Source organism: Mustela nivalis (genome assembly GCF_964662115.1).
Source record: "Mustela nivalis genome assembly, chromosome: 12".
NCBI lineage: Eukaryota > Metazoa > Chordata > Mammalia > Carnivora > Mustelidae > Mustela > Mustela nivalis.
In genome coordinates, this window is record NC_139031.1 from 48241733 (window position 1) to 48385185 (window position 143453).

A 143453-nucleotide genomic window follows, 5' to 3' on the forward strand; every position below is an offset into this window, starting at 1 on the left:
GTTGCATCTCCCTGTAAAGAGATTTGGATTCCCCTTATGACAAACTATCTTACTACAGAACTTATCTTTATTCATCTGAAATATAAACCTCGATATTTACATAAACTTCATATCAAAATTTGTGTCTACTGCTATAGTCATAGCTTAGGAATTGCTATGTAGTACCCATTTCATATGTTACTGAACTTCTTGGTTTATTATTAAATTACTATTATTATAGTAGCAGAAGTAATTTTCCACCTAGTCTTAAACCCCTTTTCTTTTCACTACTGTAAAAACCACAACATATCTTACGGTTTTTAAGATGGCTGTTTTAAAACTGTCATCTCCCTGCTAAGTAATTTTACTACAAGTTTGAATCAAAAGTGGTTCTGACATTTCTAAAACAAGACATGGAGCTTTATTTGTTCTCCTACTTCAAGGGCCTTCAGCTCCTCTTCACTGCAGACCCCCATGTCCATGAACACACCCTGCGCTCTTTCCTTCTGTTGCTAGAGATTGGAGGGAGTTGTCCCTGCCCTGATGTCAAAAAGATATTTGCTAAGTCTCTGGTCTTAGCCACCCTTCCCCAGAGGACTTGCTAACTCTGGAAAGTAAAAACAGTGGGTTGACCCAGAGTATAAGGGGCACCCTTTTCCCATAATCTACAAAGACTTAAATTAGGCAGGATATGAGGCCCAAACCTGCATCTTGGTTCCCTCCACATTCCTTTTTGTAAGCAGGAATAAGCCAAGGGTGTGAGTCCACAGTGCATATCTCTTTAAGCTGCGTGGACAAGGAAGGTAGACAAAGAAAACATGGACACTGGTCCCTGGAATAAGCCCTGGTCAGAAAACCATTGTGGCCACTTGGGTGAAAGACAGAAGAGAGGCCGTCACACCCATGAACTGATGTCTTTTCAAAAATTAACTTCACCGGGCACCTGGGTGGCTCAGTGGGTTAAGCCGCTGCCTTCGGCTCAGGTCATGATCTCAGGGTCCTGGGATCGAGTTCCGCATCGAGCTCTCTGCTCAGCAGGGGGTCTGCTTCCCTTTCTCTCTCTCTGCCTGCTTCTCTGCCTGCTTGTGATCTCTGTCTGTCAAATAAATAAATAAAATCTTAAAAAAAAAAAATTAACTTCACCATCAGGGAATGTGGCCTAATCAATATCCTAGAATCTGACCAAGAAAGTTAGCATGTCTTCTACTTTGGGCAAAGGAAGGAACATAAGACATAAGGGAGCCCACCCTCCCCTAGAGACCCATGACTTGGAATACTCAATCTCTGAAATCTTCAAATCCAATAAATCACTCCAGAAACCCCTCCATTTTTACTTCAACCATTCTTGTCTCGTCACCTGATCTACTCCAGAACCCCCAAGTGATGCTGTCCTCACTCCCCAAACAGGTTGCTGAGCCATGCTGGAGGAGATCATAACAATGTAGATACCGCAACTCAGAGACACTCTGCACCTAATTCTTTTACATCTTCTGAATAACACTCTTCCATCCCACACAGATGTTTTTCCAGATCTCCAGCACTCCTCTGATGCTTATTCCTTCCATTCCACCCACCCCCTCTTCCCTAGCAGATGTGCTTGACTGTCTCTATACAGAGAAAATATGTTTGTGAAGGCAGGAAGTTGACGTTCTTGTATCTGAACCAATTCTATTTCCTTCCCTTTAGTCTCATAGAAAAAGATGTTCTTTCTTTCCCAACCATTAAGCAATGTCCATGTTGTCCCTGAGCAGAATCTACGTGTGTCTTAGGAATACTGCTGGAAATAGAAGTCTTAATCTCAGTGAGTTTGATTCGCATTTCTCTTAATATGAGGAAAGTTGTCTTTCAAACATTTTTGTGTACATTGAATCCTCTTTCCCTGTTTTTTCCGTGTCTCATTCTTTCATTCTTTTTTTTAAAAAAAGATTTTATTTATTGATTTATTTGACAGAGAGAGATCGAGAGAGAGAGCACAAGCAGAGGGAGAGTCAGGCAGAGGGAAAGAGAGAGAAAGGCTCCCCACTAAGCAGGGAACCTGATAAGAACCCTGGGATCCTGAGCCAAAGGCAGATGCTTAACCCACTGAGCCACCCAGGTGCCCTCTTTTTCTTTACTTTTAATTTTTCTTCTTAGTTAATCCTCTCTGTCCTTCACTCTGTTTTAGAGTATCTATTCTCACTGTTTTCTTTCCAATTTTGCCATCCTTTCTGTGACGATTTTACTACTTTCTTACATTCCTTTCATGAGCTTTTCCCATTTACATTTTATCTTCTCCTATGTTTCACTGTCTCTTCCCTGGACTCTCACACCTCTGTTTGTAGCTCTTGTTTCATAAAATTATTGGCTATTTTTAAAATTCATGCAATATATTTGGTTGCAACATTCATCTATTCTAAAGCAACATTATTTTCATGAGTATCCTTTGCTTAACATTTTTTCCCATTCCTTCTGCCTTTTCTTCCTTTTTTCTACACACACACACACACACACACACACACACACACATATACACACTCACTTCATGGTCCCTCATTTCTGAAAGACACACACTTTTCTGGACCAACTATTTGCAGGTATATGTTGGGAAAGGGCTTGTGGCACATTCCGATCTGGCTGAAATTTTCTCATTACAAGGTTTTGCGAGGGGTGGTGATTGGCAGCAGTAGCCCTTTCTCACAACAGCAGCTTCCTCTTCCCCCCTGATGCCATGGAGATGGTCCATTTCCTCTATACAGACTTCCTGCATGATTTATTTGGCTCTGCCTCTGATTCTTATGAGCAAACAGAGTCCAGGACCATTTCTGACCCCTATCTATGCATCTGGTTGCGATAAGAATTTAGGGGTTTGCACCTCAGGGGGTACCCATTTCACCTTTGCTGGTTCTTTGAGATCTGCAATCTCTATATCCTCTCTCCCCATTCTCATAAATTCCCCTCTCTTCCATTACCATTGCTTTGGGAATCTACAGTTCCTTAGTTACACCAAAACTGGAGTTTGGGAATTTGTGTTTTTTTTTTTTTTCTCATGCTTATTTTTATTTTAGGATGATTTCTAGAAAAAGCTAGAGAAAATGCCAAATTAATGTTGTAATACAGCAGAAATCTGTCTCTTTGTATTTCTCCAGAACCTTGTTTCACATGTATTTTTAAGCTCATCTATTTTTTCCCTCAAATGTAGTGGAAGAAAATAAAAAGCCTCCCTTTATGTCCCTTATCTATCACTGAATCTCCCTCTTGTCATTCACCAAAAATTTATTAAATGCCTATCATAGATGAGGCATTGTACTCAGTACTAGAATTATAATGTTGACCAAGACTGGCAGTGCTCCTGCTCTCTCTGAGCTTACAGTCAAGGAGAGAGAACTGAGAATGAAATCAGCAATACAAACACAGTATATCACTAGTCCTACTTTTCCACCTTCCTTTGGCTTTTCAGCTCTGTGCAGTCAAGCTCTTGCCTCTCCAACATGCTGATCTTTTTTATTCAGGCCAAGTCTCCAGGGAAATTTTCACTGACCAATCCAATGATGGTCTATCAGTCTTCATCTTGCCTTTCTTCTTCACAGCACAGTTTCCTATTCCATTCTCATTAAAATATAATCTGCCCGCAAATTTCCGTGACCTCCCCACCTTCCTCATTTGCCTTGGAACCCTCTGTCCACTGACAATTTCTCCTGCTCCTCATTGAAAGTTGCTGTTTTCTGGAGCTTTGTCCTTGGCCCTCTTCCCTTGGCATTGTGTGTCACCATGCTGGTTCAAGCCCTATGTTATCCAACATGATCCTTCTTGGACTACACTTCCTGGAACATTCCTTTTCCTGGAATACACTTACTCCATGTTTCCACCTAGTGAATTCTTGCTCATTCTATAGTGAACCTTGTCTGCCCCCTTGCTTGCCCCCCAGCCCACTCCACAACTTTATCTCCTGAGTCCATGTTTGATGTCCTAGATGCACCCAAGAGCATATGTTTGAATTCTGTGTTTATTCATTGGTACTTTGACTGCTGAGAGCAGGGACCCTAGAGGGCAAGTACACGGTCTTAATCATTTTGCATCCCTAGGTACATTTCCAAAAGCCTGGTGTTCAAATGCTTATGAATCAATGAGGAAATGAATGAATGAAGTGTGTTGAGATCATATTGTAAGGAACAATACACACTAGTCAGTGGAGAAAGGCATTTTACAGTCATGGTGGTGTTGAAAGACGGGAAATACAGTCCTTCTCGCTGGCTATTAAGTGTTTTACATCAGATCCTTTCTGAAGTGTTAAAAGTTAAATCAATTTCCAGGAAAACATGACTGCCGATGTAAAATATGCCCTGGGGGGAATATTTCCCCTCCTAATACTTTCCATGCATATAAAAGGGAAAAGTGCACCCAACGCACATGTTCAGTGTTGTCATCTAGAAGCTCATGCCCTTACATTTCTCCAGGACCTTATTTGCAAGCTAGTAAATCAGTATGTTGGCCAGGGATAAGTCAATGCGCAAAGTTGGCAGGTTCTTTGCAGTGTAACGAGTCATCTTCCTGTCAGTACCTGGTCAGGTCTGGCTGTGAGACAGGGCAGGCTGAAGGGGCCAAAAGGGACCAGGCCAATCTGGACAAACATGAGGAAAAAATGCTCTATGTAGGCAAGAGTCACCACAGCAGCAAGGCTAGAAACCCATGTCCATTCTCAAAGACAGATTCTGGATTCTGGGAATATCCATGATGAAGCCAAAGGAGGAATCAGGTCCCCACTTAAGGAACCCACAAGTGTTAAGGAACATTGGTAAGATAGGCATAATGTCCTGTGACAGAAGTCCCATGTGAGGGCAGAGGCAGAGACCAAAGGCCTTGGGCAGACGTCAAGGTACAGATTCAGAATGGACCCAAGGGAGCACAAAAAGAAAAGAAAGCAGTGACAGGGTTTCCTTAAAATACAAAACCCACATTATAAGACAATGACAACATAGTATTGATCCTGGATCAGTGGCCTTCTTGGTGTATAGATAAGGACTGCATACTGGACATTTTTGGGTTTTGTGTGCCCAGAATTACTTCTCTATATGCATCTGGTAGTAAAATGGATCTTTCCGGCAGAAAGACCATTCCTTGTGGTTTGAGTGGAGCTAACCTCAACCACACCTGGCTCCAGGGTGGGCACATAACCCAGACCTGACTTCAGGTTCCTTCACTAGGCTGCATGGATTCCTAAGGTAGCTTATTGTAAGTCTCGGGCACATGGCAGCCATATTGCTTACCTGGCTCAACAGTGAACAGGCAGAAACAAGTACAAGTGAGAGATGCAGAGAGGGTCAGAGACTTGGTAACATCATTTGATCCCTGAAGCAAGAGGCTACCCGTGAAATTCCTTTTAACAGAAGTCGGAATTGGGTGTCTGCTGGCAAAGAAGTCCTTTTTTCTTAGAGGCCAACATGCACAGCACCTAAGAGTATGCAGGGCTTGGCAGGTACCTGAGGCCAGGTTTGCATTGTGGGCAGAACACTGGATCTTCTGAGAAATTCTGATAATTCTCAATGTGACTACCAGATTTTTTTTTTTTAAGTTGTAAGAGTTCTTTATTCATATATTTTATGTATTTTGGATACAAATTTTTTCATTTTCTTTTTTTTTCTTTTTATTATTTTTATTATTTTCTGGGGGTCTCAAAGGGGAAGAGGGTAAGGAGTAGGTAAGAGGGAGATGGGTATTGGGGAGGACACATGCTGTGTTGAGCACTGGGTGTTATAGCTAAATAATGAGTCACTGAACACTTCATCAAGGACTAATGATGCACTACACAGTGGCTAACTGAACATAATAAAAAAATGACTACCAGCTTTTATGTTGAGATTTATTTTTCAAAAGAGAAGTGAAGTCTTTATTTTTGGTCACTGCTGTTATCTTTTCTGCTCCTTTTTGTTTCTTATCCTTTTCACACTCACACTCAACATTCTGGATGAGGGGAGGGAAGGGGCTGGTTATATGATAATACTAGACCACCACAGGATGGCCAGCAGTCCATAGGATGGCCAGTAGTCATCCTCTGGATACTCAGGGTCCTCCTGTTTAGTGCACGGGAAGGACGCCTATACCAAAATTACCTGTCATCTGAGAAGACAGCATAGGCCTGACCTCCCTTGGGGTTTAGTTTCTTCCTAAAACTAAAGCAGAGATAGAGCTCTACTTCATCCTGCTCCCTGCGGGATCCCAAAATGGTCCCCTATAATTAGCCTGAAGACATTCCCTGCTGTTTGTTTGTCACGAAAACAAGTAGAAAACACCAGAAAAAAAAAAAAGTAGTTATTTAGAGGTAAATAGCAAGGCAAGGTTGGAAATGTTTGATCTCATGTATAGATATGGCCTTTGTGTTCCCCCAAGTAATTACTTTGGGTTTACTTTTTTCTAAAAGCGCACTGAGATTTGAAGGTTAGTAAGAATGAACAGTAAAATTAGGTACTAAAAACAAACAAGGCTCTCAAGGGATGGATCCAAATAGAGAAAGCCAAAGTCTTGGCATTTCTCTTAGTTGCAAAAAAAAACAGACCTCACAAGTTTTGTCAGCTCTCCTATATCCAGCAGACTTTCTTTACCTACACAAATTAACCTGGAGAGGGAATCTGAAAGTTTGAGTCAAAACCTTTGGTTTTCAGAAAAGAGAGCACATCAGCTTTCAGAGAAAATTCCAGATGGTCCTATGTTTCTTCATTGTAAAATATCCCTCTCCGTGATCTGTATTCCAGAAAATTTTGAATCCTATCTCTGCAAGGTACGAATAGCCCTGATGCAGATGTATCAGGGGTTTCGTTTAAAAACACTAATAAACCAAGGAGGTGGTAGCCAAATTGGGAGAGGATGTTTGATCCTCTTCCAATTTCCCACTGCTGTAAAGACAGAGACCAATAATAAATCATTCTTTATAGTCAGTTCTCCTGTTTTTTAAGAACAAGAAATCATTTTAGAAGACCTTTTTTTTTCTTACAAGGGCTTCATAACATTGGCACACCGCTCACAAAATAGGAGAGAACACAAACCACATCCAGAAATAATCATCTCCAAGCCACTTGTAATAGATTATAAATGTTAAAGGGACCATTGACTAAATTAGTGTGCTTCTGTTTCATAAAAAGTTATGTAAATCTTAAAGGGAGGTAATGTTCTTCTCATTATACTTGGGGATGAGGAGATGGTGAGACACAAGATTTTGCTACATAACAGTAGCTTTGCTTCATTTCTTCTTACACCACCAAATTTAACAGACAATTTGAATAAAACCGTAGCCTCACATACTCATATAAACTGAATCTTACTGCTAGCTGGGGCATACTGAAAAGCATGAGACTAATGGAGCCAAACTTCCCACAATTATTTGATCAATTTGCTATCCCTTTATTTTTTTAATTTCTGTAGAAGAGGAAATTTGCATTTTCCTCAGCCCTTACTCAACTAGTAGATAGCAGAAAGTTCTTATTAGTCTTTTTCAACTTGCAAATGGGATTCTTTATCTCAAAGGCCTAATCACCATTTCAGAGAGAAGATTTTTATTTTTAAGAGATTCCTTTTTTAATTGGTTACTTGGAAAGTCTGTTTTAGAAAATGTACAAACTCACTGGAGTTAATTTGATCTATACGGTTCGAAAAAGGGCAAATTCTACCAGAAGGAAAACAGCATGGACACTGGAATGCAGTTATCTGGGACAATAATACTTAACAGCTTAGGTAGAGGAAGTAGTTCTCCTTTAATATCTCAGCTCACACTTCCCCTCCACTATCACTATGCTAGTCCCATTATGTTCAGAAGCAATCAGATGCCTGAGACAATTGCTTTTTAAGCACCACAGAACTTGCTGCAGTAATTTGGTTGTCTCCAACCATTCTCCAAACAAAAATATTTGTGCTAAATATGTTTTAACACAAAGGCTCTGAGTTTATAAATTATTATTTATTCCTATTATTGGAAACTGGCATCTACATTCCCCTGTACTCCCATCAGCCCACATTGAAAATCTAACAGAAGCAAAGACTGAGAAGCAGCTGGAAGAAACAGCACCTTCCAACCTTTTGAAAAGCCTAGAACAATAATGCACACATATTGTATATGCAGTAACCCTGCAGTAAAGAGAAAGACATCCAGAAAAGAGACTGTTGCACAAAAGCTTGGGTAATTATACGTTTCAAATAGTAAGGTAAGATGTCAAAGCGTTTTGTTCTTTGTAGTGCCTGTTTAACTGTAATTCTGTATTCCACATTATGTGAAAATCTGAGACTGAGAAAAGTTGGCTTTTTTTTCTCTTTAATTACCTAGGCGCTGTGCCCAGAGATAGGGCTGTGGTTATCAATGGACCCCGGACCCCGAGGGCCACAGGGAGTGTCTGATTAGGTCAATACTGATTCCTCTCAGAGCTAGGAGGATGGCTTTCATTTGGCAGCCTTGCAAAGCTGTTCTCCCTTAGGAGTCTCTTTTCTATAAGCAGAGTCTGCCCCCACGTGGTGAAAGCAAAGGCTCATCTCCTCTTTCCTGCAGCCTCTGGCTCTAGGTCAGTGGGAGGGTATTGCGGCAATTCATGCCTTTTGACCACCATCTTAACCTTTGAGCTTCTTTTTACTGCTTCTCTCCCTTCCATCCTCCTTCCCCCTTTTATTCTTATTCTCTTTCCTTTTGTCTTTCTTTTTCTTCTCATCTACTTCTTCCTTCCCCCTCGCCTTCCAGAGCCTTTCATAATATCATTATTTAGCAGCCCAGTCATGAGAGCTGAAACTGACGGAGACCTGTCTAGGGAGAGAACTGGGATTCTGATTTAAGAAATTTAGACAATATGCTTTCGATAAATAATTAAATAATAATCACCTTAAGTGTTAGTACTATGACATCTAGAGAGCTTAGCAGATGCTTAATGAACAATCGGGAAACACAGGTTTCATTGGCCTTGTCCCCGTCCCTGGATTATGATATGAATGTAACATGTTTGTATGCAAACTAAGAAATCTGCACATAAGGGCGGCTTCCTAGAGAAACGGAAGCAGGAAGACAAAGTGGATTCCTCTGCCTTCTTCAAAGAAAAGCAGAAGGGTGCCTTACCCATCATGTCCACCAGCAAATCAGCAAGCCACCCAAGCACACACAACATAAGTAATCAAAAACAATGTCATTATGCAAATGTGACCACAAGATAAAGCTCTTCATTCCTACCATGGCCCTATTCCAACCAGCCTGTCACTCTAGGACCATCCTGAGCATCCAATCCATCCTAGATCTCATTTTCATCATAACACCTCTCTACACAGAAACCTTCAAAGGTATATTTCTTCAAACATACCTTCAAAGGTAAGACTCTTCAAAGGTATATTGTCTTCAAAGTCTAAATACCTTGTACCTTCCAGATCAATCTCCCTCTCCCTCTCTCACAGACACACACACACACACACACACACACACACATTGTCTCAAAATACTCAAGGTCTCTACTTCTAGCCACTTGTCTCTTCCTGGGTGTCCTCCAATGTCCATCTGTTTCTTGCCTTCATGCTTTGGCATTTCCTGTTTCCCAGCCCAGAATGGTCTGACTCAAGGCTCATAGTCTTGCGGAGCTATTGTCAGTCTGGAAGTCCCTTTTTATTTAACAAAACTGAAACTGCATTGCTGCATAGAGCAAGACATGTCATCCAAGGAGATGTAAGTTGACGGCACTTTCAGACCCATATGAAAGCCTCATGTTGAGATATAATGCATATATTTTAATAAATGTAATTTACAGAGCTATTAATCTTCCAAGGCAGGAGGTAGGGTGAGCTGGGGAGGGGGGAGGGTTCATAAACTAACAATAAAGAATTCACGGGGCTTATGTTATTGCCAGAATCCTGAGATGGAATTATGGCCCCATAACTCAAAGTGGGCTGGCTCTTTCCATTTTCTAATGGATGTATTGGAGGCTGGGTTCCTGCTCATTTTCCCTGTTTACTCTCTAGCCTCCACTCCCTTCCAGTCACACCAAGAAGCCCCCTAACTACTTCATGATCTGCCTCAGAGGCAGAAAGTATAACAAGTTAGCTGCAAGTTGTGTCTTTATTGAGGAAATGCAGAAGGGACTCCCCACAGCCCTTCCAAACCAAGGACTCACCACAGGATTGTGGTGGGAAAACCTTCCTCTTTCATAGCAGCCATATAAGTGACACAGAGCATCCACCCATTGCCTCTAGATTTGGCCGGCACTGCTCCCCCCAGGAGCAGTAACACATAGTGTACAAAATACCCACAGGTAAGGGAACACCTAAATACCATTCAGTTGTTACACCACATGTCCGTTTGCATGCAAATCCAGAAGAGTATTTACCTAAGTGTAATCCTTCAATCTACTGAATCAGAATCATCTGGCATGATCATTTGAAAGGCAGGTTCTTAGGCCAGCAGCTGAGACCTACACTGTCGGAATCCCAGGGGTAGAACCTTGCAATGCAGATGTGTAAGTGGCACCTGCAGCCATTCTTATGAATGCTAACATTTAAGAACCTCCCTTCCAAGTATGCACTCTGTTTTCCTTCATTGTGCTAAATGCTGTATTCCAGGCAGGGCCTACCTTAGACAAAACCATGGAATAACTAAAAGTATCAAAATCCATGCATTACAAACCCACCTCTCACCTTGTACTACCTCCTCAAAGCAGCCTCCTCGAAGCCAAAGCACTCCTTATCAGTGCACTCCTACAGCCCCTGATCTCCCTCAAAGCTCCAACCTAGACTTACCTTACTCTCATGAGCACTGTATGAGCTTCTAGACCTCTCCTTCCACCCTCCCACCCCACAAAATGTGAACTCATCTCTGCCTAATTTTCCCAGGATTCAGCCATTCAGTAGATGACGGCTAACCCAGTTGGTCTTATCATTAATCCATGCTGAAAAGAGTCAATGAATAGGTACTTCTTGCGATTTGTCAGTGTTAAAGGATATTTTCTGGGGCAGATGAGGAGAGCCTGGCCTTCTAAATTACATCATGAGGTCTAACCTGTCTACCCTTTGCCAGTAGGTCTCAGAATCTATACAACTTTATCTCTAAAATGAATTCATCATCCCCATTAGTCTCCCAAAGAGTAAGACTTTAAAGTACTGTATAAACTGAAAAGTGGTACATAAGCAAAATAATGTATTATAATTCATCCGTAGACCAGTCCTGATTCAAAGATGTCCTGGCAACTGTTCTCTTGGTTTCCACTCTTTGTAGCAAACAAAAAAAATTCTGTTAAGGTTTTTCCAGCCAAGTCCATGTCAAATACATCCTTTGATTAGTGAAAATGGGGTTCTCAGAGCTGACCCTGTCTGCAGCTCATCTTTTTTGTCCTTCTCCATCCTCATGAATTTGGCTTAGACCTGCCACATTATGTGGATGTGGCCCACTAAGGATCAGCCACGTAGTCTTACCCCCTCATCTTACAAGAAGGAAACTGCCCCAGAGAGGTAGTGGGAGACAGCAGGAGAAATGGGGCCAAAACCTGAATCTTCTAACTCGCAGCCCAGTACGCCACACTGTCTTGACATCACTATATCCAACACCATAACATGTCTCTGGAACATTTTTATAGTGCTTAGAGATGTGCCGATCATGCCCAGACCAATACTCTAATTTTACACAGTCTCTTTATCTTCCTGCCTATAACAAAATTGCCCTCTAGACGTTCTTCCCAGAAGGCTTTTTTTTTTTTTTTTAATTCTAAAAATACCCTGTAGGAGTGACACAACCCAGCCAGATGCTGTATGAGCAGACCCCATACCCTATGGTTATCTGTGTAGACAGGTGCTGCCTTTGGAGCTTGGTACCACATTGACATGTGGCTACCTACTCACTGTCCAAAGCCTTTCATGGGGAGGAGTGGGTACCACAGAGAGGGGGAGATGGACAGGAGGTTAGACTGTTACATGGCCTGCTCTGTAATAAACCAGGTTCCCATGTGGACTGTGCAAAGAGATCTTAAAAGCCATGACAGATGGACATGAATCCCAACAGGGCACCTTGTAACATGGTCAAGGAAATTTTTCCAAAACCTGTGTTTCAAAAATACTGAGATGAAGCCTTGCTCGTCAGGCTATATTAGAACACTGAAACAGCCATGGATAGTCTTTGCACATGAATTGCTGGCATACCAGGTTTTTTAGCCTCAGAATTCCCTTGAATTTGGGGAAGTGCTCATTGAAATACAAAGCACACGTTCTTTTGTGTGAGCCAGGGAGAGAAATCTAAGCCTGGACAATGCTGTCAAATAAATATGATGCACAGTAACGACGGTGGCCGTGTATAACTAGCCTCGTGAATTTGAAAACCAAATCTGAGAACATTTGGTGGCTTGATTAATTTGCTTTGCCTATCTGCCATCTGCTGTTGTCTCCAGGAGCCCAAGATGGGTAGCCTGCTTGGTTCTGCTGACTTAGTCCAGCTGGAAACCCTCCTTCTGTAAGGAGCGCAGGGTGGGGTCTACCAAAGAATGAAGGTCCCTGGCCCCTGTTCGGATCCCACCCAGTGGCTGGGAAATCAGGTTTTGTATATGCGGCTCCTGCCATATGTTTCAAACCTACTTTTTCATCCTCTACCTCTGTTTAAAAGTTATGTAAACTCAGAGGTTCACCTGTTTTATATCTTCCCATGCCGATGACTACGGAGAAAAGTGAGGTCACCTGGTGACAATCGGGCAATTGTTTCCTCTGAGCTGAGCTGCAGAGTGTCACATTTAAATTTTGCCTTTATTTTGCTTTCAGCTGAATTACTTCATTCTTTTCATGGCAAAGCTTTTCATCAAATGCCTTATACACACTTGGTGTGCAGTGCCCTAGGTAGGCTCAGCTTTGCTTTCTGAACTAGGCAACGAAAGTATCGCTCATCTCCGCCCTTGTCTTACTCCCCTAAACCCACACTCTTAACTTGCCATATTCATTCTTCAACAAAAAATATAATGAGTGCTTCATCTGTGAGGGGCGGTGAGCTAGGTACTGAGGGTTCAGAACTGAAAGCACAGACCTTGGTCCTCCATGAGCTCACAGACTAGTGGGGGAAGATAAATAAATAAAACTATGCTACAAATATTATGACAGAGATTTACACAGGGTTCTCATGACAAAGATTTATAGCTGTTCACCAAAATCGATTCCATCTTCTTCCATATTAATAGAGCTTTAGCTGAGCAAATAGCCAGCCCCCACCCCCTGAACTCTCTCCTGGGCAACTAAGCATGGCCCAGTGACTCACTTCTCCCCATCAGGAATATGAGGGGGAAGTGATGGGTGCCCCTTCACCACTAGGCTTTAAAATGTTACACAGAGCTCTAGTACTTTCTCAAGAACTGGAATATGGACTTGCCTAAAAATGAGCTTCAGTCATGTAGAGGACAGAGCCCTAAGAGGTGGGAAGAGACAAGGCAGAAGGAACACTCCATGACTTCACAGGACAAATAGGTCCACCTACCCATGCTGGGCTGCTTTGAGAATGAGAATCAAGTTCTCTGTTCCTTCAGCCACTGTATTGCAGGGCCTTTGTTAAATCAGATCTGCTTTCTCTCCACCCAACACGGCACAGTACTTGACAGTTGTGGGACAGAAGCCCTGTCTGAAGTGCAAGTCAATGATTCGTCGGAGATTGTATCGCACACCAGGCCAACCCGCCTCCCTGGCACCGACCACATGCTCACAGCGGCGGCTGCAGGCTGACCATGGGAGCCCTGTTCTGAGATCCACAGAATCATTGGGAAACAAGGGGCTCGAACCAGAGGGATCATTTAAAATGACCTAAGAAGCACTGCATGGTGGAAGAGGTGTGTGCAGTGGCATCAGAAAAATCTGGGTTTGAATCCTGAATTTGCTCCTCCCTTCCTCTGAAACTTGGGCAAGAATCTTAACATCATTGCCGAAAGAGTTTTTAAGCTCTACCTGATAATATCTGTCTTACAACATGGTCGAGAGGGTTGTAATAGATAGAAATGCCAAGCCCAGCCCCTGGAACACAGGAGCCTCCTAGAGGTGATTATTAGTAGTAGTATGTTGCGGGCCTGGTGAGAAAAGAAAGAAATGCTCTCTCCCTGCTGAGACAACTCTTTCCTGGAGCCACCAAGCCCATGACGGTTCAGCTAAAAAGTCTGCCTACATTGAAGAGATGTAGAGTTTGAGCTCCTCACCTAAAAATCAGGTAGAAGTATATTTTTCTCTGAATCCTCCTACACACATCTTCAAATCTAGAATAGTGCACACAAACTAACTTATGCCAAGAGGACAAATATATCTATTAAAAACAGAGAAGAGCGTTGGCTTCCTGTGAAAATTTTGCATCACTTTTTCTGGAGGCTTGTTTCACTGGATTATAAACACAGCAAAGGCAGGAACCACGCATCATCTTCCATGCTGTCTTCCTCCAACTTAAAACATTTGACACCATGGCGGGCACTCTGCAACTGTTCAATAAATATTACATGAATCATAAAGTTTTAGAGCTATAGAGTCTTTAGAAATATCATATCTTGCCTTCATTTCAGATCAACTTATTTGTCCACTCATTCAGTCAATATATATTTATCAGGAACGATAATGTACTGACAGATTGGGCTCCACTAGAAATTCAGAAAGTGACACCACAATTGGTAAAATGACTAGCTCAAAGTCGAGCTCTTAGAATCGAGACTAGCGTGTAGGTTCTCCAGCCTCAGTGGGCTTCTTGCAGAGCCCGGAGCACACCAAGATCTTGACCAAAGGACCCGTTGGCTCTTTTAGTTGTCATTGCCCCAACATCTATGCAAAGCTGTCTGCTCATCCTTTGCAGCTCAGGTCAAGGAAGCTCTGTTAGACCATCCCAGGTAAAGCTTCTAACATCCTCCTTCCCGCAGCTAAGGATCAAATTGGCCCCTCCATAATCAAAACAACTCTTTGTCAAATATTCTAAAAGTTAAAAACTCAAAGAATAAAAATATTCTTAATGTTCCATTTCCTTAAGGCCCTACTCCCTTGGAGAAGACCAGGAATACTGTGACAGCCTTTCTTCTTAAATTATGTCTAAATCTTTCAGTGGATATTTCACCTTGTTAATTATGATTCCTCATTTCTAACTTTTTTTAATTTTGAAGTAGTTTCAGACTTTTAGAAGAACTTCAATAGTAGAACAAGTTATCTCCATATGCTCTTGATTCAGAGTCACCAAATATTAATGTTTTAACACATTTACTTATCATTGTGTGTGTGCGTTCCCTCTGATCTGTTTGGGAGAGAGTTACAGACATAAATACTTGAGTGTATTTCTGTCCAAAAAACAAGGACATATTCTTACATAACAACAGTACAGTTATTAAAACCTAGAAAAGTAATACTGATATCCAGCTATTACATAATATACAGATCTTATTTAATTGCCATCAATTATCCTAATAATGTCTGTTATAGCAAAAAAGAAAAAATTTGTACTACTCAATCTAATCTAGAAAAGTTAAGTCTGTGCTACTCAGATTTAGGATCTGAGTCTCCTTGAATCTTACTTAATATAGAACAATTCCTCAGGATGTCTTTTTTTTTTTTTTTTCAGTATGTCTTTATCTTTCATCACTTTGGCATCTGAAAGAATACAGGCCAGTTAATTTGTAGTATGTCTCTCCATTTAGGTTTATCTTATGTTTCTTCAATATTAGATTCAGTTATATACTTTTGACAAGATACTTATATATGCTGTGTTCCCCCTCACTGCATCTTTTCAGAGAGCACACAATTTCCATTTGTCCAGTTCCTGGTGATATTAACTTTTATTATTTGGTAAAGATGCCAGCAGTGGGATGGGGGATAAAATTGGGATAAAGTTCCTCTGAAAGAGATGACTGCCATTTTTTTTTTAATGTAAAACTCAGATGCCATTTTAAAATATACCATTTCCATTTGACAAGAGAGACTTATGGGACCCTTTCCATCTTGTTTTCTTGAGCCCATTTGACTCATCCCCAAATGGATATACTCAGCCTGAGAATCACAAGGCCTCCATTGACAAGGCTTTCAGTTTCAACAAGAGCTTAGGGTCGGGTTATCAGCTACATTAAAAGGGGTGGCAGGAGGGACACCAATTGGTGGCTGTCAGGAAGGTCATCTATTGTACAAAAAAAGGGACCTCTCCAATACTCTAGCAATCATTGCACCCTTAACTGAAGCTGAGACATCCCTTTTTCCTTATGGATTTATACATTGTTTTTGTTGAATCAGCCAGGAGGGGACAGTCTATGTGTAGTCCCTAAGTAGGAAAATCCTCTGACGTTTATGAGCATTTACAGTACAAGCAAATAAAACACCATTGCCAATTATGCATTCAGCAGTGGAAACCAAAATAATAGTATAGTGAAGTGGCCCAGAAGCCCCATGCTGTAAAACACTTGAGCTTCCCTTCCCCACTTTGAACTGTGCCCAAATCCCCTAAGTTGAATTCAGGCAGCAAGGAGTCTAACCTGACGCACATCAGAGTCTACACAAGATTCCCAACCATGCTATTTCCCAGATGGGAAGGTGGGAAGTAAAGGGTAGTAGGAGAATCTAGGCTATGGTAGGATGTCATGGGCCACCAAAGGGAGAGTTGACTGCTAGGCTTTTTCTCCCATTTCGAGACCTCACCCTAGGATGAGAGCCTAAGCACAGCACCTCCTCCCTCAGATGCTTCAACTATCCAGCAAGCACCAGGACCCAGGATCCCTTTTCTTTCTGTCCCTGAACATATGCCACAACAGTTCCACCCTGCTGTTCAGGGGGATTTGGTGATCCCTGTGCCTAGCACCCCATCTTCTCAAGCTGAGCTATGAAAAGGGCCAGATAGATGAGTGTCTCTGTGTTATTAAGCAAGGTGTTGGGTTCACTTTCCTTTCCGAGTGGCCTGCTTATGACTTAATCAATGCTTTCAATTCATCCAAACCAATGTTTTTGGTTCACCCGAAGTTCTATTGAAATAACAAGGTCCTCATTGCTGACAACAGTTGTTTGGTTTGGGGGAACTCCTGGCTCAATAACCACAAACATACTGCTTTTCAGCTAGGGCCATCAAGCTTGCCTACCTGTTTTTATGATAACATCCCTTCCTCTGTCCACAAAGAGGAAAGAATATGCAACAATCAGGCACCACTGGGTAGCTTGTTTAGTCCTCCCTCTTGTTGCTCAGCCTCTAAGTATTAGCTGAGCCTCTAAGCATTCAGCTTGTGTTCATTAACAGGACAATAGGAAACCCTTCTTCTACCTCCATCTCCCAGACACACCCCTCCTCCCCCACACCTGGACAAAAATATTCACTACAAGATCGAAGGAAGTTTTCTCATCTCTCTGAATCAGGCTCATTAGACTTTCGTCTTCCAGAAAGTCACATCTCTGTTAGTATCCCATCCTTGTCCCCAGAACTGTCAAAATTGCAATTTTGATTTTACCCTACTTTTATAAGCTATGAAGTTAACCTGTTGTTGTTTCATGGATGCTTATAGAAAACACAAGATGCTTATCACAGACCATGGACTTGGTCACTTAGAGCACAGTAAGCATCACGAGCATCAGCATGCTTACATTGGTTCCCTTTGTCCCCAGGTCCCATGGTGACAACATGGATGACCCAGATGGACTCCTGCATATACAGTGTATTGCACTGTAATAAAGAAACACTTAGCTTCAAGAATCTACCAATTTTATAGCAAGCAGTAAGCAAGTCCACCTTTTGTCCCAGAGGGAGACATTATCTTAATCTTCAAAATTGTTCATTGCAGATCTAGCCTGGGTAAAGAGAGGTCAGGGCCTGACATTCTTGGTATACACAACAAGATGTATAGAAGCATGAGAAACTTATGAAGGAGTTTTTCCCAGTAACAACCAGCCCTCCGGGGGGAAAACAGTAATTTTTAGAGATCTGCATTGTATCATCTGCCAATTTCCTGACTTAAATACTACCTCACAGCTGACTTCAAGCTTCCACTGTGATATCACTCAAGTCCAAGTTGGGAGAAGATGTGCACACACACTACCTGGACCACTGATAGTTGTTGCTTGAATCAGTTATTTCTATGATTTTGCCCTTGTCTTTGAAATACATTGAAAGGTATGCATTTCAAAGTTTGTTCACCTGTGAGTACAAGAACCTCCTTCATCTGAGAACCCTAAAATAATTTCTGGAGAAGTCTGGGAGGGAAATCTTGGGTTTTACTCATGGATGAAAGAGAACCCGCAAAATTGAAATGTTGAGAACTGCGGTTTGATAGTCCCAACCTCTGACTGGTAGTCAACCATCCACACTTCCTTCTGCATCTTTAGTAAGCAATTAAACCAATGCTTATGAAGTTCTGAGTCTGTAGTCATTTCCTCTGACATTATCTGGCTTTAATTTTCTTCATAACATTTATCACTCCTTAATTTTCCAGGGCCCCCTTTCTACTATTATTATTATTATTATTTACTTCATAGACAGTCTCACTGCCTTTATAATGCAAAAACAAGCATTTTGCCTATCTTGCTTACCTCTTTGTTCCCAGCACCTATAAGTGCCTGGCATGAGAAGATGAGTTGACCATAGATTTGAGGGTCTATTTCTGGGCTCTCTATTCTGTTCCATTGATCTATATGTCTGTTTTTGTGCCAGTACCATGCTGTCTTGATGATGACAGCTTTGTAATAGAGCTTGAAGTCCGGAATTGTGATGCCACCAACGTTGGCTTTCTTTTTCAATATCCCTTTGGCTATTCGAGGTCTTTTCTGGTTCCATATAAATTTTAGCATTATTTGTTCCATTTCTTTGAAAAAGATGGCTGGTACTTTGATAGGAATTGCATTAAATGTGTAGATTGCTTTAGGTAGCATAGACATTTTCACAATATTTATTCTTCCAATCCAGGAGCATGGAACATTTTTCCATTTCTTTGTGTCTTCCTCAATTTCTTTCATGAGTACTTTATAGTTTTCTGAGTATAGATTCTGTGTCTCTTTGGTTAGGTTTATTCCTAGGTATCTTATGGTTTTGGATGCAATTGTAAATGGGATTGACTCCTTAATATCTCTTTCTTCTGTCTTGCTGTTGGTGTAGAGAAATGCAACTGATTTCTGTGCATTGATTTTATATCCTGACACTTTACTGAATTCCTGTATAAGTTCTAGCAGTTTTGGAGTGGAGTCTTTTGGGTTTTCCACATATAGTATCATATCATCTGCGAAGAGTGACAATTTGACTTCTTCTTTGCCGATTTGGATGCCTTTAATTTCCTTTTGTTGTCTGATTGCTGAGGCTAGGACCTCTAGTACTATGTTGAATAGCAGTGGTGATAATGGACATCCCTGCCGTGTTCCTGACCTTAGTGGAAAAGCTTTCAGTTTTTCTCCATTGAGAATGATATTTGTGGTCGGTTTTTCATAGATGGCTTTGATGATATTGAGGTATGTGCCCTCTATCCCTACACTTTGAAGAGTTTTGATCAGGAAGGGATGCTGCACTTTGTCAAATGCTTTTTCAGCATCTATTGAAAGTATCATATGGTTCTTGTTCTTTCTTTTATTGATGTGTTGTATCACATTGACTGATTTGCGGATGTTGAACCAACCTTGCAGCCCTGGAATAAATCCCACTTGGTCGTGGTGAATAATCTTTTTAATGTACTGTTGAATCCTATTGGCTAGTATTTTGTTGAGTATTTTCGCATCTGTGTTCATCAAGGATATCGGTCTATAGCTCTCTTTTTTGGTGGGATCCTTGTCTGGTTTTGGGATCAAGGTGATGCTGGCCTCATAAAATGAGTTTGGAAGTTTTCCTTCCATTTCTATTTTTTGGAACAGTTTCAGGAGAATAGGAATTAGTTCTTCTTTAAATGTTTGGTAGAATTCCCCCGGGAAGCCATGGTCAACTCATCTTCGACAAAGCAGGAAAGAATGTCCAATGGAAAAAAGACAGCCTCTTCAATAAATGGTGCTGGGAAAATTGGACAGCCACATGCAGAAAAATGAAATTGGACCATTTCCTTACACCACACACAAAAATAGACTCAAAATGGATGAAGGACCTCAATGTGCGAAAGGAAACCATCAAAATCCTTGAGGAGAACACAGGCAGCAACCTCTTCGACCTCTGCCGCAGCAACATCTTCCTAGGAACAACGCAAAAGGCAAGGGAAGCAAGGGAAAAAATGAACTATTGGGATTTCATCAAGATCAAAAGCTTTTGCACAGCAAAGGAAACAGTTAACAAAATCAAAAGACAACTGACAGAATGGGAGAAGATATTTGCAAACGACATATCAGATAAAGGACTAGTGTCCAGAATCTATAAAGAACTTAGCAAACTCAACACCCAAAGAACAAATAATCCAATCAAGAAATGGGCAGAGGACATGAACAGACATTTCTGCAAAGAAGACATCCAGATGGCCAACAGACACATGAAAAAGTGCTCCATATCACTCGGCATCAGGGAAATACAAATCAAAACCACAATGAGATATCACCTCACACCAGTCAGAATGGCTAAAATCAACAAGTCAGGAAATGACAGATGCTGGCGAGGATGTGGAGAAAGGGGAACCCTCCTACACTGTTGGTGGGAATGCAAGCTGGTGCAGCCACTCTGGAAAACAGCATGGAGGTTCCTCAGAATGTTGAAAATAGAACTGCCCTATGACCCAGCAATTGCACTATTGGGTATTTACCCTAAAGATACAAATGTAGTGATCCAAAGGGGCACATGCACCCGAATGTTTATAGCAGCAATGTCCACAATAGCCAAACTATGGAAAGAACCTAGATGTCCATCCACAGATGAATGGATCAAGAAGATGTGGTATATATACACAATGGAATACTATGCAGCCATCAAAAGAAATGAAATCTTGCCATTTGCGACAACATGGATGGAACTAGAGCGTATCATGCTTAGCGAAATAAGTCAAGCAGAGAAAGACAACTATCATATGATCTCCCTGATATGAGGAAGTGGTGATGCAACATGGAGGCTTAAGTGGGTAGGAGAAGAATAAATGAAACAAGATGGGATTGGGAGGGAGCCAAACCATAAGTGACTCTTAATCTCACAAAACAAACTGAGGGTTGCTGGGGGGAGGGGGTTTGGGAGAAGGGGGTGGGATTATGGACATTGGGGAGGGTATGTGCTTTGGTGAGTGCTGTGAAGTGTGTAAACCTGCTGATTCACAGACCTGTACCCCTGGGGATAAAAATATATGTTTATAAAAAATAAAAAGTTAAAAAAAAAAAAAAGTGCCTGGCATGAGAAAGAGAGTCAATAAATATAGGATATATAAATGAATTCTAGGTCCTGGGTTAAGACCCATCCCATCTCATTATGCTGCCTCTGTATTTAGTCACTTTCAGGATGGTGGGCATGGCAGATAGCAATCGAGATGGCAAATAGAAGCTCCAGATTTTTAATCTTATAATTAAACCTTGATTGGTTTTCAAGGACATCTGACATCCCAATTCTGCCTCTCATACAGTATGTATAATCAAAGAAATCATTAAAACTTTCCATACCTCAGTTCTCCAGCTAGTGTTCAAGGATCTCGAAAGAATGGCTTCAGTTTTCATTGTCATCTGTAGACCATTCAGTGCTGCTGGGCCTGTATCTGTGACAGTTTTTGTCTCATTCTGATGACTTCCTTGCCTCTGGAGGGTGATAGAAGAATAAGAATGAACAGCCATAGTCTTGCATTTCTGTCTTCTATCACAGTGATTCAGAAAATCTGAAGATTCTTTGAAGGCAATATCTCAGCTTCTCTTTAACCGGGATTCAAACCATTATTCTGACAAGTTTCCCAAACTCACCACTCATCTGCTTTCTCATCTATAAAATGGAGCTAATAATGTGTATACACCACAGTGTTACAGTAACAAGTTATCTCATTTAAGATAACCTAGATCAGGGATTCTCAAGTGAGGGCCTTTGATCCGCAGTATTGACATCTCCTGCCAGGTAGTTAGAAACCCAAAATCTTGGGACCCACCCTAGACCTACAGAAGCAGAAACTCCAGATGGTTTTCCAGATGGAAGGTTGCCCCCTTCCATCTGTGCCTTAATAAACCTTCCTAGGTCTAGATTTAGATCTAGACTAGAGTCTGAGAACCACTGACAAATGAAATCACCTGACACTCATTTGGTCCTCAATGTCTGCTTTTCACATATTCATTCAGGTTTATTAGCCCCCACACCAATCCCAGCTAAGCTGCAGAATAATTTCTCCTCATCACACTTGGCAGATGGGAACAATGGGTGGGAGACTTGGGAGTAGAGCCTGCTCTAAAACCCAACTATAAACACTTGTTCTGGCTGTTGTTCTCCTCCACAGTTATCATAATTCAACCAAATGTTACCTCAATGTTTATGTTTCTTTTTTTCCTATATCTTTTAATTTGTCAAGGAGTTGTTTCAGCAGACCAATTTATGCATACACGAGTAGCCAAATAGTTGCCTGTGTGGGCAGAGACTAAGAAGGCCATAACACTGGGGTGACAGAAGAAAGAGCATGTGCTTCAAAATCAACCAGTACTGGGCTCACTCCATCCAGGGAGCACTGGACAAGTTAGCCTTGGTGGAGCCTGAGTTTTTCAATTGAAAAATGACCTTAACAATAAGAAAAGCCTCTATTTATTGAGTGTCTCCTATGTGTCAGGCACCAAGCTAGGCATCCTACATTTGATTATATATTATCTCATTTAAACCAAAACCACAAGTTATCTTTTTTATCTTTAACCATATTTTATTTAGATACTTCCAAAATTTTCAACGTGATTTTGCAATGTTCAGGGCCCATCATTTTCTTTTCCAATATAATCAAAAGATAACAAAGACACTTTGGGGAAACAGGACTTAATTAATAACTAGCTTTTTGGCAAACTCTGTTAGAATGCCTCAATTCCGTTAAGTAAGTGATATCAGTTGGAAAAATGAGGCTAATTTTGCTGCAGGTTAAAGAAAGTGGAAATAACCTCTAAATAGTGGTTTATCTGTGCTTTGTAGTAAAGGTTTTTAGTTCATACTTAATTGAAAAGGCAAGTTACTGTTGAATTTCGAAAACCCTGAAAGAGTTTTTTAAAGTAATTTAATGTAGCATTTTATGGCTGCTTTTGTAGTTTAGAATTTGCGATGGATATCGAGGGATGTATATGCTTTCTGATCCCTTAGATTTAATCAGACTTCTCACTTGCTTGCATAATGGTTTATGGTACCTTTGATGATTTGCAGCCAACTTGGCTCTTTTAATAATTTACTGTAAAAGCATTTAATTTTTAATGGACAAGAATGGGTGAGAGGTAGCTTTTGCATTGGTAAGTGTTCTCCTGAAGACTGGGAAAAAGGAACAGTGTATTTAAATTCCAAACATTATTGAAAAACATGCGTCTTTTATTACCAAAATCAAATGCATAATTGAAGAACATACCTAACCCAAAATTATTGTTCATGCTTTATTTAACCAGAAGATAGCATTGCTTTCACGATGCTATCATGAGGACACTTTTTCAAATGCCCCTCCTTTTTTTAATCTTCCATGCTGCTTTCAATATTCTGTCCCACTAGATAAAGGGTATCTGCCACAGGGTGAGAATATACATCATTTTATTACATCTTGCTCATCAAGAAAAGCCCAACAAAAGAATGGTTTATAATGTCTGGTACATAAAAGAAATGCCATCTTATACTCATTTTCCTTAAAAGTTTTTCTAAGATCTCCATATAATGTGCATACCTAGGAATGATTTCACAACTAGTCTTAAAAATATCAGAGTTTCCATGTGGAAAGAAAAATGGGAAGATGCCAGGATAAATATTTTTAAGACTTGATGGAGGACAAAACATATCTTTCTTTCAGAGGCACATAAAACAAAAAATGTTGCAATTGCCGAATAACCCCTTTTTCAGATATGCCATATGTAAAAATCAGAATGGCTTCACAGAACTACTTTCTGGGGAATCAACTAACAGCCTACAGTCCTGGAAACTTGTTCTCTATGCTCCTAACATTCCACAGCTGACTGTCCCCAAGCTTACCCTGAAATGGCCCACAGGGAGAACTCCGATGGTCAAGGGTCCAAGTCTGAGCTCTGTTTCTAAAGCACCTTTTGAAGTCAGACATGAGAACAGTTTCATGAAAATGTGAAACTCATTCTCTTTGTTTTGGCCTTCAAACAGTCTTGAGACCAATGCCTGCTATGGAGATTGGTTCCCAAGAGCCTTTGGTTCTTAGCCAAGAAGTTTGTGTTCTGTCAAAAATTATCCCATCTAAATATGAAAGTTTGAAGATCCAGCCACCATTTCCATGCTTGGTTTCCTGGGATAAACCTGCAGGTGCAAGATTTACCTGGTTAACAAGGACTCTATCTACTGCCCACCATCTTTTGGCTTCCTGGCAGGGATTATATATAAAACAGCCTCTATAATAGCTTTCTCTATTAGCCAGATTCTCATCTCCACCCCAGCTAATAAACAGAAAGTTCAAGATTTAATCAACTGTCACCCAGATTTGAGGAGTCAGGAAACTGATCCCGAACAGACAAGTTCCGAGCCATCTGACTTGGGTGACCCTTATCAATCACTTACACACACATCTCTGTCTTCTCTCCAGCTCTCTTGAGTTTATCTCATATCATCAACATTGATGTTTTAGAGGTAAAGGGTCTTTAGTGATCATCCAGCAATCCACAAATATTTCCTGGGAAGAAGCTATGAGCCAGGTAATCGCCCAAGGTTACACAGAAACCAGAAACTAGTATTTTCTAAATTGTTTCCTAAATAGAGTGCTTTTTGAAATCTGCATTCCAAATCAAATGCCTTTCCCATTACATCAGAGTCTCACTCTCCACCCCTCCAATCTCTGTCTTCTGTTTCCTCCCCTCTCCTATCCCCCAACTACTCTCATTGCTTTTGCTTTAGTTCTAGGCCTTTCCGTGGTGCCAGGGAAACCCAAGATATCAATTATCTGCTGCGGTAGCCTTCATTGCTAAAAAAAAAAAAAAAAATTAAGGGATGGGCAGGAGGAACAAATAGTGGACATTCCTGACCCCAGTCTAACAACCTTTTTCCTCTTCCTCTTCCAGTCAGGTGTGCCGCCTCTTTTTCCCATTCTGACAACACCACCGAATGAGCTGACTTCACCCTAGCTGATTTGCCAGCCTAGTCTCCATGACAGAAATATAATTAAGTTTCTTGGGCATATTAATTCCTCTTAATGTCCTCACCAGGTTGCAGCTTTGTGAACCATCTTCAAAGGAGAACAATGAAATGTAGAAGAGAATGTTATAAATGTAGTCTCTAACCTCTATCCTGGCCTGGGTTATCCAACCTCTATCCTTGGCCTCCCCACAAAATTTATGCCAACCAAATACATAAAGTGATATACTGTGGTGTTAACTTGGTGACTTCACTCCAGTATAGAACTGGAGTGGGGTACAGCCAGAGAGGGAGATTATTACCTTGATCCTATTAGCATATTTTTAAAAACTGTGGAAAGAACCAAGATGCCCTTCAACGGACAAATGGATAAAAAAGATATGGTCCATTTATGCAATGGAGTATTGTGCCTCCATTAGAAAGGATGAATACCAACTTTTGCATCAATATGGATAGGACTGGAGGAGATTATACTGAGCAAAATAAATCAAGCAGAGAAAGTCAATTATCATATGGTTTCACTGACTTGTGGAACATAAGGAGTAAAATGGAGGACATTGGGAGATGAAGAGGAGAAGTGAGTTGGGGGAAATCAGAGGGGGAGACAAACCATGAGCTCCCAGAGCTGTGGACTCTGAGAAACAAACAGGGTTTTGGAGGGGATGAGGATGGGGGTATGGGTGAGCATGGTGGTGGGTATTAAGGAGGGCACATATTGCATGGAGCACTAGGTGTGGTGCATAAACAATGAATTTTGGAACTCTGAAAAAATAAAATAAATGATTATTGTAAAAAAGATGAGGGGAAAATGAAGAAAGGAAAAATGGGAGGGAAAACATGCCTAAACCACAATAAAAATTGTAACCCTGAAACCTAGAGTACATCAGGGGAAAAAAATATATATTTCAAATCAAAATGCTGCAGGCATAATATAGTTCTATATATATATAATATATTATATTTATATATATAATTCTTTATATATATAATTATATACATAATTCTTATTCTATAACTATATAATTCTATATATAGTTATAGAATATATTCTATAACTATATAATAATAATATATATTATATAACTATATATAATTCTTATTCTATAACTATGTAATTCTATATATGATTATATAATATAAATAGTTATATAACTATATAATTCTATAACTATATAGTTCTTTAAATCTATTAGGTTAGGCTTTTAATGAAAGGTAAAAAGATCTGTAAATTCCATTTTTCCCTTAGCAGTTAAAAATAGGGAAATTCTGAGTTACGGACTAATTATGAATAGAGAAGAAAAATGTCTCTGTTATGACTGGGTACTAGAATTTTTCATACATACTGCCCATGTCTATACAAGGGGGAAAACAGAGTAACAGTCAATCTTATATTTTGGGCAGACTAAATGATTAGCCATCTCACATCTGAGTCAGTCTCAATCCAATCAACTGTATGGAAATGAGTCACTATAATCGACAAAGTACTTGACTCAAAAAGGTTCATTCATTAATCACATATCAACACACCAGAAAGATAATTTTTCTGCTAAAGTTTCCAGGCTCTATTTGTTCATTCATTCCTTCACCAGATACTTGTTGAACTCCTACAAGGATCCAGGCACTCAATAGTGCACTGAGAACAACAACAACAACAATAAACAAAACAAAACAAAAACAAAAACACTCTTCTTAAAGGATATTGTAGATTGGAAGAGGAAAGTAAAAAATAAATAAATTAGCTCATGCTCTAAACATAAACACATAGATTTTCCACACAAAAAAAAATTGCTGTGGGGATAGGGGGCAAAAGGGAACAATTACATATCTATTCTAGGGCAAGTAGAAAAACCTTCACAGAGGAAGTGACACCTGAGCCAGGACTTAGGGAGAAGTTGGAGTTCATTGCAAAGTTTCCAATGAAAATCAAAACCTGAAAATAGAAGAGGCCAAGTTTATGAATACCTCCTTTAGGCCAGCATTTCCCAATGTGTTTATAGATCTTATTTGGGAGAGAGGGAAAAAAAAAAAAAAAAAGATTCCACAGTCAAAAGAAAGCTTAGAAAATGCTGGATTCTACAACATGTAAGTTTCCTTCAGCAGGACTTCTCAGAACCTTTACACTCTCAAATTTTATGTCAACAAAATACATGAAATGATACACTCAAGTGTGAACATTGGTTACTCCATGGGTATATAACTGGGGTGGAGTAGAATCAGTGAGCATTACAGGAATCTAGAAAGGAGAGACAAAATATACAGTGATTTCTAGGCTTTAAAAAAGTCCCCTTTTCTTTATAGAACTTGAGAATCTACTTGTCCGTGTCCACACTTTACATCTGTATTCATGATCTGTACTCATGGATTTATTTTCATGTGTGTTTTAGACTAAGAAAAGGTGATTGTATACTCCACCAGTGAATGTTCAAATCCCTATTGGAAAAGGCAGCAGAAAATTCTTAACATTTATAATTACTGCCATCAACACTACAATCATTCTCATTCCTAAAGGCCGTCATTATCTTAGAGAATTCTAGAGAGGCTATGCCACCGTCTTGTTTGGTGTCAGTGTTCGAAGAAGATGAAAAAACCCAGAGTAAAATGACTGAACAGTACTATGCATTTGATTGGTAATTATGTCTAAGATAACTCAACCAAATAGCAAACCAGAAATCACTTATTTTCTTAGTATAATAACCAACAAATAGATTAACAATCAGCTCTTTCACTCACACTCACTGCACGTGTTAGTTGAATTATGCTCTTTCTATTTGTGAAAAAAGTATAATTAAGTATATTTCAAGAAGTACTAAATATTAATAAAAATGGAAGAAATGCAGATGGTCTAGATAACATAGTAAAAGATGAATGATTCATGGGGTCACTATTTCTGTGAACAGAACTTGAGAAACTGCAGATAAAGAAAGACTCCAGGCCTGTGACATGACACTATTTAAAGCACGTACTTACTACCTGTATAATAGGCTGGAAAAGGGCTGATCCAATTGATGAAGGTTTAGATCTATGACTTACATTATCATGATGAATCCTGTATTAATATTAAAGTTCTATCCATCACATTGGAAATTTTCCTAGAGAGTTTTTAACATTTCCCTAGTGGCTGTCTTAATATGTAAATCACTGCCATCCTGGGAGACCAGTGCAGAATCTCCACTTGTAACTTTTTCTACATTACATTTTTTTCCACTTTATTTCTGTGCAAACTGAGTCCCTTTTGGTTTTAGAAAAAAGAAAGTCACTCTCTCTCTCTTGAGATCACTTGAGTGTATACCCACTCTCGCAAAGGCTCTCCTTCAGCTGTTCTGCATTGTTTCCTACTTCCCTTTTGTTTGCTGATAGTAAAATTAGCAGCAGCAAGAGGTCTGCTCTGTAGGCTTAGGAAACTTGGCTCGAGCTGCTAGGACAGGCAATAAATGTTGGCCAGCTTATATTTTGTAGCCTGTAAAATGTTGGATACCGAAGCTCAGATTCTTTGGTCGGTGGCCACAGTCTGCAAATGTCACATCACATCAAAATCACTTTAGCAACTGTTCACAGACCTGACCAAAGGGAGTGAGGTGATGCAATCAGACCATGCAGGAGAGGAGCTGGAGTCTCGTGGTACTAATTTACTGTTTCTTAAGAACAGTGCTGCCCAGGTTCTCAGGTGTGACAAAGATCTGGGGGTCTCCTTGACTCTAATTACAGTGAGCTCCAAATTCAACGATACTTTTGAGATTTGGGATGGGGGTAAAGGAAAAGAATAACAGGCCCAGAATCACTCACTAGGCCTCATTCTCTCTTCCATGCCCAAAAGAAAAACCTTGAAGCTACAAGTTCATCTTGTACCAGCCTTCCAATGATGCTCTCCCCCCTCCCAGCCTACATCCCTCTTCCTCCTCCTTCCATACCAAAATTAACTCTAGAGGATAGTCAGAATAAAAGCAGAGGCGTAGCAGTGATCAGTAACTGACATTTTGGAGGAACTTGCGGGCTAATGACTTAGCTGAGCATTTGCTCGACTTTTTCCCCAAATAGGCTATTTAGAAACTGCAGGCAGCCAAACAGAGAGCACGTGGACACTGACTAGCTGCCCTTCACCCCACAGCTGTCATTTGTTCCAGAATGTGGCCAACCCACGTCATCCTCCCTGACTCCCACTTTTTTTCACAGTTTACCCCTCAGAAGGCTTCCAGGAGGGGGCCTGAAGGAGAAGGATTGGCATCACCCAGGGCATCCTGAACTTCCTTTACTACTGTAGTTAAGAAGAGGGATGGAGAACTAAATGGTCCAGCCTCTTAGATGGAGAGCATCTACTGTAAGCAGTGGAAGGGAGAAATTACCTGGCAGATTTTTCATTTGAAAAACTTTATAAATTTTTTAATCTTACTCTTTCAAAATGAGCCATAAATGGGTCAAATGATACTGAATAGTAAAATGGATGTGGTATGAATTCTTTATAATTATGGAAATGGCAGCTTCCTTATTGGTTGCATGAGTCACATAACATGTAATTCCCTGTCTTGGGTTATTAATAATGAATACACAGTTATCAAATTGTTTTAATGAACACTTCTAAAATACTTTCTGTCACTGAAAGCAAATATTTTATTGTAGACAGATATATTTGTAGGACTAAACTAGGATGTCCCATTATTACTACTTCTAATTTAGTGTAAATAATGTCAAAAAATTGACAGAAAACAATGAAGCTAATTATCAGAAAAATTTTGCTTATATTTGGAATTATACACAAATAATCTTATTTTTACTATCTCCAAAATAAACATTTACTAATCTATTATTTAAGGAAAGTTCATTGTCTAAGGAACAAGAATTTTGGAGTGTTTCCAAAGGCTACCCAAGTGCCAGGCAGAGAATGGCAAGTCAACCAACTTAATAGAAAAATAAACTTGCTTGCTCAAAAAGCAGTGAACCACTCTACTCTGGGTCATAGAACTCATTCAACCTTAGTAAGCACAGTGGGAAGAAATGAAGCAAGCCAGTATCACCACAGAAAAACAAAGGGTGTGAAACAGTTAGGAAAGAGGCCCAAGTTAAAAAGAGTTTAGGACCATTTAGGGACCAAACCACCTGGTCTTGAAATTCTCAGGACAGTGCTTCATATCTGGTGTTGAGCATAATGGTGGAAACAGGAGCACCTCCAAATGCCAAAGAGAAACACCTGAGCCAGGCCTCCCACCTGCCAGGGGAGAAAGGGAATCTTACAGGCTCTCAAAGTTGGCACTGCTTTTGATGGATATATGGAGAAATAGCTGGGAATTGTGCCCTCGGCTGCCCCTGGGGAAGGAAGATCTTGAATTTGTTTTGTTTTGTTTTGTTTTTACCATCAAAGCCCCATATGAGCCACAAAAATATCTCACAAGAACACCTGCTTGCAAAAACAAAGACCCAGATGGCAGAGATGAAAGCACTGTCTACCAGTATCACTGAGCTAGGACAGAGACCTCCTCAGCATCTTTAAAGAAAAACAGAGACATACCCCGTCAAGTGGCTTTCTATCTGCAACTCAGAACTTCAGTATTTCACCAGCTTGGGAAGTAGTTTTCCTCTGCCTGGGGAATTCTCTTCCTCAGGAAGAGAAGCATCCAGATTCTTCCTCATGCTCTATCTAACCAGCTGTTTTAGACGCTTTTGTATTGTCTTCCCAGTAACAACACTTACCCCCAACGCTTTCACAGGTTTGCGGTACTATCTTCAATGTTAATGCAATGTGACCCTCCTCTGGCTATAAATGATTGGCTCAGGATGGGGCTCCTTATCTAAAATGGGCCAATCAGAATCCTTCCCTGGTGATTTTGAATCTGGAACTGATATAAAGCAGTTTTCTCAGAAGGCATTAATAAATGGGCTGAGAGGTGGGAAAATCAAAACAGCAGTAGGAAGGAATAACGAAACTGATGCATTGAGAGAAGAAATCAGAATCAAGGAGAAAGTCCCAATGGTGATTTGAGTCCTAGGCTCCAGATGTTCTAGAGACCCCAACCCCATTCATAAGATATCCCCATATCCTCATAATAAATTCTCCATTTTGCTTTAACACATTAGGAATTTCAGTAACATGCAACCAAGGAGCTCTGAGTAATATACCAGGTAAAGGAGAGCTAGTTTTGCAGCTGTGCCTATGAAAAGCCTCAACTGTGAAACATTTACAAGACTAGAAAACTACTCAAGAGGCAGGGAGGTCCAAAGTAAGCTCACAGTGATTTCTCTCCTCTTTCATCTCTCACCATGGCCAAGATTCTGGGACTCCTCCTCCTTCGTTATGTTCATCCAAGTTAGATCAGGTTAAGAGAGTCATTAAGGGAAGTTTTGAAGTGATACATTTAAAGAAACAAATCAACCCAAAGATATGGAAACATAGGAAGGGCAGTTCCACCGCTTTTGGCTTAGGTATTGAGGAACAGGGCATGGACAGAGGTGGTATTCACAGAAAGATCCACACCAGTCTCCTAGTGGGATGTTTCTAGATCATGGATCATCAGCTACTCCTTTTCGATGAATCAGAGAGGGCTCCAACAGGGCCCATCAGCCAAAGCCCACCATCATAAAACTGCTCTGGGTCATTTACACTGTCATGTAAACTATTGTGTCTACAATAGGCTATTGTCCCTAGAAATGGTAAGGCTGCTTGTATATCTAAATATGTTCTGAAGACCTAAAAATATGTTCTAGATACCATTGTCTTCTTTATTATTGTTTCTCAAAGTGTAAATACCTGATTTCTTAAACTCTTCTGGTACAGAACCCAGTATAAAATGATATCCATTAGGTATTAACATTTATTTAGCTCATTTAACCTCAAGTCAGTACAGAATTTTCTGTGTAGATTTCACCTTTTAGAATCAGGAGATGGACAGAAAATCTTCTCCTCTAATTAAATTTATACTCCATGTCACTACAGATTTAAAAGTACGCTTTTGAGTCCTCCTTCAACAACTATTTGACTAAGGGTTTTCCGTTTGGTTGCTTGGCATTGGTTGCATTTTATTTGTCATGGAATTGGCTGAGTTTAACCAGCAGAACTGCCATGCTGTCATTCCTGGCTACGTCATGGACACATCCTTTTGAGGGTCCCATAAACCCGGTGTTGAAGGAAAGTGTAAACCCCTCCTCAGTAATGAGATCCAGCCACTATGATCTAAGGGATACAGGTGCCCACTGGGATGAGGTACCCATGTGAGCTCAGACCTAGAACGAAGGAGCAGGCAGTATGTCCAAAGCCAAAGGAACTAGTAACAGGTTCCAGAAGAATAAAGTCCCAGCGCCAGTGTGTTAACACAAGGGCCAGCTTCTGCTCAGAATAGCAACTGCATGGCTGCTGTGGGCCTTCAAGAAACTCCTACGAGTAGTACTAGGGAGCACAGGAGACAGATAACCCCTAATCAAAAAGAAAAAACAAACCACAGCCCATTCATGTGTATTTCTCAAGTAGCCCCCTTATCATCTGTTTTCATCAGTGATGAAAAAGGATTTAGAAAAGTCCACATTTGTGATGATGCTCATTATTAGTTAGCCATCTGCCCTAACTCCTATTTGAAATGGGAAAACAGTTGTACTTAAAAACATTCTCCAAAACCCACATCAGTGTAGGCTTAAGCAACAAATGTCCTCCCCAGTGAAGATGTGTTCAGGCTAGTGGAAAAATCAGGCTAGTGGATTAGGCTAGGTCTTTCCTAAACTATAAAAGTCTCAAATTTTCTTTTCACTAAAGCAAATTATTATTTGAAGAGCACATTCCACATTTTAGAGCAGAATCCTTCAAAACAAAAGCAAGATATTGAAAAGTCACCCTCTTTGCAAAAAGCTAAATTATTCTGCTCAGGTTAGAATAACAAGATGGTTGCTTGCTTATTTTAAAAATATCAAAGGCAAAACTGGCTCAAGAAAGGGGCGGGGGGGGAAATCCCAGGAAAAGACTTGGTTTCCATTACCTATATTTGTGTAAAAGCTATGTGCTGTTTTAACTAAACATCTGGTCTTTGTCCCTCATGTAGAGAATTCTGAGTTTTCTTGACACTTTGGCAAGAGGTACCATAACCCCCTGCCAGGCTAGTAAAAATCACACATTTTTCCTGCAAGGAAAAAAATGTCAATAAAAATGAAACATTAAAAAGCGTAAAAGCTCGAATTGGAAAGCTGTGCTGTAGAGAGGCAGCTTCCTAATCAACCTTGCACAATTGCTGTAAAAATTCTTTAAAACATTACCACTCCATATCACTTGAAAGATTTAATACTGAAGAGTTTGTTCAGTATATTGTTCTAAAATACGTCTTTTAGTCATAGGGACCTTGTCATTTCATCAAACTTCTAGAATAAATCTTATGAATTGATTTTCATAATTATTTAATATACAAACAAATTCTTTAAGTGACTCCAAGTAGAATTGAATTTCAACTGCTTTTACTACATGAGGAATCATCTTTGTCTCTTGTCCACATCAGCATCTCCAAGGCCATGGCACTATACTGTGTCACAATAAAAAGCAGGAGATGTAAATACAATCCAGCTATCAAAATATGACAAGCTCATTATAAAAAACCACTCATAAATCTTGAAACACAGGTACCACCACACATTTTTAAAATAGTAATGTTATATAATTTGCATAGGATGATTTCATTTGGAACCAAGACAGGTATTTCTTTTGTCTCTGCACACAATATACTGAAATGTATTTATACAGTAATGCCACCACCCACCTCTAAAGGCGGCCTGAAATTAGTTAACAAATGGTTACAAAATACTTTGAAAACATGCAATGCAAAATAAGACTACAATGCCCATAAATTCTTCTGCAGAGTGCAACAACTGGACTATGCTTGGATGGAGAGGAAGAAAAAAACTGTCAAGAGGCCAAAGGCCTGGGAGTCCACTGCTGGGCTGAGGGCAAGGGACAGGGCTCTATAACAAAGTTCTTCTGCATATTAACACTCATCACCTCTTCGGCAGACCTCACCAGGACCTAGGGGGCACGGATCAATGGGGGGGGGGGGGGGAGCTAGCTCTGCTGCATAAAATTTTAAGTAAAAACTTGCAGCCCATGGCACAAAAACAATCATTTATTTTAAATATTGTCCTAGAGGTTCAGATAAACCAGAACCTTACAAAGTCCTAGACCCAACTCAGTCAGCTCAGTTCCTGATGGGTAGGAAGGATTTGTCCCCTACTCTAACTGCCTGCCGGAGGTTGGAGGCATCTAGTGGGCGTGGAAAAATAACGAACAATCAGAGAACACTTTTCTGTCCTCAGCCAGGGGAGCCTATGAAGTCCGCCTCCTGGACAACCCTGAAGCATCGTCAGGAAGCCCTTTTTAGGTCTGTATCATCCCTTTTCACACCCTTCCTGGTGTCTGGACCCATCAACACAGCAAGATACATCAGAACATACTGAACTTATCAAGCTGCATGTAGCACCGTTAACAGGATAAACCTACACTCACATTCAACCTACACATACCTGACTGTGCACATGTAGGTCTCAGTCTGGGAAAGCTTTAAGAGGGATTCCTCACTGGGAAAATGTTAAGATGTTAAGATTTCAGGATAAGGCAACAAACTTAAGCTTTAATAATCTGTAAGTCACAGTAAAGAGGAAACTCTGGTCAACAGCCAAAACCAGGAAAAACAGCACCTTCAGTTTTAACCCTTATTCCTTATACCAGAGAAAAAAATGTATTCACTTGTTTAGAAATAAAGTGTCCTGGGCACCTGGGTGGCTCATATGGTTAGACATCTGCCTTCGACTGTCATGATCTCTGGGTCCTGGGATAGAGCCCCATAAAGCTCAGCTTCTCCCTCACCCTCTGCCTCTCCCCCTGCTTTTGGGCTCTCTCTGTCTCTGTCTCTGTATCTCTCCAATGAATACATAAAATCTTTTTTAAAAGATAGAAATAAAGTGCTATAGCATCTGTGAGATAGACAATGGAAATGCCACTGTGATCTACGCTAGCAAGGCTCTGCCCTCACATGGCTCCCCCGAGCAGTACAGAGGGACGGGAGACAAGGTACAGTACAGAACAAGTCTGTAAAAGTGAAAAAACCACAACTGGGCAAGAACAAAGAGCCATTTATTGGCGCTGGACGTCAAAAGTCAGATATTCAAACAGGAACGTTTCTCACAACATGTGATGCCTCAACTGAGACTCAAACGATGAGGAGATGTAAGAAGGAGAGAGGGGAGTGGACAGATATTCCATGCACAGGAAAACCATGAGCAGAGGCGAGAGAAATTGCAGCCATTTGGAAGAATAGAAAGAAGTTTGTCATCAAGCACAGAGGTGGCAGGGAGGAGTGGGAGAGGCAAGGCAGGAGACGTTAAGACGTCTACGAGTAATGAAAAGTGGCCTAAAGTGATTCCACAAAAAAATGGAAACCGCTGGAAGGTTTTTAAAAAGAAATCACAAATCCGCTCTACTTGGTGAAGACATTTCTGATTGCTCCATAGAGGAAGAACTGGAGAGGACCAAGGAAAAAGTGTAAGCAAGAGAACATAGTGAGCTGAGTACTGGCACTGGGGATGGAGAGATGTGAACAGATTAATTGGAATTTAGAACAGACCAGGTTTGATGGGGCAGACTGGCACAGCGAGAACACATTCAGAATGCTTGGGTTCAAATCCTGGCCCTGCCATTTGTAGAGAAACTTACTTCATCCTTTTGCACCTTAGTCTTCCTTTCCAGAAAGCCGGAGGAGTAGGCGGAGGAGGAGGAGCAGTAGTAGTTATAACTGCTAATGAGATTATTATGAAAGCTAAACAAGTTAATTCACAAAGTACTTAGGACAGTTCTTGGTATGTGGTAAGTGCTCAGAAAAATAGTGTAATACCTCAAAACTAGAAACTAGTTTTTCATGGACTCTAGAATAGGATGAGGGAGAAAAGGGGAGGAAATAGTCATGGATCTCCCAAAGGATTTGGGCTGGGTCAAGTGGGTGGATGGCCATGCCAGTTGATCTATTTACTGCCTCTCAACTCCAAATCCACTCTTGATTTCATGCTCTGAGATAAGAGAGATGGACTCCCTAAGCATTTATCCTTTGCAGCAGGTATAATTTTATGCTTTGTCAGTAAAAGGCACTAGAGGGGGTATACTACAGGAGGAAGGGACATCTCTTTCTGGATCAAAAGGGTTTCCATTTGCTTCTTTTTGCCTACACATGGCTGCCGGTGGTACAGGTTAAGGACACGTGGCAGCATTCATCCCCATGGCTATGGCAGATTCCCAATGAGTCTCACAGTTCCCCAGAAGTTGCCTTCCCAGTCTTGACCCATTCGCACCCCAGAAGAGTACCTCCCACCTGTGATGAGAGACAGGCTCTGGCCTGGAGTAGCACCCTTCTCTGGCATCCATACTTTCTCAGTTGGGACATAGAGCACTTGAGACGCCTGTGAGGCATCCCAACGGCACCATCTGGTAGGAAGCCAAGGACGTGAAGTGTCCAAGCTGGAGAGAGAGTCTTAGACAGGAGTAGCTTCAAGTCTCTAAAGTCTTAGTAAAATGAAGCATGTATGGAAATGCCACATGGCCAGGAGACAGACGTTGTTTTCATTTTTTGTATGCTCCTATGTCTCATCAGGAATCCCTACATAGGCTACGTATACAGGAGCACATTTCATCGAAAGACAGAGTGATTTCATACTGTGTATGTCAGGTCATGCTATTTTTTTTTTTTAAGATTTTATTTATTTGTCAGAGAGAGAGGGAGAGAGAGCGAGTACAGGCGGACAGAATGGCAGGCAGAGGCAGAGGGAGAAGCAGGCTCCCTGCCGAGCAAGGAGCCCGATGCGGGACTCGATCCCAGGACGCTGGGATCATGACCTGAGCCGAAGGCAGCTGCTTAACCAACTGAGCCACCCAGGCGTCCCAGGTCATGCTATTTTATATCGATTTTCCAAGCTAACTAAGAATACGGTTGAAAAGTGCCAAGCCCTGTATTAATAAGCGAACTCTAAGTACACTCCAGACTTGGAGGTTTGAACCTGGTGGAGGCAGAGGAGTGATTAGTCAGATCGGCTAGACTAGGTGCTGACTGCAATCCAAAAAACTCATCGATGTGCCAAAACCCCAAGTAGCAGAACTGCAAACTGGTGTAATGCTAACCTCTGAAACAACCAGCCAGCGAGCATATCCTGAAAGAGACCCAGGCTGATCCCTTCCACTCTTTCCAGGGTGTGAACTCGGCCCCACAAAACTTGCTCCTCGCTTCACCCATTTCTCAAAAGTTTGAATCTACTGACCACAAAAAAAGGAAGTTCCATCAGCACTTTGCAAAGGAACAATTTGAAAGAGAAATGCATTAAATCCTCGGGGAAATTAAACCCAAATAATCCAATAACAGTCTTACAAAATTAACCCTAGACTATAAATTGAATTAATTGCCTCCTATTGCGGGGATTCTTGGCTAGCACGGACCAAAACAAATGAGGCCAATGATGTCAACTGCCTGAAGAGAAGCTGTGGGCAGTGGGACCTCAGGGTACCCAAGAGTTTACGCACTGTTGTTTTTCTAATTTATTCTGGAGATCTATAATCTGGAGAAGGATCTTCACTTCTGCCCATCACATACCTTAAATTATGGCATTTTGTGGGAGTGGCTCGAGGTGGCACAATCCTTGACACAAAAGGTGCAACTTTATGACTTGCTCTTTTATGAATTCACCTCTAAGTGTTTGTGTCTAGAAGGAGCTAGAGATCAATCACTGTAAGGTCTCTGTCTCCTGAGAGGGTTGAATGGGCAGATGGGAACAAGTAATGATTTCTCTAGAACCTAGGCAGTCTAATGATAAGGCAGGTCTTTAAGAATATCAGTCATGTGCTCCAAAAGAGACGCACTTTGGCGTTTCAGGACATAAGCATTTATTTCTATAAATTCTTTTCTGATGCCATGATGTCAGTATGCCTGTGGCAATGTGAGATTACCCAAATAATACGGGCCAGGGGAGCAACAAAATTAGCATGTGTGTGACTTACCAAACCTTTGCCAGGGTTCTTAAGGGCTCTGAGGAGGAAGGTAGGATACGGCATCATCACAGAAATACAATCCCAGTGATTTATACAGTTTTGCCAAATAAGGCCCATGGGGAAGATAGAAAAGGCCTAGAACTGCCTCCAGTTTCTCTTGAGACAGCCTGTTTGTCAAAACGCCTAGCTCATGGTCTTACCCTCCTTTCACATCATAGCTGACATTTAATCCTGACACTTTTTAATAATCAAACAGCATTTTACGAAAAGTTAATTAATGTCATTTTATTTGGGTACTATGTGACTTAGAACTCTTTTTATATTCTGAATTTTGTTTGACATTTTGAAAATACTATGCCTAACTCTTTTGTGTGGGTTAAAAAAAAAAACAGCACTTTTTTAAATATAGCTAGCATGAATTGAATACTATTTTTTTCCCTTCTCAAAAATTGACGCAAACACCAAAATATTTTTCATTCGAGGTCAAAGAAATGAAGCATTTTGTTTGTTTGGAATCTTAATTACCATGGTCCCAAACTTACCTAATTAGAAGCTCCTTCATAATGAGGAAAATTATTTTCAAAGTTAATGAATTTGCAAACAGGAAGATTGCTGTCTTTCCAGAATGAATTACCCACATTCCTTAAATATATAGTTAAACACTAATTAATATTAGTACTTAAAATATGTGGGATTGGTTTCACTGATAAATCAAACTTTCCTTTGTTTTAGACAGTATAAAAAGACTATGATTCCCCTCCTTGTAGACATTAGGCTGCACATAGAAACTTAATTCTAGATTCTGAACAAAATGAAAGTTATTTCATCAAAATGCTTCATTTTAGTGATTTTAGCCACTTCAAGCTTGTTAACATCAAATGTCTTTTGTTCAGATGAATTAATGATGTCCAATCTTGCCAGCAAAGAAAATTATGACAAATATTCTGAGGTAAGTTTTTTAACTCTAACATGACTAATATTAACTATATATTTGTCCTAAATCTAATGCATTTTTATTTTTTAAAGAAAAAGGAATGTTTGTGCTTTGTTGTTTGTCCAATTGCAGCCTTCCATGACAGTGCGTTGATGTAACTTGTATTTTTTAATACAACAGCAAACAGTCTGGCATAATGACAGTTTATGTACAGGATATGATACTTAGCAAGCACAAGGTACATTAATAATTTTCAATTGATTCAGAAGTACACAGTTGTAATAAATAGTTGCAGAAATAAGACCTGGATATATTTCAGCTGAACATTTGAGTTGTCTTCAACTACAAACAACAAAAAGAAAAATATGTAAGGATTATCTGTCCTACTTAGTAATGATGAGCCAGTAAGTTTATGGTACATCTATATCAAAGTAACGTATTTATCCTTAGATGGTGGAATTGCAAGATATTTCTATTTTATTTTTTATGATTTTATATATTTTCCAAACTTGCTGAAATGAGTATGTATTTCTTTTCACAATCAGAGAAACGATCATTTAAAAATCTTCATAGGGACAAATTTTCATGGTAAAGCTAAATCTAATTAAATATTTGCTGTATTTTAAATGGTTCATTTAAGGTTGGTATGTTAGTGGTACATAGCCCACAAACCAAACAGTGCTTTCCTAAAAATGTAACTTGTGTACTAATAAAAATACAATCAGTTTCTTAGAGCAGAGCTCTGAATATGAGCAGGTGAGAAAGACGATGAAGCCTCCTCTAACTCTACCCCAAAACCTGGCCAGCATCTCTGTTTTCATGTATCCACCACTTCAGCATTTAAAAAGAGGAGACACAGGGACATGAAGAGGCAGTGGGAGGTTTCTCTAAAATCAAAATATAAAAATACATGAAATATTTCATAAATAACATGGATCAAAAGCTGAAGGAGAATAACTGCAGTAAGATAAATGTTTGCCTCCTTTCAATCCTTTGTATGCTCCTGCTGCTCAAACACATTGCTGTATTCGCTCTATGGACTTTAGTAATATTTTACGGTTGTCTTACAATAGTCCAGGGATAGAGAAACTGGACTGCTTTAAGAAACCTAATATGAACTATTTCTTTAAAAATTCTGCCTATGAAAACACAAACTTTGTTTGTTGCTTTAACCATTCTGCAAACTAAAGTCTGGGTTTAAGTTAATTCGGGGTTTAAACCTATTGCCTATAACAATAACTTATTATTTTAAGATTTTAAAATTTTTTTTTAATTTTTTTAATTTTTTATTAACATATAATGTATTATTAGCCCCAAGGGTATGGGTCTGTGAATCTCCAGGTTTCCACACTTCACAGCACTCACCATAGCACATACCCTCCCCAATGTCCATAACCCCACCACCCTCTCCCTCCTCCCTCCCCCCAGCATCCCTCAGTTTGTTTTGTGAGAGTAAGAGTCTCTTATGGTTAACAATAACTTATTTTAATATACATTTCCAATCATAGCCTGAAGGAGACCTTAAGGGGGAAAAGGAAAGAAGTCTGAATTTTGAAGAACTAAAAAACTGGGGTCCAAAAACTGTCATTAAGATGAGTGCACCCACAGTCAACAAAATGCCACACTCGGCAGCCAACTTGCCGTTAAGATTTGGGAGGACCGTGGAAGAAGAAAGAAGCACTGGGGTGATGGCCAATCTGCCTCTGAGATTTGGAAGAAATATAAAGGAAAGCATCTCAAGACATGTTCCTAACCTGCCCCAGAGGTTTGGGAGAACAACAGCCAAAAGTGTCGCCAAGACACTGAGTGATTTGCTCCAACAATTCATGCATTCGCCATCTGCCAGTGAGCTACTCCATGAACTGCCAGCCTCAAGAAATCCAGAATTCTGATCAAAAACTCCCAGGGTAAATACCCGAAAACCAGTTAAAATGCATGGGCTCTTGTATGTAGCTGCCAGAAATGTGAAAAAGGATTACCTCTTTTCAAAAGAAATTTCTAAGAGAGTTAAGAGTCTTAGGAGGAAAAAAGCAAAGAGAAAGGGAAATAAGTACCTAAACTGAGACCTACAGAGGGCCAGATATAAACATGAGTAGCAGTAGGAAGTAATGACGTAGCTTCCCCTAAGCCCCACATGGGCATCAACCTCACTACTCTATAGCCACACACTGAGTAAGAAGATTCGATGATGTGATTGGGAATTAGGCCTGTGACATATAGTCCAACATTTGACCTCTTTAATGTGAAAGGTCCCACATGAGGAAGCTATCTACAAGGACAAAGGAAGGCATCCCAATACCCCAGGTCTCAAATTCAGAAGGTTTTCATCCTCAACCTTAAATCAAATTTTTTTTATTTTTTCTGGACCTCATTTTATAAGTGAGTTCTAATTCAATCATTGTTTGCTTTAGGAAGTATTTAATAAGATATCTACTATGTACAAATCAGAAAGCAAGAGGTCCATAAAATTAATAGGCAACTTACCTATTATTTTCTAATAGAGTATATGTAAAAACAACAAAACCAACAAATTTCTATAAAGTGGAACATGACACTTTAATTAAGGCCTTTAGAAAGGAAGGCAGCAAGCTGTGACACCTTAGAAGGGAGACATTTTCAGAACATTCCTGATTTTATTTTTTACCATGGCTCTTGTCCCTATCTGACATATGTTCAGAGTCCATTCCCCCTTAGTAGAATTTTGGGCCCATAAATCCCATGCTTTTTGTCCACTGCATATCCCCAGTGCCCAGAAAAAAGAGAGAGAGAGAGAGAGAGAGAAAGGAGAGTATTTCTACATGTGGAAATCTGAGAAATTTTTTTGAGTTAGACTTTGAAAGATGGCTCTGTTTTGAATATTCAGAGACTGGGGGGAGGAGAGAAGATACTTTCAGGCAAAGAGAAGAGTATGAGCCACAGCTGGGGTTCAGTTTGGTGAAAGCAGCAGGGGTACGAAGAGGAGAGGAAAGAAGGTAAGAAGGCGAGGAGGTAGGGGTAAGAGTAGAAAGTGCACTCGGGGCTCAGTAAAGGACATTATTCATCAAGGAAAGGAGAACAACTGACATTTCTGCTGAAGTCCTGAGACATAACATGGAAGCAGAATTTGGCAGCTCACCAGATGTTGCCAGTGGGACAGTCATGAGGGAGAGGGATGAGTCAAGTGTAAGTTGGTAAACCTGAGTATGCACCCATTACAAATTAAGGTTCTCATCAACATATCACTCGTTTCAAGTGCAACACAATTCAACTCAAGTATAATGAGGCAGTTAGGATCATGGCTAGTATTTTTGTATGTATTCATGGCATTGTTATGATGGATGAGAACATTTCATATGGCTTCCATTTTAGGAGACTGGGATTCAAGAAAATAGATGGTGCAGAACTGAAACAAGAAAAATAAGCCTGGAGCTTGTCCCTGAAGACGATTTAAGCTGTGGTCTATAATCTACAAGCAACTCTACAATGAGGACACCAATGGATAAAGAGTCACTGTATTCTTCTGATGGGTTATCACTGACAACAATTTTTCTTTGTCACTAGAGCTAGTATCTTAAAAAGTTATTTAAAAAAATTTAAAGAATATTATAATGTAAATATGAAATAATTTTTGTCTAAATAAAAAGAACATGGCAAATACTTAAGAAGCCTCTGGTAATGAGGAAAGAGGAAGGAGGGGGGCACAGAGGAAGGCTGAAGCCATCTCACCATCTTATGTAAAAATCATAGACACAGTCACACTGAAATAAAAAATTAAATAGAGGAATAGCCTAACAAATTTTTTATGAAATTTAAATAATTTAAGAGAGTAACATGGTTGACAAGTGAACAAGAATAACAAATCACTTACAAACGTGTTTTTATACACCCATTTTTTTTTCCATCGCATCAACTGTTAGTGATTCTATGATAGGCTGAAATTTTTCTAAAAAGAGAGATTATTTTTAAGGCAGTTATTAGATACTTCTTTAAGTGTCTCCTCTATTTGGAAACTTGCTTTCTGGTGTGTCTCTTTTCTCATTTAATAGTTCAAGTTTTTGATTTGCAGAAAAAATCTGGTCACTCCTAAACTAACAATTTGCAAACACAGTACACTACAACACAAATGCACAGTTATTCAACTTTAGTCATAAGAACATGAGGTCCCTAATCAGATATAGCTGGTTTACTGAACAGTCTCAAGTCCATAGGGTGCAAATAAGAAATGGTGCTATTTTCCTGCCCCCAGCTGTGCTGTGTTGAATGTCCTTTCCCTGCTGGGTAGTGATTCCTTAATGAGAGACCTTGGACAGAATCTATAACTTCCTCGGTCACTTCCTGATATTAAAAAACTCAGTCAAGTCCACAAGAAACAGACTCTTAACTACAGAGAGCAAACTGATGGTTACCAGAAGTGATGTGTGTGGTGGGGGGAGGGTGGTAAATAGGTGGTGGGGATTAAGGAGGGCACTTGCTGTGATGAGCACTGGGTATTGAATGGAAGTGTTGGATCACTATATTGTACACGTGAAACTAATATTACGCTGTATGTTAACTAACTGGAATTTTTAAAAAAAGAAAAAAAAACTCAAGTCCAGTTAAAGATGCCAACTTCATATCCAAAGCAAAGCTTCCCATCTCCCATTGCTGGCTGGGCCAGTGACTGGAAGAACCTAAAGAGGTGAAAGGGGCATCTCTCTGCTCTTCTTCCCCTCTTTCTCCGCTTCCTCATCTCAGAGGAATGATAGGCCTCTGGAAAACAATCTCCTCTCCTATTTTCTCCAGGGTGTCTGAATGGGCAAAGGAGAGATGGGGTAGGGGTCAAGAGTAGCCTCTGTGTCTTCTCTAAATGATGACACTGCTTCCACAAGTGAGTTCTTCAGGGAGCCCTATCTAGGGCAGTGACCTGAGAGACAAGGATGCTACTTGATCTCTTCCAATGACCGTTACCTCATCTGTACTCCCCCTAGCTTCTTATTGCCAGAAAGGAAGGCTAGAGCCAACCACTTTCTCAGCATCCACTTGATCCATAGAAAACACAGTCATCCCTCTATGCTGAGGGCTGGACTGCACGCTGCCCCTCGGCTGCTCCATGCTGAGTACATTTGTCTCCAACCCTCTTTTCCCTGTTTAGGAGGGGCAGGGGGAGATCAGTAAGTCTACTGCCTAAGCAAACAGCCAGTCAGAAGTGAAGTGCCAGTGCCTGCTTCATGCCCCTGCTCTCCATGAGGGGTTTTCTAGAAACTTCTCTAGCTTGGCTTCAGGGTGTAGAGCCCCTGCAGCAGGGCCTCCTCTGGGCCTACCTCTCAAACACAGTTGGGAGGGACCTCTGTGGCTCTACCACCTCGTTGTAAACCCTGAAGGGGTGTTGGTCCCTACCATCCACAGTTTTCATTCTAATACTAGGTGTTTTGGCAGCTTTTACATACAGATTTGGTCCCTAGTCACCAGTTCTGAGCAACAGAGAAAGTATCATGCAACATCCTGATACACTAATAAAGAAATAAACAAAAAGCCATGTGATCCCTTCATACTGTATGACATGGGGAAATTTCTTGTCATATAACATAAGTTCTTTACCTAAACCCTTGAAATACATGGAAAGTGTCAGGTAAGTAATTGCTGCCAGCTGTTCCCTTACCTACTTGTCTTGTTCGCTGGCTTCCCCAAGAAACCATTCACACAAGGGAGTTCACAATTTTGCTAAGCATTTGTGGGATCTTCAGAAGGAAATCTCACTCAGTCTGTTTCACTGAAAAAGTTTCAATTGGACAAGCCTGTTCTCCCGACTATCTCTAACTGGACAACTAGTAGGTTTCCCTCCTTCTTCACCCCAGGGTAACATCGTGGATGTGCAGCCCATGCAGTCACACAGGGCCCTTGCTTGGTTAAATGCTCTGTTGTTGCCTTCTGGAATTCATAATAAATTTGAAGAAGGGGCCAGTATTTTTATTTTGCAGTGGTTCCCTCAATTTGTCCTGTTCTTCCAGACTTGTCCTTCTGGCTCTTCCCACACTTCTAGTATTCCATTTCTCCCCATGTTTATTAATCAAAGAAGCTCCCATTTTCCACATGAAACCCAAGGGTCAGCAGGTCACATGGGCCTGGGAGGTCTGCTTATATCATACAGCGGATATCAGTATAACTGCACAATTTGTAAGATGTGGCCAAATGCAAATTTATTTTTGTATCCCACTACCTGCTTAAGATGTAAAGGACAGAAAAGAAGGTATACAGCAATTTCCCCCGGTCCTGGATGGACGCTTACACAGATGCCCTGAACCTCACAGGTGTTGAGTGACGTCAGACTCTTGGTCTAAGTAAAAAATGTGGGGTCTAAATTCCACTGCGATCAACATTTCAGTCTATGTTCAGCCATCCATTAATTCATTCTCTACTGTTGCCACACCGGGCCTGAGTTTGGGGTCAGGACTATACTCAACTTCTGCCTCCATTCTAGGCTCACCTGATTCCTCACTCTGGCTGCTTTGTTGAACTCTACTGGGATGGAAGACAGTCTGGGATCAGAGTCAAGGGGATAGGACAGTTCTTACCAGGGTGGATAGATTCACCTTTGGGCCCCATTGCTGGGCCGCTCTCCCTCCACCTTCTGTTGCCCATAATACCTTTCAACCCCCAAGCGGGCCTCAGCTCCGACCTTAGGACTCAACCATCCACTGCACACATGCCCATTTGTCTTCTGAAGAGCCTCTTCAGTAGGATTCCAGATGGTTCTCACATACCTCTCTTTACCAAAGTCTGGTTACACACAGTTCGCCCTCCACACTCCCAACACTCCTCTGTTATCCTGCTGCTCCCAGAGCTTTAGCTTTTTGGCCTGAAGTTGGGCAACAGTCTTTTGTTTCTCTCAACCACATGGAACACATTTCTTCATCATACGGAAGCCCCTCCTTGGTAAAGAGTAAGAAACGTAGTAATCTCTGACACCTGGGCATGGGAAGGGGGCGTTCAGAGTGAGGGAACAAAACTCCTCAAAGAAATCTCTTCATAAACCCAGATCCTACCCTTTTATAGTCTCCACATAGGTAAGAGGATTGAGGACTAATGGAACCTCTTGCAAATGGTGATCTCGCTTTGGAATTTTAGTCTGTTAGATTGTGATGTTTGGTTAAAACTTCTTTTTTACATCCTTTGCAACAGTGATGGAGCTATCCTTACAAGGAATGCTTATACCTGCTAAAAATGTCATTTTCTCTGAATCATTACATATATATATGAATCTTTTTGAAAAAGAGTTCAGAGTTCTTGGGAAAATTCTCAGTGGTGTTTCCATAAAGTTTAAGAATCACTTCAATAGAAGATTTTTATTTCTAGAATAACTTTAAATTAACATCTAATTCAATTTATAAGTAAATATTGTTATCTAATTAGACAATTAAGTGCAGAGAACGTAATGCCAAAACAATCAGAACCACTCAAGTGGTTTAACCTGATCTTCCTCCAAATTCTGACTTTTTACAGTAGCATAAAATGGAAGTGACATGGTAATTATGCCCTTCTCCTTAATGTGCTTTCCTGGGCATATACCCAAAATATCCCATTCTATACCCTTCCTCCTCTCTTCCAACACTTCCCTTCTTTCCCACATTCCCATATTCCATTTGAATTGGTCCTGACCTAAACCTCAGTCAGCCTGTAAAGTGAGCAAAGTGTAGGGGCTTCGGGAAAGCTGGGATGGGCAACATCAATGATTTTCATGGGAAGTGACTTCCATGTGATCTCTGGTCCACATTTCATACATCACACTATGACAATGACCTTGAGAAATACAAAAAGGAAAAAAATATATACTGACTCTGGGACCAATTTCTCAGTGAGAAAAATGAAAGATCAGTGTTCACCTAACTGTGACCAACAAAATGAAATAGGCTTGAAAGGTGAGAGCACTGGCCTCAGCTTTCTATTTGTCCTCAAGCTCTTTCTGTAGACATCATGTGACACTCTTCCTTTGGAATTTGCCCTTTTGTTTAATGAACACACCAAACTATGCTTTATTCCTAGAAACAAAAACTTCCATGTTTCTGTACCTCTCCCCCACTTAGTAATAGTGATGATTTATTGTTATGATAACTACGTCTGGTTTAACATCTAACGCTGTTCTAACTATTTTTGTGGTGCTCATTTTATACATGAGAAGTAAGCTCAGAAAGAACTTTCTGAAGAAATGTGAGCTAAGAAGAGGGCAAAACTGAGACCTGACTTCCACATTGGTGTTCTTCCTCCTCTGTCCACCACCCCACAAACATCTCCCCTCTGGCCCTCAAACATTTGAAACATTCAGGAAACATTTGCACATTTTAAAGCTTAAATTAAGCTTTAAAAAGGGAAAACACAAGTGCACTGAAGCCCAGGAATAAATCTTCAGTGTTTTAGAACACTATATACAGATTTTACAAAGATGGACAGCCTATTTTTGTCTTTCATCTATTATGAAGTTTTCCTCTCATATTATAACACCAAAATAATGTGTCTAATCCTATGTCTAGGAAATGGAAGGAATTATCACTCATTGGTCTCTTCCTATATATAGGAACTATGAAAGGAGTCAAACAGGAAAATCACTATTAGAATCGGGAGTAGAATTAAGGGCGCCTGGGTGGTTCAGTGGGTTGAGCCACTGCCTTGGGCTGGGGTCATGATCTCAGGGTCCTGGGATCGAGTCCCGCATAGGGCTCTCTGCTAGGCAGGGAGCCTGCTTCCCTCTCTCTCTCTGCCTACCTCTCCATCTACTTGTGATCTCTCTCTGTCAAATAAGTAAATAAAATCTTTAAAAAAAAAAAAAGGAGTAGAATTAAATTATAATGATATCAATGTCAAATTAATACTCTCTTCATAGAGGTAGAGAAGTATTATTTTAATCCTGAAAAACAATTCTCTCAAAATTTATTTCTCACCAGATTTCTAGGAATTGGCATATTGTGGTTAACAAAATATAAAATTTTCTTTCTTAAAATATGCAACGATAGTAATTACCTACAGAAAGGCGCCCACGTAATTTTCAAACCACTTTTAAAATATCATGAAATATCATGTAGCTTTTCCCATGTAATTTAAAGCGCCGAAATAGAACAGATACTGCAAAATTACTTTTAACCACTAGAGGGCAAAAAACGCTCCGCATTTGTACTTAACCAATTTTTTTTTTTTTTTTTTTTTTTAAGATTTTATTTATTTGAGAGAGAGAGAGCAGGAGACAGCGCACGAGAGCAGGGTGAAGGTAGAGGGAGAAGCAGAGCAGGCTCCCACCGAGCAGGGAGCCCAATGCCGGGCTCGATCCTGGGATTCTGCTATCCTGACTTGAGCAGAAGGCAGACATTTAACAGACTAAGACACCTAGGCACCCCTGTACTTAACCAATTTTAAATTATGACACCCAAAACATCAATAACCACCCCCATTACCAAAAAAGTCTTTAAGATCCTCTTGTTTTATACTGTACAGTATACCGTAAACTTAAGACTTAGTTAACAACTTAAAATTTTTAAACCTAATGTACAATCACCTCAATTCAACAGTTTTTAGGAGGCAAAAGTAAACATTTTTGCAGCCTCAGTCTAGCTATGAGTTAAGGATGACTGGCATCAGAGAATTAGTACATCCTTAAGGAAAAGCAGAGTACTTTATCTTTTTTAAAATTTTATTTATTTAATTAATCTCTACACCCACGTGGGGCTGGAGCTCAGGACCCTGAGATCTAGAGTCACAAACCTCTCAAACTGAACTACCCAGGCACCTAGAAAAGCAGAGTACTTATAAAAAAAAAAAAAAAAGAAGAAGAAGAAGAAGAAAAGAAAAACCAGCACCCACTGAGAATCAGCAAAGTTCTATGTTAAAATATCTGTAATGAAATCCAAGGGTTGTATTTATTATAAAATTGAAATAGAATCAGAGGGGGAGACAAATCATGATAGACTGTGGACTCTGAGAAATAAACTCAGGGTTTTGGAGGGAGGGGGTTGGGGGGATGGGGGAGCCTGGTGGTGGGTATTAAGGAGGGCACATATTGCATGGAGCACTGGTATGGTGCATAAACAATGAATCTTGGAACACTGAAAAAAATAAATTAAGATGTTTTTTAAAAAAGAATAAATAAATAAATATGAAAAATAAAATAAAATTGAAATAGTCATTCAAGTCACAAAGTGATCAAAATTAAAATATTTACATTAGACTCTTCTTTTTTAAGATTTTACTTACTTATTTTGAGAGAGAGAAAGAGAGCAAGCAGGGGGAGGAGCAGAGAAAGGGATCCAAGTAGAGTGTGCTAAGACCAGAGCCTGAAACAGGGGCTCGACCCCCTGACCCTCAGATCATGACCTGAGCTGAAATCAAGAGTCTGACACTCAACTGACTGAGGCACCCAGGTGCCCCAGACCCTGTAATCCCTGTATGTACCCTCTTTTACCACAAACCAGCTATAAATCTACTTCTGGCAAAGATGTCTTTAGTCTCCTCTTAATATATCTTTTTGATCTAATTAATGTTTATTTCCCTCTCAATTAAGTCATTTGCATTTCAGTAATTAAAGCATTACTCTGTTTGATTAGAAACCACAACCTCTTCACTTTTTCACTCTCATTAATTAAAATGCATCATGCTAAATAAAGCCATTTGGATTTCAGTCTGGGTGGGTGACATTTTAACAACCGCCCTTTCAACCTTCTCTCTCTGTCAATCTTGGTCATGTCCTACATCATAGGACGGCGAGAGGGCAATGGCCCTCTCCTGATAGGGGAATGGGCAGGCATGGAGCCAGGCAGTATCCATCACTGAAGTCAGCGATTTCTCTGATGCATGAGCCTTTCACTTGCCAATCAAACTGGATAAAGCTTTTACCTTGTAGGGTTATGCATGACCTTACTCGAAACACTAAATCATTTCTGAAGTCTTGTTTCTTACCCTAAGTAAACCTGTTCTCCCCACTTTTCAGGTCTATGAGAACTGTTCGCTCTCATATTAATAAACACAGAAAGTGGTAGAGAAAAGCTGAACGGTAGGACATAAAAAAGTCACTTCTTTTAGACTAATGAAAGCAACCTGCTTCTAAAATCAAGGCTAGTCAGAGAAGACAAAAGCTTCTGTGTTATTACCTATTCTGTGGAAGTTACACATTGGCAAGTTTAAAAGGAACTTCTAACAATTATAGCTGCAGAGTAATTGACCTAACAGAAGCTATGGAAGTGTGTGTGAGCAAAGACTGGATGATAGTTATACATCAGGAATTTCCAAGACATCACTTCTGCATAGACTGTGAAGTTGTACTAATTGACTTCCAAACTTTGAGTCTTCTTTTAAGATTAATTTTATGTTTAGAAAGAAATAGGTGTACAAAATTTAAGAAGTCAAAAGAATTCTGTAGGATTTGTATAGGGTGATTGCATCCAGTTTTCCAGGGATAGTTCTAATTTAGACTTATCCTAGTGTAATTTTAATAGTGCCACCCTCTCACCCATTAAAAAAAAATCATCTAACTGGATGAAAATTACTGTCTCAAATGCAACCTCATCCACTCCCAATTTCTATTTCCCAGGAGCAACTACTTTGAACTTATTTAGGACTCTTCCTATATGGTGTCAGGTTTCTAAACAAACAAACAAATGAACATGATTATACACTTGCTTCATTTAAAAATTACCTCTGAATTCAAAGACAGGAATGAGATGGGAAGGATCATTGACAAACTGTAAAAGATTCCTGGAAGGTACATTGTTCAAAGATTTACTAATCTAAGAATAACTTTTTTCCTGCACACTGTTGGGATTTTATATCCACCCAAATTCTAAACGAGGTATAGGGGTAGGAAAAACAATGTCAGGCCATTTGTGTTCCAAAGCTCCCCAGAGGGCGCCTGGGTGGCTCAGTGGGTTAAGCCGCTGCCTTCAGCTCAGGTCATTATCTCAGGGTCCTGGGATCGAGTCCCGCATCGGGCTCTCTGCTCAGCAGGGAGCCTGTTTCCTCCTCTCTCTCTCTGCCTGCCTCTCTGCCTACTTGTGATCTCTCTCTGTCAAATAAATAAATAAAATCTTTAAAAAAAAAAATTAAAAAAAAAAAAAAAGCTCCCCAGAAGGTTAGTTAAGGTTTTTGTCAGGCTGGAGACACAGACAGGCTTCTTCCTCTGCCCAGTCCTGCTTCCTTTCCTCCCTTCCACAGGTGTTGGTCTTTTTTTTCTTTTTTTTTTAAGATTTTATTTATTTATTTGACAGAGAGAGAGAGAGATCACAAATAGGCAAAGAGGCAGGCAAAGACAGAGGGGGAAGCATGCTCCCTGCTGAGCAGAGAGCAGAGAGCCCGATATGGGGCTCGATCCCCAGACCCTGAGATCATGACCTGAGCCAAAGGCTTAACCCACTGAGCCACCAGGCACCCCCACAGGTGTTGGTCTTTAACAAACATCTTGTACCCGAAACTCCCTCTCAGCATCTGCTTCCAGGAAACCTCACCTACAGCAAATAGGTAATGGTTCGATAACTCAAAAGGTGCAAAAAGGGAATATGGTGAACCACCTGCCTCCCTCCACTGAGCTCCAGTCACTAGTTCTCCTTCCCAAGGTCAATCAGTGTAATGTGGCCAGGTTCCTGTGCATATTTCTAGAAATAATTTAAGCATATATAGGAAATGGGTGTCTACACAGATGTATAGACATATATACAATTATTAGAAAATATATCAATTTCTTCCTTTACTAACAAATAGCAGCCTACCCTACGATTGTTCTATACTTTTTTTCCCCTATATTTTTCTTCCCTTCAGATATATCTCAGAGCTTGTTTGAAGACAATAAGTAAAAAGTATCATCACTGTTTTTAATGACTGTATGGTATTGCATTGTATGGATGTAACAGAACTTAGTTGATGGACATTTAGGTTCTATCAAAGCTTTTTCTGCTACATACAGTGCTGTACTATTGGAGCCCTTTGGGTATGCATGTGTGCAGGCAAAACTCCTAGAAAAGGAATTCTTAGGTCAAAATGCTATCCAATCACAATTTTGATAGATGTTGGAAAATTCCATTTATATCATAAATTGCCCTCCAATATATTCCATTTATTGCCTTCCATTTATATTGTACCAATTTGTTATTCCCTCAAAAAATAAATGAGAGGCTATTTCCCCGTATACTTCCTTTATGTGTATCTCAGAATTAATAAAGTCCAGTATAAAATATAAGTAAAAGTAGAAAAGTTAAATGTTTGGATAAAAAATATAGAGGTTCTAATATTTTTTCCATGCCCTATTGGATCACCTTGTGCCATGTTGGTAACACTTCACCCCACTTTGGAATCCAACAGCTTACTAAACGGCAGTTTTCTGAGATCAAGGATCAGATTTTTTCAACTTTGCCTCCCCTATGTCGAACATACAGTAGTGGTTCAATTATCATTTATAGAATAAATGAAGTTGTGGAAAAAAAGAATAAATTTGTATATATACACAGTTTGCTACTGAACAACAGGTTAGGGGCACTAAACTCCCAAGCAGTCAAAAATCTGAGTATAATTTTTTACTCCCCCAAACCTTAACTAATATCAGCCTAGTGTTGATCAGAAGCCTTACAAGTAAACTAAACAATCAGTTAACAGGTACTTCGTTATTTTTATTATATACTGTATTCTTAAAGTAAGCTACATAAAAGAAAGTATTAATAAAACCATAAGAAAAGTACTGTACTGTGAAACATCCATGTGTAAGTGAACCCACACAGTTCAAATCTATGGTGTTCAAGGTCAACTGTAGCATATATTGGTAAAGTGTATGTGTTTGTGTGTGACATTAAAATGTATCACCAGGGACGCCTGGGTGGCTCAGTTGGTTAAGCACCTGCCTTCGGCTCAGGTCATGATCCCAGCGTCCTGGGATGCAGTCCCGCATTGGGCTCCTTGCTCGGCGGGGAGCCTGCTTCTCCCTCTGCCTCTGCCTGCCATTCTGTCTGCCTGTGCTCGCTCTCTCTCCCGCTCTCTGACAAATAAATAAAATCTTAAAAAAAAAAAAAAAAGTATCACCAAAATGCTCAAAATTCTTTTTACCAATTCCATTTTTTACACACACATACACACACAAACACATTTTCTTTATCTATTCATCAATGGACACTTATGTCTTGGTGATTGTAAAAACTCCCGCATGAACATAGGGGTCTAGTTATCTCTTTGAGATCGTGATTTCATTTCCTTTCAATATATATTCAAAACTGGAAATGTTGGATCATATAGTAGTTCTATTTTGAATTTTCTGAGGAAACTCCATACTGTTTTCCACAGTGGCTGCACCAGTTTACATTCCCATCAAAGTGCATGAGGATTCCCTTTTCTCCATTCTCACCAACACATGTTATCTCTTGTCTCTTTGATAATAGCCATTCTAATGGGTATGACGTCATTTCTCACTGTGGTTTTTATTTGCATTCCCCTGATGATTAATGACCTTAACCACTTTTTCACGAACCTTTTGTCCATTTGAATGTGTCCTTTGGAAGAATGTCTATTCAGACCCCTTGCCCATTTTAATCAGATTGTTTGGGGGATTTTTGTTTCTTTTTTTTCTTTTTTTTTTTTCTTTTTCTTTGCTATTGGGCTGTATGAGTTCCTTATATATGTAGACTATTAACCCCTCATCAGATATGTGGTTTGCAAATGTTTTCTACCATTCCACTGGTTGCCTTTTCATTTTCTTGATCATTCCTTTTGCTGTGCAGAAGCTTTTTGGTTTAATGTAGTTCCACTTATTTTTGCTTTTGTTGCTTATGCTTTTGATATCATACCCACAAAATTGTTGCCAGGACCAATGTCAGGGAGTTTTTTCCATGTTCTCTTTTAGGAGTTTTATGGGTTTAGGCTTTAAGTCATTTATCTATTTCAAGTTCATTTTTGTGAGTAGTAAAAGGGTCCAACTTCATTCTTCATGAATTTTCCCAGCACCATTTATTGAAGAGACTATCTTTTCCCATTTAATTGTTTTTGGCTCTTTTGTCAAATATTAGCTGACATATATGCATGGGTTTAATTCTGAGCTTTCAATTCTGTTCTGTTGGTCAATGTGTCTGTTTTTATGCCTATACCATACTGTTTTGATGATTAGCTTTGTAATATAGTTAGAAATCAGAACATGTGATGTCTCCAGCTTTCTTCTTCTCAGAATCACTGTGGCTACTTAGATTCTTTTCAGCTTCCATAAAAATTTTAGGATTGTTTTTTCTATTTCTTTTTAAAATGCCACTGGAATTTTGATAGAAATTGCATTGGCTATGTACATGGCTTTGTAGTATGGACATTTTAACAATAGTAGTTCTTCTAATCCATGAATATGGAATATCTTTCCATTTACCTGTTTGTGTCTTCAATTTTTCATCGTCTCATGGTTTTCATTACATATCTTTCACCTTGTTAGTTAAATTTATTCTTATGTATTTTATTGGTCTTGATGCTTTTGTGAATGTGATAGTTTTATTTCTTTTTAGATAATTTGTTAGTGTATAGAAATTCAAATAATTGTATATGTTGATTTTGCTTCCTGCAACTTTACTAAAGTCATTTATTAGTTCTAACAACTCTTCAGTGGAGTCTTTAACATTTTCTACATATAGAGATCATTTTATTTGTAGATAATTTCTACAGAGATCATTTTACTTCTTCCTTTCTGGTTTGGATTCCTCTTACTTCTTTTTTGTGCTGGTTGTTCTGGCTAGGACTTCCAATACTATGTTGAGTAGAAGTGGTGAGAGTAGGAATCTTGTCTTTTTCCTGAACTCAGAGAAAATATTTTCAACCTTCCAGTACTAAGTACATTAGCTCTAGGATTGTCTTATGTGGCCTTTATTATATTGGGGTATTCTTCTTCTCGATCTAAGTTGTTCAATTTTTATTACGGATTAATGTTGAATATAATCAAATGTTTTTTCTTCACCTATTGAGATTATTATATGATTTCTATCTTTTATTCTGTTAATGTGATATATCACATTTGTTGATTAGTATCTGCTGAACCATTCTTGCATCCCAAGGATGAATCTCACTTGATAAGATACTTTTAATATGCTATGGAACTTAGTTTTGTAGTATTTTGTTGAGAATTTTCACAACTATATCTACCAGGGATATTGGCCTATAATTTTCTTTTCTTGTAATGTCCTTATCAAGCTTTGGTAGCAGGGTAATGCTGGCCTTGTAAAATAAGTTTGAGAGTGTTACCCCTCTTCTATTTTTCTTTTCAAAGAGTTTGAAAAGGACTGGTGTTACTTCTTCTGTAAATTAGCTTCATAGATTTCACCAATGAAACTATCTGGTCCTGGGCTTTTCTGTGTTATGAGGTTTTTGATTACTGATTCAATCTCCTTATTATTGATCTGCTCAGATATTCCATTTCTTTCTGACTCAGTCTTGGTAGGTTGCATGTTTCTAGGAATTTATCCATTTCTTCTAGGTTATACACCTTGTTGGTGTACAATTATTCATTGTAGTTTCTTATATTCCTTAGTATTTCTGTGGTATCAATTATAATGTCTCCTTTTTCATTTATAATTTTATTAACTTGGGTCCTCTCTCTTTTTTCTTGGCTAGTCTAGCTAAAGATTTGTCAATTTTGTTCATCTTTTCAAAGAACCAACTCTTAGTTTTGTTAATCTTTTGTATTGTTCTTCTATTCTCTATTTAGTTTATTTCCACTCTAATGTTTATTATTTCCATCCTCCTGATTACTTTGGGTCTAGTTTGCTCTTTTTCTAATTCTTGAGGAACTAGTTAGGTCGTTCATTTAAGGTTTTCTTTTTTCTTGATGTATGCATCTATCATTATAAACTCTTAGAACTGCTTTTGCTGCATATCCTACATTTTGGTATGCTGTGCTTTCATTTTCATTTACCTCAACATATTTTTTATTTCTTTTTTGTTTCTTTGACCCATTCATTGCTCAGAAGTGTTCTGTTTAATTTTCACTTGTGAATTTTCCAATTTTCTTTCTATTATTTATTTCTAGTTTCATAATATGGTGATCAAAAAAAAAGATAATGATTCAAATTTTTTTAAATACTTCTTTTGTGACCAAATATATGATCCATTCTAGAAAATGTTCCATGTGCATTTAAGAAAAATGTGTATTCTGCTGCTGTTAGATGAATGTTGTTCAAATCACTGTTTCCTTTTTGAGTCTCTGTCTGGATGATCTACTCATTGTTGAGAGAGAGGTATTTAAGTCCCCCACTGTTATTGCATTGTTGTTTATTTCTCCTTTTAGTTCTGTTTGTATTTGCTCTGTGTATTTAGGGGCTTTGATGTTGGTTGCATAAATATTTACAATTGTTGTATCTTCTTGATGAATTGAAATCTTTATCATTTTTATAATGATCTTGTCTCTTTTGACCATTTTTAGCTTAAAGTCCTTTTGTCTAAGTAAAGCTATGCCTGATGTCTTTGGATTATCATTTGCTTGAAGTATCGCTTTCCAGCCCTTCACTCTCCATCCACATGTGCCTTACAGTTAAGTGAATCTCTACTGAGCAGCATATCATTGGGTCTTTTTTTATCCATTCATTCTATGTCTTTAGATTGAAGAATCCAATCCATTTATTTTAAAAGCAATTATTGATAAGCAAGCACTTACTATTGACATTTTGTTTACTTTTTTCTGACTGCTTTGTAGATAGTCTTTCCTGCTTCTTCTCTTGCTGTCTTCCTTTGTTATTTGATGACTTTTTGTGGTAGTATATTTGACTCTTTTATCATAATCTTTTGTGTATCTAATCCAGATTTTCTTTCGTGGTGCCAAGAGATGCACACAAAATACCTTATAATATCCTATTTTAAGCTAATAGCAACTTTGGTAGCTTTACAGAAACCTTACACTTTAATTTCTTCCCCAATCTTATATTTTAGGTTATTGATGATATAATGTACATCTTTTCATATCATGTATCCAGTAACATATTATTGTAGATATGGCTATTTTTAATACGGGTTTTTGAACTTTTAAACAAGAGTTGTAAGTAAATTATGCACCACCATTACAATATTAGAAAATCTGACTTTGACTATGTGTTTACCATTACCAGTGACTTTTACAGATCACTTGTTTTATTATGTTAATTAGCATCCTTTTATTTCAGTGCGAAGAATGCCCTTTGGCATTTCTTGTAAGTCATATCTAGTGGTGATAAACTCGCTCAGCTTTTGTTTCTCAGGGGAAGACTTTCTCTTCCCTTTATAAAGTGCATCTTTGCCAGGTATAGCATTCTTGGCTGACAGTCTTTTTTCTTTCAATATTTTAAACCTATCATACCACTCTCTTCTAGACTGCAAAGTTTCTGTTCAGAACTCTGCTTACGGTATTATGGGGGTACCTATGTATGTGACAACTTATTTTTCCCACTTTCAATATTCTTTGTTCCAAATTTTGACAATTTAATTATAATATTTTAATGTAGCCCTTTATGGGTTCAACCTATTATGGGTTGTTTAAACCTCATGAATCTGGATGCCAATTTCTCTCCCCAAATTTGGGAAGTTTTCAGCCATTATTTCTTTAAAAAGGACTTTCTGGGGGTGTCTCGGTGGCTCAGTCAGTTAACCGTGTGACTCTTAATTTCAGCTCAGGTCATGATCTCAGGGTTGTTACATCAAGCCCTGCTTTGGGCTCCACACTCAGCAGAGTCTGCTTGTCCCTCTCTCTCTTCTCCTCCTCCAATTCACTCTCTTAAATAAAATCTTTAAAAAAAGAGAGAGAGAGAGAGAGAGATTTTCTGTCCCCTTCTCTGTCCATTCTCTTTATGGGATTTCCATTTTACTGTTTCTCTTGATGGTATCTCATAAGTCCCGTGGGCTTTCTTCACTCTTTTCAATTCTTTTTTCTTTTTGCTCCTCTGACTGAATAATTTCAAATACCCACCTTTAGTTCACGGTTTCTTTCTTCTGCTTAGCCTGCATAGTCAAGTATGCTGTTGAAGCTTTCTATTAAATTCTTCAGTTCAGTAATTGCATTCTAGTTCTAGGACTTCTGTTTAGGGTTTCTATGGTTTCTATATTTTTGTTGAACTTCTCATTTTGTTCATGCATTATTCTCCTAATTTTGTTTAACTTTTTGTCTGTCTGTTCTTATAGTTCACTGAATTTCTTCAAAGGATTATTCTGAATTCTTTATCAGACAGTTCATAGATCTCCATTTTTTAAGGGTCAGTTATGGAACCTTTATTAGTTTCCCTTGGTCATGTTTCCCTGATTCTTCATGATCCTTGATTCCCTGCATTAGTATCTACCCATTTGAATAGCAGTCTCTTCTTCAATACTTTACAGGTTCACTTCAGCAGAGAAAGACCTTCACTAATCAGCTCAGGTAGACTGGATGGGTCAGCTGGCACAATCTTTGAGCAAGTGGGCTTGCTCTCAGGATCTCTAGTTGAACGAGGCCATTGCTTATGCTCTGAGGATAGCGGGGATAGAGGGAGGGTGCCACTGGCTGAGCTCCAGGATAAGCCTCCTGGATGAGCTACATGTCAAGCAGAGTTGTTGGATGGGCTCTCTCATGGAGTGGGGCTGTTGGCTGTGCTTCATAGTCAGATGTGGCCCCTAGCTGAGCTCTGCAATCATCTCTGGTCAGGCAAGGTCACAGACAATGTTCCATGGTGGGCGATGCCACTGGTTGAACTCCATAGTCAGACAGGGCTATGGGCTGAGCTCTGCAATTGTTCCTGGTTGGATTGGATCTCAAGACTGTGCTTTCCAACTGGATGCTGCTGCTGACTGGCCTCTGAGTTAAGGTGGGACTGCAGGCTGAGCTTCAGGGTTGGACAGACCTGTTTGGTTCCTATGAATAGGTAAGGCCACAGGCCCTGAAATGGGGCAAGACTACAAGCTATGCTTCATGATTAGGTAGGCTGCTGGCAATGCTCTATGGTCAGAAGGGGCCTCTAGCTCTGTTCTGCACTTTGGTGGAGGTAGAAGGTGTACACTGAGGTCTGACATGATCACCAGCTGGGTTCCCTATTAGGCAATGTGATGGACTGGGTCCAGCAATTGGGTTGGGCTTTAGGCTGGGCTCCACACTGGGCAATAACATAGGCTTGACTCCCTAAGGTCACTCTTTACACTCCCTGGTTATATGGGGTGGGGCCAGAGCTATACTTAATAGTTGGGCAAAACTGCTGACTTAGTTCCCTGCCTGTGCATGGCTGTAGGAGGAAATCTGTGGTTGCCTGGACTTCCTAATCAGGTGGGATTGGAAGCTATATTCAAGAATTGGGTGGGGATGGAAATTTGCTTCCCCGCCTGGGGTGAGGAGGCATAGAACAGACTCAACAGCTGGTAAAGCCTGTTAGCTAGGGACCCAAATCAAGCAAAACGGCCAACCAAGTTCCCTTCCAGACAGGGCCACTGGCTAGGATCTCTGCTTAAGCACCACTGCAAGCAGGAATGTGGTTTGCCAAGTTCAGAGCTTTGGTTCCTATAAGCCTTACCCTCTTCATCTCTATCTATCCCCAATGGTTGAGCCCCACAGATTCTCCCAGCCATCTCTGTGAGGCAAGACCCAAGTGAAGCTGGGGAAGCATCCCACAATGCTCAGAGGCTCGATGTTCATCTGGGACTCTGTATTTTTCCCCACTGGTAAAACCATGGGCCCTGGTGGGACCTCAGTGCCTCCAGGCATGGAGGGGTAATACAATCAGAGTGCAGTCACTCCTTCTACTCTCCTAATGATGTTCTTCTCAATCTCTTTGTGACATGGATGTGCTTCAGCCTCATCCCAGAATTCTGTGATTTTCACAATGTCTTGTCTATGGATAGTTGCTAGTTGGGTCTTCTTATAAAAGGGGACTGAAGTGAAGAGTAGCCTATGTCACTGTATTGATTACGTCACTTTTTCAGTTGTGTTTAATTTAAATAAATGCTGTGGTGCTTTAGATCTCATCTTTTCTTTTTTATTCAACCGTTTTTCTTTCCTGTGTGTGATACAGTATGTATAGTTAGAAAAACAGAAACCAAACTAGGCATTTCAGCAGAGGGAATTTAATGTAGAAAAGTGATGACAGAGATGTACTGAAAGAACAAAACAAGAATAGAAAAAAATAATAATAAAGACAATAGGCTGGGGAAGCAGAGGATAAATTAGGGGTTATCAAACCCTAGAAGTTCATGAATCTTATACTCTGACCTGTGAGGAAGGCTCTCAAACACACAGCAAAATCCAGGCCTAGGATAGTCGCTGGAAGCACAAAAGCTGAACAAAGATTCTGGACACTGAACAGTGCTGGGGACACACTGGAGTTCAGTCCTACGAGGAGACTGAAGGGACTTTGGTGAACATTCTGGCCATTCAGCTAAGGCCCTTTTATAAAGGGACAGTTGGGGCCAAGTTGAAATAGACCCCTTAATAAATCCTAAAACCAAGTCTCATACATGCTGGTAATTTAACTGCCTTCCAGAACAAAACTCAATACTCTTTCAATACCAGTAACATAATCTAAAGGATGATTCCAAAGTACCTTACTTGAAAAAGTGACAGAGGTAAAACCCGAACATAAAGGAAATTTAATGGAGTGACCAACATCAAACCTACCAATGAGTGTGAACTAAAACTGTACCATTATACTATGGGCCAAGTGTTTCTAGGAATCAAAGATTTCCTAGGCACAAAACATATCAAAGAGATTTTTTTTAAGATTTTATTTTTATTTATTTATTTGACAGAGAGAGAGAGGGAACACAAGCAGGGAGAATGGGAGAGGGAGAAGCAGGCTTCCTGCTGAGCAGAGAACCCAATGCAGGGCTCGATCCCAGGACCCTTGGATCATGACCTGAGCTGAGGGCAGACTCTTTATGACTAAGCTACTCAGGCGCCCCTCAAAGAGATTATAAATAGTTCCCCACTACAGTGTAGTATTAATAAATAAACCAAGCTATAAAATATAATAATAAAAAAGGCTTTCCCTATTTTCAAGACTCAACAAGACACAACTGGCTTAATCCAAAGGAAAATATTCAACCCAATTCAAAAGATTTACTCAGCACCTACCTAGGTGTTTCCAGAATTATTCAGTCCACTGGCATTGGTTCCAAGGAGGGAACACCCAAACAATTATTCTTTTCATGAGCATTTAAGTGCCTATTAGGTACTAAGTACTAAAGGTATGCGCTGGGAACCAAAATGAATCAAAAAACACTATTTCTGGGGCGCCTGGGTGGCTCAGCGGGTTAAGCAGCTGCCTTCGGCTCAGGTCATGGACTCGGAGTCCTGGGATCGAGCCCCACGTCAGGCTCTCTGCTCAGCAGGGAGCCTGCTTCCTCCTCTCTCTCTGCCTGCCTCTCTGTCTGCTTGTGATCTCTCTCAGTAAAATCTCTCTCAAATAAATAAATAAAATCTTTAAAAAAAAAAAAAAACACTATTCCTGCTTTTTAGGAACTCCTGTATTATGGAGACAGGTAGACATATAAACCAAAAGGTACTGCAATATAAGTGTTGTAATACAAGAGGCAAGCAGTAAAGGGGAAGACATGAGGGTGCATTTAATTTTCCACAGAGAAGAAAGGAATATCAGGATAGCAGAGAAGAGCATAGCTTTGATGTCCAAACAAACATGGATCATTTTTGTATATGTCAAATGAGAATAGTTTCTACTTCAGAGGGCTGCTGTGGGATTTAAAATTACATACAGCTGCACACACACACACACACACACAATTCTATCATAGCACCTGGCACATAGTATGTGTTAAATAAATTACCATTGCTAAGGTGTGCAAATTATCAATTTATTGGTTCTCCATTCTAAATTCACTCTTCTTTTCCCTGCATTTTGTGGTAATGGACTTGAATCCTGCAAAAGCTTCTCCTTTGCTAGGTGGCAGAATTTTAAGCTTCATCAATAGATGGCACTGGAATGACCCTGCAAGGCAAAGATAACAGTATAAGACACTTCTGTTTCAGGTAATGATCCCCTATTATTATTTTTCATCACCAGAGCCTGTAAGCCACATAGAAGAGTCCCAGCTGTGCCATTAGACCACTCCCTCTCTACCAGCAGCTGTAACCAGCCCATACCCTCCAGGCCACCTCTAAAGGCCAGTTCTGGCCAATTCACATCCTCCAACAAAACCAGACCTCTTCTAGAGAACAGTGCCAATCTATACCTCTAGCAAGTTTTTTCTCCATCTGAAGGCTGTGTATAGCTATGACATGCATATTGTCTTCCAAGAAGTTTAAATCTCCCCTTTCAATAGTGACCCAGCTTCTACTAGTTAATAATCCTTTATATTAAATTTGTCCTGCTCAAATAATGGGTATGGCTTCTGTCCCTCACTGAACCCTGACTCACAGATGTGGTTTACCAAAAACAATGAAGCTTGGTATGAGAAAATGGCAGGGGGGAGGTATGGAGACCAGAAAAAGGCTAAGTTAAGAAACTGCAAAAAGCTCAAAATAATCGAAGGGTAGGCTGCCTGTGGTTAAGAGTTGAGAATGAAAATATTATGAAAAAATTTCTCAGTTAGCCTTCATTCTGTGAGTAATAGGGATGTGTCATAGATTTCAAGCAAGAAACATGTCAGATTTGCATTTTACAAAAATCTCCCAGGTTGTAGTGTAGAGAATGATAGGATGAAGCTAAAACTTGGAGGGAGACAAAGTACAGAACACTGTGACTGATGTCTCCAGAACTCACTAACATTTCCAGTTCCCTCTTTGTCTAGGTACATGGGAACAGGACATATCTCAGGCCACACCATGTAATTTCCTGAGGCCATTGAAATATTTAGAAACTGATGCAAATCACTTATGAGTTAGAAATAGTTAAGAGCTGGTGCTTAATTATCTACACTTCCTTCTTTTTTTTAAGAATTTATTTATTTGACAGAAAGAGATCAAAATTAGGCAGAGAGGCAGGCAGAGGGGGGCACGGGAAGCAGGCTCAGTCACCTGTCTACTTCCGAATAATGTTCACTTCTTCTCCTAGTTTAGTTACAATGCCATCAAAATATTCTGCATCTTAAATAACTACATTGTAAAGTGAACCACTAACAAACATCCTAATTAACATTAAAATATTAAAACATTCTAATATTTTAAAAGATAAGAAAGAAAAAAATCATGTAATATATACAAACATTACATAACAAGTGCTTGGTTATCACTGGACTTGGTGGTTTTAAAGAGCAACTGTTTTATTACCTTGTGCTTCTGTTGGTTGACTGAGATCATATGGGCAGTTCTGCTGGTCTCACCTAGGGCCTCTCATGTGGTTGCAGTCAGATGACAGGTGGGATTGGAGTCATCTCTTCAGATAACAGGGACATCGTAACAACAGGGTCTCTCTCCCTCTTCATGCAATCTTTCCACAGCATCTCTCTAGTAAGGTAGTCAGACTTATTTCATGGTCATTCAGAACTCCCAAAAGCAAATGTTCCAAGAAGGAGAAAATAGAAGTGGCCAGTTCTCTAAAGACCAGGTCTAGAATTGGTACAGCACCACTTCTAGTGCATTCAAGCGGTTAACACAAGTCACAGACCAGCCCATACAAATGAAGGTGGGAAGTACACATGAGCATTAATAATAGGAGCTGTGGTTCACTGGGAGCCATCTTTGGAGCATAGCCCACCTAGACTAGGAAGAAAATATATAGCATAACTACAGTCCTTATTTCCATAATTCTTGAGGCTAGAAGTGCAAGAGTGTTTGCCTCTCAATGCTGCACCTACACATTGGATTATAACTGGTCCCTGGCTCCGTATCCCCAGAGACTGCAGGCACTGGGACAATCAATGACACAGTCTAGGCAATTAGGGATTATTTACTAAGTAAAGATATTTTGTAAATATTTGCATCTATGTCGTTTCAATGACTGTGTAGTCCCTTAGCTACTCAAGGCAAAAAACTCAATTTACTATTAATTAAAGTGTCATTAAACTCATTTGTAAACAGTTTAATTTTAAAGCCAGCAGAATATGTACTTTTAAATTGTCATCCTAGTAAAAAGGATAAATTCATTGGAATCAATGAGATTTTAAGTTTTGCAATTTTTTTAAGTATATTTTAAAGTCTCTGAAAGAGACTTCCCAACCCATCTTCTAGGCAAGGAATAAGGCTCAAACTTTTTCTATTTAAAAAAATACTCATGAGGGGCACCTGGGTGGCTCAGTGGTTTAAAGCCTCTGCTTTCAGCTCAGGTCATGATCCAGGGTCCTGGGATCGAGCCCCGCATTGGGCTCTCTGCTCAGCGGGAAGCCTGCTTCCCCCTCCTTCTTTCTGTCTGCCTCTCTGCCTACTTGTGATCTCTTGTCTGTCAAATAAATAAATAGAAACCTTCAAAAAAAAATACTCATGAGGGTGCCTGCGTGGCTCAGCCACTTAAGCATCCGCCTTCAGCTCAGGTCAAGATCCCAGGGTTCTGGGATGTAGCCCACTTCAGGCTCCCAGGGAGCCTGCTTCTCCCGCTCCCTCTGCCACTCCCCTTGCTTGTGCTCTCTCCCTCTCCCTGTCTTAAACAAGCAAACAAACAAACAAATAAACAAATAAATAAATCTTTATAAAATACTCATGAAATCATGATATCAAAAAGATAACTGTATACCCCATGTCCGCTACAGCATTATTTATAATAGCCAAGACATGGAAACAACCTAAGCATCCATCAACAGATGAATGGATAAAGAAAATGTGGCACATGCACACACACACACACACACACACACACACACACAGGCTATTCAGCCATTAAAAGAAAGAAATCCTGCTTTCACAACAAGGTATATGGATCTTGAGGGCCTTATGCTAAGTAAAATAAGACAGAGAAAGATAAATACTATATGTTCTCACTTATATGTGGAATCAAAACAAACAAACAAACTCGTAGAAAAGGAGATCGGATTTGTAGTTGCCAGAGGCAGGGACTGAGAGGTGAGGGAATCAAGGGAAGGTGGTCAAAAAGTACAAATTTCCAGCTATGAGATAGATAAGTACTGGGATGTAATGCACAACAGATGACTAGAGTTAATGCTCTATGGTATATTTGAAGTTGCTAAGAGAGCAAATCCTAAAAGATTTCATCACAAGGAAAAAAAGTCCTTTTTATAACTAAACATGGTGATAGATGCTAACAACTGAAATTACTGTGATAATTATTTCATAATATACATATGTAGAAGTCATTATGCTATACACCTTAAATTTATATAACGTTATATGTCAATTATATCAAAACTGGGGGGTGGGGGGCACCTGAGTGGCTCAATTGGTTAAGTATCTGCCTTTGGCTCACATCATGATCCCAGAGTCCTGGGATCGAGTCCCATATCAGGCTCCCTACTCATCAGGAAGCCTTCTTCTCCCTCTCCAGCTCCGTTGTGCTTGTGTTCCTTCTCTCTTTCTCTCTCATAAATGAAATCTATTGGGAAAAAAAAAAAAAAGAGGGATGGGAATTTTTTTTTAAATACTCCTGCCAAGAAGTACCAGATATCTCAAAACCTTATTTGGTTCACTACCAAATACCACTTATTTAAAAGTCTCTGCAACAGATTTAAAATAAAGGTTATAGGGGCGCCTGGGTGACTCAGTGGGTTAAGCCGCTGCCTCCGGCTCAGGTCATGATCTCAGGGTCCTGGGATCAAGTCCCGCATCGGGCTCTCTGCTCAGCAGGGAGCCTGCTTCCTTCTCTCTCTCTCTCTCTGCCTGCCTCTCCATCTACTTGTGATTTCTCTCTGTCAAATAAATAAATAAAATCTTAAAAAAAAAATAAAGGTTATAGAGTATAACTAATAATTTACTTTATTTATACTTCCTATATATTATTTCCTTGAAGTTTAAAGGTCTAACTTTAGTGGTTTGGAATTTTTGTCAACCCAGCCACAGTATTCTATGCATATATTTTTTTCAATCCTAAATTTTATTTTCCCACTGGAAGGATTACTGGTCACTCAAAGAATATATTAAGGTAAATGAGGGGACGAAGGAGATCAACCTGTCGGGAGAAGCAGATAAGTGATCTGAGGCTACTGACTCCACTGGTGGTGGTGATACAGCTAAAAAGTCAGTTATTTTGAGCACCCCTCTGTTAAGTGGCTACTTTGTGTTGTTGGGGTCACATATACAACACCTGATGGCTGAGGCTGTATGAGTGCAGTCAAAAAAACCCTAGAACAAGGAGCATGGTCAAGCAGACCCAATCTTAAAATCTTCAAGAACCTTTCAGAAAAGGAAGGATTTCCAAAGAGAATACTTGTTTTATAAAAATCTGACAATGAATTTTTTTTCTTGCCTATATATTTTATTTGGAAATAGCAAAGTTAAAAATAAGTAAATATGTTTTCCTACCCTTTACTCCCATTTGACAGAAAATAAAATTTCAAACCCAGTAGAACCTATAGACTATCACCACATATCCTGGTCAATCAACCCATTGTTGCCCTAACTTCCCTGGTTTCACAACCATTCACATGTGGCCAGTGATGCAGCTTCAGGAATATGCCTGATTAAATCTATTATGCTCAATTATTACCTCCCAGGAAGAATCAAGCCATTAGGAAACAGAATAAAGGTCAAGCACAACAGAAAGGTGGAATATGGAAATTACTGGAAGGCTGGGCACAGGAAAGAAGCTGAGCTGACAGGGAATTTAATGGGAAGGAATTTAAAGGGAAACCCTGAAAACCCCAGAGCAGCAAAAAAGACAATATAAAATTTTAAAAAAGGCTAAGATGGACTTCCACAAGAAGGTTTTTTTTCGGGGACGGGTGTATAAAGGGGGTAAAGATATAAACAAACCACCTAATTCACAACCCTATCTCCAGCAGTATTTACTCTTGCAAGCTTAGTGGAGTTGTGGGAGAGGTGTGGGAACTAAGAAGTTGACCAAGAATACAAAATGACTACTTTGCCTATTCCAATGCACTTTTCTTTCCCTCACATCAGCTAACATTCACCTAGAAGGCACAGCATAAAATGAATACCACTGGTCAGCTGATCTGATCAAAACATTTTAAAAGGGGGCGGGGCGCAAGGAGGACACTGTCACGCCTCCCTTCTCAGAGGTGGTGATCACTCTTAGCCCGCACATCCTTCTGTGTTCCTGCAGGCTGGGTTCTAGTCTCTCCCCAAACCTAAGTTTTCCACACCCCCATCCTTCTGGGGAGCCCAGTTATCAGTCATCAGAGAAACTCGCGCCTCTCTAAGTACAGAAACGTGGTTCACATTTGTTGGGGGGGTGCGGGCTGCCAAAGGCAGTGTCGCTGTTGACAGGGCATTGAGGTGGGGCTAGATCCTTAGGAACTGCATAGGGCATGCACGCCGGTTCACCACGTCCGCACCCACCCAGGGGAGGAAGAGCTGAGGTTCTCACAGGGCGCAATCCCGCGAGCAGTGTGCGGAGTTCTGCGAAGCCGCCTTGGATGTGGTGGCGTCACTTCCCCCATTCCAGCAAGGGGAGGTGGAAGGGGAACATGGGTTAGACGCTCTGGCCTCATCAGGGTGTCCCTCTGGCCCGCTCTCCTGGCCCTGTGCTCGTCTGTGCCCGGTCCACACACGAGAACGCCTCGGCTAGGGGAAAAGCCTAGAACACGTAGCCCACGAAGCAGAACATGAAGCCGCCACCCGAGGACGCCTGGGGTCAGAGCAGGGAAAGGCGTTAGCGCGGAGCCGGCGGGGGCCGGGGGACGGGGTTGGGGCTCGGTAAGAGTTCCCTTCACCTCTATCCTGAGCCTCCAGCCCTTCCTCCACGCTTCCAGTCCCACTTCCGATTCCTACAAGTCGCGAGTCACGGAGCTCCTGGGCTCGCTTCCCGCGAAACCTCTAAGAGCTGCCCCCTGCCCCGCAAGAATGCATTACCTAGTGCCACGGTCACCGCTGCCGTCACAGGCACCCTCAACCCCACCCCTGGCCTGTCCGCGGTCCCTCTCTCTCTCTCTCCCACCCGCACCTGCCCCCAGCCTGCAAGCTCCCCGGGCCCGCAGGTGCGGGCAACAGCGGGATTCCACGCCCCGCAGAGGCCCACCAGCTTTGGGGAGGAGAAGGGGAGACACAGTGCAGGGCCGCTCCCAGGCCGATGTCCCAGGTGTGTTCGAACCCTCGAGTCACACTGCTTGACGGGACGCTGATGGCCCGGAAGACACGTGGCCCCAGCCAGGGTGCCTCCTTGGCTCCCCTGTCTAAGTCTGAGGGAGAGGGTGGGATTCTAAACCCTTTGGGATCCTGCCTGCGCTTCGTGCCTGCCTCTCCAACCTCTCTGCAAAGGGCTTCTCTCATTCCGGATCCCTGAAACCTTTAGAAACACACTGCTTAATCTGCTGGATGATTCTGCCTGCTTTTTGGAAATATTATACGGTGGGGAGGAAGGGGGATCAACTGAGCTTTCTTGAATAGTTATAGTAAATTTTGAGGCAAAAAATATAATTTCAGTCGATGTCCCTACAGTAGTGGCCTTTTATGGATATGAACCTACATGTCATCCACAAAGTGTTTAGACTGTACTTAGGAACATCTTCCACTTGTGGATTTGTTTCCATTGAAATTCATTTCCATAGAATTTAAGCTGCTATTAATTACTGATGTGACAATCTGAGGGTCCACAGACAGCCTCTTAGTGAAGAAGGAAGTGATTTTTATGCAGTGTTGAACACCAGCAGTATAAATTATGTTCCCTGCCTTCCCTGAGGGAATCTTTGTGATAGTGACCAAGTCAAGCTGACTGCCGAAGTGTGCCCTCCTTTTCTCTTCCAGTCTGTGCCATCTTAGTCAAGAAACATGGAGGTAATTCACGGCAGGCCCTATTGTTGCAGAGAGCTTGAAGGAGCTGACATACTGTCCAATACCTTCTACTCTAATGAATTGCACACTCCGCTACAAACAACTGTTCGTCCAACTGCCTCAGAGGACAGGTAAAACAAAAACTAGAGAACATAAGTAAAAAGGGCTTTAATACATTAGTTTATTTTTCTATGTGAATTATGTGAGAAAAAAACATTCAGTTGGGGGCTTTCTGTTTTCACATCATAGGGATGGCATAACATGACAATTAACTATGAGGTATCCATATCTGTTAGGCAATTGATCAAAAGTAAGTTGGTATATTTTTGCAAGACAGACATCAATTTTATCCACTACATTCTAGAACTCCAGAATGATCAGATCCAGAATGATCCTTCATTTGAAAATTAATCTTTTTTTTTTTAAGATTTTATTTATGTGACAGACAGAGATCACACAAGTAGGCAGAGAGGCAGGCAGACAGAGAGGGAAAGCAGGCTCCCTGCTGAGCAGAGAGCCCAATGTGGGGCTCCATCCCAGGACCCTGAGATCATGATCTGAGCTGAAGGCAGAGGCTTAACCCATTGAGCCACCCAAGCACCCCCAAAATTGACCTGTTTTAATCAAACATTATATTTTATAAGGAGTAGTGTAGTGGTTCCCTAACATCCCCTAACACCATCTGTTCAAAAACAGTCCCAGAATCTGTTATTCACAGTTGCTACCTAAATATTTGCTTTATTGAATTTCCTGTAACATATTAACTACAAATTATTATTAAAATTGCCCCTAATGTATATTGAGTAATTACTGTAAGTGGGCACTGAACCAAATGCTTTGAATGTAGCAGTCCTTTTAATCCTCACAGCAACCCTGTAAATACAGTCCATTATCCTCATTTTACATATGAAGTAACAGGTACAAACAAGTAATTTTCCAAGATCTTAGGGCCAGCTTTCTGTATTTATTTGAATCATTTTGAGGCTCTCCCCACCCCCAAAAAATCTCAAAACACTTGGACAGTGAAAAAACAGCCTGTGTGGTTGTTTTATTTTGTTTATTTCAGTTGGTCAAATCTCTCATTTAAGAATTCCTTCTTTAAGAAATCACACAGAAAGCCACCCAGCCTCAGTTTACACTTCCAACATGGAATGTCTCTACCACACAGGCAATCCATCCCAATTCTGAATGCTACTGATTACTAGGTAATTTTCTTTCTACTGAGAACATTTTTTCCTCCCCCAAATTTCTGTCTGCTGATCCCAGTTCTTCTTTCCAAAGCCATGCAAAATAAGAATAATCTATCAACTCCATGACAGCAGCCCTTCAAGAGTTCGAAGATCCTTTGGCGCTGTAAGAATTCTCTTTGCCAGACTAAACACTGGTTCTCTATAGACTTTACTCTTTCTTCCATTGAGGCTTTTACTATCTTGATCAGATTTCCATGGATGTAGTCCAGTTTGTAAATACGCCCTTTATATGAAAAAAGAAGAAAGCTTTTCTTTTCTAATGATAAAATTAACACATGTTCCTTATAAATAATTTAGAAATCATGTATATCCATAAAGAAAACAAACTTCCCATTTTCTAACAGAAGGAAAAGCTATGAAATTAAAGCATGAGAGGAAAACCCCATACTTCCTTTATCCAGAATAACCACCGTTAACATCTTAGTATGTGTCTTCTCCATTTTTTAAATTTAAAGATTGTATTTAACATATTTTTTTGTAAACTGGATTTTTTACTTAATGAAAAGGAATATTTGTAAGAAAGAGGGCCCAGCTCACGTACACTGAGTCAGTCCTTGCTGCACATGCTCTTCTGCTCCCTGATTCCTGAAAATGGCTGTCAGTTGGATCAGATTAGGCAAGGTTTCCTTTGAGTCAAAGGGAACTCTTAGCAGACTGTGCATGATCTGGGAAAAGGCAACTGTCCCTGGCTCAAAAGTAATATAAAACTTTATATTTAGCCAAAAGGGATCAGAGCAGGAATTTAAGGCTATCCTATCTGAATGAACTCACCATCCCCTCAAAAGCACTTATGTAAGGCTTTTCACTGAAATATTTGTCTCTTCTACCTACCAAGCTATGGTTGGTTAGTAATTGGTTCCAAACCTTTTAACTAGCATGAAATTTAAGAGAAGCATCTTTGAGAAAATGCTGCTTTTTGTTAACTGATTATACAATTAAATACAACATATGTTCAGTTACCTATAAACTGCAATAAGGTACTACTTGAAGCAAAAGGTAGGTACAAATCCATGTTCCTGATTCCTAATAACTTCCTTTCCCTTTAATCCATGTGAATTTTTTCCTATCATAATCCCCAAATGGGAAAGCCAGGATGATCATGCATTCTCACAAACCTTCCTATTAACTCCCTCTTAAAAAGCAGCTGGTCAGCTTACAGAAACAGAAGTTCTCTTTTTCTTCTGAACTTCTCTGAAAAGTGGTCATCAAGTTAACACTGGTACCTCTACTCTCAATGCTGAGGCTTACTTCTTCAGAGCACAGTCAGGGTCTGTGGCTCCCAACTCAAGCCTCAAGGTATCTCAAGTGCAAAGCAAGACAAGAAGCTCCTAGACTTCAGGAATCACCCTTCATAATGGTAAGGGTGAACATGAATCCCTGCAGATGTTAGCTCTCAACAGTTCACCTTTCCGAACTTGGACAAGCTTAAAGCGATACTTTTTTTAAAATATCATGTGTTCTGAACTCAGCCGTTTTAACAACAATGCAGAATGACTCCTCACATCAGCATACTTATTTTTTCATACATATTTTTTCTTTTTTGAATAGGTAGTCTAGCTGCACTGGTTGCCCAGCACCAGTGTGCGAACACATCAGAACCACATGAGCAGCTTTCTAAAATAGAGATTCCCAGGCTCGGTCTGGAGATATTCTGGCTTACAAGGTCTGCGGTGAAATCTTCATTTTTAGAAGTTTCTCAGCTTACTTTGAGAACCAGTGGGCTAGCAGAAAGCACTGAAAATGCTTTCTTACGCACAAAGTGCTGAAAATGCTTTCTTACCCACAAAGCGTAAGAAAACCAGGACTGTGCTTCTGGCTTACCCTCTGGCTAAAGGGGAGTTACTCTTTATCCTTCAGTTACTTTCTTCACCGATGGGTTTTAGAGCAATTATAGTAGTCACTATTATATATACTCTGACTTGATCTCCTTTAAAGATATCAATAAGCAAGTGGTATTCTTTTGTATTCCTTCCAGTGAAAATTAAGGAATGGCTGGTATAGCTATTCAAAATCATGACAGATGTCTATCTCTGTTTTCCATTCAATTGACATCTCCTTACCTCTAGCAAGTTCTCTAGTTCATTAAGCAAATAAACATCAAGGAAGCGCCTTGAGAATTATTTAAGATTTCGTCCAATGGAAAAAAGACAGCCTCTTCAATAAATGGTGTTAGGAAAATTGGACAGCCACATGCAGAAAAATGAAATTGGATCATTTCCTTACACCACACACAAAAATAGACTCCAAATGGATGAAGGACCTCAATGTGAGAAAGGAATCCATCAAAATCCTTGAGGAGAACACAGGCAGCAACCTCTTCGACCTCAGCCGCAGCAACATCTTCCTAGGAACATCGCCAAAGGCAAGGGAAGCAAGGGCAAAAATGAACTATTAGGATTTCATCAAGATCAAAAGCTTTTGCACAGCAAAGGAAACAGTTAACAAAATCAAAAGACAACTGACAGAATGGGAGAAGATATTTGCAAACGACATATCAGATAAAGGACTAGTGTCCAAAATCTATAAAGAACTTAGCAAACTCAACACCCAAAGAACAAATAATCCAATCAAGAAATGGGCAGAGGACATGAACAGACATTTCTGCAAAGAAGACATCCAGATGGCCAACAGACACATGAAAAAGTGCTCCATATCACTCAGCATCAGGGAAATACAAATCAAAACCACAATGAGATATCACCTCACACCAGTCAGAATGGCTAAAATCAACAAGTCAGGAAATGACAGATGCTGGTGAGGATGCAGAGAAAGGGGAACCCTCCTACACTGTTGGTGGGAATGCAAGCTGGTGCAACCACTCTGGAAAACAGCATGGAGGTTCCTCAAAATATTGAAAATAGAACTGCCCTATGACCCAGCAATTGCACTACTGGGTATTTACCCTAAAGATACAAACGTGGTGATCCGAGGGGGCACGTGCACCCGAATGTTTATAGCAGCAATGTCCACAATAGCCAAACTATGGAAAGAACCTAGATGTCCATCAACAGATGAATGGATAAAGAAGATGTGATGTATATATACAGAATGGAATACTATGCAGCCATCAAAAGAAATGAAATCTTGCCATTTGCGACAACATGGATGGAACTAGAGCGTATCATGCTTAGAGAATTATTTAAGATTTCATCAAACATTCCCATTTGGTTTCTGGATTTATTCCATTGCTTTAGGATTCCTGAATTTTTATTTATTTATTTATTTATTTATTTATTTATTTACTTGTTTGTTTATTTATTACCACAAGTCCTCTGCCAACTAAAAATGAGAATATGTTTGTTCTGAGCTATCCTTTAATCATTCCTTCCAATAATTACTGGCTAGATTCAGCCCCCATGTAGAATGTAATGCTCTAAACTCCCTAGTGACTCCAAAGTAAGATGCTGGTTCAACCATAGGAAACCTATATATCTCAAAAGCAAGTAAACAATTTTATGTGGCCACAAATTGCAATGCTAACAATTTACTGTTATTCTCTTTGCTGTGGCGACATGTATTATTTAAGCTTTCAAATTATTTAATCCTAAAATTTCAATATTTATGTTAATTAGTTCCTTCTATAAGATGCTGTTAGTATTCAAGCTAAGGGGGGGATATGTGAGACACTAAAATAAAGGAAACTAGGACTTATTTTTGCTTTTGTCTTTTATTTTAATTTTTTTATATTTTATTTATTTATTTATTTGACAGACAGAGATCACAAGTAGGTAGAGGGGCAGGCAGAGAGAGATGGTGGGGGGAGGGGAGCAGACCCCCTGCCGAGCAGAGACCCCCCCCCAATGTGGGGCTCAATCCCAGGACCCTGAGCTCATGACCCAAGATGAAGGCAGAGGCTTTAACCCACTGAGCCACCCAGGTACCCCTTGCCTTTTATTTTAAATGGCTTCCTGCAACTTACTAACTTTAGATGGATGCCCACCCAAATGATTAACATTTTCTCCTGGCTTGTCTTCCTAGGACAATATAATATATGGAGGTCAGATGTTGGGAAATTGACTCATCTAATTTAAATATAACTTTTTAGTACAAATGTAGTAATCTGAAGGTCACGTGCACCTGAATATTTATAGCAGCAATGTCCACAATAGCCAAACGATGAAAAGAACCTAGATGTCCAACAACAGATGAATGGATAAATAAGATGTAATATGTGTGCGTGCACGCACACACACAGGAATACTATGCAGCCATCAAAAAACCAAAATCTTGGCATTTGCAATGACGTGGATGGAGCTAGAGGGTATTATGAGAAGCGAAATAAGTCAGTCAGAGAAAGACAATTATATATGATCTCTCTGATATGAGGAATTGAGAGGTAGGGCAGGGGGGTCATGGGGGTAGGGAAAGAAAAAGTGAAACAAGATGGGACCAGGGAGGGAGAAAAACCATTAGAGACTCTTAATCTCAGGAAACAAACTAAGGGTTGCTGTGGGGTCGGGTAGAGATAGTGTATCTGGGTTATGGACACTGGGGAGGGCATATGCTATGGTGAGTGCTGTGAATTGTGTAAGACTGATAATTCATAGACCTGTACCCCTGAAGCAAATAATACATTATATGTTAATAAAAATAAATAAATATAACTTTTTAAAAACTTAGATATTAAAGCTTTGGTTGCCATTAATCAAATGTGTTTAAATATTTTTCACTTGTCAAGCCCTTCATACCATGTCTACTTATCACAGCCATAAAGCTGGTGAAGGCCTAAGAGGTCTGTGAGCTGAATACCGCCATGCCTTCTACAGCACCCTAAATCAGTGGTCACCCAGGTTCTCCTTGACAAGCAAGTACAGAGGCTGGCAAACTTCTGTAAAGGGTCAGACAGTAAATGCAATTGACCACTGAACAACATAGGTTTGAACTGCATGGGTTCGTGTATATGCAGATTTTTTTCCATAAATACAATATAGTGATATAAATGTATTTTCTTTTCCTTAGGATTTTCTTAACATTTTCTTTTCTCTAGCTCACTTTATTGTAAGAATATAGTATGTAAGACCTATACCAAATATGTGTGCTCACATGTGTGTATAATATTTCAAAATAGTGTAATCAACTATTTATGTTAACTGTAAGTCTTCTCGTCAACAGTAGGCTATTAATAGTGAAGTTCTTGGGGAGTCAAAAGTTACATGCTTATTTTCAACGGCATAAGGGGTCGGTACCCTTAACTCCCACATCACTCAAGGGTCAACTGTATTTTAGGCTTTATGTATGGTCTCTGTCAAACTACTCAACTCTGCTATTGCAGGGCAAAAAGCAGCCACAGATAATAGACAATACATAATGAATGGTTGTGGCTGCATTCCAATAGAATTTTACTAACAAAAACAGGCAGCAGGTTGGAGTTGGCCTGTAAGCCATAATTTGCCAACCCCTATCTAGTAACTTCACGAGATAAAGTATTCCATTTATAAGACAGTGCTAATTCTTCATTCCATTGAGCAGCTATTTACAGAGGGCTTACATTAAGCTGAGTGCTATACCGGTACAAAGAAGTTCCACATAGTCCTCTCTCTGAACTCCTCTCCTGTGTTTCTGGTTGTCTCCCCACTACACAGTTACAGTGCAAAGGGCTTATAAGGCCCCCAGGCTATTGTTCTTGTTGTCCTCTCCTGCTTCACCTCTTACCATACCACTTCTCCAATGTGCTCTAAATACCTGAATTCTTTATCATCTCTACTGATTTGGCCCAAAATTCAACTCCACTTCTCAGCCCTTAAAATCAAAATAAATTCTACTCAAATCTTTATTCCATACGTTCTGGAGGTCCAAAGCCTTCCTCAGAATATTCCACATTCCCAGGACAGGGGTGGGAGTGGTCACCAATAGACTTTCTGACTTTGTTTTCCTTTGGTTCTACTTCTGCTGCTTTTGTTCAGTAACACTTTGACCCAGATGTGAAACACAGTCATTCTCCAGTTTCCTCCAAAGACCTCATCCACACAGAGCATTTGTGAGCCTGGTAAACTTCCCTGATCAGTTAGGGATCAAAAGGAAGAATCACGTCTGATTCCTATGAAAAGTAACTGTTGAATGGGGCAACGCTTTTAAAACTTTTGCATGTGTAACAATCATCAAGAGGGCTTTATTAAAACAGATTATGCCCTCCACCAAGAAATTCTGATTCCTAGCCCTGAGGGAAAGCCTGAGAATTTATATTTCTAGTAAGCTTTTAAGAGATGTTGATGTTGGGTCTGGATAGCTCAGTCAGTTGAGCAGCCAATTCTTGGTTTTGGATCAGATCCTGATCTCAGGGTTTTAGGATCAAGCCACGTGTCAGGCTCCATGCTTAGCACGGAGTCTGCTTGAGGATTCTCTCTCTCTCTCCCCCTCCACCTCTGCCCCTCACTCCACCTGTGAGCTCAAATTCTCTCAAATAAATAAATAAATAAATCTTTTTTAAAAAGAGAAATGCTGCTGCTACTGTTAGTCCATGGTCCGCACTTTGAGAACCACTATTAAAGGAGCTCTAGATAAAAATTAGCAGCAAGGGCTTCTGCTCCTTTACGTGACTTTCCATTTTTTAAAATATATTTTATTTATTTGACAGACAGAGATCACAACTAGGCAGAGAAGCAGGCAAAGAGAGAGGTGGGGGGAAGCAGGCTCCCTGTTGAGCAGAGAGCCTGATGCGGGGCTTGATCCCAGGACACTGAGATCATGACCTGAGCTGAAGGCAGAGGCTTTAACCCACTGAGCCACCCAGGCACCCCATGACTTTCCATTTTTAAAAATTAAAAGACAATCTGCATGTCCATTGATACATAAATGTGTAAAGAAGATGTGTGGGGTGCGTGTGTGTGTGTGTGTGTGTGTGTGTGTGTGTGTGTAAGTAATGGAATATTACTCAGCCATCAGAAAGAATGAAATCTTGCCATTTGCAACAATGTGGGTGAACTAGAGAGTATTATGCCAAGCAAAATAAGTCAGTCAGAGAAAGACAAATATCATATAATTTCACTTAAATGTGGAATTAAGGAAACAAAACAGAGGGTATATGGGTGGCTCAGTTGGTTAAGTGACTGCCTTCAGCTCAAGTCATGATCCTGGAGTACCAGGCTCCCTGCTCAGCAGGGAATCTCCTTCTCCCTCTGACCCTACCTCCCTTCATGCTCTCTCTCAGATAAATAAATAAAACCTTAAAAAAAAGAAGGAAACAAAACAAATGAACATAGGGGAAGGGAAGGAAAAATAAGATGAAAGCAGAGAGGGAGACAAATTATATAAGACTCTTAACTATAGGAAAGAAACTGAGGGTTGCTGGAGGGGAGGACGATGGAGGGATGGGGTAACTGGGTGATGGGCATTAAGGAGAGCACTTGACAGAAGGAGCACTGGGTGTTACATGCAACTGATGAATCACTAAATTCTACCTCTGAAACTAATAATATGCTCAAATGTTAATTAAACTGAATTTAAATTAAAAAAAAAATCTCTAGCTAAGACCATTCAACGGGGAAAAACTATTCTTTTGAACAAAAGGTGCTGGGACAACTGGATATCCACATGCACAAGAATGAAGCTGTATCCTTATCTCACACCATGAATAGAAATTAACAACATATCAACATGGATCAAAGACCTATATCTGAGAAGGGACTCCTACTATCTAGTAATTTTACACCTCAGTAATAAAAAAAAGCCCAATTTAAAAATGACAAAGGATCTGAGTAACAGACATGTCTCCAAAGAACATATACAAATGGCCAATAAGCATGTGAAAAGATGCTCAACATCATTAGTCATTAGGAAAATGCAAATCAGAACCACAAAGAGCTACTATTCCCAGGCACTAGGAAGGCTGTATAAAAAAAGAGAGAGAGGAGATTAGTGGCTGCTTTGGCCTGGGTGGGGAAGGCCAAGTGGGGAAATGATGTCTAAAGGGTACAAGGTTTCTTTTTGAGGTCATAAAAGGTTCTAAAATTATTGTGATGGCTATACATATTTGTGAATATACTAAAAACCATTTAATTGTTCACTTTAAATGGATGACTTATATGGAATGTAAACTGTATCTCAGTAAAGATGTTTAAAAGAAATTAGCACATGAATAACAGTAAAAAAATAATAGTCATCATCTGTAGGCCCTCAAGAATTTAACCTTGTTCCTTCAGCAATCTGATGATGTCTTTCATAGCTGTGTATTGACTTCCTTGTCTAGTTTTAAATACTTTGATGGCAAAAATTAGGCTTTTGGCATAAGGATACCACTCTAATACTTTTCAGCATTGTCCCAAAGGTAATGACTCTGCTGAGGATTCAGTGCAGTTACAATGCGACAGTGCAGTGATTCTCAGTATTTTTCGAGGATGAGGATCTCTTTGTTTTTCTGTTCATTGTCAACAGTTTTTATCATGATAAAAAGTGTCATGATTCATTGACTGACACTGAAAAAAAAACATAATGACCAGAAGCTTTTATGTATTTGACAATGCTTTACAATGAAGTTTCATTTAAGTATGCAATGCCCACATGTATTTGAAAATTGGTAGTGTGGTATTCGTAAGATGTTTGTTTATTTGTTCTACAGATCATTCTTAGTGAGCTTGTGATTTTGCTGACTCCTGAAATAATGCTGACTCCCCCTGTGTCCTACTGCCCCATTATTTAGGCATATCATTATTACTTTCATATCATAGAGCTCTCGTGAGCGAAATACCATATATTAGGTGCATGATACAGTGCTTGGCATTTAAGTGATCTCCATCTTGCTTTCCCTTTCCTGTGTTACCATCAGCCAGTTTTGAACAAAGGGACATTCTGGGGTCTTCTGGGTAGTTTGATTCCAATGGGACAGTGTTTCAGGCAGTGAATGGGGGGTGGGGGCAGGCCACGTCTCTGAGAGGGTGGGTGAGAAGGCATGGAAGATCTCCTAGAGCAACAGTGTATCTCATAATTTACCCAGCACAGAGAAGTCCGTGTTTTAAAAATGCAATCCAAAAGTAATTTTGAGGGGTCCCTGGGTGGCTCAGTGGGTTAAAGCCTCTGCCTTCGGCTCAGGTCATGATCCCGGGGTCCTGGGATCAAGCCCCGCATCAGGCTCTCTGCTCAGCAGGGAGCCTATTTACCCACCCCACTGCCTGCCTCTCTGTACTTGTAATCTCTGTCAAATAAATAAAATCTTTAAAAAAAAAAAAAAAGTAATTTTGAAGCTATAGGAACTTTGTCTTAGTCTCTTCAGGCTGCTGTAACAAAATAGCATAGACTGGGTTGCTTCTTACAAACAGCATTTCCTTCTCCCAGTTCTGGAGGCTTCAAGTCCAGGATCATAATGCCAGAATGGTCACATTCTGGTGAAAGCCTTCCTCCTAGTTGAGACCTGCCACCTTCTTTCTTTCTTTTTTTTTTTTAATTTTTAATTTTTTATCAACATATAATGTATTATTAGCCCCAGGGGTACAGGTCTGTGAATCATCAGGCTTACACAATTCGCAGCACTCACCATAGCACATACCCTCCCCAATGTCCATAACCCAACCATCATCTCCCTACACCCCTCCCCCCAGCAACCCTCAGTTTGTTTTGTGAGATTAAGAGTTTCTTATGGTTTGTTTGCTTCCCAATCCTATCTTATTTCATTTTTTCCTTCACTACCCCTCAAACTCCCCACGTTGCCTCTCGCATTCTTCATATCAGGGAGATCGTATGATAATTATCTTTCTCTGACTAACTTATTTCGCTCAGCATAATACCCTCTAGTTCCATCCACGTCGTCGCAAATGGCAAGATTTCATTTCTTTTGATGGCTGCATAGTATTCCATTGTATATATATACATCACATCTTCTTTATCCACTCATCTGTTGATGGACATCTAGGTTCTTTCCATAGTTTGGCTATTGTGGATATTGCTGCTATAAACATTCAGGTGCATGTGCCCCTTCCAATCACTACATTTGTATCTTTAGGGTAAATACCCAGTAGTGCGATTGCTGGGTCATAGGGTAGCTCTATTCTCAACTTTTTGAGGAACCTCCTTTCTGTTTTCCAGAGTGGTTGCACCAGGTTGCATTCCCACCAACAGTATAGGAGGGTTCCCCTTTCTCCACATCCTCGCCAGCATTTGTCATTTCCTGACTTGTTAATTTTAGCCATTCTGACTGGTGTGAGGTGGTATCTCATTGTGGTTTGGATTTGTATTTCCCTGATGCTGAGTGATGTGGAGCACTTCTTCATGTGTCTGTTGACCATCTGGATGTCTTTGCAGAAATGTCTGTTCATGTCCTCTGCCCATTTCTTGATTGGATTATTTGTTCTTTGGGTGTTGAGTTTGATAAGTTCTTTATAGATTTTGGATACTAGCCCTTTATCTGATATGCCATTTGCAAATACCTTCTCCCATTGTCTTTTGGTTTTGTTGAGTGATTCCTTGCTGTGCAAAAGCTTTTGATCTTGATGACGTCCCAATAGTTCATTTTAGCCCTTGTTTCCCTTGCCATTAGTGATGTTTCTAGGAAGAAGTTGCTGCAGCTGAGGTTGAATAGGTTGCTGCCTGTATTCTCCTTAAGGATTTTAATGGATTCCTTTCTCCCACTGAGGTCCTTCATCCATTTGGAGTTTATTCTTGTGTGTGGTGTAAGGAAATGGTCCAGTTTCATTTTTCTGCATGTGGCTGTTCAATTTTCCCAACACCATTTGCTGAAGAGACTGTCTTTTTTCCATTGGGCATTCTTTCCTGCTTTGTCAAAGATTAGTTGACCCTAGAGTTGAGAGTCTATTTCTGGGCTCTCTATTCTGTTCCATTGATCTACGAGTCTGTTTGTGGAGACCTGGCACCTTCTTGCTGTGTCCTCACATGGTGGAGGGGGCTAGTAAGCTCTCAGGGGTCTCTCTCTTTTTTTTTTTTTTTTTTTTTTTTTTTTAGGATTTTATTTATTTATTTGGCAGACAGAGATCACAAGTAGGCAGAGAGGGAGGAAGAGTGAGAGAGTGCGGGGGAAACAGGCTCCCTGCTGAGCAGAGAGCCTGATGTGGGGCTCGATCCCAGCACCCTGGGATCATGACCTGAGCCGAAGGCAGAGGCTTTAACCCACTGAGCCACCCAGGCGCCCCATCAGGGGTCTCTTTCATAAGAGCTTTAGTCCCACTCATGATGACTCTCTTCCAACCTAGTCACTGAATAAAGGCCCCATTTTCTTCTACCATCACATCGGGCATTAGGATTTCAACCTATGGACTTTGGGGACAAAAACATTCTGACCACTGCATTCCATGTTGAAATTATTTCAGAAGTCTCTCTTTTCTCATAGGTATCAGGAATTAAGGGAGTCACACCAACAATGTAGACATCGATGGGGTGCTGATAGGGAATATGGTGGGATAATGCCCATTTCACTCCCTGAGGAACACAGGCGAAAATGTGGATCTCCTCATGTCATGGGCAAAGGACATCAGCATTATGGATTTGGTGGAGAAACCTGGCCGAGGTAAGTAAACTTTCTGCCCTTCACACAGAGGTTTTTATTTTTCATTTATTTCATTTTTCTTTATTTCTACTATGAGTTAAATCTACCTCCAAACTTACTTCTTTTACTGTTTATGAAAAGACACAGATGGAAAAACTAATTATATAATTTCTAATTCTGAAATCAGTAAAAAAAAAAAAATCTGTGTTTATGGATATTTCTGCAATCCTTAAAGATGTTTAAGTATTGTGGTCAGAAATTTTGATTAATTCCCTTGCTAATCACATTTTATCTAAAACTAGATGGGAATATTCTTGAGAGACATTAAATTAAAAAATGTTTTTGCTTGAGCAAATAGCTGGCCTAATTTGTACAGATGTTGATTTGGGGAACTTTTGATTTCTAATTGTTCATCAATCTGTACTCATCAGAAACTACTGGGCACCATTTTCAAGTATTAAAATATTGCAATAATCATTTATAACTTTTACAGTCACTTTCTTTTCTTTTCTTTTTTAAACATTTTATTTATTTATTTGACAGAACAGAGATCACAAGTAGGCAGAGAGGCAGGCAGAGAGAGAGGAGGAAGCAGGCTCTCCACGGAGCAGAGAGCCCGATGTGGGGCTCGATCCCAGGACCCTGGGATCATGACCTGAGCCAAAGGCAGAGGCTTTAACCCACTGAGCCACCAGGTGCCCTTACAGTCACTTTCAACAATTTTATTCAAAACACATTAAAACTGAAGAGAAAGCAAAAAAATCTGAGCAAATTAAATGTCACATTAACTATTTGCGAAAAATATGAAACTTCAAAAAAAAACTATGAAATTTACTCAAAGCACAATCAAACTTTAACACGGTACCTACCTACTTGTTTTTATCTAACAAACCTGCTTACCTAGTTTACAACAATCTAGCTAAAGCCATTAAAAAAAATAAAGGAAGACAAGCTGCAAGTAGAGAAAGAGCCACATTAATGACATGTGGCAGCCAACAACTTTAATGAAGCCTCAGTGAAGCAATAAAAAGCAGGCAAATGAAAAGGCCTGTCAGTCCTATTAGATGCAAATATTGACACATTATTAGATAGCAAGGACGTCAAGATCATTCATTCATCCAACACTTTTTTTTAAGTCCCCACTCTCATGGAACTTACTTTATAATATAATACAGATCTATAATATCTTTGTAGGAAAGGAAACTATTGTTCTCCTGGTTTTACAATACACAGCAGGAACTTTCCCTGGAACAGACAACTATGAAGTTGTGGAAAGGGACTGGAGTCCATGTTTCTTTGAGTCCAAAGCCCAAGCAAATTCTTTCATCCGCTCATTCCATTCATGATTTACTCTAGCTATCCATTTATGCAACAATTTGAGTATAGTAAGTATTGTGCTAGATACTAGAGGTACAGCTCCTTATGGAGTTTATGTGGGTTACCCTCGAAATTTATGTATTAAAACAATGCACAACCTTCTAAAAGGATCAGAATTGTACTCACAGAATCCTAGAGCAAAGAGAGAGCCAAAGAGGAGTGTCTTAAGGGAAATCAGTTTGAAATGAGAGGTTTGTGTCTGCTGCCTCACTGAAGGCAGCCTTGGGTAGGCCACTGGGAGATGAAGTACTTGTTCCAACTAGAACACCCACCATCTCCGACTCAGAAATGCAGGTTCCTGTGTTCTGTTCTCTTCATATCCTTTTAGGTCAAATGTAACCACTTTGGCATATTTATCTCTTAAAAATATATTTAGGACACAGTCCTGTTTTCAGATATAACGCACATCCCTTGACAAACCACTACAACATAGTTTTTACTTGTTTCTTAATAGGGAATAACTTGTGTCACAGTATTTTTCTTTCTCCCAAAAAAAGGGCCTTTTATACAAAATAATAAGAGTATTCTCTAGCTCTCTGAGGTGTGAAGCCTCACGTGGTCCACATAAGAGCTTGTGCTACCAATCATACTCTACCACCTTCCCTGCTGGGGATTTGCAGGGGGGTGCTGTGGTGATAAACAGGCATCACTTAGCAGAAACAGGATCACTCCTTTGCTTCACCAGCCCTCCTGTCATCTGACTTGGTAAACTGAAAGTACCTACTGCTTAGAAAAGTATCGAGTGAAATGTCCTACGGTATGTCATCTGAAGTTAAGAAAGTAAAAGAACATGGCTTACTAATGGAATTATGATCACATGCATTTATATATGCATTTTCCAGTGCAACGTCCCCCTTCCCAATGTCACTCTTCCTCCCAGCGCTTCATGACATAACTATATCTAAGTAAAACTCTTGTAAAGAACTTTAACAGTATCTACTTAACCAGAGGGGCAAGTTTCAGAAATTCCAAGCAAAGCTGTCATCACCTAATTTGGCACACATTCATTTAGTCCATTTAGAAGAATGACGTTACAAAGTAATAAAAATTTGTAACTTCATTTTCACTTCCATAAACACTTCTCTTTTTTTTAAGATTTTATGTATTTATTGAGAAAGTGCACATGTGTGTGTGAAAGCAGAGACAGCGCAGAAGGGGAGAAAGAGAGAATCTCAGGCCAACTCTGCCCTGAGCGTGAAGCCCATGTGGGGCTCAATCTCACCCCCCTGAGATCATGACCTGAGCTGGAGCCCAGAGTCAGAGCTTAACCAACTGAGCCACCTAGGTGCCCCCATAAGCACTTCTTTTTATAAGTTAGTAAAGTAGCAACATTTTTACTTTATTTCAGAAAAAGGAAATGGATCTTCCTCTAAGGTACTGGCAAATGTTAAGAAGCTGTTAAATAGATATCCAGAGCTCTGTGAACTAAAGACTACTCTGAAATTCCTGCTAACTATAACTAGCACTCTATAATAATGATAAGTATTAGGGGCAGTGGCAGTGGTGGTCATGGTAGTGATGCTTGAAGGTTAATGTTTATGAAGCAAAATCATAGAATATCCCTCTCCTGTTACCTAAATAAGTGAAATAAATGGGAAATTTACCAGCAGGCCCCTAAACAATACAAAAAGAACACCTTATGCCATTAATTTGAATGTGCTAAGGAAAGAAAATTATATGTAGTTTATTGCAGTTCTAACTAAATTTTCCTCAAGAGGGCATTTGGAGCAGGACACTTCTTTGGCCCAACATCTCTGGCCCTTAACCTAATACCAGTCTCATTCATTGTGACAACCAAAATAATACCAGCAGCCTGTACTTCCAGACTCTCCCTGGAAGTGCTGGAGGCACAGTGGAAAGCCACACTATTGGCTGAGAGGATTTATACCCAATCCCATCCCTTCATTCCAAATGCACATGGAGACTAGGTGAGTCAACAAAATCCTGATTTTGTTGTTCAGTGTTTGTTCAATGTTGTTGATGTGTGTTCAAATCCTCCAATTTGAAGAGAAGATTGAAAGTCTGAGTAGGTAATCCTGTTAGAGTAGAAAGAATGCCTCAAGAATAGAAGCCTCTATCTTAAAACAGCAAGATCTCAAGAGAGATGAAGTTGTGCAGAATGTGTATTCTTCCAGAATACTGCGATGACTGGAGGGAAGGTATGGCTACTTCCCTAACTGAAAGGAATGAGCCCTATAGAGGACATTTAACAGGATCTTAGACTGTCGTACCCCAGATGCTTGTATTCTATCTGACACAACCTCAGCACTTACTCTCTGCACCTCCATCCCGAGGCTAAAGAAATACAGAGACAATAATATTCCATCGTCAAGCCTGTAGAACAGACAGAAAGGCCAACTGATTTCAGATGACAGAATCAAGAATTTACTCACACTGTATCAAAACAAATAGCTGGGTTTAGACAGAGCTGTTCAATTAAATACACACAACATGAGAACATATGGTAAGGCAATTTTGTAAAACAGGAAAAGAAAAGATATGATATATATGTATAATACATATATTACATATTTTTTTAATATATAAAACACATGAAGAAACTAGTCTGAGAAAAAACAGCCCAGGAAACAAAAGTAGATTCTCTAAAGGACAAAATAAGTATATGAATCTAATTAAAAATGATTAAACGATAGAACATTATAAAAGGGGAGATCACAGGGCTAAGGGAAAAATGAGAAAAACAACTACACAAAAGCATGCACAAATCTAGTACAAAAAGCAGCAGCAAGAAACCGGATAGATGTGACTGTACATCGGTAAGGCAGAGGGGAAAGATAAGGATATTAAAGCAATAAAAATGAAGATATGCTAAATTAAAAAGATAAGAATAATTACTTATCATAAGGAAAACTAAAGTCCCAAATGTAGATCATCTAACAAGTAAAACAACAAATAATAAGTAAATCTAACAGAACTAAGTACTCAGAGATACACAAGAAAGTTCCCTTGAAATTAAGAACTGAATCTGAAAATCAAAAAGACTTATCTAATACAATGGAAAAAAACTGAAGTGGAACTACTGACACTGAGATACAACCTGGTTATATTATTTTATTCACAAAGAAGCCTGTGTTCTCAGGCCACTCACATTCAAATCAAAGTCCAGGGCAGATATGGACGACTGGCAGAACGGAGGGTACACATTTGCACCCTGGTTGCTCAAGAGACTGGAAGTAGATTTTCTGGATTCTTCCTGGGAAAATGGGATATTCAAAATGTGGAAAACTAACAAAATGTAGAGAGGGTGTTATAAAGATGCAAGCCATCTGTGCCAGCCAGCCAACTGCCATGCTAAATAATAGCAGCAATGACAATAATATACTTTTCTATTCAACGTGGGTTCCAGGGACCGGCAGCATCAAGGAAACGGTGAATGCAAAATCTTGGACCGCCCCCCACCCCAGGTTGACCGAGACAGAATCCCCATTTTAAGAAAACCCCTCAGGTAATTCTAACATGTAACAAAATTGGAGAACTGCTGCCAGAGTAAGAAAATGCAAGACTTTTTCATACAAATGAAAATGCACTCACCTCCTCAAAAGGGGAAATTCAGAGTCTTATCAGTTCCTGCATCCAGCTCCAAGTCCAAGAGCTCTGAGTGATGTTCTCCTCTCTAGTTCAGTTATAACCTTGTCCTGATATCCACAGCTATGCACTTAATGAAGTAAATCATCGTTAACACCCTATAAAGAGTAATAAAGAAATAAGGGAAAAAGGTGAATGCAAAAAATAAAACTAGTTAATACTTAGAAATATAATAAATACGTTATAATATTTCCATGTTATATATATTACAGTCTATAAAAACATACTTGTATAACATCATTATCTATATATTAATATAATTACATACCTACATCCAAGTTCCCTTTCCCTCAGCCAGTACCTGAACTGGTAGGAGTTCATTACCTGGTGCAGGGCCTGCAGTTTTCTTCCTGAGAGATCTAGCAATTAGTGGTTCTGCCTGTGTGAAGCTACTCCAGTATTCCATTAACTTTATGCCACTAGAAACAATACCAGGAGATGCCCAAAATATTCTTTAGATTCTAGAGACACTCCTTTTCCCCATCATGACATAACAGCAGTCCTCTTACTCTTGACATTCAGGATCAATCATCCCAATCTATTTGGTATAATCCCTCCTTGCCTGTTTCCCCCAATCATAAGGAACCCCAATTACCACATCATCAGTTCAACTTCCAATTCAATGGGGCCACTGTGTTTCCTGATGAAGCATTTCTCCCTTGACCTCAAAACCAGCAAAACTCAACGTGGCTGGGAAGGAAGTAAAATTTTTCTCAAGTGTAATAATAAGTGTAACAGTGAGAGGTACCACTCCCATTTCCACCCTTCATTTTTTTACACCACCCATTCTGGCTAGAGAAACCATTTATTGGTCACTCATTCAGAGCATGTGCCACACTCTTAAGGACAAGCTTCAACCAGAAATGGTTGTGTGTGTGTTCTCTATATTCAATCAGTGCTTTATTTCTTTGGTGGTAAATTGAGTTCCTTAGTCAAAAGTAGTATTCTGTAAGATGGCATGCAGCGAAGAAGGTATTCAGTAAGTCCACTGGTGATGTAACTGGCAGAAGTTTAGTGAGAAGGAAAGGCAAATCCATCTTTGTAAGTATATACTCATGCTGGGATAAATCACCTCTTTCCTGATGGAAGGGGTCCAGTGTAATCAGCCTGCCCCCAGAGGGCTGACTAGCACACCTAAGGAGGTTTTTCTCTATGAGATACTTAGGGTTAGTGACTTCTGCTGGCAAACTCAGATGTGGCCAGGTGAGTTTGAAGAGAAGTTCATGTTGCTGAATCTACCCATGACTTCTGTCCTGCCTCCATGAAGCCACGGAGCAAGCCCTGGGGTGACTGGAGAGGGCCTGACTGATACAGAGTTGGTCACTTTATCTACCTAATTATGAAGTACCCTTCAAGCATTCTTGTGTGGTAAAAATAACCCTCACACTCTAGGACCATTCTCAGAGGCTGAAAAGCAAGTTTTTTAGAACCTATCTTGGGTAGGTGAGATGAGTATTTAAAAGATACGGGGAGCCACAAGTGACAGTTGAGCACCACCATACATCCTAAAACATTACAGGCATCAAGAGTGAAGGCTAATGTAAGCTATGAACTTTAGGTGGTAACAATGTAGGTTCATCAGCTGTAACACATGTACCACTCCAGCGGGGTGTGTTAATCGTGAGGGAGGCTTAGTATGTGTGAGGACGAAGGGCGTATAGGAAATTTATCTTCTCTCAACTTTGCTGTGAACCTAAAACTGCTCTAAAAAAATAAGTCTTTCTAAAAAAAATCAAAGACAAGGTCCAGTTTCCTCTGACCACTGCCCCACTAAACCCAGTTTCCTTCCTAGAGAGAACCACTGTTACCACTTTGGTATGTCTCCTTCACACTTTTTGTTCACAATTATATAATCGTACATGTACCCATTGACAATATATGCAGTATATTGTTTATGTGTGGAATTACTGCATATATAGTAGTAGGCAATTTGGTTCTTTTTTTCTCTTTACAATCTAGAGACTGTAAACACAGATCTATTAAATTATTTTTAATTTCTCTTTGTGTTCCACAATATAGATGCATCATGGACTATTTAGACATCTTCATATTTTTTCCTCTTTTTTTTTTGGCATTAACTATATGTAATGAATATTCTTCTTATACAGGCTTCCTTGAGCTCAGGCACAAATATTCCTCTAGAGAAAATCCTTAGTGAAAGTTATGGGTCACAATATATGAATATTTTCAATTTCAGTAATATAGCCCAAATGCTTTATATTCTCATGGTAGTATATAATAATATCTATGTCCCCATACTCTTGGACAACTGTGTTATATTATCAAACTATAATTTTTGCCCATCTAATAAGTATAAAGGTTATCTTGGTTATCAGAGTACATTTCTCTGTTTGAGTACTTATGTTTATATTTTCTTATGTATGGTCATTTATATTCCCTTTTCAGATCTTATTCTTTGCCCATTTTTATTGTATTTTAGTTACAGATTCTTATGTTCTACATATTAATCCTTTACATATCTTTTTGCAAAAATTTCTTCCAAACTTTTAGCTTTTTTTATTCCATCCTGTCTTCAAAAGTTTTTCTGCTGATGTTACAAAATTTCCTTTTAGATTTTGAGTTTAAAAGAAAAATATAATTTAAAATGTTTTCCTCACATGGGGCATCTGGGTGGCTCAGTCAGTGAAGCACTGGACTCTTGATTTCAGCTCAGGACATGATCTCAGGGTTGTGAGATTGAGCCTGCACTGGGCTCTGCCGGGGGCGCAAGCCTGGCTTAACATTCTCTCTCTCCCTTTCCCCCTCACCTCCCCCTCTCTCCCTTTATTTAAAAAAAAAAAAAAAAAGTTTTCCCCACCACAAAGAAAAAAACATATTCTTGTATATCTTAATATTTGTTTTTCCCAATTCTTTAGATTTTTAATCCATCTGAAATTATCTTTATGCACAGTATGAAATACAAATCTATTCTTCTTCAAATGGCTAGTGAATTTTTCCTGCATTGTTTACTGAAAAGTAAATCCTTTTCCACTGACTTAAAATGCCACTTTTCATATACTGAATTTCCATATAAACATGGTTATATTATTTGTCTATTTGTCTTTTATATCTGACATCACTGCTTTAATTTGAAAAGGTGTTCAACTTAATCTTTTCTTTTCAGAAAACTTCCTATTGAACAATTCTATTATTTGACGCAGAATAAAAAAAGTGACATCTATGGAAATGATTCTTTGTAAGTTTGGGGTTTCTTTTCCTTATATTGGGACAAATAACTTTTTTAAGTAAAAATGAGTTTTATGAGAAATAAAAAAGCCCCAAAATGGGAACTTTTAGAAAAAGTGTTCCTTTTTTTCTTAAACAGCTATCATTAATAATAGAAACCAAGACCAAAGAAACAGAAATAAAACAAATAATCCAAAACCCACTAAGAGTTTGTGGCATTTAACAAGAAAAAAACACAAAATATAGAATAGTAATGTTTGAAAGAATTCACACAAGTCATCTGGGTCCCTTTCCCTGCCTTTGACCTAGTTAATCTAGTAAGAATCAGTTAAATTTCTTAAAACATTCACAGAAAATGCCCCAGCTCCCTCAACAATAGTTTTCATCAGGATCTTATGAGCCTGGAGGTTAATTATGACAACTAACAAATAATTTGTAATAAAATTACTCCCTTAGTCTCCTTTTTGGATAGGAATATTTTTAATCAGAGGAGTTATTTTCCAGTGTATTATGTTTTCCTCTTTGAAATAGTTTGGTGTACATTATTACAAAAGCATACTTTTTAATTTTCATATAAAAATAAAACACTGACAACACTGAACTAAAAATGAAAATATCACTTCCTTCCCTTTATTAGAACTGTTGGGACTATTTATAGGAAGAAAGTTAATACAGAGTTCAGCCACAAGAGGGAGCCAAAAAGACATGAATTTTGTGGTTGGTAGGCTCTGGTTACTGATCCCTTTGGGATCAGTAAACTTTGAAAAGTAAATGTAGAGTGCAGCAGTAAAATAATGGACGGATTTAAGCCAAGGAACTGGTGTCTCTGAGCATTTTTAATTTTTATTCAAACTTTTAAACTTGTAATTTTTTGAAAAACTTTCCTTTATTTTTTCCATTTTAAAGTAAATGCATTTTAGGTATATTCTTGTCAATAGCATAGCTAAATTTGTCACTTGAGAAAAATTTTAGATGCTGATTTAATGTTTCATAGCTACCCTAGTAACAATACCCCTGGGATTCTTCATATTCACTGCCCCCCCATCCCAACTCAACCACAAATAAAACTAGAAGATATATTTCAGTTTTTGGTTTTTTTTGTTTGTTTGTTTGTTTTATACTAGTACCAAGCCTACAAACCTGGAGTCCAAATAAAGAAAGACATAAGTTTCTTAAAATTAATGTGAACTATGTGTTTATAATACACTGTGGACTCAAAAAAGTATATAGCTTATGTACTACTTTCTAAATAAACATACAACAATTGAATAGTATATTTTATGGATCTTTGCTATCAACAGATAACATTATATTCATTTTTTGTGCCTGAAATATTTCAGAAATATCTGCATAGGCTGAAACTAAGTGTTGAGTCCAATAAAAGCAGGTAACATTCCTTCTCTAGTGTGGACTTTGCTCCTCAGGTTCAGTATTATTTCTTGGCAGGCAGGGCTCAGAGTAATTAGTAAATACACAACAGTGGCTCTTTTTTTGTAATTTAACATGATCTTGGCCTCAAATGAACTGATTCAGAAAAGACATGCCTCTAGGAACTTGTTCAGTTTTGTTCTAGCCCTTCTGTCAAGTGGGCAATATTTACGATCATGAGAGATCAGCAATCCTGGGCAAAGGGACAAAGCACACACAGTACTTACACATCTTGTCCCACCAGCCACTCAGTTCACTTTAGGTCATGTAATTGCACCACATGTATTGTGTCAGGCTGCCTCTGAGCACTTTGGCTATTGCCTGATTATGAGGGTGAATGTCAATAAGAACCAAAACCATATTATCATTAGAAGCAGTAAGTCCTGCACCTGTACTGCAAATAGGAAATGAAAAATGGGTAGTGAGTGGGACTGAAGTTAGATGGATCAACAGAACTGAGATATGAGGACATCGTATCTGTCTGGCCAATATCCAGTGTTCCAGAAAGCCAATCAAGAATATTATCATAAAGACACTGTAGTTTGAAAGTGGGATACATCATTATTCTTAAGCAAATTTCTAAAAGGAATGTATGCTTTTAAAAGTCCTTAATATTAAAAATTGGGATTTATTTCCTGTTTTTATTCTAGGATACCCAAACCACCTAATTCAACAGTAGGGTGAGTATATACTTATATTTTCCTTCCCTGTACAATCAAGAAAGAAATATTGGCAATCCTCAGACAGTGTAAGGATAAATACACCTTTTCATGGAAGATTTTTTTTTTTAGGTTTTATTTATTTGACAGAGAGGGACATAGTGAGAGATGTATCACTAGCAGGGGGAGTAGGAGAGGGAGAAGCAGGCTCCCCGCTGAGCAGGGAGTCCAATGTGGGGCTCAATCCCAGGACTCTGGGATCATGATCTGAGCTGAAGGCAAACACTTAACGACTGAGCCACCCAGGTGCCCCTAATGAAAGATTTTTTTTAACAAGTGGGAGGAGAGGCTATTATATACTGCTAACCTTTTTTTTTTTTTTTTAATTTTATTTATTTGTCAGAGAGAGAGTGAGTGAGAGCGAGCACAGGCAGACAGAGTGGAAGGAAGAGTCAGAGGGAGAAGCAGGCTCCCTGCAGAGCAAGGAGCCTGATGTGGGACTTGATCCCAGGACACTGGGATCATGACCTGAGCCGAAGGCAGCTGCTTAACCAACTGAGCCACCCAGGCGTCCCACTGCTAACCTTTTTTAACAAGCTTTTTAATTTAGTAGAGTTTGAATTTATAGAATTACTTGAAAAATTGTATAGAACTCCTATATACCTCATACCCAGTTTCCCTATTAACAACATCCTATATTAGTATGGTATATTTGTCAAAATTCATGAGTCATTATTGATGCATTGCTATTAACTAAAATCCATGCTTTACTCAGATTTTTTAACAAACAAAAATAACCTTTATAATACATACAAGATATTGAATAAAATCTTGTATTATACATAGACTCAAGACACACAGAGTCCATAGCTTGCAGGTCTTAGAATAAAATATGTCTTGCTAAATCATTACCAGAAATAACTCAATACTATTAACTAGGAAACAGTTTCTAGAATCTGAGGGGAAAAAATTTCTGCCTTCATCCCAAATGATCATAATTAATCAGGGCCACTCCATGCCTTCCTAACTTCCTAACCTTTTATCCCTTCTTCACAAAGCCAAAATCCTAGCTACAGACAAAACCAAAAGGACCCAATAACTATGTATACACATTTTGCAAGCTTTCTATCAAGGGAACCAATTCCCAGGGGGGGGAAAAATGGCTTATGAAATTTTTGTGGTTCTTTTTTTGTAATTTAACATGATCTTTGCCTCAATCTCTACTTTCCGTTCATGTCTTTGTGATGAGAACAAGATACAATGAAAACCAATGTAATGACCTTTGTCAGGAAGTCCTAACCAACATCAGATTAGTTGAAAATGGGGCCACCCTGCCCTGACCTCTGGGAGCATGCTAGCATTTACTCAGCTTGTTGAATGATCCTCTGATAAAGGTTAGAGATAAAGCAGTTAGCACAAGGCCTAGCATATAAATGCTTCACTGTTGTTGTTGTACTTATTGTTGGGATTATCATGTCAAGGCAATGTCCTCTGAGTAGAATTCCTATTCATACAGTAGTTACAATGTCTCAGGACCTTCCACATTACCCACTGAGATATTTTTGTACAAATGTGACCATTTTATGAAACAGTCATACCACATTTCCTTAAACGTCATCAAATCTGTGGGAAATAGAACTGGAAGTTTAAAAAATTAATCCCTCATTGATTCCCCATTCCCACTAATTCAACCATCTTTGCTCAAACTGACACATACTAGGAAAAAATCCAAGAGAATCAGGACAAATCTTCTTCCCAGAGAAGTAAGTTAATCAGCACATATTGAGACAATCATTACACTCTATTAACTCAGCCATTCTTTCCAATATGTTTTGTGACTAAATGTCTTTGACTGTTGGACAGTATTTGAACCCCAGCCTTTCTCATTTCATTCTCCACTGTCCCTGGGACCTCTTTCTTGCCCAGGTCCCCTGCTTCCTGACCACTTCACCTGCAGTCACCCAAGGCTCTGAATGTCTAAGAACTTCCCCTAGAACATGGGCTTTTTACTAGACCTCAGTAAACTCCATCCTTTTCCTAACTTAGATTGGACATCCTCCCCATGAGCAAAAATGTGTTCATTCCTGTTTTATTCACACAAATAGTTTGCTCAAACTATAAATGATCACTTATTTTCAAGCCAGTTTGTAAGGGGAAGTGAATTCAAGAGGGATAGTAAACTACAGAATGCACCAAATTAGACAATGGAAATATTTATTTAGAATAAATGGAAATTATTGTGTCTTCTATAAAATGAAGTACAGCTGGTATTGCTTCAAAGCAGTTACTAGGCTAGTGGTTTTATAATTACAAGGGACATCAGTCAGTTAGAATTGAGGAATGAAAGTCTTGATTCTGTGTTCTCATGTCATCACAGAGCTGATGAACTTGTGCCTCATACCAAGCATGTAGTAGTTGATGTGGTGCTTTTTAAGCAAAGTAAATAAGTTAGAAAAGTGCTTAGTGATTCACAATAAAATGATGCTACACCCAAGACAAAAATGTGTTCACCTGAGAAGAGTTTGTGACAAGGGCAAGAAAACCAATCACGATACACAAAAACAGAAAAAACTCGCTGGCCTTGTGAATGACTTTTGCTTGGGAGTCAACTTTTTCTCTTACAAATCAACCTTCACTTCTTGTGGTATCTAGGAGAGACCAGGAACTTGTTAAGAATCTTATACTGCTGGGGCATCTGGGTGGCTCAGTGGGTTAAAGCCTCTGCCTTTGGCTAGGATCCTGGGATCGAGCCCCGCATCAGGCTTTCTGCTCAGCAGGGGGCCTGCTTCCTCCTCTTTCTCAGCCTGCCTCTCTGTCTACTTGTAATCTCTATATGTCAAATAAATAAATAAAATAAAATAAAATAAAGAATCTTATACTGCTAGGTATTTCAGAGAGCCCACCAAGATGCCAAGGCTGCTGAATTCAGTACAGTTTAGCATCAGTATGCCAAGGAAGTAGTAGGGGCCCAAATCTGGGCCAGCTCTCACAATTTTTTAAACACTCTGCTAGTTCTTTTAAGAACTCTGCTAGTTTTTCAAATCATAGGAAAATTATATCCCTATGGGTTTTTTAACTTGTTTTTTTTTTTTTTTTCCCATCAGCACACTAGCAATTTTCGGCTTTTTGATTTCTAAACAGTTCTGCATGCATAAACAGGCAGGATAGTTTGTTGATTAACTGCTTAAAAGAAACAGATGGCCTAGATTGAAAGTTCAATGCAAAATGATTACAGATCACTCTGCATACTGAATGCCCAAAATGATCCCATAAAATAAAGTAATGGAATCCTCTTAAAACAAGTGGCAGGAATTGAAAAGCAACTGGAAATACTTCCTATAGCATTCTAAAAACTACAAATTTCATGTATCTTCTGCAACAGTCGTGAGAGTTATACACCAATAAATAATTCAGTATGATTTACTTTAAAAATTAATTTGTCTAGCAAAATTAAGAAAATCTCATGTTTAGTGGAATATACTCCACTAACTCCATGAGTCCAGGGACTTTGGCTCACTATCATATCCCCAGGGATTAGAACAGTACTTGCCACAAGAATCCCAATAAATACTTGATGATTAATTTTTTTCAATTGCACTTCTGTTTTGTTTGCTCAACTAAATCTCAGAGAAATCTGTTCCTCATATCCGATTGAACATCCATACCACACACACATCTCCCGTGGTGCCATGTTCCCGACATTTACATCACCTAAGGATCTCTACACAGGCATTAAAGGCCGAAGCCAACAGCCATTTCCTCCCACTGTGCCAACGAAGGCTTATGGTACAACGATTTTGAAAACAAGAGGTAAATGTGATTTGATATCAAAACAGTATTGAGTCTTCTCATATGTGAACTGTATTCAATAATAAAATTAAGTAGGGGAAAGGACTCAAGTCACAAAAGTGTGACCCACCAGTACATTATGAAAGTTGTTCTTAACAGTGGCTGCACTTTAGAATTATCTGGGACCCTACCACAGACCAAGTACATCAGATTCTCTGCAGGTGCTCTTAACTTTTCTTCTTTATACAGAGCCTTCCATGGTAGAATCAGAAACCAAACATTGTAGCATTGTTTTTATTCTACTTGTATTTTCTATTTTTATTTCCTTCCTGCTCTCTCTCATGGTTTACCTTTTCAAGATTTCACCCTAGTTCAGGTGATCAGCACAAGGATGATATCTGGATCAGATCATCAGGGTCTAGACATGAGTATAGCAGTTGTGATGAAACTGAAAGGCTGTCACTGAAATAACACTCGGAAGGAAATGGGAACAGTTTGTTTAGGTCCTCTTAACACCTTGGGGCATCTTCTTCAGATTCAAACCTTGGGGTCTTTCCAGATGTGTATTAGGATAGTAAGCCCATATACTAGTCATCAAGATTCCTCTACACTAGACACCTTAACACAAAGAAAAAAACCTATGGAGAAAGACTGAGCATACTAGAGAAGAGGTAATTGAAGGTGACAGAAAAGGTGCAGGGTTGGCCAAGAAAGACATTTGTTGAATACATTTAGGCTTTGAGGAAGGGAAGACCCAAGACCTTTCCTATAATGCAGTTCCTCTGGACATAAATATTGAGGTCCAAATGTTTACCATCATCAATATCAGCTTCAGCACCTCATTAGGACATAGTAACATTTTGAGAGACATAATAGTGGAGTGTTTAAGAGCTATGGAGTCAGACTACACGGATAGAATTCTAGCTCTGCCATGTACCATGGACCATAGCAAAGCTCCCCTTGGAGGACTTTAAAAAGATGAGTATTTTAAAAAATGAGTATATTGTATGACCTCATAAATAACCTTTCCAAAAACTACTATTGCATTAGGTTTCCTACTCTTTTTTTTTTTTACACTTACTTTAACTTTTCTCTAATAGAAATCAATAGTATATGGGTTAAGAGTGCAGGCTCTAGTACCACATTGCCTGAGTTTGAATTATTCAACTTACTAGCTGTGTGATCTTGGGCAAGCTGCTTAAATTCTTCGTGCCTCAGTTTCATTTGTTAAAGTGGAAATAACAATACGTTCCTCATGCTAATGTGATGATAGATATAAAACACTTAGTACAGCACTGGTACATGGTAAATGTTCACTAAATGCCAACCTACACTCTTATTACCCCTGAGGATGGATGTTAGAGCATTCTTTAATGCAGAACTTATTACAGGATCAGGGGAGGCCATGCTGTTTTTGATAAAGTTTATCAAACCACCACTAATACCTAAGAAGCTAGAGTCTTTAAAATGTTCTCTTGCAATAAATTTCTGGTAAGCAAGTACTAATTCTGTGTCTTGATATTTGGTCAGGAAAAGCCCAAATCATGTGGTATAGAAATGTATTTGCCAAGCCTTCAGAGACCAGAAAGAGGATCCCGGAAAATTTTAACTTACTGGGTATTTATTTATCCTAAAGATACAAATGTAGTGATCCAAAGGGGCACGTGCCTCCAAATGCTTAAAGCAACAATATCCACAATAGCCAAACTATGGAAAGAACCTAGATGCCCATCAACAGATGAATGGGTAAAGATGTGGTAGATATGCACAATGGAATACTATGCAGCCATCAAAAGAAATGAAATCCTGACATTTGCAATGACATGGATGAAACCAGAGGGTATTATATGAAGCGAAATAAGTCAATCAGAGAAAGGCAATTACCATATGATCTCCCTGATATGAGGAATTTGAGAGGCAACGTTGGGGGTTTGGGGGGTCGGGAAGGAAAAAATGAAACAAGATGGGATCAGGAGGGAGACAAACCATAAGAGACTCTTAATCTCAGGAAACAAACTGAGGGTTGCTGGGTGGTGGGGGGTAGGGATAGGGTGGCTGAGTTATGGACATTGGGGAGGGTATGTGCTATGGTGAGGGCTGTGAATTGTGTAAGCCTGATGATTCACAGACCTGTACCCCTGGAGCTAATAATACATTATATGATAATTTTTTTAAAAGTTAACAACTTACCTGGGAATCCCTTTCATTAATCAGAGTGGTGCAGTATGGGGCTCTCTTGTGCTGCTGGCCACACCTCAGGTTAGAGGCTCAGTCTCACTGTGTGTGGCCCGTGTGCTGCTCATTAAGAGGAGGAAGAATTCAAACAAAGCTATAACAGTAGCTAAAACGTGCACCTGCATTGCTCTCTACCCCATCATCTCATTTCTATTTATTGCACCCCAAAACCCCATTCACAGAAAACTTTCTTGTATATTCAGGATAACTGTGCTCTTCCTAAAAATTTCAGGTAATCCTTACAGATATGAACTGCTTGATCTTCCAATGGATTCTAAAAAGAAAGGCTTGACTTGGCCAGGACAGGGTGTATACTATGATGTAAGTACCTTTTAAAATATGTGTTTAAAACAAAGTAAAAAATGTTTTTACTGTATACATTTATAAAAACCCAAAAGATGGATTCTTTTATTTTCTATCTGGTTAAAAAACTTGAGATTTTGGCCATGATACACATCCTTTATTTTCTTAGCTGATTTCATATACTTTGGGCAGTTATATATTTCCATGATTACAAAAAAAGGTTCCCCACTGAAAGAGGGTGGAGGGCTGCGTTTCACTCACTGTGTACTCCCCAACTCTATTCTTATAATTCACCATATATTAAGTAACTCCAAATATACAGAGTAAATGAAAATTTTTCAGGAAGATTTACAATTTTGTTCCAAGCACTATATTTGTATAGAATCAAAAGTAAAACAATGGCCACTGTGCATTGAGAAATTGCTACACACTAAGCACTTTGGATACAATATATCACTTAGCCCTTACATGAACTCCAAAACTTATTCCCATTTCTGTGGCTCAGAGAGTTTGTGGATATCTTATAATCATAGAACTCAAGCTTGTCAGACTCCAGTCTTTGCTCTTATCCTCTGTACCAAGACTCCAGGTAGATAGAAAGAAAAAATGTTAAATGCTGAAGGAAAAGATCTACACATTTGAAAATTGTAAGAGCTGACATTGACCAGTTAGTTTGTGAGAGGCAGTGCCAAGCATTCTCCATATATCATCGTCTTGCACCTAAGAATCCATGAGGTGGGCAAGAAATAATTATACAAGGCTAGAAACATTTGAATTTTATTTGAGGCGATGACTGTGGCAGGCTGGAGTGTGGTCCCTGCGGTGTCACACAGTCACCTCTGAAGGAAGCAATTTCGTGACTGTTCTTTGTAAAGTTGTACATCAAGAAAAATCCTTAAAGAATCATCTATATTACTGGACCTCTTTCATTCTTCCATGCAAGGTGTATATCAAAGTAACCTAGAAATAGAAGTTATTCTTGAGACTATTCTGTCATTACACGTAATAGCCCAAGTCTCCAGCTCTGTGGTTCAGTTCTTTCTTTCAATCTCCCTCCCTTCATCCTGCTCAGGAAAACGCTGCTGTCCCCAAATCTTGCCCCTTTGCAACAGTCTTGACTAGCTCCACTTTACTTAAGTGTAAATCCCAAGGCTTTAACGGAGCTCCAAAGACCCTTCAGAGTCTGGCCTGCCTTCCTTCCTACAGCCTGGCTCAGCTCCCGGTCCCTGAACAGGTGGATGGCCATGGCCCACTCCTGGAGTGCTCTCCTTTCAGGGTCCCTTGACCTATCTCAGACTTGCTCATTCCTCAGGGCTCAGTGCAACTCTCATTGTTTCTGCCGCACATCAAAAAGTGAACCAAATCAGCAGACCTGTGCTCTAGTTATTCCGATTTCTGCCATTTGTTCTTTTGGTGATGTAAGAAATACTGTTTCTCTTCTCTGAGCTTTCACTAGTAAAATGTACCTATATGACTTCAGTAAAATCTGTCCTATAAACTTCATAGGATATGAGGATATGAACGATATAAAAGCACTTTGGAAAATAGAAAGTGCTATAATTTATAAGCATTATTACTACAATAGAAATGATTTCTCTTCTTCTGACTTTCTATAACACTTATTTTTTTTATTAAATATTTTATGTATTTATTCAACAGAGATCACAAGTGGGCAGAGAGGCAGGCAGAGGGTGGGTGAGGAGGAAGCAGGCTCCCTGCTGAGCAGAAAGCCCGATGGGGGGCTCAATCCCAGGACCCTGGGATCATGACCTGAGCCGAAGGCAGAGGCTCACCCACCGAGCCACCCAGGCGCCCCTATGTAACACTTATAGTAACCAGTAATTTTTCACATGTATTTTATATTTCAAATAAGTTACAAGCTCTTTAAAAATGGAATATTTTATAATATGTATATTTCCCATAGCACTTTGTATATAAATATTTTTGACTGATTTATCTGACTCTTCTTCCAATGATTAATCTTTTCTTAATCTATGCTAATCTCGTCAACTTCTCAATTATTTTTCTGGTTTATCCCTAATTCTAATCAAGTTTTGCACTTTGCTGGATGAAAAAATAAAAATAAAATTAATACTGAGCTTGATGGGAGTATCTCATGACTCATTTTTCCCCCTTTACGATAATACCTATACTTGTCCTCCCCTGCCTTTCACCACTTCACCGGTGGAAGTGGTCAACTTTATCTGCAATGTTCTATTTTTGTTAAAGGAGAATATTTTTATAGTATTTACCTTTCCTATTGCTCAAACAGTGGTGCTCAACCTTGGCTGCACATTAGAATTACCTGAGGTGCTTTTAGAAATCCCAATTCTCAGGCTGTACTCTACTCACATCATAACTGATGATGTAATTATAATCGTCATTCCCTGAGGGTGGGAGGGAGGGGTAAGGACATGAGTAACTTAAGTCATTCCAAAATGTATCTCCTGGCTATAGAACAGAAAACCGCAGAAGCCATATTTTAGTGTTTCTATCCAAGCCAATAAGACAACATGTGTAACATTTGGTAAAGAGTATACATTTTAAAGTGGCACAGCTCCTGGCTCTAAAATGTATCAGTTGTATGGCCCTGAATAATACATTTAACTCTTTACCACCTCAGTTTCCTCATAGATAAAATAGCAATTGTAATGCACTCTACCTTGTAGGGTTGTCTTGAGAATGAAATGCATGTAAGAGCACTCAGCACTATTAGTAGACAGAAAGCTTAGGGTTAAAGTTGCCTTCTGCTCCAGACTCAGCTCAGAGCCCAACATAGGGGCTCAAGCTCATGACCCTGAGATCATGACCTGAGCCAAAATTAAGAGTCAGACACTTAACCAACCGAGTCACCCAGTTGCCCCTTGTAATGATCTTTACAGTATGATGAGATATAATAACCACGGAGGTCAAGTGCCATAAACCTCTCTAACCAACAAACTGTTTTCAAAGCCTAACTGAGCCTGCTATCCAATTTTCCTTAACTGTAAATATTTGGAAAGACCTTTGGCTTCTCTTGGAAAGAGCATCCACTCCTATCACCCCTACAGAGGATTGTGGTTTCCTGCTTGAACTACCTGCTGTTTTTCTAATCTGAAGTGCCCATTCCCCTCCTAAAGTTACATTCCTTATTCCTAGGACAGTTCTGTCTCTCCACAAGAACACCCATAATCCACACTCATCCTCAAATAACCACAATAGATTTGGCAAGGACACAGGTTCCTCCTTTAAAGATGTGTCATCAAATAACTGGCTGCCCACAGTTCACCTTCCCATCACCACCTGGACCCTGGGCCCCACCCTCCCACCTGCTCATCTCCAGCAACAGCTAACGCATCCAGAATGGGACATAAACTGGTAGGCTCTCTCTTCTCTACCCTGCAGGCTTCCCCATTTATGGTCTTGCCCCTCCACTCTTCCTCCTCCATCACAGGCAGACTTTCCTCCTATTGTGCAACCTCTTCTCCCTTCATCTCTCTCTTCCCAAGTCCTAGCTAGTTACCAAAGGAAAGTATCTCTGCCAGTCTCTCATCTCTTATTTACACACACACTCTCTTTTGTGTTCTCTATTCATTTCGTATATAAATGAAATAATTTCTAATCCCAACTTAATGTAAAATGATGCTGATTTAAAAGAATTAAGTGAAACATGATCCACTAAGGAGTCAGGATATCCGTACTAAGCTCTCCAAAGGGCAGAGTGGTCTCCAAAATAAACCTGTTCTTATTCCCTCTATTAAACCTGGTTAAGTGCCATCATTCAAGACTAAGAGCAAAAAACGATATTTAATTTCTTGGTTTTTTTAATGTATTGTAATAGTATTAATTTATGTTATTCTATGGCAACTTATGGAGTTTTGGTCCTTATCACAGACCCTTAGATGCCTGCATATAGCTGTGCATGTACCAGGTATTCAGCAAATGTTTATTAAGCGACTTATGAGTTACACAGACTTTATGGGCTACCAGGGAATGTAACTACAATTTATATGGCACCACTCCTCTGAAAATGCATTCCCAGTTAAAACAACTGACACCACTCCTTGGTAGACTGGAGTATCTGCCTAGCTACATAATATCTCGGGAACCGGAATTCCTTCCTGCTTTTGTACTTGTCTTGCGTATCAAACACAAACGTCACCCTGTGAATAGGACATTGGATCAACAAATTCCTATCGAGTGGATGGATGATCACCAGCAGCCCCCCTCTCACCATCCTCTCAGAATACCATATACCATTGCCTTAACATACCGAAAATCGGCCAGCTCTCCACTCTCAAATATTCCTCTTTTTTTTTTTTTTAAGATTTTATTTGTCAGAGAGAGAGTGTACAAGCAGGGGTAGTGGTAGACAGAGGGAAAAGCAAGCTCCCCACTGTCCAAGGAGCTGGATGTGGGACTTGAACCAAGACCTGAACCAAAGGCAGACACTTAACTGACTGAGCCATCTAGGTGTCCCTATTCCTGACTCTTTAAACTCTTTCTAAGACACCACGGGCTCCAATAAAATCTCACATCCCCTTCTTTCTTCCTCTGTACCCTTGCCTGTATTTCAGTAGATCATTACAGTTCTTTAAATTAGATTAAGACACAGGGTTAATCTAGCCCCTTGGAACAATATTTTTTTTAAAAGTCCTGATTTCTAAGTTGCCTTTGCAAATCATGACCAAGAGAACAAAGAATGGGGCAGCTGGGTGGCTCAGCTTCAGCTGAGGCTTCAGCTCAGGTCATGATCCCAGGGTCCTAGGATGGAGCCCCATGTCGGACTCCGTGCTCTGTGGGGGTCTGCTTCTCCTTCTTCCTCTGCTTGCAGCTCCCCATGCTGTGCTCTCTCTCTTCGTCAAATAAATAAATAAAATATTTTAAAAGAGAGAGAGAGAGAACAAAGAATAGTCAAGCCACATATTTGTTAAAGATTTATAGAGGTGATTACTTAATACTTGAAACAGTCTTCTGTCAAGTGCCTTTTACCATGACTATTCCATATATGGAAAATGGGAATCATTCCAACTTCAAAAGCTTGCTATAATCAGCATCATCCTTAGATCCAGAACTTTAGAAGGCTCCATGCCTTTCGGCCCAGCCCTAGCCTTCCTCTGGCTGTACCCCTCCCTATGGCACAGAATGTTTGTGGGTACAAAGGGATCTATCTATCAAGAGCCCATGTTCCCCAGTCTCCCACCCCAGCCTGATGTTGGACTGAAGAAATCCTTGACAAAATGGCACTGACCCCAGTACTAGGGCCTTCGTGGGGGCCTCTTCCTCAGGTCCATCCTCCCGGGGTTGACACTGCTTCTAAGCTAGTATATACCTCTAGCTCAAAGGGGTGGCCAAGTGGTGGCTCTTTGCTGGAAGCAGAGGTAAAAGGCATAATGGAGCTTGAACCTAGGGCCCGGGTACCCTTATATTCAAGACACTTCATCATTTGAGATGGAATTGGGGGCAGGAAGAAAGCCGTAAGAGATGCTGAGGCCAAGGGCCACCAACTAGCTCTTTCTGAACTACCATATCCCAATACAGAATTAGGATAGTTGAAGCAAGTCTAAATTTGAACGTGGTCTTCCAAGTTGTCATGAAGGTATTTTGTCAAGGTAGAAGGATGAAACACATTTTATTTCTTTAGCAGCTTATTTGCTTAATTTATAAATTAAGCTAGTTAGACTGATGGAATGTGGGCTCTCACTATACTCTAGCCCTAAGACCTGCAAATGGTAAGGGTGGGCCTGACTGTCAGGACAAATGCATAGTGTTCAAGAAAGTTAATTCAATACTTCCACCACCATCCATACCTTTGCTCTTACTATTCCTTGGGCCTCCCCATCTCTGCATGTCCTTTAAGGCCTATTTCTGTAATATAACATAACATGGTCTCTTGTGTCCCTTCTCTGCTCCCAGCCCTACTTCCCTGTTCAGCTGGAATCAATCTCTTCCTCCTCTGAATTTACAAATAATGCTTACTTTTTTTTTAACAAATAATTCTTTCTTAACCTCTTTTATAACCAAGAGTTACTTTTCATCTTATAGTCATTTATGTCCATGCCTTTCTCCCCTCTAGTCAATATTCCTGGATGACTTGTTTCTGATCCATCCTTGTTCCCTGCAACTACCTTGCCCATATAGGTACTCAGTAAATATTATTGAGTGTTATCAATCTGAGAAAAAGTGAATTTCTAAACAGCCAAAAAGACTACAATGAAACTCAGTCATTTACTTTTATACCTCCTTTTGAAAATACAAAATAAAATCCATAGTAAACAGTTATGTCAACAGAATAAAAATTTTTATTTGAATTTGAGTGACTTAAACTTCATCAGAAATCAATAAAATGGGACTCAGTTGGTTAAGCATCAGACTCTTGATTTAGGCTCAGGTCGAATGAGCAGTGTCGAGCTGGGTGTGGAGTCTGCTTAAGATTCTTTCTCTCTTTCCTCATCCCTGCCTCCCGTTCTCTTAAAAAAAAAAAAATTAATATATCAAATGGTGCCATTTCAGGCAAGGAAAAGGAAGTAGGAGGCGTACAACTTTGGCTGTATTTAGCCAAAGGGGTACCTCAGAGCCTTTATATCTCTAACAAAATGTTACTGGAGGTAGAGTATTCCCAGGGACATTTCTCCAATGTACATTATCAGACAGAGTCCCTGCTAAAGCAAAAAAAAAAAAAACAAAAAAAAAACAAAAAACTTTCAGAAAAGACCTCACCATTCCTTTGATAAAATATTGTATTTAACTCTAAATATGGTTAAGTTGAAGAACGTTAGTAACTAATGAAGGAAAAAAACCAATATCTGATTTCAGCTTAGAATTTCCTTTACCCTCCTTCCTACTGACATGGTCAATCAGCCCTTATTCTACTAGATAACATTAATGATGATAAACTCTTATGTTCATGTTCTAGTTTCCTAAATGCGTTGAGAAAAACAAGCCTATATTCTACCCAAAACCTCCTAAAACCTTCGCTCCTAACACTACTTTAAATTCGTGGGACCCTATTAGCTCTCTAAGAGAAGCCAACATACAAAGAAATCTTGAGAGGTCCCATTGGATCACTTCGTACACTCATGATTTTACAGGTATGGGTTTACTTTAATCCAAGTAAAAAGAACAAAATTAGAATATTTGAGAAATGTTGTTATATCTTATATAGTGACAGATTTAAAACATAAATAAATGATATCTTCTTATATCTATATAGCTTATATCTTCTAGTGTTTTTCCCTGTTTCTTAAAGTACTAAAAGAAGTTAGGGTGGGTGGTAAGCTTCTCTTAGTGAGAAACTGGGAGGTAAAATTCATTTTAATTTATTTGTTTTAATTATATTACAAAGGGAAATGGGTAAGTTTTTCTATAAAAGGTCATTTAAGTGTCATCTTTCATTTACTCTAACAATGTAATAAGATGTGATGTTTTCATTAAGGTCTGGGGCCCATGAACCCCCTTGAACTGGATGATTACCATGAAAAGGAGGTAGCAGAGTTAACTGGACAGACAGGATTTGACCCAGAGCCTGTAAGTAATTGCAGTCAACTCTCAGTTATTTAGGGTGAAAGTATCCAGGTGTTAGGCTCCTACCACTTTTTCTTTACTTCATGAGTCGTGGTGACCAAGTTAGCAAAGGGAAAATTTAACTCATCTTAGAAGTTAATTCTGAATTGAGTTGAACCAGTTTGAATACCCTTGTCCACTATTTCAAAAACAGGCAAGGTTTCTCTTCCTATTCACAGCGCTGGTGTTTTATGTTTTCTTTTTTTAAACAGATTTTCTACTATACTATTCTTCTAAAATTTACAAAGGAGTCAGTTTACAAATGCTTACCCTTTAATGCGATTCTTAATAAATTCCATGCATCTTTATATATTTGTGTATCTTGTACAGTATCACTGCTTTTGAAGAGATAGGGCCTCTTCCTAATACCCACAATAATTAGTTTGCTGAATTAAAATTGAAAGCAATAAATTCTCTGCCGATATTAATACAGATTTTTTAATCAGTTATGTGAAATGACCTGAAAGAAATGATCAAGCCCTTAGTAACAGAAATTATCATCTGTTGATTTACTTGAAATATAATGATGTAATAGTATACACATATGTTGTTTTATTTAGGGCCTAGATTTTATCCTATAAAACTACAAAGTTTTTAAAACAAAATTAGTATTTTCAAAGATATAAACTGTGGAAAGATCCATAAAAGGTAATTATAAGATATTTCAGTATGAACTCTTTTTAGACTGAACTCATTTATTTTACATTAGCTTCAGTTATTTCCCAAGGTGATAAAACTGAAACACCTGAAGTAGTTACACAGACTGTGCTTTATCATTTACCGAAGGGTTTTTTCCTTTATGTTACACTTGCAGCAAATATTCTCTAATACTAGAAAACACTATACATACACTGACATTGTCAAGCATGTTTAGCAGCTGTCCAGATTTCCACAGATTTGACCCTATAGGAAAGCAGCTTTATCATGTTTACCAAAAAATATACACATAATTATACAAAGGATGGTTGTCAAGTATATTATATGCAAAATTGTTCTGCAATAAATCATCAACTAAATTTTTATTAATAACAAGATAAAATATGCCTAAAATAGTTAGTTTAAAAGTAAGTTTTAGTGAGTCTTGCTGGTTTCTAAAAGACAACAGACTCTGGGAATGCATGTTGTAGTGGTACAAAGTGTTAGAATATTTTGTTGTAGTAGAATGAAATACAGATACTTAAAACTGCTTTTTGCATAAAAGGACACTGTAAAGTAGGATATGATACAACTTAGACTTTTACCTTATCAAAATTTAACACAGTATTTCAAAGAGCTGGAGTTTCTTTTTTTCTTCATAGTATCTACTCAAACCTGATTGCCTAAAGGTTATAACAGATCTGTTAATAACATGGAAATTCCTCCAACTCCAAGCAAATTAGGATCCAAGAAGACACTCCTAAATCCATTTTGTTTTCTAAATCCAAAATAGAGTTTGTCACCATTCTCGTTTGTATTATCTCTGCTATCAATTCCATCCTCACCATCCATCCATTCTTTTTTTTTTTTTAAGATTTTATTTATTTATTTGACAGATCTCAAACTTTTAGAGATATTGAAGGGATCTCAGGAGCAAGACTTGGAGCAAGAAATCACAAGTAGACGGAGAGGCAGGCAGAGAGAGAGGAAGGGAAGCAGGCTCCCTGCTGAGCAGAGAGCCCGATGCGGGACTCGATCCCAGGACCCTGAGATCACAACCTGAGCCAAAGGCAGCGGCTTAACCCACTGAGCCACCCAGGCGCCCCCATCCATTCTTTTTAAATTTTTCTTCAATATACTGTCATTAAAATTTTCAAACATATGGAAAGTTGAAATAATTTTGCAGTTAACATTGATCTACCCACCATCTAGATTCTACCATTAGCATTTTACCATACTTCTTTTATCACATAATCTACCCATCTTTCTATCCCTCCAACCATCCATCAATACACTTTATTATGTTTTACACATGTCAGAGTAAATTGCAGACAACAGGCTACTTCAGGCTTAAATATTCACCATGCATACAATTAAACAGAGCTCAATTTGTTGCAGTTTTTCTTTTAAGGCAAGTACACATTCAATGAAATTGCACAAATTTTAAGCATACATTCAATGAGTTCTGACAAATGCACATATTTTTGTAACCCAACCACTCACGGATATAATGAACATTACTATCATCCCAGGAAGTTTCCACCTGCCCCTTCTTCATCAACTCCTCCCTCTTCCTCCTGTCCCCCCACCACAGACATCTATGAATAACCTTTTAAATACCCACACTACTTTTGCAGTTACCAGACAGACTTCACAATATTTGTAAAACATCTCAAAAAGCACAGACATGACAAGCTCCCCACAGATGGGTGTTTTTCTAAGCACAGCACATCACTGGCCTCAGCATTCACCCAAGATGCTTATTAAAAAAGCAGATTCCTGAGCCCTACTGCAGAACCTCTGAATCACAATCTCAGAGGATCAAGCTTAGGAATCCCATTTTTCTCCCAGCTCTAAAGCTGATTCTGATTCAACCAAGGTTTAAGAATGGCTGGGCTGGCCAAATAAAGGAAGCTTTCACTGAGATTTAAAAAACTGCACATAACTGTTACCATCATCTGTTCAGGATGGCAGAAGTCTTTCTCCTGAGATCCCTTCAATATCTCTAAGTTTGAAAGAAAAGACTTCCTACATAGAGGAGTTTTTCTATAGCCAAGTAAAAATATCTATCCCCTTTCCATATGAGTAGAAGAGAAAAACATGTGTTGATTATGGCATAAATATCAATGTCTATAAATAAATAAATAAACATTGCAATATGCACTCCTACCCCCATCCCGTGTTTACTCAGTGAAAATGGGTCCGAATTTGACCTGCCACTTGTAGTGATAAACTTACAATGCCAGATTTATTAACTGATTTCCTCCTTTTTATCCCACCACTACAGCAAGAAAAATTCCATCCTGTTTTAAAACCTCCAAGGCCCTTGGAAGGACGAATTGCTCGACTGATTCAGAACCGACGTCCTCTAGAGGCTACTGTCCAGCAAAAACCACCTTCCTGTCCAGATTGTACCCCTAGAGTTTTGTGTACTTTTCATACCTTTATACCCAGTTCTACAGAAATGATGGCACTTCGTGATAACACACTGGCGGGAGCCACCCATAAAAAACAGGAAATTGAAGACAAGATTAAGCAAGAACAACTGCTATCTGCCTATGCATCCCCACCTAGTTACCCAACAAAAGATCTGGCTAACATTTGTGACATAAAAACATTTCCAAAAATCACAGATACTAAAAAGATAGAAGATTTGTACTGGAGACAGCTGGCATTAAAACCCCATCATATACCTTACTGTAACCCAAACCATTATATTCCATATGAGCGGTTTAAATCTGTCATACGTGACCAGTGTAATATGTGTCAAAACTCTGTTAGCCTTAATAAGCCTAGTATTTTAGAAAGTAAACCAGACTTGGAAGCTTTAGATTTAGAACATTTTTTAAGTAAGAGAGAAGAACAGTTGTCCTTGGACATAGAAAACGATGAAGAAACAAGACCCATTCTGGGTTGGATTCCTAGAGCTGGAGTGGCCAAGCCTCAGACTGACCTGCTGGAGCTTAAGAATAATTTTTCAAAAACTGGTGCACAAAAACGTTTCCATAAATCAATTCTACAAGACCATAAAGATCTCAGGGATAAGGAGCATTCAGGGATGAAACACCAATTCTATGGCCATAATTCCTATTATTTCTACAATTGAGATATTCATCCCTTCCTTTGAAACCCAGCTTCTTGCAAGGAAAGTAAAACTATAACTGTTCTTCATGTTGTTGGATTCTGTTTTCTAGAAGAGCCATAATGATCTTGCTAATGAAGTTTATGTTTTCAGGAACTTAAGTTAGGATCTGGTCAGAGGAACCCAGAAAAGGAGGTGTTCTTAATTCTTGAAAAGTTTAACAATTTCAATAAAATATTAGAATGAGAAAAATGTAAAGTCTTTAATCTCATTTTCAAATTATACTCCAAGGAGATTTTCCAAAATCTTGAAAATCAATGTGTATGACAAAATTTACCTCACTGTTTTACAAAAATGAGTAGTTGAAATTTCTATGCCCAGGAACTGACAGATGTCTATACAACTATAGTACCTTAATAAATGTGAACCCTGTCCCCTTCTGTAAATATTTGTACAAAATAACACCAAATACAAAAGACAAAACTCAAATGCCCAGTTAATTGCGAGACAGCTCTATAAATTACATTAACTTAATAAATTAAATATATAGGCCCTGGTTTTTTTTTTTTTAAGTAAACATGTGGACAAAATAAGTTGGTAGAAAAAATGAAACCGAAAATGCTTTACATGCACACATTCAAAGCTAGATGTTTCTTTTCCTTTAGCTCCCTGACAGAGAAACATAATTATTTCTTTTATGCAGGGAAAAAAATTGATTTTATTATGAAAATCTAACAATGGCTTTAATTAGTAACTGGTTAGTTCTAATTGTGGCAAGAAAGGATGGTGTCTTAGTCTATTTGGGCTGCTAAAATAAAATTCCATAAACTAGACCTCTTACCAACAACACTTACTTCTCACAGTTCTAGAGGGTGGGAAGTCCAAGGTCATAGCACTGGCAGATTTGGTGTCTGCTTCCTTACTGATGGCCATCTTCTCCCTGTAACCTCACAAGGTGGAAGGGGCAAGGGATCTCTCCAGGGCCTCTTTTATAAGGGCACTAACCCTATTCATGAAGGATCCACCTTCATGAAATAATCACCTCCCAAAGGTCCTACCTCCTAATAAACTTTAGGAGTTAGGATTTTAACATATGAATTTTAGGGGGACATAAACATATACATCATAGCAGATGGCTTGATAGCAATTACTCTAAAGCCATATATTTTTGGAAGGGGTCTACCAAGAGTTTGGCTAACCCTCAAATGCAAGTCAACTCATTTAATGTGCCAAAAGGCTTATTTTAGACATAGTTTATCAAGAAGAGTTCATAAGGAATCTCTAAGGAGTGTTTTGTTGAGATTTCATTTATTTTTTATGTTTCCTGATCATATCATTTAATTACACCTTCTTTAAAACTATTCTGGACCAAAATTATGGAATTTTTTTTCAATCTCAATTTTAGAGCCCTTGTTATATTAGATATTATGGGATGCAAAAAGTTACATGATAAAAATAATATTGGAGAAAACTAAGGGCAACAAAACCATCACATTACTAATCACAGAATTCTCCACAGACTTTAATATGAAACATATCTGGGAACATGAGGGGAAGGGAAGGATATATACATTTCTCAAATTAATTTGATCTTTTTATCATACAGGTTATTATCAGACTACAATTCTGAAAAACTCTGGAAGATGGGACTCTGCAGTATGGGAACTGGGGGTTTTAATTATACATTTTCCCCTTGATTGCAGGCACACAGAACTACATTAGGACTATGGGCATTCACTCTACCCACCTCTATGTGGGTATGTGTGAAGAGAGAAGGCTGTGTCACTCCTGCATAGAGGTGGGTAGAGTGAATGCCCATAGCCCTAACTCCTCAATACTCCTAAGAGGATGTCAGACCTACTCCTAACTCTCTGGTTGTAAGGCCTCACTAGGTGACAGCGAATACCTATCCTCCAAGTATGCTCATCATAAGCTCAACTTTGATAAATATTTATGAAGACTTCCAGATTAAGATATATTGAATCCGGGGTGCCTGGGTGGCTCAGTGGGTTAAGCCGCTGCCTTCGGCTCAGGTCATGATCTCAGGGTCCTGGGATTGAGTCCCGCATTGGGCTCTCTGCTTGGCAGGGAGCCTGCTTCCCTCTCTCTCTCTCTGCCTGCCTCTCTATCTACTTGTGATTTCTCTCTGTCAAATAAATAAATAAAATCTTTAAAAAAAAAAAAAGATATATTGAATCCATGCATCTATTCTTTCTAATTCCAAATAACATGTTAAAACTATGGCAAATTATTTCGTTTTTTTTACTGTATTTTTTTGTTCGTTTTATCCTACACAAAAAAGTATAAACCAGCCTGGTCAGTAGGGGGAATAGAGCCAAGACATTAGGAACATTCTGGAAAGGAGATAAATGAAAGATAGATTCTAACTGGCTGAAGATACTAAGAACTATGAACTGGCATTGGGGAAAACAGCCTGATTTACACAGGCTCAAAAGGTTTAGGAAATCGTACTACTCCCAGCCCTTTAGGAGAGGTCAAGTCCAGTGTTACAGTGCCTCCTGCTGATAAACCCAACCAGAACCCAGAGAGTAAGGAGGTGCATGTGATGTATCCTTCGATTCCACTGTACTAAGGCAAAGAATGGTGGAAAATGGATGTAGACAGATAAGAAGAAAATAACCAGCACAATGTTCTTATAAATACCAACTCCTCAGTGCTGACAGGTACAGCCTCCTTCCACACCAGGCTACCAGAAAACTGACATACATCAACTCTCCAGGACAGAAAGAATTCACAGCTGAGGTTGAACAAGGCTACACACTGCCCTCTTATTCTCTTATTTTAGTTCTCATATTAAAAACGTCCTTTTCGGGAGCCTGGGTGGTTAGGCTGCTGCCTTTGGCTCAGGTCATGATCTCAGGGTCCTGGGATCGAGTCCTGCATTGGGCTCTCTGCTCAGCAGGGAGTCTGCTTCCTCCTCTCTCTCTCTCTGCCTGCCTCTCTGCCTACTTGTGATCTCTCTCTGTCAAATAAATAAATAAAATCTTTTAAAAAAATAATAATTAATAAATTAATTAAAATGTCCTTTTCACGCTCTACTTCATGCCACGTTTTTCACACTTTTTTATTTTTTTTGGTAATTTTGCTGTTTAAGACAGTCCCCAAGTTCAGTGCTGAAGTGCTATCTAATATCCCTAAGTGCAAGAAGTCTGGGATGTGCCTTACAGAGAAAATGTTTGTTAGATGTGCTCTATTCAGACATATATTCTTAGACTTGACGCCAAAAATGTGATACATAAAAGAAAGAACTGATGAAGGGGACTTCATCAAAACTTAGAAATTTTGCTGTATAAAAGAACCTGTTAAGAGGATGAAAAGCTATGCTACAAATTGGAAGAAAATATTTTGTACACCACATATCTAACAAAGGACAAACATTCAGAATACAAGATTAAGAACAAAGCTTGCTATCTACCTATGCATCCCCACCTTGTTACCCAACAAAAGATCAAACATTTATGACATAAAAACATTTCCAAAACTCACAGATACCAAAAAGAAGGTTTGTACTGGAGAGAGCTGACATTAAAACCCCAACATAGAAAACCTCACTGAAACCCAAACCATTACATTCCCTACAAGTGGTTTAAATCTGTCATATATGACCAGTGTACGATGTTTTTTTGGATTTATATGCTGTAGTTGTTATGTATACATATATTTTTAAATATTAATGTATACCTTCTACTATATTAAAATGGTCTGACAATAAAAAGGCTGCTTATGGAATATTGCTATGTTAAACTTTACTTAGAGGATGTTAAATCTTTAGAATTAAGGTTTCCCCCAGGGGAAGCCTCCATAGCTCAGGGGTTAGAGCACTGATCTTATAGAATTAAGGTTTCCCCCAGAAAAAGATTAATGGAAACATCACTTCCTTTTCAGACTTGAAAGTTGCTGCCTCAAAAAGTAGTTTACACAAACAATAAGTTAAAAAAAAAAAAAACACTTTAGAACACAACGAATGCTTTTATTTTGGTATGCATCTATATCTCAGCATTTATAGTGGTCCTGAATAGAAAAGAGGAAAAATGCAGCAATTTGCCAGGAAGTCAAGCCCACCAATTTCAGGGATCTGCTGTGCAAACTGAGTTCTTTCTTTCTCTTTCTTTCTTTCTTTCTTTCTTTTTTCTTTTTTTTAAGATTTCATTTATTTATTTGACAGAGATAACAAGTAGGCAGAGAGACTTGGATTCTCCAGTCCTATTTGACACCTCAGATAGCTATATCTCTGTTCAACAGTTCGACTGCAAACACAGCCAGAACCAAAACTCAGCTAAGCTGCTTCTACAGGAACTGTAAGATAATAAATGTCTGCTTATCATACTATATGCAGTTTAATTCATTGATCATAATTTTTATTTCTACAAGTTAGCTTTGGCTTTTTAAAAAATCCGCCTGGTTGGGGTGCCTGGGTGACTCAATGGGTTAAGGTTCTGCCTTTTGCTCGGGTCATGATCCCAGGGTCCTGGGATGGAGCCCCGCATCAAGCTCGCTCAGGGGAGCCTGCTTCTCCCTCTTCCTACTGCTCCTCCTGCTTGTACTCTTTCTCTGTCAAATAAAATCCTTAAAAAAAAAAAAAAAACTGCCTGGTTGTTTTTGATAGTCTCTTGTTCATTGCAAACACTTCTGTTTTCTACTTTATCTAAATGTTTTAAATATCATTTCATATTATACATTCAAACGGTAAATAAAAATTTTCTTTGTTTATAAAGGAAAATGACACCATTTCTCTTGTTTCCCCCTTCTAAGTTTTTCCTGTGAAAATCAAAATGGCCGAAGTCCTCACTCTAGCCTTTAAGAATGTAAGACTCTCTGAGAGGTCTGGGCTTGATCCCTTGCGGTATGTAAACACCTAGGAAGACAGAGCTTCTTCACCTTTAGGACCTTAACGTAGGTAAAACTACTTGTTCTTTCAGAAAATAAATTTTATTATTCTTTTGGATGAGGATAACTAATTAAACAAATCGCCAATTCCTGAGTGAACTTAGGGTGAGAGACTGAAAAAAAAAAAAAAAAACCTCAACCAAGAAGGATCTAGCCACAAACAGTGATGACAAGTCCTCCTACAGAAAACTGGTTACAATTAATTCAAATAACAAGCAGTAATTGTGCTGCCAAAAGCAAACAGGCTACTATTGATCCTAAAGCCTCATGTTTGTTACATGCTAGCTAAAAACAGCATGGCATAAAGGCATTATAATTAATTTAGCTGTATAAATTGTGAGATTTTATTCTGATTGGGTAGTTTCTTGTGAGCTACCTATATACAATCACTACATTGTGCTTACTCAATAATGAACAAGTTTATTTTCGTAATATAGTAAAGTGAGGACACATCTCTTTCTTGGTCATATTTTTACTTCTGCAATGATATCTAAGAATTCCAACTCCTACCGCCCTTTGTGAGTGTAATTTTGCTCTTTGTTGTTTTTCATGATGATCTTATGCTTGGCATTTCTTAAGCCTAAGAACCCAGGCTCTCAGGATTCCCACTGAGAATGGGAATCCTGAGAGCCTGGGTTAAAATACTCCTTTACAGATTTATGTTTGCTTCTGCCAGACACCAGAACACACTGCTCATCCAGAACTACTGTGTTAACTTTTCAGCTAGAGATTTCCCAGACCATGTGGGTAGAGTAAAATCAAACCCTAAAACTGCATGAGGGCTGACCTGCAGTTATGAATTCTCAGGGAATACTTTTTCCTTCCACCCAGTACCTAATGATGTGGGAAACAAAGAAGAAAAATTATTACATTTCCTTACTACCTACAGCCTATTGACAAGTCCTTGAAATTAGCAGAGTGACAGTCCTCTACGGACTCAACTGCATCGATATTAATACTTTGCTAAGGGCAAAAGACTTCCTCGTCCCACCGCCCCCCCAATCCTGTAAATCTACTTAACATATAAAAAATCCTTTAGAAATTTCCATTATCTCTGGGCACCTGGGTGGCTCAGGTCAAGGTCCCAGGGTCCTGGGATCAACACTTGCATCACATCATCACATCTGGCTCCCTGCTCAGCAGGAAGCCAGCTTCTACCTCTTCCTCTCCCACTCCCCGTGCTTGTGTTCCCTCTCATGCTGTCTCTCTCTCTGTCAAAGAAATAAAATCTTGAAAGAAATAAAGAAAGAAAAGAAATTTACTTATTCTCTAAACCCCCCAAGATGCGTGTTGGCAAGCACCCCTGCCCCAAGCATAGGCCCACTGATATAAATCTGAAGGGCTTTATGACTAAGGTTTTATTAACAATAATAAATGACCTTTCCCAACAATAGCTAGCCCCCTCAAAGTCCTGGAAACCTTGCTTCCAAATTCCTTAGAGACTTATGCTATTCCCTAAACCCCTCCCAACTTTACAGTATATAATGGACCACTCCTCATGACCCCAGTGCAACTCTTCCTGCCCACAGGTTCTGCCCATGTGCTTTACTAAAACCACCTTTTTGCATCAAAGACGTCTCAAGAATTCTTTGTTGGCCAATTGCTTCGAACCCAAAGAACGTCAGTTCTTCCTTACATCATCTAGGGCCAAGCCAAACAAGACTAACAAGACTAACCTGGATCTTCCCTTTGCTGGTTAACAGACTATAATTTATCCTTTAGATTCAAGTGTTTCAGCATTATTCTGGGGTCTCAGCCAAGCCTACCTCCTCACCCCCTTACTCTTACCTTTTATGAGGTTTACTTTCATTCTGCTGAGCTGCTGTTAAAGCCTAAAGTTCTTTTACTTCAGCAAAAGTTCCCAGGATGGCCCTAAAGTCAGCTTAAACTTGCCATGTTCATTTTCAGTTCTTGTTCCCCACATCACTCCTGCCTCCAATCCGATTTCTCTTACTTTCATGTGACTTTGTTAAATGTTCTGATCTGGGGGAAAGTTATCTTATTAGATTTTTTTCATCAGAAGGGTCTTTAAAAATATGGCATCCAGTATGTTGGTGGAAGGAAATATCAAAGGTATTTGTTTTATGATAGCTATACTCCTTACCAGCCACTATTAAACATATTGGATAAGATAGAGGTAGGTGGAAAAGACAAGACATAGAATAAAAAACAGAATATTATTGTTCTCAACTAATTCTCTCAGGTATCTTGAGTAAACTGTAAGTACTACCTGTCTCTTCCAACTTGAATACACAGATATTATAAAACATAATTTATGGTATCTGCTTTAGTAAAGGAACATGCCAATTATTTACTTTTGCTGTTTTCTCTTTCCTCATCTTCCCATTACTCTCAATAACAAGACTCTATCCACAATGTTAAAATTAAAATTTTTAAATTTCTTAATTAAAAGTATTAAGAACTTCTGTTTTTTATTCTCCCCTTCATGGGAATAAATTTTAAATGATGTCAATCAATTCACTTGGTCAAGTGACTTAATATTACATCTACATGATCTGCACTATCAGCACAATGATACTTCCCATGAGTCCACTCCTCTGTGAAAAAAGACTAGTAACTTCTGATATAACACAACAGATTTTAATAGAACCATACCTATTTAAAGACCACACATATTTCTCGGAGGGAAATGGGTGAGTACAACAGTACTTGGTTTCCAAAGTACAGGCTAAATTTTCAAGGTGTTGCTAAGCTTGGTCTTTTAAGTACTATCTGTACTTGGTTAAATACTTGGTTAGTCAAATAAGCCTACTTCCGCAGGATACCTAAATGCTCACTATCTTGGTCGCTTCCAAAAGCCACAGAAGGTCTTGAGTAAGTGTGATTTCTGCTGTTTCACAGCCCGCTTTTGTAGCAGTAGTGTGTGCAATTATAGAGGAGGGAACTGGAAGTCAGGACACAGAAAACAAAAAGAAGAATCCAGTTATACAGAGAGGTGGGTGGTCTGGAGCAGAGATCATAGTACCCGTAATTTGGAAAGTCTGCAAGGCGATCTAACATCTATTGCTTAAATTGGGGGCAGGAGAAAGATTACTAGAATGTAAGCTCCACCAGAGAAAGAGTCCTCAATGATTTACTCCAGGTACATAGTATGTATTCAGTAAACATGACTGAATGCAGGCAGCGCTAGAATGTAAGAGGAAAAATTCATTCACGACTTGGGGTCTGAATCAGAGGGACAATTGAGTCAAGAAGAAACCTGCCAGTGGAACTGACCATGTCTGGAAAGGGAGCTAGTTCTGGAGGAAAAGTGTAACTGGAAGCTGTAGTACCAAACCTGCATTTCTCATATGACACCAACCGCATTCTCTTAGTTGAACATCATTCAACCTAGGCAGGATGGGAGGCAAATCCTCTCTAGATTTCCAACAATTCTCTAATCACATAAAAATGTTTCTTCCTAATGTTGCCTACACATCCTCCTTGTTCCGTACAGCAAACGCGAGGAAGAGACGGCTGTCGGCACAAAAGAAGCCGGGAGGTGTGCGGCCAGACCTACAGTCCAGTTTCTGCCGCAGCTGCAGAACCTTCCCCATTCCACAGTCCTGGGGCGTCCATCAAGGGGAGATTTGAAACACGACTTCAAGTATCAGAATGAAGGCGAAACAAGAACACGGCAGGAGCTCTGGTCCAACTCTTAATAATTCTTAGTTCCAGGCTACCCCTTTTGGGTGCGGTTGGCACCCTTCGTGGAAACACGATAGAAATTGGGTAAAGGTCGTCAGCTGACGGCACCGTAGCCCGAAGATCTCTGCGTGCGCCAGAGTCAGGGCGTTCCCCTCCGGGCAGGCAAAACACCTCCCCTCTAAGCACATTACGTCAGCGAGCACTAGAGCAGTTACCTTGGCAGGATAACGCCCTCCGTCCAGCACGCAACTCCGCTCCACCCTCCCCTTGGGTACACGCATGCACACTCGGGCAGAACGGTGATGTCAGCCCTTCCGGCACCACCTCGTTGTCGTACATCCAATGGCCTGTCGTAACTGCCCGCAAGAGAGCAGAAGGGCACCCGCCCGGCACACCCTACCCTGCTAGCCGGCATACGCGCGGGTCATTGACGTAGGCCCTGGAGACTGGAGCCAATGAGGCGCGGTGACGTCACCACGTACCAGGCGGCGCAGCCGCACGTCTTGCCGCGAAGGGACGGAGAGAGCTCGGTTGCACCAACACCGGTACTTAGGTGCAGACCGGCGTGTCCTTGGGTTTAGAGAGCGGGACGTCCGGTTTGTGAGCGGACACCTTCGTTTCGCGCGCTACGAAAGAGCGGTGAGCGCGCGGCGCGGAGGCCGCAGCGGGCGGGAAGCCGAGCGCGGGGGCGCGCGACTACGTTGAAGGGTGCGCGGGCAGGCTGAGGCCAGCGCCCGGGTTTTGCGGGTGAGGCCCACGTGAGGCCGGCAGGCCCGGGAGTGACGACGACCCCAGCCTGTGGCCAGCCAGCACCCGATGGGTTACGGCTTGAGATGGGGCGGAAGCCCGACTACGTGGGGATATGGACTCGATCAGGGTCGTGAAAGCCGGAGGAGACTTGGGTACAATACGATTGAGACCCAGGCCCTCGTAGTCCGGGCTGAGGGGCTGTGGAAGTGACAAACAAAACTAACCGAGATGAGGGCGGGAATGTGAGGGACGCGTGTAGCGCCTCACATTCACAGGGAGGGTAAAACTGTTGCTTCTCCGAAAAGAGGTCATTTTTCTTCTGGGTCACCTGCCGCTTTCCCCCTCAACCTGCCTAGGCGTCTCGGGAAGGTAGGTTTCATCAGTCTCCTTGAAACCGGCCTGATTGGGTGACCTCGTGGTTACCTCCTGAGATCCCAGAGCTAGAGGACGGGTGTCCCCGGGAGACCTCGCAGCCCGCCACTGCCCTCTCACCTACACAGTAAGGCAGTTAATAGTGACCAGAGCGGCCTGAATCAAGCACGACTTACGTTTTTTAAATGTATTCTAACTTAATCAGCGAAGTGGCTTCGATTTGTAGTACGAATAATTAGACTTACTTAAAGGTTGAAATTTTTGTGGTTTTGGCTTAATGTAATCATGGTTTTCAACTTACTCAGATTTGTGACTCTTTGTGACCTTGACCTCAACTTTTGAAACCATTTCGAACTAGGCTCCCACTTTGCTTACTTGGTGTTTAATTCCGTCATAAACACTCATGGATGTGTATTTAAGGAAGTTCTCCTTCCAACTAGTGGCTTCTGTATTACAGTCTTGTTGCAAGTGTACTGAGTAAAACGAGATTCGGAGATTCATCCTGGTTCTTATATCCTAGATTGGCAGTCAGTAGTAATTGTCAGTGGAGTAACCACTGATTGCTTTCCACTGGATTTTTACCTGGAGGGAAAAAGTAATAAATTGAGTGTTTCATTTTTAGATTTAAAAATGGGTGATGTTGAGAAGGGCAAGAAGATTTTTGTTCAGAAGTGTGCCCAGTGCCATACCGTGGAAAAGGGAGGCAAGCACAAGACTGGGCCAAATCTCCATGGTTTATTTGGCCGAAAGACCGGTCAGGCCCCTGGATTTTCTTACACGGATGCCAACAAGAATAAAGGTAAGGGGGCAGTTTGTAAATAACAGAAGCACAAATTGCATGAATATAACCAATGGTAAATCCTTTATCAGGAGTGTAAAATATTTAACAATACATCCCTCCTTTTTAGGCATCACCTGGGGAGAGGAGACACTGATGGAGTATTTGGAGAATCCCAAGAAGTACATCCCTGGGACAAAAATGATCTTCGCTGGCATTAAGAAGACAGGGGAAAGAGCAGACTTGATAGCTTATCTCAAAAAAGCTACTAAGGAGTAATAATTGGCCATTGCCTTATTTATTGCAAAACAAAAATGTTTCATGACTTTTTTTTATGTGTTCAATTGATCTCATACACCAGAATTCAGATCATGAATGGCCGATAGAATATTTCTTTTGGACAGTCCTGACATAAATAAGGTTGGCTTGTGGTTAAATGAATATGATCAGCTTTTTGAACTTTGATAGTAATTCTGGTTCAGCAAGTGCTGTCAGTTTTCCCCTTTTAAAAATATGATCGGAATTGATTAGTAATGTTCATCTTTTCACAGAGGTGGTAAATGCCATCTCTAAACTTAGAGGAGATTGGTTTTATATTTAGATTTATATAACTGGTTATATTAATATATTTAAATACTGAGGGAATCCCTTCACTGTCTCAGAACCAGCAAGATTGAGCTGTGTTTCAGGTTGTGTTCATTAGCCTGTTAAAGGCAAGGGTTGAAGATAAGCTGGCAGTGTCCACTTTTTTTTTTTTCTTAACTATGCCAATTTAATTAAAATTTCCTGCATCTAAAATGTTGCCTTTTGCTTAATGAAAGGCATTTTAGTGTGGTTTATGTATAATATTAAATAAAGAGTTATTTAACAATTCTCATTTTATAGATGATCTAAGGTCAGATGCTTTTAAAATTCAGTGTGACAGGATATAGCAGCAGACATGGCTTGTGAATTATCTACTAAGTTAGACTAAGTTATAATTCAGGATTGTCTTCTAAATAGCTATTCAGAGAGACAACTGTGGAAATACCATATATGTATGATTGGTAATGGTCCTTTTGCCAACTCCTTAGAAGGGTTAAAATGGGAGATACATCATCAGCACAAATTTGTAAATTATGTGATAAGGCTTAAGATAATTAAAAACAATCACAAATCATTTTTCTAATGTGCTTGATTTAATGACTGATGCCAAAATTTTGAGTGAAACAGTTCCAAGTACTTGTGGAGCAGTGCTTCTAGTTAGAGTACTTGTATTTTCTTAGTCCCCTAGGACACTGTGAACTAGAACAACACTTCAATAATTCATCTTTATAGAGTTTTCCTCAGCCAGAATGACCACTGGAGTGTTTATGCCAAATGTGGATAGACTAATGTGCTTCTAGTCATAGTTTTGGGGCATATAACTATAATTTGTGTACCAAGTTATTGCATACATAGTCCATGCCATAAGATTGAGAATAGGCCCTAGAAGTTTTATGGAGGTGGTGAAATTCTCAGTGAAGGAAGTCTGGTGATGAAGGCCCTCTATGGGACAAAGAGACTGGGAAGAGGCTCTGTCAGTTGTTTCAGAGGTGATGGAGGTTGATGTTAAGGCCTGACAAAGCAATCTGTAACTTGTGAATCTTATTTTTAACTATCAGAGAAATGTAAGTAAGCAAAGAAGTCAGGAAACATGCAGAAACAATTTTGGGAAAGCAAAAGAAAGCCTGCTATAATTCAGAGGAAAAGCCTTTCTAACAGAGAACTTGTTAACTGTAGAAGTTAGTGGTATTCAGAGACAGTACAGAAATTTAGCTTAAAAAGAATTCTAGATCATTATGGGAAGACATGAAGGCCCAGAATTGATATACTTCTGTGCCTTCTACATCAACTAAAGCCTGTGTTGGCAGAGATAATTACTAAGTACCTGCTGTGTTCTAGGACAGTGGTACTCATTAAGTGCCCCTGGTGATTTATATATAACATTTGGTGATCCTATAGTTAATTTAGAAGTGAGATTCCCAGCTGTGAGGTATATATGTTCTAGAAATAAAAATGACAGATTCCTGGGTGGCTCAGTCGGTTAAGCATCTACCTTCAGCTCAAGTCATGATCCCAAGGTCCTGGGATCCAGCCCCTGCTCAGCTGGGAGCCTGCTTCATCTCCCTTTGTCCCTCCCCCTCTAAGTGTGCTCCTGTGCATACGCTCTCTGACAAAATCTTAAGAAAGAATTTTAAAAAGCACTGTCTAACCCGTGTCTTCATGCCTATTGCTGCATTATAGGTGGCTTGCTGCTATCACAAGTGAGTCCGGTTTTTAAGGAGTGTCTCTTCCAAGAGCCACCTACACTCTGAATTTTGCCTAGAACAGCACTGTCTGATAGAATTTTCTGTGATGATGGATTGAACTTGGGCTGTCCAATACAGTAGCCACTAGTCAAATTTGGTGATTAAGCCCTTGAATTGCTAAATTTACATAGCCATACATGGCTATATTATAAGATTGCTGTTAAGCATTGACATCTGTGAAAGCACTTAATTGGTGAGCATTGGAATACTTTTTCATTTTATTTTATTTAAGATTTTTATTTATTTACTTGACAGACAGAGATCACAAATAGGCAGAGAGGCAGGCAGAGAGAGGTGGAGAAGCGGGCTCCCTGCTTAGCAGAGAGCCCGATGTGGGACTTGATCCCCGAACCCTGGGATCATGACCTGAGCCGAAGGCAGAGGCTTTAACCCACTGAGCCACCCAGGCATCCCTGGAATACTTTTTATTTTATAACCATGTCAAATTCCTTGAAAGTCACAGTGAAAAATTAACCTCTTCCCAGGTTAACAGTGATTGAATTGTCATAGCTAGTGTTTTGTACTCTAAATTAGCTCTGATGATCTCTAGAACTTTTGATACCCTTGACTGCTTTTTTTTTTTTTTTTTAGATTTTATTTATTGGTGAGAAAGAGATAGTGGGAGAGGGAGAAGCAGGCTTCCTGCAGAGCAGGGCTCAATCCCAGGATCCTAGAATCATGACCTGAGCCAAAGGCAGATGCTTAACTGAGACACCCAGGCGCCCCAGTGACTGCTCTTCTTTTAATCTCCCTTTGTCTAAGTAGCTTCACACTCCATATGGAATAAAACATAGGCATCATAGAATCTTTACACGTAGCTGTAATCTGTTGTTAAGCCAAATACATTTTTTCACATGACATTTTGGCCAAATTCTACCCCTATAACTCAGATCACTTTATAAAGTTCATTGCATTGATTTCTCAGCTTATCTTCATTACCTCATAAGGTGTATGGACAAGTATCATTCCTATTTTATATCTAAACAGGCTCAGAGAGGTGGTTGCTGTTAAAGGTCACACAGGCATTACTTGGAGTAGTATCGCATGAACTAACCTTGCCTTTTTACACTATCTTCTAAAACTCCGTATCCATATAAACCGGGTCATCTATTAGCCTCTTAACAGAACTCCAGCTTCGCTTTTCTTACTGAAGACTGCCTTCTCCAGGGGTGCGTGGGTGGCTCAAGTCCATTGAGCTGCTGCTGCCCTCAGTTTAGATCACAATCCCTGAGTCCTGGGATTGAGTCCCACTTGGGGCTCCTTGCTCTGCAGGGAGTCTGCTTCTCCTGACCCACTGCCCCCTCATGCTTAGTCACTCCCACTCTTTCTCTGTCTCAAAATCTTAAAGAAAAAAATAAAAACTTATCCAAGCCTTTAAACCTCTGCAGCCTCGAAGGTGGGGAAAGATTGTCCTCTCACACTGTCCGCAGCAGAGGCCATTGTGGTTTTGGCATCTTCCAAATACTACTCTTCCTCTCACAGGCAGAACTACCCGAGTGAGATTCGTGATATCTTTGTCGACCCTTTGCTATTTCCTGTACTTCTGAAACTTCACTACGTTTAACTGAGAATTTACATAATCTGTTCCTACTCTTTAAAAACAAAAATTATACTGGTAATAACTGCATAAAAATGAATGAATAACCTGTCCTTAGTGCCACTATAACCTCAACATTTTTTACTTGGTTTTAATTCAGTACTGCTTTCTCTTGGTTGCAACTTAAACTTGTCATTGCTCCAGAAGTACTCCACTTCTAAAATTTGAAATCCCATTATACAGCCTCATACTACTCCATGTCTCTTGTAATCTCTATTCCATTTGCTTGAATTCCTCAAAATCCCAGTCCCTGATCATTCCCTTGTGGTTTTCCTTCCTTAGCCAATTTCAGTGTATCTTTTTTTTTTTTTTTTTAAGATTATTTATTTGACAGAATCAGGCTTCCTACAGAGCAGAGAGCCTGATCGGGGCTCGATCCTAGAACCCTGGGATCATGAACTGAAGGCTGATGCTTAATGACTGAGCCACCCAGGCTCCCTTCCGTGTATCTTTTCAATCACTGTGTTGCCTGTGTCCTCTACTTTGTCACCTGTGTTGCTTTTTGTGGCATCTGCTCTACACACACCCAGCCTGGGAGCAACCCATCTATCTGCTTTGTCCACTTCCACACCCAATCTGAGCATTACTGGAAAAATCCACACACATCTGCCAATTGGCAGCACTGTTGTAAACCTGATTCAACTGAACCAGCAGACACCCAGCACAAGTGTCCTTATAATCCTTCTCTCCCAGTCTTCCTCATGGTTAATTTATAACATGCTCCTCAAGCTTCTCTCTCTCCTCTCCCCTGTTCTCACAGAAGATGGATGACCTTGCCTCCCATTTCAGATAGGAATTCTTTACTTCCTGACTAGAAGGAAGGGTTTTGTTGTCTCCTATCCCCCACCATCAACAATTCTTAATTCAGATATGATTCAGAATGTTCAGTGACATCAACAGGAGCTCCAGATGTTACACTTAGCAGCATGATCAATGTAACACCCAACTCCCAACCCTATGTCCTCTGCCTCTTCACCCATAGAAGTTTGAAGTGCTAAATGCTTGCTTTCATTTCAGTGTGGGAACTGCACTTTGGTACCCAAACTCCAACAGAACAAATGCACTAAGTTCTGGAAATGCAGCTTTTCTTACTCAGTTAAATGAAATTGTAGCTCAGCATGGATAATACATTTGGACCAAGACAGAAAATCTTTACAGTTTGGGTAGGATATGAAAAATCTATAGGACAGAAAATCTATAGGTTTTCTAAGTCACCCACCCTGTGTTGGAGCATATCATTGTCAGATGAAACTACATTTGGTGAGTATTGGAGGAAGACAGCCCAAGGATCTGAACTCTGTGCTGACGGGACCTACTGGAGTCCTGCACAGTAACACTTATGTGCCTTAAGTTAACTCCTCTGTAAACTGACATTAATTACAATAGCCCTGAGGGTTGTTGTAAGGGTTAAACAAGAGAATGTGCTTAACACTCTGCACACTCAAATGATAGCTAATTTTTAATTGGGTGGGAAGTACAATTTGTTAAATTGATAGCTGGACAGATTGCACAGAAGGGAGACCAAGAGGCTTCCTAACGGAAGTGGTATAATGGAAGAGAAGTGCCTGGAATTAAAGATTTGTATCCATGACTCCAGTCCATAATTCTAGTAACTCACTCACTGGGAGATACCTCATTCCCTATTATAGTGACCAGGAATAAGAACCAATGAAGTGCAACATCCGTCAAACTCCATTTACCTTGAGGTATTTGGAAGGAGGTCTAAGATGTCGTCAAAGGGTTAAATGGGCACCTAATTTTCATGCACTTGTGTGTCTAATTTTTCCAGCAACCTAACAAAGACAAACTTGTTAATACCATTAATATTGTACTTACTGGGATTATGCCTGTCTGCCAATTCTGAACCTTTAAAGGTAAACAAGAAAGGAGACAAATCAAGATGGGACCATGTGCATTAAAAGGCAACTTAGAGGGCTACCTGGGTGGCTGCTGGTTAAGCATCTAAATTTTTGATTCAGCTCAGATCATGGTCTCTCAGTCTGGGGATCAAACCCCATATCAGGCGCTGTGCTCAGCACGGTCTCCCTCCCTCCCCCTTCTGCTAACTCTCTCAAATAAATAATAATAATGAAAATAATAAGAATAAAAGCAGTTTAGGGGGCAGTGTTTAAGAGGCTGACTCCAGCCCTCCACTGCTCCACTTTCCAGAAGGATTTACCTGAAGGCTTAATCCAGGTCCCAGTAAGATACCACCTGCAAGGCCCTTGCCTGGGAAGAACTACCTAGTGCTTGTGTCCTGTCTTGGCACAGTGGTTACAACTTGCCATGAGGAATATTCAGTAGTTGTATTTTTAAAGAATGTTGACTCTAGAAACCAGCACCTTGTGTTTGGATGGATCATGTGTGTTTTAACAAAATTCCACTATTCTAGCCAAACAGTACCCAGGTTAGCGACAGTGGGAAGAGATCTGTGGGAAAGATTTTTTTGTGAGTCTCCCGAATCAGTGTAGGGTAAAATACTTGGTTTCTTGGTAGGTACATAATGTTAGGGGGGAAAGGGATTTTAAAGAGCCAATGTTTAGTGGAAAAACAGGAAGGGCCTGCTCATTTTGCCCCTTCCCAACGTGGTATCTCTCAAGGTGAAGTATTGTAAATCAAGGTAAAGACTCCAGTGCTCTTTTCTAGCATAGCAAAACAAAAGGTGGCCTGCATGTGCCCAATTCTTTTTGTGGATATCCTACCTGAAAATTCTGATAGTTTGCTTTCTGTTCTCCATCCTGAAGTTGATGAAGCAGTTCAAAACCAAGACTTCTATTAGAAGATACAAGAGAATTCAGGCAAGGTGTGTGATTTTCTAAGAAACCCTCTTAGCTGGAATAGCTGTCCCCTTTACCTGTGCTGGTTCTCCAGCAAAATATCTTGCAAGTAGACATCTAAGGACTTTATCCTTGGGCTTCTACATGCAGGTGCAATTTCTGAATCCAACTATTTTTTGACAGGGAGCCACCCTCCAGGATATAGCTCCAAACTCCCCACCCTTGGTTCCTTTCCTCTTTCACTAATCATTCCTTGTCAGCCTCATTTGTAGAGTTTTTGGTTTTGTGTGTGTCTGTGTGTTGTCCATTCTCAAAGAGACTGCTCTTTGCCTACTTAATACCATTCTCCCCTTCATTTTTAGTAACAAAACCTTGATTTTCTTTCTTTCTTTCTTTCTTTTTTTTAGGGTGGTAATATACCTATAAAAGACTAGACTCTCCAACTTCCCTAGGTGGGGTCAGTAGGTCAAGTCGAAGTCATTTGGGTGGGACTTAACAAGAAATCTCTAAAGAGAGCTGACTCAGCTGGGAGGATTGCCCTTTTACCCCTTCCCTTCTTCCTGCCTAGAAACTAGATAGGATGGCAAAACGCTGGTAGCCATTTTTTACTATGTTGCATCATTGGAGATGGAAGACATATACCTTAGAATGGCAGAGCAGAAAGATAGGAGGAACTCATACATTGATGATGTGGTCAAAGTGCCATACTAAACCAGACTTCTTTAGTAGTTTAATAAACTTCCTTATTATTTAAACCATTGTTATTTAAGTTTCTGTTATATGCAGCTGTTTCTAATCCTAACAGATGCCCACCCTTTATAATAAGAGTACTCCCCACAGTTACCTCTTTGATATTTTTCTTTATATTTCCTCCTTTGACATAGCCACACACTTGCCAGTGACTTCATATCTATATCTACAGTCTAAATTCCTCTTGAGCTCAAAAACCATAAGCTCAACTGTCTTTTGGACATCTTTGTTTGGATTATCCCCTAGGCACTGCAGTAGGCTGAAAAAGGGCAACCCAAATAGGTCCATGCCCTAATCCCTGGAATCTGTGAAAGCTACCCCATATGGCAAAAGGGACTTTACAAATGTGATCAAGTTAAGGATCTTGAGGTGGAGAATTTATCCTGAATTATTCGGGTGGGCTTGATGAGTCAGTGAAGAAGGCAATATGGAAGCAGAGATTGGGGTGATGTGGCCACAAACCAAGAAATGCTGGCAGCCTCCAGAAGCTGGAAGAGACAAGAAATGGACTCCTCTTTTGAATCTCCAGAAGGAACCAGCCCTTCCAACACTTTGATTTTAGGCCACTGAGACCCATTTTGAAATTCTGACCTCCAGAACTATAAGATTTAAATTTTATGGTAATTTGTTACAATGGCAAAAGGAAACTGATACAGGCACCTCAAACCTAACATATCCCAAAATAAATTCATTAACTTTTCCCCAAAACATGATCCTTTTATATTTCCCATCTTGAATATTATAGCATCCAAAATATGAAATATATGGTTAGTCATATATCCTAGATTTGCCCCACTCTATCATTCTTCACTCACCACTTCGTATTTTCATTTCTATGTATGAAATGTCATTCAAATCAGTTCGTAATTTTTTCTGCATTATCTTCTATCTGTGTTATTGTAGTAGCACAATGGTTCTCAACTGGGAGTAAATGTGCCACCTCGGACAAGGGGAGGGGACATTTGGCAAATGTCTGGAGACATCTTTAGTTGTCACCACTGTGGAGGGATGCTGTCAGCTAGCATCTAGTGGGTAGAGGCCAAGGATGCTACTGAACATCCTACAGTTCTCTGAACAGTCCCCACAACAAAGAATTGTCTGGCCTGAAGTGTTAATACGGCCAATGTTAAGAAAGCCTGTCATACTCTTAAAACTAGTTTCCCTGCCTCCCTTCACTACCACTCCAGTCATGATCATTATAATTTCCAATTCCCTGGTGAAATCGACAGGCATATCATATTTTATTGTACTTTGCATATACTACATTTTTCTTTTTCACAAACTGAAGGTTTGTGCCAATCCTGCATTAAGCAAGTCTATTGGCACAATTTTTCCAACAGCATTTGTTCACTTTGTGTCTCTATATCACACTTCAGTAATTCTTGGAATATTTCAAATTTTACCATATTATTACATTTGTTACAGTGATCTGTGACCAGTAATCACTGATGTTACTATTTTAATTGTTGGGGGGGTGGTGCCAGAAACCACACCCATTTAAGATGGAGAACTTAACTGAGAAGTTCTCAATTAACTGACTGTTCCACTGGTCGTCTCCCCATCTCTCTCCTTCTTGAGCCTCTTTTTCCCCAAGGCAGCAGTACTGAGGTTAGGCCAATTAATAACCCTACAATGAACTCTCAATGTTCAAGTGAAAGGAAGAGTCAGTCTCTCACTTTAACTCAAAATGACTGAGATTCGTGAGGAAGGCATGTCATAAAAGCTGAGACAAGCCATAAGCTAGGCCTCTTGTGCCAAATAGTCAAGCTGTGAATGCAAAGGAAAAAATGAGGACTTGCTTCTTATGGATGAGCAAAGAAAGTAATCGCTTAAGATGGAATCTTACCTACTCCTGGTGAGGATGCCATGAAGATTGTTGAAATGGCAATAAAGAATTTAGAACATAACTTAGTTGATGAAGTTGTGGGAGGGTTTGAGAGGATTCACTCCAATTCTGAAAGTCCTACAGTGGGCTAAAATGCCATCCAACAGCATCACGTGCTACAAGGAAATCATTCATGATAGGAAAAGTCAGTTGATGTAGCAAACCTCCCTAGGCTCTTATTTGAAGAAATTGTCATAGCCATCTGACCTTAAGCAACCACTAGCACATCAGGCAGCAGCCGTCAACATGGAGGCAAGACCTTCCCCCAGCAAAAGGATGACAATGCACTGAAAGCATTTTTTAGCAATAAAGTTTTTTTTTTAAGATTTTATTTATAAGTAATTGCTACACCCAATGTGGGGTTCAAACCCACACCCTTGAAGGTGTCAAGAGTCACACACTCTGCTTACTGAGCCAACCAGGTGCTCCAGAAATAAAGGTGTTCTTTTTTTTTTTTTTTAAGATTTTGTTTATTCATTTGACAGAGATCACAAGTAGGCAGAGAGGCAGGCAGAGAGAGAGGAAGGGAAGCAGGCTCCCTGCTGAGCAGAGAGCCCGACCTGGGGCTCCATCCTAGGACCCTGAGATCATGACCCGAGCTGAAGGCAGAGGCTTTAACCCACTGAGCCACCCAGGCGCCCCCAAATAAAGTATTTTTAATTAAAGTGTGTACATATTTTTAGGCGGTAAGTCTATTTCATGCCTAATAGACTATGGTATAATATAAACATAACCTTTATATGCACTGGGAAACCCAAAAATTTGTTTGCTTTACTGTAAATATTACTTTATTGCAGTCTTTATATCTTCAAGATACAACTATTTTTTTGTCCTTAATTGTAAGACTTAGAGTCCTTGGCTGATAGTATATCTGGATCACTTACAGTTCTATTGTCTTCTTTTTTTCCCCATCAATTTTCAGTCATTTTGGCCTTTCTCTTGACATGCCAAGTAAGTGTGTGTGTGTGTGTGTGTGTGTGTGTGTCTGAAGTTTATTATGTGAAGATACAGATAGAGCTCTCAACAGTGAGAGGGTTCCCAACACCGTTGCCAATCAGGGCCTTTAGGGTTGTTCTTTTCCAGAAAGCTAACCAGGGAACTTAAGTCCTTTTCACATCTCTATTGATAACACCTTGATGGCCTACTTCCTTTTTAGGGGCTGGTTATTCTTTGTTGGTCACAGGTGATTATGGTTTTCCACCTCACACGCCTAGGGACATGCCAAGTAATTTTTAATTAAAGGCTGACATGGAGCATTAAAGATTATGGTGGCTCTGGAGGCTCCCTTCCTCTGGAGGATAGCTATCTTCCTCTGGAGGCTATCCAGAGGAAGATAGCCTCCTCTTTCTTTGCAGGGTAGTTAGAATGGAGGCTGATTATCTCAATCTGTTTAGAGATTGAGCTGGCTCAAGGCTGGACTGAAATTTTGGAAAGCCTTTTTCTACATCTGATTCAACCCTGGTGTTAAAGTGTAGACATTTAGGGTTCCAGCAGCCTTTTGGGTGAGATCGAGTATGGGGAATTGACTGGGCTCATCCCAAGGTGAGTCTTGAACTCTACCCTTGTCTGCTCAGCACTCCTAGACTGACACAAACTCCGTCGGGCTCATTAGAGCCCGTCTGCTTGGCTCCTTGACTTTAGTCAGCTTGAAAATTTGGCAAATGTCTTAAGGGCAGGATGTTGGTATACATTTTGCCCCTTCTTAGAGACACTCAGCCTTCCATTTTCTACTTTTCGTTTCTTCATTCCGAAGAAGTTTCTCTACCTTTTAGTAGAGGCCCGCTGCCTAAGTACTTCCCCTGGATTCTTAGGCTTTTTGACCCACACCCAGAATGAGTCATTGCCCAGAAAGAAAATGCAGCTACACACCGTGGGCTCATTTCTCTCTCAAATCCTCCCTTCTCTAAGATTTGATCTTTTCAAGACCTGATTTCTTCTCCATTATCTTCAAACAGTAGCTGCAATCTACTTCGTGGCAGGTCCCCATGTGGGAGTGGTGAGCAGCAGGCCCCCCGAGCTGCTCTCCTCCAGCTCCGTCCTGGGACCTGCCTCTGTAAGGAACTTGCCCGGTATCTGAGTCCTGCTTCCATGACAGAGGGCTGACCTCTCTCCTTCCCTGCAACCTGCCAGTGTTGAGTTCCAGACCCCACACCAGCGTCCCTCTGCATCTCAGGCCGGAGTGAAACCACGTAGGCTTGCTTTGTTTTGTTTTGTTTTTTGTTTTCTGAAAAGTAGTATTGCCTGCCTTCTAAATCCTCCTCTCTCCCTGTTGATAATTCTGAAGTGCTTTGTCAGTTCCAAATCAGGCATGAAAGAAGGCTCATTTTGACATTCATAGATATATTTCCTTCTGTCTTTCCAATTATTCCTGAAATAAAAGCCTTCATAGCCCTTTCGTAGGTTGCGTTCTCTTTTGTAAATTATAAATGAGTCAGTTTGTGACTGTTGGTAAGCAGGGTCAAAGATCTTTATTAAAAACGGAAATGGTAGCTATTTTATAGTTCTGAGACTTTGTGCTCCAGTTGCATGGGTATCAGGTGTTTTCTATGCCTGGTCTCATTTAACACAACAGCCCTATGCACGGTAGGGCTGGGGGGATTACTGAATACACTTTGTCAGGAAATGAAGCTGAGAAATATTACATTGCTCATTAGTAAGTGGTAGAACTAAGATTCAAAGTCAAGTCTGAGTCCAAAGCCCTTACTCTTTCAAACACAGCTTTGCCCTCGGCCCCTAAATCTCAGTGTCTGATGTCACAAACAATTTCTAACCTCGCCCCATTGTAGTCATCGGAATCACCCCCAAAGAGACTGTGGACGACACAGAACAGTCCATCACCCTGACTGAACAGTTAAAATGCAGTGACACACAGAACATTTGTAGTCGCTGATAACAAAATTTAGGACTATTACACCTAAGTACCAATTAGTGGCTGAGAACACACAAAGAAGATTGAGGCTTTTATGTACCTTGTTGTCTCTAAAAAAAAAAAAAAACACCCCAGATTCTTGGTACAACCATTAGTGAGTTGCCTCTCCCCTATCCTTTCTGCATGCTGCACATCCCCTTCACACTGCCCATTTCCCACTGGAGCAGAGGGTGTGTGTTCTATTTATCTTTGTATCCCTAGCACTTAACGTTCCATGAATTAATATGCACGGTCTTCCCAACCTTAATTTAAGTTTAATGATGGCAGAGACTGTCTCCTTTTATTTCAGTCCCCAGACTGTTGTTAATTACTCTCTGATTGCATAAACCAGAGATCTCACACTATCTCAAGTAGTGGGGGTTTACTGGAAAAAACTCATTGCAAGGATGGAGGCCGTTATCATTCAGGCTTCGAAGAATAGCACCATTCACAGTCTAAGCTAGCTCTAGGAGCCAGATTAGCATGTTTCCTCCTCCAGCAGGAATTGTTGGATCTAAGGATGCTAACCTAACATGCCGCCATTAATATGACTCCTATTTTATATTGGTTTTCTTTTATGTCTTGTCTACACCTGTTACCAATTAGCTGACTCTCTCTCATTCAACCACCTGAGGGAGAAAATCCAATTACCTTATTAATTATTCCTGTTAAGTAGAACGTTTTAAACCAAGACACTTCATAGGTTTCCCGGTGCCCACCTCTGTCCTAATTGGTGGTCTTCTTTAACACAAAAACAATCTAGCAAAAGCCTACTTCAGTTAGCCTGGGACTCTCAAGGAGGAAATATCTGTGGGCATGGCAGTCCCTGGGACTGGCATGTCCATTAAAGGCCTTACACGAAGTTCAAAATTTATGTTTATATAAGTTATCTGAAGGGAGAGCCAGAAGAATTTCATGACTGTGTATAATTTAATCCTGTGTAGTATATCCTGGATATTTGGTGGGGCCTTAACATTGAGCTAGTGTACAAATGTCCTTTTCTTTTATTTGTAGCTGTCATTGCCGTTTTGAGATTCTGGAAGAGTTTGTGAACCTGTCCCTTTCTTCACAGTTAGTTCCATGCTTTTGGCTAAAAAGCCAGCTCTTTCTGAGGTTAAACGTTTTTCCCTTTGGATCCTAGAGCTAAGACACTTTATTTTTAAATAACCATTTACCAGAGCAATATGTCCTTGTCTCTCTCTGAATCATTCAGTACAAAAATAAGCAAATTCATATTGTCCTGAATTGGCCTTTGAGTGTTATGTTTGCCTTATGTCTGTTTTTTAAAATTCAACGTTAATTTTTGTAGACATTTCGTATATCTATTAATATGCGACATACATTATTTGATGTAGTCCTCCTAATACCTGTGAGGTAGATATCATTATTATTTTAAAGATTAAGAAATTAGAGTTCAGGAAGCTTAAATAATTCGTCTCAGTTTATATAGCTGGTGAGCATGATGATAGAGGTGTAAAGCCCATAGCTGTCAATTAAGTCATTTCCCCCACCTATGTTTCGTCATTTTCCAGACTCTTTCAGAACACTGGACATTATATGGAGGTCACAGAGAAGTAGAACTGCCTCCCAGCTCCCCTCTTCTTCATGCTCTCCGCTCTCCCCTCCGTGCTCTTCACCATCTGACGCAGCTGACAGAGTTCTCTTTGGTTCTCGCTAGACAACAGGGTTTGGTGCCCAATATATGAAAACATTTCTTGGAAGCATAAACAAATATGTAAATTTCTATGACTTAATAAGTCACAAGATCAGATCTAATCTGGGAGCTCTGGAGGGAATAAAAGGGGGGGGGAAAGAAATTTTTGGCAGAGAGACTAAGATGAAAGAGAAAATAAAGGAGCTAAATAATGTTACATACATCCTCAGTTTTTCCTAGATCTGGCTCTGTGTACATGATTCTCAGAGTGAAGGGTCCTTTTAAGAACCGATAGCCAAATTGAGACACTCTATAAAATAAGAGATACCGTTCAAAATATGATGGGCAAATCCTGGGGAGCCGCCGTGCTTGGCTTTGTAGTGAACACAAGAGGGCGCTAGGCTCCACAATGATCCACAGGGCCACTAAGGCCTGCATCTAGCATCGTGGCATACATACAAATAGCAGCTTTCAAGTGATATTTCTCTCTCTCTTTTTTAAAGATTTATTTGTTTATTTGAGAGAGAGAAAGAGAAATAGCAGGGGCTGGGGCAGAAGGAGAGGGAGAATCCTTGAGCAGACTCTCTGCTGAGTAGGGAGACTGAGGCAGCGTTTGATGCCAGGACCCTGAGATCATGACCTGAGCTGAAATAAAGACTCTGCCGCTTAACCAACTGAGCCACCAGGTGCCCCCCTCAAGTGTTATTTCTTAAAAGCTATATCAAGTGTTAAACAGGAACTTATATCTACCCCTAATTTAGTAGATGCCAGTCTCAGTTAATTTGTGATTTTTTTTAATGCCTGAATGACACTAATATTTCTAAGGAAATAAAAAAAAGGTTTGGTGTGGCACAGGCGCATAGAAAGATTGCAGAAGCATTGGTGGGTATCACCTAAGCTTTCTCAGTGAAGAGGGAGGCTTAGCAAAGACTTCAAATGTTGCTGTCCCGTGAGAAGACCCAAATACTCACATCATCCTCGCTGAACACCATTAACTCTTCCAACCATCTAACCCCCATGCCCTAAGTCCCTGCTCACAAAGCAACCTCTGGAGATTATTTGGCTTCTCATGGGAGGTCAGTGTCCATATACGGATGCTCAAGGGCAAAACAAACTTTAAAAATTCTTATTTCTTATGGCAAAATGAAAGTGAAAATATTATAACTATTTGGTGGCAGTTGTATTTCTTGTTTTAGGAGGGTCACAGGACAAGGAAGATTTTAAAATAGTACCCCAAGTTTGAAGAGAACAATCAGCAGAAATAAAAAAGAGATGAGGGACTATAGCAGTTAAGGTTTTGCCATGAATTTGAGGTACAGACCATTTGTATAGGTGACAGCTATCAACCACAAGTATTTGGAGATGAGGTCCTTTATGGTACCAGGAGAGATGAGGGAGAGAAATACAGGTTAAGGAACCACTGGCACGGGGTGCAGGGGGTTGGGGGGATATTGCATGCATAGGATTAGTAAGGACTAGTGTGGAGAAAGAAGAAATGAGGCCTGAGGACAGCCTTGGGGGGTTAGGAAGCAAGACCCAGAAAAGGCAATGCACCAAGATCCTGTGGCCTATCATAGGGAAGGAGAGATGTCTTTTGGAAAGGAAAGGAGTAGTGTCAAGCGCTGCAGAGAAGACCCAAACTGTAAGGACTGAATTTTCCTGTTTAAGATTACTGGTTACAGTCAAGAGAACAAAATAAGTTTAGGTAGAAGTCAAATTCCAAGAGTTTACCAGTAGGTGAGCCAGAAACATCTTGTCATACCAGAAAGCAAGAAAACTCAAGGATCTGGAAGCCAGTTTGAAAAGGTTAGTAACTCGGGGCGCCTGGGTGGCTCAGTTGGTTGGACGACTGCCTTCGGCTCAGGTCATAATCCTGGAGTCCCGGGATCGAGTCCCACATCGGGCTCCCAGCTCCATGGGGAGTCTGCTTCTCCCTCTGACCTTCTCCTCGCTCATGTTCTCTCTGTCTCTCTCTCAAATAAATAAATAAAATCTTAAAAAAAAAAAAAAAAAGAAAGAAAGAAAAGGTTAGTAACTGGCCAAAGACAAATCAATAGGAACATCAGTAAAGATGTATCAAATAAGGATAGTAACTGTACTAGTTCTCTGTTGTTGCTATAACAAATTACCACACTTTAGTTGTTTGAAACAACACAAAGTTGCAGTTCTATAGGTTAGAAGCCCAACACATGTCTCACTGAGCTAAAATCAGGACTGCATTCCTTTCTGGAAGTCTTAGGGGAAAATCTGTTTCTTTGCCTTTTCCAGCTTGTCTTTACTAGCATGACTTTCCAAGAAATGCAAGGGGGCTGCCTGCAGTCCTTGACTCATGACCCCCTTCCTCCATCTTTTTGAAGATGCAAATGCTGGGTCCTCAGATCCCATCACTCTTGACCTCCTCTTTCTTCCTCCCTCTTCCATGTTTAAGGACCCTTGTGAGTACACTGGGCCCACTCAAGTAATCCAGGATATCTCCCTATTTTAAGGTCAACTGGTTAGCAACCTTGATTCCATTTGCTGCTTTAATTTCTCCTTGCCATAAAATGGAACATATTCACAGGTCCTGGGGTCAGGATATGGAACATGGTCTACCACAATAACTACAATAGATTGAAACACATCAAATATGTTTAAACGCTGAGGTTCAAAATGATTCTAAGACAAACAGAGCTCACTGCCAGGAAACTGGCACAGTATGTTGAAGACAGATAAATAAAGGGAAATGATCAAGTATTCTGACCTTCTTGTACAAACTTTACCTTGGTAACCAAGAAGTGGTTAAAGGAAAATTTTTCTTTATAAAAGTATTCCAGCTATTACATTAAGGGAGAACTCCATCATTCCCCAATCCTCCGTGAATTAATGGATGTGGACAATAATGATCAATGACAACTAACATCACAAAAATGCAACAGACATCTGGATACTCCGTGTCTACTGACAAGAATACAGAGCACCACCTATGACTTCTTCTTAAAGCAGCAGATCCTAAAACTGGTGAAGCCTCCACATCTAACCGCCCATTCATTTATGGAAAAAACAGAGGACAAAGGAACACATTCAACAACTCCAAAAGATGCAGTAAACAAAATCCGAACTGTGGGAAACTCCACAGAACAAATGAACACAACATAAAACAAAACAACAGAATAAAACCAACCAACCAACCACCACCCACAACAAAACCTTATAAGAACAACAATGAAAGATGGAGGGAAACTTATTGTTAGAAGACTTAGAAACCTCAACCGGTTGTGATGGGTGGGTCTTATTTGGGTCCTAATTTATAGGCAATGGGAGAAATGCGAACAATAATAGCATAATCAATATTAAACAATTGTTACTTTTTTTTAGGTGCTACAATACTGGTTTTTTAAAAAATTATTTCTTTTAGAGGTATACATTTGCAGATTAAATGATATGATGTCTGGATTTGCATCAAAATAGCCTAGGGGTTGGGCAAGGGTAGGTGGGGCAACAGAGGAAGCAAGTTTAGCCACAGCAGGTAACCTCTGAAGCCGGCTGTTGTGTACATAGAGTCTTTCTTTACACCGTCCTCTCTCTTTTAAAACGATTGGCAAAGAACCCAGGCTCTGTAGTCAGATGACCTGGGCCAAATCCATCTACTGTGTAACTCATAGGATTAAAAGGAGATTTGAGTGAGAATATGTTTTTGTGGTACAATATGCATAATATAAAATTTACCCTTTAACCGTTTTTAAGAGTACAATGGAGTGGCATTAAGTACCTTCACCATAGTGTGCAGCCATCACCACTATCCGTCTCCAAAACTTTTTTTAAGCATTCCAAACAGAACCTCTACTCATTAAACAAAACCTGCCCATTCTCCTTGCCCCAGCCCCTAGCAACCTCTCTTCTACTTTCTCTCTCTATGAATTTGCCTATTCCAGGCGCCTCGTGTAAGTGGAATCTTTCCAAGTTTGTTTTTTTTGTGTCTGGTTATTTCACTTAGCCTGATGTTTTCGGGGTCCATCCATGTCATAGCATGTGCCAGAATTGCTTTCCTTTTTTAAGGCTGAATGATATTCCTGTGTGTGTGTATCACATTTTATTTATTCATTCATCTGTTGAGAGAATATTTTATTTTTTTAAAGATTTTTATTTTGGGGGCGCCTGGGTGGCTCAGTGGGTTAAAGCCTCTGCCTTTGGCTCAGGTCACGATCCCAGAGTCCTGGGATCGAGCCCCACATCGGGCTCTCTGCTCAGCAGGGAGCCTGCTTCTCTCTCTCTCTCTCTCTCTGCCTGCCTCTCTGCCTACTTGTGATCTCTGTCTGTCAAATAAAGAAATAAAATCTTTTAAAAAAAAATAAAAGATTTTTATTTTTTTTAGAGAGAGAACAGGGGGAGAGGGGCAGAGGGAGAGAGAGTATCTCAAGAAGACTCCCTGCTGGACATAGAGCCCTACACGAGGCTCGATCCCACAACTCTGAGATCATGACCTGAGCTGAAACCAAGAGTCAGACGCTTAACCAAAGAGAATATTTTGAAAGCGTTTTAAAAAGCATGTGGCCTGGGGCACCTGGGTGGCTCAGTCAGTTAAGTGTCTGCCTGTGGCTCAGGTCATGATCTCAGGGAGCTGGGATGGAGCCTCATGTCAGGCTCCTTATCCAGTGTGGAGTCTGCTCCTTTCTCTCCCCGGTTATGCTGTCTGTCTGTCTGTCTCTCTGTCTTTCTCAAATGAAATAAAATAATTTTTAAGGATTTTTTTTTTTTAAGTAATCTCCACATCTAATGTGGAGCTTGAACTTACAACAAAATAATGTTGTAAACAGTACAAAGCTATAGCAGAAAAACCTGATTATTTAGGTCAAGAGTCGAATGCTCCACTGATTGGGCCAGCCAGATGCCCCTACCTAGTAATTAATATTGTTACAGGAAAAATGCTAGAAGAAACACACCAAACTTTTAACCATAATTGTAATAGAGCAGAGGAATTCTGTTTTCTTTTCTTTGTTTTTTCTATGTGCTTTGCATTTCTTGGTAATGTGGTTTGGTCAGTGAAGATTATTGTAAATACACATACACCCATTTTAGCTAGTCTTCATTCTTTCTACCAAACTATTTTTAAAAGGAGGTAGACATGTTGCCTTATCCATTTTTTTAATGGTCTTTTTTGAAAGTGTAGACTATAGTCCATTTTGCTCTGAGAAGGTGCTGCATTACACTTTGTGCCCAGTGGGTGGCAATATCCACACTTGAGTCCGTCTGCCACTTACTCGGTCATAACCAGAGCCCCTAGTAACAAACATTCTCGTGTGTTACCGTCCTAGAAATGAAGGCCAGTAGCTATCTACTTTTCACATACAGTCTTCTATACTGCCAACGTCAAGGACACCGGCTCCAGATTACATCTGTGCCTGTGAAGTCCCACCTTCCCTGATTCTAATCAGCTGCCTCCATGGCCCCCAACCGTGCCGGTCATGGAGTTGTCAGAGTCATGCTGGTGACTGGGAAAGGGGGGAGCAGAAGGTAAGCAAGGAAAGAAAGAAGCTGATTTTCCCTTCTTTCTTCAGTTGGGAAAGAGGAAAGACTTTAATATGAAATGAAGTTTAGCATTTTGCCTCATATAAGACATAAAGTTTTAATCATGGCTTGGCACAAGACATGACCAGTTGATTTTTTATGACTTAAGAATAAGGCTGATCTTGAGCTCGTCTACACCAAAAGATCTGAACCAATCATCAAAATACATCAGTACTCCTGTACCAGATGGTGAACTTTCCAGCCTGAGCTCCTTCATGTACCTGCTACACTGTTACTTATAAACTTAAGCAAATCAACAAACACAACTACAAAATGAAGGAAATGAAAAATCAGTGAGAGTCACAGACTATACGAGAAATCCACACAAATCAACTTTATAAACTTTATAAAACTAAGGAAATGAAAAATTAGTGAGAGTCACAGACTATATGAGAAATCCTCACAAATAAACTTTATAAACTTTATAAAAATTCCATTCATAATAGTGAAAAAATGTTAATAACTAAAGACAGGAGATTTTGTCAAGGAAGTAATTTAAAAACTCTGATAGTGATAAAAAGAATTAAAGCAAGACACATCAGTATGAATGGGGAGGTTTATGCCCTATTTAAGAAAACAACATTCAGTAAGATATTAGTTACCAGGTTCCTTTTTCTCAAAGTGTGCTCCTGAGGCCACCCACTCTACTAAGAACTCAAATGTGGTTATCACTTGCACTCCTCATAGCTGGGTAGCATCACCCATATTTACTAATGAGCAACAGAGGTTAGAGGGGTAAAGCGTTCAGCTCCTAAGGTTCCAGAGTTGCTGAGTAGAAGCACCAGAATTAAAACATAGGCCTGCTTTACTCCAAAGCCTATCTTCTCCACCAAACAAGGCTGCCCACCAAATAACAGGATGCTGGTAAGAATAATTTAATATATGTACTGCAGAAGCAGGCACCAAAAAATAATGTTGTAAACAGTACAAAGCTATAGCAGAAAAACCTGATTATTTAGTCTGGCCTGACTTAATCCTCTGCTTCGGAATGCCAGGAAGCTCCAGAGACTGACATGCTCTATTAGCACAACCTTAAATCACAGTTGTGTTTTTTTTTTTTTTTTTTTTTTTTTTTTTAAGTAGGCTTTAAGCCCAGCATGGAGTCCACTGTGGGACTCAAACTCATGACCCTGAGATCAGGACCTGAGCCCAAATCAAGAGCTGGATGCTGAATTGACTGCACCACGCAGGCGCCTTTTCACTCACAGTATTTTTAGAGCAGGTACTTGGGCAGATTTGCCTGGCATTTGAGCAGTAAATGCAGTCCACACCCCATGGCCCATTGGATGGATCTCAGCGCAGAAAGGGAGAAGATCAGACAGCAGCACTGGAGGTGCTGGCGCTGAGAAGGAACACAAATCTAATAAAGAACCCAGAGGAAGCTTCCGTGTGGATTCACCTGCTAGCTCCACTCCAGCCCCTACGTGTAGCTCTCCTGCCACGGCTCCTGTAACGCAGGGATCTCCAGCTGTGCGGCAGTACCCAGCACACCACTGTGAGGAAATTGCTACCTAAGCACAGGTTTTCGGTAACTGAACGTAATCTGGAGAGCATTTTTGCTTTTAGGGAAAAAGGCAAAAAGTGAAAATAGCATTTGGCATTTGTTTTGCGGTGAGGCTTGTATCCTTCCCTGGGAGGCATGTCTGTGCAAGTGGCCTGGCTTTGACCGCGTCTGTGAGCATCTCTGCTTTATCTTGATTTGTTTTTTGCATCTGTTAGCAAGATGTGTCCTCAGGCATCAGAAAAACCTAAGAGGGGTTATGTTTTTGGTCTAGGAACGTTCAGTAAATTTACCATGTAAATTAATGGTAATAGTTTCTTCAATTTATGCCATTCCTGCTTTCTGAAGTTTTCATAAAAACACTCTAGTTGCAGGGGTGCGCTGGGTGGTTCAGTCATTAAGCACCTGCCTTTGGCTCAGGTCATGATTCCAGGCTCCTGGGTTCAAGCCCCACATGGGCTTCCTGTTCAGCTGCTCTCTCGGCGGGCTTCTTTCTCTCCCACTCCCCCTGCTCTCACTCTCTCTCTGTCTCTCAAATAAATAAATAAATACAATCTTTTTTTAAAAAAAAGAAAGAGAGAGAAAAAAAAGAACACTCTAGTTTCAGATAGCTAAGGAAACCTGTACTCTGACTGAGTCCCCTCTGCCCCTGGTGAAGAAGCACAGAGATACTCTAAGCTTTTCTTTGGTGGCTACATTAGGTGATGGTAAGAACTGCCCTGGGGAAAATCCTCCAGCCCGACGTGGTCAGTTCACTGACAACACCGAATCCCTCACCCTTGATTTGCTGCCATCGAGCGGGCGTTAATCAGCATTATGTAGACCAGTAACATGTTGTGGTTCTGCCAGTGTCCCAAATAAAAGTAACTCCTACAACAACAACAACAAATATATATATAATATATATATATAACATTTCCCTTATAACATTATAACATTTACATTTTTTATTAAAGATTTTTATTTATTTATTTGACAGACAGAGATCACGAGTAGGCAGAAAGGAATGGAAACAGACTCCCTGCGGAGCAGAGAATCCAATGCAGGGCTTGATTCCAGGAGTCTGGGATCATGATCTGAGCAGAAGGCAGAGGCTTTAACATTTAGGCGCCTAGCCTAACATTTAATATTTTATAGTTTAATGCATTTTAAAAGCAAACTTACGGAACAGCACAAAAGACAGACAACATTAAAAACATACTTGCATGTAGGACAACTCAGAAAAGTATAGCAAATGGGGGCGCCTGGGTGGCTCAGTGGGTTAAGCCTCTGCCTTCAGCTCAGGTCATGATCTCAGGGTCTTGGGTTCGAGTCCTCCATCTGGCTCTCTGCTAGGCAGGGAGCCTGCTTCCTCCTCTCTCTCTCTGCCTGCCTCTCTGCCTACTTGCGATCTCTCTGTCAAAAAAATAAAATCTTTGGGACGCCTGGGTGGTTCAGTTGGTTGGACGACTGCCTTCGGCTCAGGTCATGATCCTGGAGTCGCGGGATCGAGTCCCGCATCGCATCGGGCTCCCAGCTCCATGGGGAGTCTGCTTCTCTCTCTGACCTTCTCCTTGTTCATGCTCTCTCTCACTGTCTCTCTCTCAAGTAAATAAATAAAATCTTTAAAAATAAATAAATAAAATAAAAATAAAATCTTTTAAAGAAAAAAAAAGTATAGCGAATGGATAGATCTGCTGTATGATAAAAACGCTACAAACACCATTTAGTTGCTGTCAGTAAGAAATTGAGTTGTTTAAAAAAAAAAAAATCCAAATGTTGGCATTGTCCAGAAAAATTTAACAGATTTATTTATAATTGTTATAAAGATGAAGTGCTGAAACCTGCTCACTGGAACATTTTTATTTGCATTAATGCTTTATGTACCCACATTCATATTAAAGATTCACACACAAACGAAAATGGAAAAACTGCTAATACCTGATTTCTGTCCCTTATTTTCCACTTGGAATCATATACTTAGGTACATTTTGACCCTGTGGGGAAAAATATCTGACGTTCAGAACTACCAATAATAGAGAGATTTTTTTTTTTTAAAGAATGAAATATTTTCCACTATAGTGGATTTATTTTTTTCCACTATAGTGGATTCTTAAGCACGTTCTCCACCTACGCGGCATGCTAGCTGGACCTCTTCTGGCATAACTGTTACATGCTTGGCATGGAGAGCACACAGGCTGGTGTCTTCAAAGAGGACCTCGAGAGAGGCCTCGCTTGCCTCCTGCCAAGCGCCTACAGCTGCCCTCTGGAAGCGCAGATCTGTTCTGAAGTCCTGAGCTACTTCTTGCGCCAGACGCTGGAGAGGAAGTCTGCGGATCAGTTCAGTGGACTTCTGCTAACGTCTCCTTTGGGCGGAGCGCCCCAGTACCGAGCCTGTAAACGGCGAGGTTTCTTCATCTCTCCAGTAGAGGGCGCACTCTTGCCCTCTTTTGTAGCTTTTGTAGCCAGTTGCTTCCTCGGTGCTAATTTGCGGGCAGTCGTGCCTTGTAGGAGCGATGGTAGGGAGACCTCCTTACTTACCCCCCTTCTCCTTCGGCTGGAGGTCGGTGAGCTAGAGGAGGCGCGGCGGCCACTGCGAACACAACTGAAAGCATAACGTTTACTTTTAAAAATTACCCTAAGTAAAGCCATATGAGTTTAGCAACAAAAATTTCCACTTTTAAAAAATCCTGTGTTTTTTGCAAAATTGATCAAGATTTGCTACTCTTGCCTTTGCTCAGGACTGATATCCCCCAAAGCTCCCGGTTTCACTACCACAAATTATGAATGGTTTGTGGATGATTCTGCTGTTCCCCATTGGCATGAAGACAGGAAGGACTCCGGTCGAGAAAG

General features: G+C 39.9%; 3 protein-coding genes and 1 long non-coding RNA gene across 4 annotated transcripts; 3 read left to right on the forward strand and 1 right to left on the reverse strand.

Moving 5' to 3' along the window:
* Positions 1 to 38868: 38868 nt before the first annotated feature.
* Positions 38869 to 40883, forward strand: NPVF (neuropeptide VF precursor; the record flags this gene model as incomplete). The annotated part of the gene is made up of 2 exons (XM_082692403.1): positions 38869 to 39006; positions 40500 to 40883. The coding sequence occupies 2 exons, from the start codon at positions 38869 to 38871 to the stop codon at positions 40881 to 40883; spliced, it is 522 nt and encodes a 173-aa protein (XP_082548529.1).
* A 20815-nt stretch (positions 40884 to 61698) lies between these two features.
* On the reverse strand, positions 61699 to 118211 carry LOC309845582. The gene is made up of 4 exons (XR_014301351.1): positions 117991 to 118211; positions 86306 to 86457; positions 63134 to 63310; positions 61699 to 61853 (listed from the first exon to the last, which is right to left on the reverse strand). It is a non-coding gene; the product is annotated as an uncharacterized lncRNA (long non-coding RNA).
* On the forward strand, positions 67843 to 109471 carry SPMIP4 (sperm microtubule inner protein 4). The gene is made up of 10 exons (XM_082693713.1): positions 67843 to 68006; positions 68672 to 68829; positions 81221 to 81397; positions 89484 to 89555; positions 91624 to 91653; positions 95261 to 95442; positions 97889 to 97977; positions 104855 to 105029; positions 105374 to 105465; positions 108425 to 109471. The coding sequence occupies exons 2-10, from the start codon at positions 68696 to 68698 to the stop codon at positions 109241 to 109243; spliced, it is 1770 nt and encodes a 589-aa protein (XP_082549839.1). The 5' UTR covers positions 67843 to 68006; positions 68672 to 68695; the 3' UTR covers positions 109244 to 109471.
* A 47-nt stretch (positions 118212 to 118258) lies between the features above and the next one.
* On the forward strand, positions 118259 to 120834 carry CYCS (cytochrome c, somatic). Its single transcript, XM_082693785.1, has 3 exons — positions 118259 to 118414; positions 119520 to 119696; positions 119806 to 120834. The coding sequence occupies exons 2-3, from the start codon at positions 119528 to 119530 to the stop codon at positions 119952 to 119954; spliced, it is 318 nt and encodes a 105-aa protein (XP_082549911.1). The 5' UTR covers positions 118259 to 118414; positions 119520 to 119527; the 3' UTR covers positions 119955 to 120834.
* Positions 120835 to 143453: the final 22619 nt, after the last annotated feature.

What these genes read in the sequence shown, in the direction of transcription:
- CYCS (XM_082693785.1), top strand. Translation starts at nt 119,528, where the DNA reads ATGGGTGATGTTGAGAAGGGCAAGAAGATTTTTGTTCAGAAGTGTGCC. An exon ending in GGATGCCAACAAGAATAAAG is followed by an intron (nt 119,697 to 119,805) that starts GTAAGGGGGCAG and finishes CCTCCTTTTTAG; the next exon opens with GCATCACCTGGGGAGAGGAG.
- SPMIP4 (XM_082693713.1), top strand. Translation starts at nt 68,696, where the DNA reads ATGGAGGTAATTCACGGCAGGCCCTATTGTTGCAGAGAGCTTGAAGGA. An exon ending in CCACCTAATTCAACAGTAGG is followed by an intron (nt 91,654 to 95,260) that starts GTGAGTATATAC and finishes ACTAAATCTCAG; the next exon opens with AGAAATCTGTTCCTCATATC. An exon ending in AACGATTTTGAAAACAAGAG is followed by an intron (nt 95,443 to 97,888) that starts GTAAATGTGATT and finishes TAAAAATTTCAG; the next exon opens with GTAATCCTTACAGATATGAA.